The following is a 142,280-nucleotide window of genomic DNA, read 5'->3' as shown; positions in this document are numbered from 1 at the left end:
TTTATGAAAGCCCCACGGTTGCCCTAAGAGATTCCAAATGTGGTAAACGATAGCTCAAGAACACGGCTATCTATGTGAATTAAACAGATAACGGTGTCTTGGAAGGATTTGGGCACCATTTTGTCAAATCCTCCGCCCCCATCAAGCGTGCTCTTGGGATTCTCAGGGAATAATGATAAATATGATAAGTGACTCAATGTTCTTTTCCTTGTTCTCTCTTTGCGCATTAGAATAATCGCCTCAACGCTCCAGGACACATTACTTGGTATCCATACTGCTGTCATTTCTGAGGGTAATTTATGTATTAAGTTCATTTTAAGTGAACTCTCTTTGAAAGCGTGCCAGAGACCTACTTGTTGTCCCCAGTTCTGGAAGCTTGATTGAGCACACTTGCTAAGGCCTACAGTAAGTCCATACTTTGAGTAATCCTGGTCTTCATTAGGGAAATCGACTCTTAATGGACACTCTGGGCAGCTACGAGTGTGATTAACACAATGGCACAAGCACTGGGACTTTGGAGCTGCTGCCTCTGTGTGACAGCTGCCAATCTGACCCTGGGTCCCCAGGTGAGAACAGCAGTGATTCTGAGAGGGAGACTCCATCATAGCTGAACGCCAGAAGCAGCTTCAAGAAACGTCACGCGAAAAGAGAGAGACGCATCGCGGAACGCTCACTTCATATTGGATCGTTTTTTTGTCTGGGTTTATTTACAGCAGAAACACAAAAAAACAAAACAAAAATCTTCCCAATCCAGTTATGCTCTTCGTCTTCACACCAAGTGTGCATTGCTACCCTTTGAAACCCTTTTATAACCTTGGCGATAATGGTGGGGCTTCATCTTTTGTATGACTCCACCACGACCAAGATAACACTGTAAGATGGCTCCCAAGATAATTACATGGATCACAAATAACGTTTGCATGTCTGACCTTGTTGTTCTGTTGCCCATACATGGCACTTAAACAAAGGCAGAGGCTGCAATTCAAATGCGTGATGCTACATACTGGTGCCTCTCAATATGAAGTGAGGGAGAGATAAGATGAAACTGCCTCACCCAAAGAGAGAGAGAGAGAGAGAGACAGAGAAAGAGAGAGAAGGATAAGATAAGAGAGAAAGAATGAGAAAGAGAGAGAGAGAGAGAGAGAGAGAGAGAGCGTGTGAGTCAGAGAGATAAGATGAGTGAGCGAGCAAGCGCACGCGAGAGAGAGAGAGAGAGAGAGAGAGAGAGAGAGAGAGAGAGAGAGAGAAAGTGAAAGAGAGAGCGAGAGGAGCCTAGGAAACTCAGAGACGGGAGCCGCTGTGAGTCGGAGTGTTCCTACACGCTGTCATTGAAAGACGTCTGTGAAGACAGAAGAGCACTCGGCACTCTCGAGACATTAAAGTGCTTCTCATGTCTGCTCACTAAGGAGAAGAAAAGGGAATGGGTCCTTTTGCCACCATTAATCTGCTGACTCGCTCCTCTATCAAGCCCAACTCAAAGCAGCAGGCAGAGACCAGGGACATTTTAACGTGACGTTAAGTGATGTTGAGGCTGCAGCTGCAATCAGCACTGATGGCGCATTGGTTCTGTGCTAAAGAGAGAACATTATAACCCTTTTTTAATGAAGCACGTCCGATAATGATATCCATTCGTCTCTCTATGGCTCTCTTTGGAACCCAGGAGACAAAGGAATGTGTGTTCTGGGTCATGAAGCTGCCACTGTGGTATCTATCATGGAGGACAAATGTTCAGGACTTACACACAGCTGGGTCATTGGTGTCAGTCGGTTACTAGTTGATCCATTTTTTCGAAAAAGCCTGCATTTTGGGGGGGGGGAGGATCTTCATGCAGCCGCGGCAAAATGAAGTGTCTAATTTGATCTCAGAAATGTCAACGGTATTCTCAGTTTTAGAAAGGCAGTTGGTGGATTTCAAATGCATACAGTGCACTTTTTTAAACCCAGCAAGTTTATTCAGATTTTCTGCACCGGGACCAATTAGCATAAGCAGAAGGTAGTCTGTAAAACCATAGTTTGTAATAGTGGGTGTTTGAACGACCCACGATACTGTAGCACACCACTCACATAACTAATATCTGAGAAAACACTCCAAAATGTCTACAGCATTAACATAAGACTCAGGTCCAATCCCATGCAATATCTTCCATGCTACTAAAAATGCACACGGGCTTAAAGCTATGTGTGTGTGTGCGTGTGTGTGTGTGACTAATTTAGCTATTCTTGTGGGGACCAGACGTCTCAAGCCAAATTTGAACTTGTGGGGAAATGTTTCTGTCCAGTCAAAATGTTGTTGAAGGGTGTTTTTAGAGGGGATAGTGTTAGGGTTGGTATTGCATATGGGGTTAGAAGTTCGGTTTCGGGTTCAGGTTTGGTTTTTAGGCTAAGAGTCAGCGTTAAGATCAGGGGTTAGGGGAAACAGGATTTTGAATGGGACTTGAGTTAGAGTTAGGGTTAGTCCCGACAAAAATAACAATGCAAACTTGTGTGTGTGCGTGTATGTGTGTCTGCGTGTGTGTCTGTGTGTGTGTGTGTGTCATAGGAAGTGTAATGGAGAACTTCAGCAGTCTCTATAAAATGATGGAAATAATAATCAAAGCAAATGTAAGTTTATAATGACTCAGTGCTTTAGTACAATGGGCTTTCATATAATGAACGGTTTTGTGCTGACATTTAGAGAGGGCGCAAGGGAACATGCAGTTTAATGTGAATCTGCTGTTTATTTTCTCCTGACAAAAAGTCAAGTTTCAAACCCTTACCTTACCTCCTGCCACTGTCTTTTCTTTCTTTGTTACAAAATTCTCCCTTCGAAACAGGTTTCTTCTACTATCCAACACTTTGTTCTGCTGCAACCTTAGCAGACACTATCCCTGGAAACGCCACCGCAGCATGAGGCACTGTATTATGTGTTACGTAATGCCAAACAACCGGTTCCTGTCACAAACATGGCTCTAGGACATCCCGAGCTCTGGTCACGGTGCTCAAACACCTCCAAAGCCCTGTGGCGAATCGAGGCTGTCGCTCAACGCAGATGCCCGAGGCCCGAGTCGTCGAGCTGAAGTCAGTGTGACTGGTCTGCCTCCCACACTCCTCGGCTGTCCGTGGATCGTCCGCAGGTGTGGTTCATCTACTCCTACCAGAGTGGAGCTCGGAGCACACGCGTCTGGCTGGATCAAACCCCATTCCGACAGAATAGTAATTGAGCCTGACCCCAGCCTGACGGGCTTCGTTTTTTCGTGTCCCGACCCCTACGCAGTCGACGCGAGTCGAGGCATTGTCATGCAGTTGTTGTTACCATGGCTACAGCTTACCCGTTGTGGGGTGTGTATGAACTGCTATATTTGCACTATTTACACACACAAAAAGTCAAATCAATATGTCAAGAAAAATCCAAATAAACCCGAATCTAAACATCGTTTGCATTTTTTGGGGCTCAAACCCAGACCAAAGTGTTGCTTTCTGACGGCCCTTGTTGGGCTTGGGTCAGCTAGACAGCTTCTAACTCATTCTTCCAACAGCCAATCACAACAGCAGGTTGCAGCACAGAAACTTCTTCTCCCAGCAAAGAGAAGCTGCTACTGTCACTTGTTTTGGCTGTGTGCATCAATGAAGCACCCCTTAGTATTCACCCAAAGTGCAAACGCTTGTGGGAGAAGGTAGCCAGCATCACATCGGCTTGTTTTTCTTCATGTTTGGTTGGCACAGTGTGTCACGTCCCCGGCCGAGGCCAGACCGGGTTCTAGTCTGTTTCTTCTAGGTCCAGTCGTCCATTCCACTCCTTCACTCCCTCCCGGAAACTCACCTCACCTGCGGCCCATTCCCTCATCAACACCACAGCTCTTAAACCCTGGATTGTCACCCACTACTCGCCAGTTTGTTGAATCACCGACCCCACGTCTGTATTCCTGGCTTTCCGTGTTTTTTGGACCAGTCTATGCCTGTTTTTTTGTGCTGACCTTTGTTCTTGTTCCACCACCAGATCACCGCTTCCAGTCCTCCAGTCCTACCTGTACCCCGCTCCACCATCCACCAGTACCCCCAACCGTTCTTCTCAATAAAGGTCTACGCACATCTAGAACTTTGTGTCGTACGTTTGGGTCCTCTGTACAACCGTGACACAGTATAGCATAGCTACGGCTCGTTTTGCTTCAACGGCGTACTGTTACCGATGTGCACAGACTCACCAAAAGGAGAGCAAGCCCATAAGTATGTACTTACTATCACAAACTAGCTCCATCCACTTCATTTTCATGTTCAACAAAGCAAGTCTTTCACTCAAGATCCTGTCTCTGTTAGGGTTTGGTATGAGTTCAGTTGAAGAGGAGCAGATCTGGAGCTGGTGAAAGGCGAGAGCTCACAGTCTTGGGGGGGAAAAGAATGTGAATTCCTGCCTGTTTGAAAAGGCAGTGGTTGAAGTCAGTTCAGTTAAAACGATGTAGCTTGGTTTCTGGCACACCAGCGCCCCCTGTTGTCCCGGTGTCCAAGTGACTTTAGGAACGGTGGAGGGACACAGAAAGACTGATTCGATCTGCAGTCCAAACACACATTTCTCTTGGGGGATTTTTTTTTCAAATGACATGAGGCAGTATTTGGTGTGGAAAATAGCATTTCGTTTTTTGCGAGCTCATAAATTAAGCTACCCCTTCCATTATGAATTCATCATCTGTCATTTCCTCTCCAACATGAAGGGTTTGACATGTCCAAAGTTCATCAAGTTCACTGGATTCGAGTGGCACAAGGCCAGTATAATGAACTGACAAAATGTGTGTTCATTGAAAAAACATGAAAGAATCCACTCCCTCAAATATTGATCTAAAACCGTATGTTAAATAAATGAATTGGTTTAATTTTAAAGGGTGTCAGTGTAACTTGCAAGTATCCAGCCCCTTAATGTTTAATGACTGTCTGATTGGCCTGGTGTTCAGAGATGAAGACAGAGGGATCTGTGCGACAAAGTCCTGTGAGTCGTTGAAATCATGCAGGGTCGTCCATAATTCGAGATGGTCAAAGCCATTGGTCCTACAATGTCCTTGACAATTAACAGCTGACACGATGGTGACACTCTCCGCCCCTGTCACGAGGGTCTCGTTGACTGTCTTGGTCTCCAGGTCTGGTCTGGCACTGTCTTGGTCTCCAGGTCTGGCTTGGGACTGTCCTGGTGTCCAGGTCTGGCTTGGGACTGTCCTGGTGTCCAGGTCTGGTCTGGGACTGTCCTGGTGTCCAGGTCGGGTCTGGCACTGTCCTGGTCTCCAGGTCTGGTCTGGCACTGTCCTGGTCTCCAGGTCTGGTCTGGGACTGTCCTGGTCTCCAGGTCCGGGGACTGTCCTGGTCTCCAGGTCTGGTCTGGGACTGTCCTGGTGTCCAGGTCGGGTCTGGCACTGTCCTGGTCTCTAGGTCTGGTCTGGGACTGTCCTGGTCTCCAGGTCTGGTCTGGGACTGTCCTGGTCTCCAGGTCTGGTCTGGCACTGTCCTGGTCTCCAGATCTGGTCTGGGACTGTCCTGGTCTCCAGGTCTGGCACTGTCCTGGTCTCCAGGTCTGGCACTGTCCTGGTCTCCAGGTCTGGCACTGTCCTGGTCTCCAGGTCTGGGACTGGCCTGGTCTCCAGGTCTGGCCTGGGTTTCTCTGAGGGCTTCCAGGCTGGACTCCAGCAGATCCTCCCACTCCACATGGAGGAGAGTGCTTGGAGAGGTGGAGAAGCAACACAGATTACCCGCGGCCCTGAACGTCTTATCCTCGACTCGCCGATCTCCAAATGTTTAATCTTCTGGTGATGAAAACATCTGATTTCCATAAGTGCCGCCCACAAGTGTGATTGCGCCCGTCCACGCCCACTGGAACACCACGAGCCTTCGTGTCACACGGCGTTGTATGTTTGCCCATATGGTGATGTGCCGCGCATAGCCTGCTATGGAACATTGTTGGGTGTGTGGGTGCCGGTTCTGGCAGTGTTTCCACAGCGAGGCTTTTGTTTTCCTTTTCGCTTCATGTTCGCGAGTGTGTAAGCTCAGGCAAAGCAGCTCAGAAATTAGGAGAAGGGGGGAGTGAGAGCAGGATGTGAAGTTAAGCGGCTATGAGAGGACATGAAGATGGGTTTAAAGTGTTTATCGTGGGTAAAAGCTGTAAACCCAGCTGAAAGCAGAGCTCCAACAAGGTCTGGTGTGAGGATAATACTTTTATCTGTGCTTGTGGGACCAGTGGTAGGAACAGAGATTTAGTCCAGCTTCTAGTGGAAATTGTGTTTAGAGCGGTTCTGGTATCAGTGTATCAGAATCCCAGTCTACTCAGTCTACTGGGATTCTGTGAAAGGATAATATTGTGTCTTGTTAAAATACAAACTGTTCCTTGGCACTAACCACTGAAATACTGTTGGAACTGGGCACTTGTGATCGTTGATTATTAGCAGCCTGTATTTATATTTGTATGGCATGTTGGATAAAAGCATATGCTAAAGGAAAATACGGAAAAAAAAGTAGCAGAGGATGGTAATAGGCAGCCATTTTAAGGGACTATCGTAATCGCAGGGTAGGACTGTGAAGCAGGTTTTGTTTTTGCTGGAAAAAAAGATGATAAATGAGCACCTCAGAGCAACAAACTCCTCCCCTTCTCTCTCCCTCCTTTCTCTTTCTCCCCTTCTCGCTCCCCTTCTCTCTCTCCCTTCTCTCTCCCTCCTTTCTCTCCCTTTCTCCCTACTTTCTCTCTCGCTCCCCTTCTCTCTCCCTCCTTTCTCTCCCTACTTTCTCTCTCTGCCCTTCTCTCTCCATCCTTTCTCTCTCTCCCCTTCTTTCTCCCTCCTTTCTCTCTTTCCCCCTCTCCTTCCTTTCTTCCTCTCTCCAGCCTCTCCTTCCTTTCTTCCTCTCTCCCCCTCTTTCCCTCTTCTCTATTTCTCTGTCTCTCCCTTTCTTTGTCTCCCTTCTGTCCTCTCCTTGCACCCTCTCTCTCCCCTCCCACTCCCTTCACACTCCTCCTCCCTCCCTCTTTCTTCTCTCTCTCCTCCTCTCGCTATCTCCATCGCTCTCTGTATTTCTCTGCCTCTCGCTCCCTCTTTCTAATATGGTGTGACAGCTGGTTTGGACCCTCCATCGTTCTGGGACAAAACTGTTTTAATCTGGTTTTTGGGCCCATAATGAAATGAGCTGTTCATCAAGCCTGTAACTGCATTATTAGAGCCAGAGAGAAACTGGATTCGGTGGAGACGCATAGCCAGCAGACAGGGACCTTGCATGGAATATTTACCACATTCTTTGGAGCCAGTGGTCAGTGGGACACACTGACCCAGTCCTCCTTTGATGAGCGCTCTCGGGAATGTGCATTTCAATTTCCTCTCTGGCCCTTCAGATCGACCACACAGGATCACGCTACAGACCCAGGAGGAACAGGAGAGTGAGTGGTGGTGTCAGGGCCGGCCCAAGGCATAAGCAAACTAAGCGGCTGCTTGGGGCCCCCATGACCACCAAGGGGGCCCCCAAGAGCACTTTGAGTTACAGCTTAATTAAAAAATTATATTATGTTAATTGTAATTATACAAATTTGCAATCAACTCAATATTATGTTAACCTGCTGGCAAGGAAGATAATAGCCTACTATTACTGTTTTAATCAATTATCTTGGGGGCCTGCCTTTGTAAGCACTCATACAGCAACAACGTTGTCGATTGTTCAAGAACAGAAAAGATCAGTCGGCAATCGCAATCTGACACGGCCAAAAGCAATGTCACAAGAAAAGACATATTCCTCTGGTGCAGAGAAAAGAAAACAGAGGAAGATAAAACCAGCAAGATCAAGGTATGTTTGGATGATTAATTCGTTTTTAACCATAAACATTTACTGTCTAGAGATACATGCGTCAAACAAGCCTTCAACGTTAGCTAGAGCTAGCTAGCTATCATTTTAGTGTAACACTTAGACTAGCTAGCTAACAAAACATAAAAATAGCTCCCCCCGTTAAAATTGGCATTTCTTTTGCTAGTATGCATTCAACTAGGCTGATTTACCTTGGCGAATGCATACTAGCTAAAAAAAATAAAAAAAATTCGATTGCCATTGAACTTGGTTTGCTAACTAGGCTACGTTGTGAGCTAACGTAAACTGGCTAGTTGACAGTTAAGCTCGCTAACAAAGCTAGCCTAAAGTAGCTTGCATAGATCCTAGTTGTTATAATATTTCAATATCATTATGCCTCAGTTAGCTATTTATAGATTAAGAGTTGTGCTCAGATAGCTTGCTGCTGTGTAAAATCATTTATGTTGTTAAATGAATACTTGATCCGTCTACCATGTACTCATATGAATCTTCCCTAGGAGCACTGTTGTGATGAAATATTTTGGAACTGGGCCACAACCAACGCCTCCTGCCCAGAAGTGCCAGTGCTACAGTTGATGATACAGCAGGTCCGTTTTCAACAATCCCAGATCAGTATATATTGTAGGTATTTAATTTAATATCAGTTTTGTAATAAATAAGAAAATACTGTATCTTTAAGTTATTTGGAGTTGAATGTTTTGCACGTTTGCACATTGCTAGTTTAAACCATAAGCTATTAAAGTGGTTAACTGTGTACAATAGATGCATTGTCTGGTTTATTGAGCTACTTTTCAGTACACCACATTAAGTACACCACTTAGTACTGTAAGACTTTGAATACTTAAAGTTCAAATCATCACATGACCAATCTGGGTTTGCTTCTGTTAAAATTAAAATCTGTATAAGGGCGAAATGAATCAATGTTATCATATAAGCAACACAACTAAAAACATTGCTAATTAGTGCGTTAGATTAATAGTGTGCGAATAATCAATCATTAAAAATAATAAATAATATTTGCGTGACAGGGGGGCCCCTAAATCAATTCTGCTCAAGGCCCCATAAAGGCTTGGGCCGGCCCTGGGTGGTATACTGCATGTACTGTACTGCACTTTACTGAACCAGTAGGACTGAAGCTACGGCATGTCTTGCTCTGCCTGCGTGTGGGACTGTCCACATTCACGTCGTGTGACATGCAGAACCTAGCTTTGATTTTTCCTTCTCATCCATCTCCCTTCTCGCCCTCCCTACCTTTCTGTTATTCCCCTCTCCCCCTTCCTCAATCTCCCCTCACTCTCACCCTTGGCAGAAATATTAATCTTTCAAGCATTGCACAGCCAGTCGGTGAACAAGTCAAGAAAGCTTTATTCTTGCAGCCGGACGCAAGGAGACAAAAACATCACACACCGTTGTGCTACTAAGTTTGTCTGCTAGCATGTTGTCCTAGCTAGCTATTTAAGCAGCCCCACTCTTTACAGTCATTGGTTAACCGTTGTGCTGCCTTCGGGTCACATGACCAAAAGGTTCATAACGAACCATCGTTGTGTTTACCCAATTTTACCCAATACAAAGGCAAATACAAATAATTTTCTTCTTTAAAAAGAAAATGCTTCACTTTGTTTTTGTATGCGGTAAAATTGTCGCAAACAAAGGTGGGTCACAATGACTGATGGGTCAGAATGACCCGAGGAGAACACAAGGGTTAAGACAAAGGCATGCAAATGTCCCATGGCTCTTCTCCATTGGCTCCTTGCGTAGACCTGGTGTGCGTGCGTGTTTGAGTGTGTACGTGTGTGTGCCTTTTGACCCCTGTAAGCCTGACCACATGATTCACCCAACACAGATAAAGCCAGACATCTAGGCCTCTCCCTACACACAAGGAATGCTGAACACAGAATCATTCTTATACAGGATAAATGTGTTACATCTTAAATTTTTCCAACAACCCTCTTCCTCCCCCGCCTCCTTCTCCCTCTCTATCTCCTGCCTGAACCAGCACCACCACCCAGGTTGAGACTCCCATCCTCTTCATGTCCTCCTCCTGTCTCAGGAAATGAAGCTTCAGAACGCCTCCTCCTGTCTCAGGAAATGAAGCTTCAGAACGCCGGCAGAGCCAGCACACCACACACTTCTGAAGGGCCACAGTGACTGGACGGAAACACAGCCTTGCCATCCTGAAAGGGAACATTTAAGTCATCTATTTTGTACTTCTCCTCTCCTCCCTCCGTCCTTCACCTCCGAAAGCAATATGCTCCGTGCAGGAAAAAGCCCTCCATTTCAAATGGGTTCTTCGAAAGGTTTCAAACAGAAACTGATTTCTGTGCGATGACACTTACCAGTAATCCTTCAAAAATACACAAAGGGTAGAACATCTCACTGACTGACTCATCGACTGACAGGTTGTTTAACAAACCAACGCATGAACACGCTGGGGAACAAAGAATCGAGCCAACCCGTTTATGCATCTGTGGATGTCAGATTGAGGAATTCAACCTTGCATTCATGGTCTCAGGCTTCCATTGGCATTCTTCTTCCAGTCGTCATGCTAATGTCGGGTCTCATGTCACATGTCTCACTGTGGACATCCATTCCACACATGTGCATAATTGTGTCCCCTGCAAGAACCTTGAGAGCTTTCAACACCAATTCAAAGGAGCGAGAGTGAAGTGAGAACGGACATATGGACGCCGTGGGATGTGACCCCGTTCTGCGTACAAGCAGGTTTGCGTAAATCGACATGAATCCACCTGCTGACCCTCTGACAAAAAAGGGGTGATTGACGACACATTTTGCCTCGAATCAACGGCCGTGATTCTATTGTTCGCGTGTGACAAGCACAGGTCACGGGTCGGCTCTAATCAAACCTCTTCAGCTCCGTCCTTGGCCCGGCGCTCCGAGCTGTTTCTCTCCTCCTCGCCCGGCTCTTTCACCCTTCTGTTTTAACGTTGCGGCTGCACTCTCGCACGCCTCCGCAAGGACGCGGTGCATCAACAGCGTGAACGGAGATGACTGACGGAGCTTGTGCAAAGTGAGTGGAAAGGCGGAGTCCCTCTTGGAGGTGAGTGAACTCCCGTAGACGACGCTCTGTGCCTCCGCAAGAACGCGTCCGCCCGGTTCAACTCACGTTGCCATGGAAACCTGCACCACAAAGCGACAGGAGGAGGGGAAAAACGAAGAGAAGCACCAAGATGTTTGACCGCTGAAGTCCCTTTTACGAGTTTACCCGTGGTTTCTCTGTCTGCTATGTGAATTAGCTCTTTCACATGTTCAGATGTTTCAGATGTTGAAAGATTACACCTGTGGGTCTTTGTGTTGCCACGTACAAAGGAATGAACTGGATGCACTAACACAATCACTTCAACCGCAAGTGTAAAAAGGAAAAGAAATCTGAAAGGCTAAGGTGACTCGTGATGTCACAAATCCTATGTTACCTGACCTTACCAGCGCCTTTGTTCTCAAGAACCCTCTGAAACTCGTAACTGAATGATAGCGTGACAATGATGATCTATCCTGCCATGTGTGATTGCAGACACTCCTGGCCAGCACACACACACACACAAAACGCATGCACACACCGTACATAAACTCAGAAACACACGCACACACATACAGTACACACACACACCTACAGTACACACACACACACATACACACAAACACACTCCACAACCTGAGCCCCATCCACGGAATAAAAACAAGTGCTATCATCTGGATCTTCCTTCCAGACTGTTCCGCTGGGTCCTTGACACGCAGCACAGAAACCCAGCACAGACGTTCCACCACTCAAGCACACATTACCTGTTCCGCCTGCTGTTCTATCGGCCAATAGGGGCCGAGCGTCGGGAGGAAGTCACATTTGCATTTTAATTTTGCATTTGTTGCCGCGGTCCGCCCAGAGTTTTTTACTGTGCAGTGCCTGTTTAATGGTCCTTGGCGAAATGAATGCACAAGTTTGTAATAAACAGAGGACTTCATTATGCAAATGAGGGCCTGCATCACACCCCAGACGTATAAAAAGAGACAACCCCTGGAAGGATCCGGATATTATGTTAGGTGGGATTCAACACAAGACAAGACAACATCGAGGGGAAGGTTTTTATTAAATGGATTAGATGGATTCCGGGCCTTCGTCACATCTTCGCCAGACACGTGTGTGTGAGTGTGTGTCTGTGTATATGTGCACATGCGTGGGTGTGTTGCCCTTTAATATCAAAGATGTCACCGAGTTGTCACTGTCTCATTATTTATCATGAACACCATAGGCTACATTTACCTCCGACCGGTATTAGCATGAAATATGACAACCCGATCCTATGTACTGTAAAGATTGCTACTCCATGTATTTACACTGTTGTAAACAATGTTGAAGGTTAGGCAGCCATAGCTGTATGATTACGTCACATCAGTCGGGATAAAAGGCTGCTTGGAATGTCCTGCATCCGTCTACCTGATGGCACTTTTCAAGCCCTCTAAGTGCCCTATTTCCTCTGCATTACTCGATGTTTTGCAGTAAGAGCTTTTTGCTCCTGAGGAAACACGTGTTAAGTCTGTCACATCAAGTCTCCCCCACAAACATGCGTGACTCAAATTCCTCTGCGTGTTGCGTCCATTGACAGAGTTACCATTCAAAACCAAAGAGGTTCATTAGATTCTGTTGTGATGCAGCGCAGGTTTCTCTTACACTGTGAGGTGGTAATATGCTGCCATTCTCGTACACAGGAAACCATTTTCATGCACGACCTAAATGACGGATAAGGACGGGACACAAACTCAGCCCATCTCCACGGACCAATCCAGACATGAGAACCAGCAGTCTGCTGAAACAGGCAGAATATCCCAGACGCTAATAAGACTTAGCAAGGGAAACAAATAGACCTCTTTACAGGCGAGTGAAGTACCGCACGGTAACTCCTCTTAGGCATGTTTCACAAGCCTCCACTAATGAGACCAAAAACGTATTTCAAAAAAAAAGAATCAGGATGGAGAAAAACAGGTCTACCACCCCGTTGTTTTAAACGTCTTTCCAGAAGGGGAGTACAGCGAAGCCAATGATTTTCTCTCGGAGCCCGTAACCCCACTGTTTGATTGGGCTGTAATGAGAGCTCCTGTAGGTGGACGTGTGAGCAGGGTTTACAGCGCCGTGGGGAGGAATGAAACATGGCCGCTGTTTACTTCTTGAACGCGATGCTGTGAGCCACTGTGGATACCACAGCCTCACCATCCCCTCCATCAATAGAAGGCCAGGCCAGGTGTGCGCGAAAGGATTCTGCGCTTGCGTTAAAATGCACAAACCTCAAAATCGCTTGATTAATTGCGTGTGGAAAGGCACTGGGAGTAATTCTACGAAGCTATAACTCGTCAGGGTTCTTTTGAAGGAGTGATGCAAAAATGATACATGACTAGTGATGCCTTCTGAAGACCCACAGAAAATCTGCCATTGAGAGAGAATGGCAAACCCTAACCCTAACCCATTTAGAGAGAACAGCTTGTTCATTACCGGCAATAAAAGTGCAGAGTCATCAACGACGCAGCACTAAGCCAGAAACAAAGCCAGGGCAAAAATACCGGCGATAACTTTCGCTTGATCTGCTTTCACATGTAATAACACACTAAAAAGGTCAGATTTGTTTTTAACTTGTTAAATTATTTATGAATTTGTCGGATAAATGTCACACACAAATACCGATGTGAAATGCTGAAAAACAAAGCCTTGAAGCTTAAGAGGAACATTATAAATCTGGAATCTGAGTCCTGCAGGATCTGCGTCCGTTGTCCGTTCGCCGGTGTGTTTATGTCGTCCATCTACTCCCAGGTGAGCTTGACTGTTGAATCGGAAGGATGAGGGTGAGCAGCATTGGAGGACACACAGAACAGGTTTGGGGGTAATACGAGTACTGCTTGTATCTTCTGAAGGATGAAAGCGCGCGCGTGTGCGAGAGCGACGGGCCATCCATCAGTGGCCTCTACAAACTGTAAGAGGGCAATACTGCGGAAAGGCACAATGCAAAAGCTCAGAGAGAATTGTAGCTTCAGGTCTACAAGCTAAGAGACCCTATAATGTCCCTTTATTTTGGGGCCTGGTGATTTCGGATCGACAACGGACCTGGCAGCAGATGACTTGGAGCTGGGAGGATTGGAAGGGCGGAGGAGGCGGGGTGAGGCAGCACAGCAGCCTCGTGTTGGGGCATGCCTGGGACTTTGTCCCTGGCTGTGGTGATGCCTGTGCCGGGGTCTGGTCTGGGTGTCTGTCCTCCATTCCTCCAGTCCTCCATTCCGGTGCGCTACAGTGGGTGTCTGTGCTGCAGTGGGCTGATTGATACCCCTGGTGCTGCCGGGAACAGGTTTTCCTTCCCGTCTTCAAATGCTGCTGATGCAGCACTGAGAGCGATTTGAGACCCTTTAGGAAACAGATGGTCGTCTCAAGCCTGCTCCCTCTAACTGCGCTGCCTCCCTCCCTCTGCTGTTCCCTCCCTTTCTCTCCCTCCATCTCCCTCACTCCCTCCTTTAATTTGTACCTGAACATGCTCCCCGTTTCACACCTGCTCAACTGCTCTCTCCCTCTCATTCTCCCTCCTTCCCTCTCTCTCTCTCTCTCTCTCTCTCTCTCTGTCTGTCTCTGTCTCTCTGTCTGTCTCTGTCTCTCTCTCTCTCTCTCTCTCTGTCTGTCTCTGTCTCTCTGTCTGTCTCTGTCTCTCTCTCTCTCTCTCTCTCTCTCTCTCTCTCTCTCTCTCTCTCTGTCTGTCTCTCTCTCTCTCTCTCTCTCTCTCTCTCTCTCTCTCTCTCTGTCTGTCTCTGTCTCTCTCGTCCTCTCTCTCTCTCTCTCTCTGTCTGTCTCTGTCTCTCTCGTCCTCTCGCTCTCCCTCTGTGTTTATTCCAAGGAGGCTCTCCATTTCCTTATGAGATAAGTAGCACTCCAGTGATTTGTCTCTGTCCTGCCACCTGCTTCTCTTCCTGCTCTGGATGACGAAGAGCAGCTAGACCTATGCTTCCTGTCGCCTCGAGCGTTCGTCAACACTTAATGGCATCTTCGACAGAGCCCGGGCCACACTTCCCAGGCTAGCAGGACGAGGAATGTGCCAGCGAGGGAGGGACACTGATAAGGGTCCCAAGCATTTCAAGTTCTTCAAAATGGCCACATCAGTCCCAGGAAATTGCGCATACATTCAGTTGTGAAATGACTAGCGGTGTAACCATAGAAAAACTGGAGCAGACCTGAGACCCGACAGAGAAAACGTCCTGGTTTTGACTGTCGCTATCAGTTATATGTGGGGCACCCTTTGTGGAGCGAGAGTGCTGTCTGCTCTGGCTGTGGGGTTTTGAGCTCTGACTAACGGGAAAACTTGGTTGCTGTGTGCCCCACATGTCTGCAAGCCACTTTCCATTGTCCTCCATCCCCAAGTCATTTGGAAAGGCTGATAATAGGTCAACCGTCTTGGATAGAAACCCTGTGTGTCTTTCCAGTTATGAATCACCCATTTGCATGAACAGGCCTCATAAGATGAGGGCTGAATAGTTCAACTGAAGAGACAGAAAGGCAAGCAGATGCTCAGTGGATTCGCTGTTGCACTCAGTTACGACAGCCAACAAAGCACGTCAAAATGGTGGGAAAAAAAATGGCTCTGCGTTTATGTAGTCTGAGCAGATTTCGCCTCCTCAAAATCGATACCCCCATAGCCGCACAGCTGCAGAATACTAAGGCTTAAAACAATAGTTTGGGTCCCCTGGTGTGTGAAAGTTTCCCATGCTCCCAGACACAAGACGTGTCCAAGCCGAGGTTTGTGCTTCACAGCGCGTAGCATCAGGCACCCACTTCAGAAGCAGCAAGTCAAATCCAGTTGTAACTGTACACTTGAGAGAGAAGTGAACAAGTGGGATCCTGGATCAGCCGTGGAGTCCAGTAGGGAGGGAAGCAGCACTTCAGGGAGGTTAACACAGTCAGTCCTCCAGGGCGGGCAAAGCTATCACACCCGGCAGATGCATCCGCCCCCCCTTCACCCCCCGTCCCCTCTTCACCCCCCGCCCCCCCCCCACCCTCTAACACCCCGTCATTAAGAGTAATTACTGGACGCGAGGCCAAACAGGGCCGGATGAACGCAGATGAGGCTTCTTTTGCTGCGCCCAAAACGAGCTCAAACATGACCTCCGCTCCCTGGGGGGGTCAAAAGTCGGACGTGACACGACGAGACCGAGGTAAACACAGGAGGACTTCTTTGCGGTGTCGCGACCTGCGTGGCAAAAACGCAGCCTGCCTCCCCAAAACACAGCCCGGCGAAACGGAACGCCGTTGTTGCTAGGCATCCACGGGGAATGTCTGAGCGCCGAAGATGAATGTTGATTTGATCTTTAAGTTTTAATGACAACGAAACAGGTTGTTTAATTACTGCTGTTGAGAGCTTGTGAGTAAACGAGGAAGGGGGGGCAAGGAGGCTACGGTGCGTGTTTCAGGTCCACCGCGCTAATTATGTCTTATGTCTGTGTACGATCATTGCTTCTAGATATACTGTATTTTGAAGCAGGGGAGAAATCATAGGGACTACCCCCTGGTACATATTCAAAGTGTGGCATTCTCTGTTTTGATACAGTACTGTGATACCAAACATACAAATGAATTCACTGAAGCATCAGTCACTAAATCATGTTGATGGTCTGTAGTTAGACAGCGGAAGAGGGGAGGAAAACAATTTCCAGAGACAGGAAGATGAAACAGATTGTCCACCCAACGTGGGAGATAAAGCTCTGGTCGACTTTGGGGATTGTCAGAAAGAGGTGAAATGAATAACTAAATGCGATGGGAAACTTGTCCTCTCCCTTCCTCGCCATCCTCCTCTTTGCTTCCAGCTCAACCATGGGCTCCCTGAAGGGAGAGAGCCTGAGAGGGCCACCGAGTTGTGTGTCTGTTTCCGTCTCTTTGGGTCCATGTGCGTGTGTGTGTGTGCGCCTGCGGGTGTGTGTACGTCTGTGTGTGTGTGTGTGTGTGTATGAGTGTGTGTGTGTGTGTGTGTGTGTGTCAGGCTGCATGGCAGAGCATACCAGGTTGGACTGGGGCATAACAGATGGTCCTGCCTGTTGAAAGATGAAAAACAAATGAACCAGTAAGCTAATTAAGGCTTATGGCTTATGAATCAATAGCACCCTGCTGGAACACAGAAATAGGACAGTTGACCAAATGTCTGTGCACGTAAAATGTCAACAGGCAATATCTTTTTTAAACCTGTTGTTCATTGAGACCTCCCTTCCTGACTCATTTGGAAACCAGGTGGAATGTTACAGCACTCTTAGAGAGGTGTGGGGTCCTTTCTTGTAAACACAACATTTGCGAGCGGAGGGGTCCAGCCAGGAAAAGAGGCATTGCTATTCCACAGGCGTTCTGTCTGGACGACGGCTACTGTCAGAGCAGCGTGTTCAAGGCCCCTCCCTATCTCGGTGACATTTTCTCTCCTGCTTACGTCCTAATAACTATGCATTACTGTGGCCCAATCCCCTGCTGATCACAGTGCTTTCATCAACCCGTTTGTAGCTCCGAAAGCTTCTCTCTGGCAATGCCATTTATGTTAACAAGAACACAATGCATACATGATCAGGGTTAATTAAGCCTGGGAAGAACCTTTTCTGTGGCGTGGACTTTCCTGAAGACGTCCCTTCATCTGTCCGCGAGCCTTTACAATATCATGCCGGCTGAGTTTATTTCAGTTATCCCAAGTTTTTAATTGCATGCAAATAAGATTGACCCGGGTTCGTGATGTGAAACAACAGCGTTCGTCCCACACCTCTGCTTAGCGCTCAGCGAGAACTCGAAGAAAACGTGTTTTATTATTCAGAGCACGTCGGCGAGATGCCTTTTTAAACGCTCTCAAGACAAGCGAAACTTGGGGTGAATTACAAGTACTCATCAGTCATCTGCCATTGGGTCCGGTCCACTTTACTCTGTCTCTTTCTCTTTTCTCCCCCTCCATCCTTCCATCCAAGCCCATGAGTCTCTCGTCACAGGAAGTCTAGATCCTTATCCACAGGAAGTCCTTCCATCCCACCATGCATCCCTCCCTCTATCCCTCCGGGACTCAGGTCAAAATCTGTCTCTCCTTCCCACTCATCCATCCATCCTTCCATTCATCCCTCCCTTCCTCCCTCTCTCTATCCCTCCATCATCCACCAATCCATCCATCCCTCTCCTCCTCCCTCTCCCTCCCTCCATCCATCCCTCAATCCGTCCCACCCCTGTTCCCCTCCAGCCTCCTGTTGGAGGTGGCCTGCTCTCCTCTCCAGCCTCTCTCACCGCCATCAGGACGTCCTCTTCGTTCTGGGGGCGAGCGACAGGCAGAAGTCTCTCCGGGCACTGCAGAGACTGCACGTGAAAGCGTTCAGCCGCACACCACCCAGCCTCACAGACCTCAGGGCCATCCGGGTCGTCTGGCGGCATGTCTAGTTGTTGCCATCGCAGGAACTCCTCTGAGTTCCGCTGTTGGGTCTGATGGGTCAACGAGTGTCTCGAAGCTCCGCACGGAGGCACAGTCATTAGGATATCAACCTCTGTATGCACACGGAGGTCCCACCGCTGTATATAGCAATGATGCTATTAACTGTAGACTTGTTCAAGCATGAATATCAGGGCTCTGGGGCTTGTTATCGGAATGATGTATTGATCCCTGTCGCACATCCACTTCTCTGCTCACTCGTCTCCGTTAACACCCCGAGAAGGCCGGGAAATAATTGTGAGGGGGAGAGGGGGGCTCGGTGTGGCGGTGTGGGGTGGGAGCAGGGGGGCAGGGAGGGAGGGAGCGGGCCTGACATGCAGAAGAACATTAATCCCCATGTTGAATATTTCTCAGAGGGCCCATGGATACGAAGCAACAATAACATTGTGAGCGCCGCCACGGCTGCACAGGATATTGATCCGCTTTTCTTTGCCGCAGTTTGTCTTCTCTCTGCCAAATTTTTCATTCATCTATTTTCCTGAGACACGTTAACCTTTTGCTTCTGCGGTGCATCGTACAGCTTCCGGAGGCTTCCGGAGGTGATGTCACATCCTCTAACTTCCGTCCTGTGAGACAGGGAGACCCGATTAAGAGACTTCTGTTTGGCCTAAGACATCGCTGTGTGGGTAGGAGTGTGACAAGTGAATACACGCAATTCCATAACAATCATAACGAGCCTGTAACCAGGTGAGTTGGACGAGTTCACAAAATCACACATTCGGTTTCTTTCCAAACTTTTTCGAGTTCAGGAGGTGTTTGTGTGTCTTTGGTCGTCTGTGTTGTTTTCAAAAGCAATTCTCTGTTCAGCGGGAGAGGAAAGCACTGTTAAAGTCGTTGTTTCTGTTGTGACTGAGGCCCCAAAAGAACATGCACACGCTGGAGGGAATTACAAGTTTGAATAAACACTCCCTGACCTTTACCACAAAAAGCTTCAAGGTAGATTCTGACAGAGCTTAGAAACGTGTTATTATCCCAGAGATACAAACTGGGCCTAATTACATATTCTGTTTAAAATGCCCCTGCATTATCACCAGCAGACCCCTACTCCTTATCGCCCCACACCAGTCTCCTCTCTAAATATTTACCCCGAAATAAACTGCTGAAGAATACCAATTCAATGTCAGGGACCTTTTTGCCTTGGGCCCCATGGGAAGGGGGAGGATGGGAAAGGGTGGGGGGAGGGGGGGGGGGGGGAATGTGAGGCAAGTCACAGGGTATTGGATTAACATGAAACAAATTAATTCAGCATCTGTTTTCTTTCATGTTCACTGAGTTGTCATGCGTTTTATTATCACTGAGAGCCCTGTACTCAGCGTTCTGCCATCTGCTTGCTGATGCTCTGCCTGAGTGGACAGTGGGAAGGTTCCGGCCAGGGCTGTTGTTCATAAAAAGAGCGCTCGCTATAACACCCCTTTAATCATTCGGCATCGACATGACAACGGCAAACGTGGGCTCCAGACACAGCGAGCATACATTAGCTCGGCTCATCCTCACAACTGTTGTTCCGGAACATCAAGTTACAAGTAGTCGCGAGCTTTGGAAAATGCCCTTCAGATATATGGGTTGACGTACATTTTCACATGCAGGAGGTCATCAAGCCAACTGTCAGTCTTGGCTCAAGGAGATGACTCACAAGAGCGCGTGGGCGTTAGCGTTAGCGTTGCGGCGCTGCCTTTGTGGGCCTCTTTCAAGAGGCTACCCATCTGAGGACCCTCCAGTCCACACGCCAATGCAAAGGACTGCCATTTGTTAATGGCCATTCTCTCTCAAGTGAGCATGTTATTAATCTTTCATCAAATGGAATGTCTACTCTACCTCGATGAGAGAAAAACCCGGTGCTTGATGGAACAAATTCTAAATCCAACCTTTATCTTCTCTTTAGTTCAAGTCGGGTGCAAGTGGCGGACTGATGGTAATGTGGAGGGTTTGCAAGCCATTAGAACACCTCAAGTTTAGCATAAAATGACATCTGTGAGCCCTCGTGCTCCGCTGCAAACTCAGGGCTTCTCCTAGGGATGGAAAGTGCTTCAAAGTATCTCATGTGTACGCCCTTGAAGGGTGTTTTTAAAGAACAACCGGTTTTAACATACAGTATAGCAGGACAATATTCACTACACGAAAATATAGTCTATGGGCTATGTTTATGGACGTCTGTCAATGGAAAAGTCCGGTTTTCACCCACTGTTTACACAGTGTTATGTCCAATCATGACATTGCATAACAACAAACGCAAAACACAAAAAGTCTTCCAGCCTTGTCCTAAAAACTATTCCTGGCCCCTTGGCCCTTAGCCAAGTTTGACAGCTGTTATCGGTTCACAGCGAGGGAGATGAAATTAACCCCGAAATCAGAAGAAGAGAGAGAGAGTTTGACAGTCCTGCGATTGTAATCCAAGCTATTCCTGCTCCCCTGTGTGATTTAGATAGCACGCCAGCCACATCAAGCCATGGCTCCATCCATCAGCCTGCGTCGCCTCACCAGGCTCCCAGACTCCTCGGCAATGGCCTCCATCCATTCCTTGTTTTCCCTCAGACGGTTCCATTTAGATGTTGTCAAGATACACCCAGTGCCTTATATGTATTGTTTCAAAGAGATAGGCACGGGTGTGTGTGTGTGTGTGTGTTTGTGTGTGTGTGTGTGTGTGTGTGTGTGTGAGTGAGAGGGGGCACAGCTTTTCTTCTTTTCTATCTTCCCTCTCTCCTTATAAACGCTAAGCTCTCCTCTCTTCCCTGAAAAACAGGAACACAGTGTGTGTGTGTGTGTGTGTGTGTGTGTGTGTGTGTGTAACGAGCATGCGTGATGTTGAAAGCTATAAAGTATTTATTCTATTTGAGAGCATGAAGGGGAGTTAACAAGTCTTGCTTCACACAACGTGAATATTCTGCAGGTGCAACTTACCTATATAAAACCCAACACAGCTGTCAGTGAATTCAGTGTAATTCATCCACAAATGAAAACTTCAATTCTGAACTAGAAATGTATGCCTACATTGTTTGAAGAAATCACACTTTATTATAGCACTTAATTGTCCAAAATAAGCACTAAAAACTGGAATACAAATGGAATTGCATGGAATGCAAAAAATAGATTATAAAGAGAGATAAATGACAACGTAAATGAACGGATAAGAAAATGGAGAAGGAAATGAACCAATACATGCACAATCTAGATTCAGAAGTGTGCAGTATTACGGGTAAAAGATGATTTGACATTGATTCCGGTTCTAGGATGAAGTAGTCTTCTAAACGCTTTAGTGCGCCATTAAAGCAGTTCAGTTGGATTGGATCTACGCCCTCGACACGGCTGGCTAATTAAATGGCTTGTAAACAGAAAGATGGAAAGATGAGGGAAAAGATAGGAGGGGGAACAGGATCATTTAGTCTCTGAGCCACGGTATCTGAATTATATTGAAAAACCTGTATACCAATACACATTGAGTGTTTAGGTCGGCAACGGCTTCTCACACTAAACAAAAGATAGTTTGCGAGCGAGTGTCTGGTTCACCAGACGAGACCTCGGCACACGGACAGACGGAGACGACAAGAGGATCGGGGTCTGCACAGCTGAACGTAATTCATGACTGGCATTCTGGGTAATTGAGGAGAAAGATACACTGCAAGGACGTGGATGCGGTAAAGTTATTACGCCGTGAATCTCGGAGCGAGAAATCAATTCAAACCGTGTATCGTAAAGGTCAAGTAAAAGGCCATGGCCAGAGTGAGCCAGAGGAAACTGGAAAAGTCTATCTTAAACTGATCTGGGAGAGCAGGTTTGAGGCCCAGGTCAAGGATACCGGATTTGTCATCATGTTGGGAAACCTGCAACCGGAATATGACTTGCTGACCTTCACATCTTAATTCATAGAGGAGACTGCAGCTGAGACGGCTCAAACACGCCCACAGACCGAATGCTTTATCAGGCCTCTGCTTTGAGCATGCGAGCTATAACGCACAAACAACCAACAAACAGCTTCTGGAAAAGAACACACAGCTTTTTTTACACGCAGCGAGGCAGAAGTTTCGGTGAGAGAGAGAGAGTTTGCGGCTTTTGATGTTATCTGGGCGTATGGTACGGTTCCTCAGCGACCAGGCACGCAGCGGTGAGCGCGGGGTTAGAGGGCGGACAGAGGGAATTCATTATCCTTGAGCAGGTTTGGGTTCTGGCAGGAGGGCCGGCTCCAGATAGGGTTGGACGTGCTTCCCACTCACCTCAGACCGGCGGAGGCCCGCTTTCCAGCACCTCATGATGAATAGGGTCACTTAGCCAAGCAGGCAGCTGATTAGCAAAACAGCTGGCGTCTCAGTGGCTAGGAAGATGAGGTCGAGGTACACAGGATTGTTGCATTTATATTTCATGGCCTGATCACCACTTGGTCTGTCGGAACCTTTTCGTGCGGTTTTGGAATGTGCTGAGTGCCGTCCAGATCCAGAAAGGAAGACCTTGGTCTTAGCCCCATTCTGGAGATCTAGCCGATTACAACAGAGGATGGAGATTATTGTTCTGGTTGTTGTCAGGGCTGCATGTTTGGCTTAGTAACACACATCATGCAGCCAAGCGTGGCCATCAGATGCACAGACGATGGGATGGCAGACTGGGGGGGCGTTCTCCATCCTTGTCACCCATTCGTCTCTCATTCTCTTCGCCTCTCCTCCCCTAGTCCTCTCCTCCTTTCATCCTCTCCTTCTCTCCTCTGTTTCTCCATGGCTAACAATAGCAGAGACGGCGGGTGAGCGGTGCGAGAACTGTGTTTCTCGTAGGCTGGATATAAAGCTGTCTGTTCTCTACAACAATAGTTCTTTGTTGGTTGCTAAATGTGTCTTTTCACCATTCGAACAACTTGCCCCCCTTGGATTGTAATCACACTGTCTATATCCCGAAAGATATGGTAAAAAGAGAGTGGGAAAGATGTCAGTATGACATACTTTCTGCTTAAGCTTGACTGACAAAAGAATATACAAAATCTTTCACTTATCTGAGAGGAATAAGGACTTTTACAGCCTTGAGACTGACACATGGAAGGAGCCAGAACAATACCCTTTTGGGTATTACAACAGGCCTTTACTTGGCCTTTTGTAATTTCATGTTTAATTAACCTCGCCAACATTGCTTTGGGTCGTTACTTCACAAATGCCCCTTTTAGGTAAGCCATGCTGTTCTTTTCAGTTGAGGAATGTGTGACCTTTCATTCAGACATTTACAAAGAAAGCCACTTTCTCGCTGTCCGACCGTTGCCCTTTGCTTACCTGTGTGTGAAGCTCAACACAGCTCTCCTTTAAGTCATTTAATGCATTATGTGTTATCTGGCCAATCATTACGGCAGTAAATATCTGTGATGATTCACTGGGTGAGAAGCAGCTGGGGGAGGGGGGGTTGTTGTATAACCACCAGCTGTTGTTCCTGATTCTGACTCCCAATCAGGCTGAAAGATCAGATACTTGTGGAGATGAATGATGATCGTTTTTCCCAACTGTAGGTATTAAGACAGGATCACAGATTGTTATCTGTGCCATTGTCTTTAATCATAAGTGGGTTTCAGTGCTACAAAGACAGGTATTGAACAAATCACTCTATTCCCCTTCCAATTAACACTATCTGATGAGGCCTTTGATCAGACTCGTTCCTTGGTAGATGACAATCGTCAGAACACAAGGATTTTGTGGAACGCTTTTCTCTGTGAGATAACAAGGGGAGAAAATGGATGAAAATGCAAGAATAGCACATGCACAACAGCAGCCACTATCCTGCCATGGAAGTGGAAACGTGACGGTGGGGGATGGAGGGCGAGACGCCGGCCTGGCGCGTGGTGAGAGGAGGGGGACATTTAATAACTGCGAACAAAGCCGGTCCTTCAAGCAAGTCCAATCTTTAATTATGGCGCATGATAGGAAACGGGAGTCCGACTGATATCACCTCGGCAACCTTGATACAAATCATTGTCTGACGGAGCAAATGGAACATTTAAGAGACACCGGAGAGAGAGAGAGAGAGAGAGAGAGAGAGAGAGAGAGAGAGAGAGAGAGAGAGAGAGAGAGAGAGAGAGAGAGAGAGAGAGAGAGAGAGAGAGAGAGAGAGAGAGAGAGAGAGAGAGAGAGAGAGAGAGAGAGAGAGAGAGAGAGAGAGAGAGAGAGAGAGAGAGAGAGAGAGAGAGAAAGGGGGGGGCTTTGTTTGGCCAGAGACGAATGGTAGAGAGAAGAGGAGTTAGGTGGTGGGGGCAGAGGGCAGGGGGAGGGGGTGATAGCAGTCGAGGAAGAGGAGTATTTCAAGACCAGTGATTTGATGATTTAATGGAGACGTGGTAGCGAATTGAGAGTTAGAGGACAGGAAGCAGCCAGTGAGGTGCTTATGCCCATCTCCTTCTTTTGATTTAGGGCCCTCTAAGCATGTAATATACCACGACAAATTCATCTCAGCCAAGGTATATATACGACAGAAGCCAATTTACGCTTTAACTTTCAATGATTCTTCTCCATCCCTCATGGAGATAATGCCTCGCTTCATTGGCGTTTGTAACTTACACGACGGTATGGATTTTCACTTTGTCAGGGTGGATACAGTATGCGTTGTGTGAGAAAGAGAGAAATAGATTGAGAGGGAGGGAGGGAGGGAGGGAGGGCGGGAGGGAGGGAGGGAGGGGAGGGAGGGAGGGAGGGAGGGAGGGAGGGAGGGAGGGAGGGAGGGAGGGAGGGAGGGAGGGAGGGAGGGAGGGAGGGAGGGAGGGAGGGAGGGAGGGAGGGAGGGAGGGAGGGAGGGAGGGAGGGAGGGAGGGAGGGATGGAGGGAGGGACAGAAAAAGAGATATTAAAGAGAAAGAGAAAAAGGCTGCATATGCACAAACACAAACATAAAGTATTGCTTACGCTTTTTGAAAGATGCAAACACAAACACCTTTCCAGATCGGTGCACATATCCCTCCCCAGGGGTTTGAGGGGAACAGAGAGAGTGTCACAATAGTGCTCCCATTGGAATGTCTGAGGGGGGGGGAACCTTCAGAAGAATAACAACTCTTAATCGGTTCCTATTAAGCAGATTCCTGGGGGAGGGTTTATCAGCGTACACCTTTCAAGAGGAGTAAATAATACATGGTCTGGCTGTGTTAGAACTGTTTGGCTGTACAAGATTCTTACATACAGTCAACACAAACGCCATAAACCTTCGAAGATTAGTAATTCAATGGATTATTTACAGCCGTATAAGTGACGAGACTGGATCTCCCATGGACCCACGGTGAACGGACGCAGGAGGCAAGCATGAACGCCATTGCAGTGTGTCTTGGTTTTCTCATCCTCATTGAATGCAGCCAGACCAACTTCGGAAACACAACACCCAGCAGTGAGTCTGCAGAAGCTGCTCGGTCTCCCTCAAATGTCAGACGATAGTGACGAGGAATGAGGGTTTGTGCCCCATGCTGCCATGAGCCGCACCTCCGCTAAACTCCACCCACAGATGCCCCATTCCAGTGATGTTCTTTGGAGAGATGCGGAGAGTTAAGTCATACTCAAAATAATGAGGTCACGTCTCGATTTGAAGCACCTAATTGAAAGTCGACAGACATGAATTAACTATGGTATTATTAATTACTATCAACTACTCATAACAAATTGTCCATTGGTTAGTGTGAGTGCTGGAGGATAGTTCATTGAATATTCTCCAAGTACTAGCTGAGGATCATAAAAGGCCTCCTGAAAATGACTTTTCCTGCTTGGAGGAAGGTAGGTCTTGCCTGCCCCCTGTTGGATGAAAGCACACATGAGGCAAAGTGCAGGGAATCTGAGAAATAACACTAACATACAGACCCTAATACCACCAATTATGAGAAACAGTATTACAGCAACAACAACAAAAAGGGGATCAGTTAGAATGTTAACAATTCATGGATTGATTTTCCCGTGGGCTGTTCTGGTGGCTGAGTTTATTTGACTATGTTGACATCTAGTGGCGGTGAAAAAAGACAAAGGACCGAGGGAGTTCATTTTGTACAGGTCCTGTGCCTGAATATAACTCAGTCCTGACCCTATCAGTGACACACACATGCATCATTCCAGTAGGGCTATCAGTCACCTGAACAATCAATCATCTGCCAAAACACACAGAACCAGGCTGGGACCCAGTGCTATCTGTTTGTTTAGTGGGTAGTGACCACATGGCTTTGGTTTTTGTTAGTTCTGCACGTGCCTCTTTTTTTGCTTGGCACATTCCAACTAATTCCAACTGCCACTAGCCTATCTGACTCAGGACAGTAATGGGTGTATCTCACCTCCTCTTTCCTTTTACCCTCGACCCACAGAGAGGAGTCGTCCCTCCATCTTCTTTGAAGAAATTATATATTTTTTATATACTTAAATGATTCAATTTTTATACTCATTCAGCTGACCTCTTGATCCAACGCAAGGCACATTTGAATCTGTGCCCTCTTGATGTGCAGTAAAATGATTTACCCCTATACAATAACCAACCCTTGCAACAAGGGTTGCATTTCCACAAATGTACTCTTGTACAAATGACTCAAACACCAGAGAATAAGTTAACACTCACGTATTTACTTAAACATCACAGAATATGAATACAGTCATTATCACACGTTACAGGCATGTTTAACAGGCAAGACATTCCGTTTCTTCTCACCAGAATCTGCTTCAGAATACACAAGAAGTGAGTCTTGTTATCGTTTGGAAACCAGTCTAATATGACAGTAGGGTCCGTGCAAGACAGGGAAATCCAGTTTTGTTACCAGCTGTAAGTTTCACATGAAGCTCAGAGTACAGTGCATTGTACGGTTGTTCTTACTTAGTGTCATGAGGCTGTAATTAAGGCCGTGTTGGAATTGTATTGATACACTGAGTTAGAAATAAGTTTATGGCCAATTTTAAATACATTGTGTGTCATTACTGCTGTAGTACTGATCCATTTGACAGTGTAACGTCTTTAAGTTATTTTAATCAATAATTGTGATAAATTACAGCGTTACTAGACATGAAAAAGAGCAATTTGATGTTAAGCGTGTTACCCAGTTAACCATAAAGTAACCATAAAGGCTACACCCTTTTTCTGAACGTGCTTCTCACACAGTACGACATCATCAGTCCAACGCTATCCATCTTCAGCAGTCAGTGCTGACAAACAACATGACCGAATCATATACATACGGTAGTGTGCAAATCTTATTGGTGCCTTCCTCATTCAATCGGCGCCGGCCAATGAGCACGCGTGGGTGACCCTGTCCTTCGCGTCTCTTTGAGTGACATCGTCAGCCAGCTGTGCCTGTCATTTCACAACAAAAGGTGTCATCTAACCTAGGACAAAAAAAAGAGTGACCATGATCTGATGACCTCCCAAACCTCCCAGAGTTGGTGTACAAAGTTGAGAAGAGCCAAACCAGTTTCCACCGCCGTGAGGGCCTCACAGCCTGGTATGCACTGGCGGGCATCTAAGACCACAACAGATCTGGTGCATCTGGTTTCGCTGATCTACATGGACCTTTTCATGGCCACAATGTAACAATTGGCGCTGATGCACATTTTGATGGCAATGTTGGCAGACCTATTCATATTTGAGTGTTCCGCCGTAAACACAACGTTCCAACTTCAACCTAGAGTGGGTTCCAAGGGGAGGGCATCTGGGGAGGACGACAGTGACGAAATCCAAGAGAAATGCAAGGCCAGGTATTCAAACAGTGCACACTTTGAAACACACCAACATCAAAACTAACCAAAACATGCTTCAAGGCACATTCATTCCCAAACACACACACGCACATACACAGACTTACGAACGAACAGGTCATATCACCATATTCAGACAGCCTGTTCGGTGCATGAAGTCAAGTCCATGAACAATCAGTGACTTAACCTCATACCCAAAGGCATTGACATCATGGGGTGTGAAAGGCAAAAGCTAAGAGTTCCAGCCCTTTGAGTACAAAAGAAACGTTATCGACAACAAAAAAACTAAGAGACATCATAGTAAATCCTGGACAACAAATCCTATCTGTCTTTGCCCCTACCGGCCGAATTCCGAGTGCCAGCCTCATTCTGTCTATCTATCGCCTGTCAAAAGGAGTGTTTCAGATAAGAGGTCAGAGGTTTGGTTTGCAAATTGGGTGCTTTGTTTCCCCAGCTCGGGGCTGATGTTTGACAGGATGCCCTGGCCGCGGGCCTCGATCAAACTGACAACGTTACAGCTTTGAGGCCAGAAGACAAGAGTTGGAGCCCGAGGGAATCATGAAGGGTAACGCTACACTACAGTTTGACAGCTGCGGGGGAAAGAGCCAATCGATTTACAGAGAAGTTTACCAGAGCTGGATCATCACGGAACTTCAAAATAAACTGGTAAAATTCTGGCACAACAATTTAATAGCGGAATCTAATTGCCTTCAAAATCAAATAGTGGTAATAGTCCTCACAGCCTGATTGGTGGTTCTGTCGGTTCTTTCTGCATACATTAAGAGTTAATGGCATGCTTGGTGATGTCACTAAGTCCTTCCAGTTCTGGGTAACTGACCAGAATGAGTCAGTGATGAGTGACGATGTGTGATTTCACAGTGAAGGGTGGAAATACAGAAGACAGATTAACCGAAGAGAATTCTGGGACCATCACTAAACTTCCTCTCTGAAGTGCAAAAAACATTTTTTGGAGGGTGACAATCAGTGCTGTACAAATACCGACACTGTTCAGTCAAAACACGCTCCGTAAGTTGCCAGGTAAATGTAGTTTGGCAAGCCACACGTACAACGAAAAAAAAAAGTAGAAGTTAAAGATAGTCACTGTTATCATACACTGATATCTTTGAACGACACAAACGACTGGGTTCTTTTGGTAAGGAATCTTGTTGTAAAACCGATCCGAGCCATGCTTGAATTTCGCCTGTCCTTCGCTCCTACTCCACCTTCTCTGCGAGGGTGGCGCGGACGCGCTTGCGCACGTAGAAAGCGGTGAGGGCGCAGCAGCACGCCGTAAAGATGAACAGCGCCACCGCGTCGTGGGCCAGGTCGCCGTGGAGACTCTCGTACAAGGGCCGGCGCTCAAAGTAGTCGATGCGCACCGCCTCGATCTGAACCAGGGTGCACAGCACCAGGAACACGTGGAAGATCTGGTGGCCCTGGCCGAAGAAATCGCACCTGCCCTGGAGCCAGCGCTCGGGGTGCGGGCAGGCGAAGAAGTAGGCGCTGATCAGGAAGAAGAGAACCTGGTAGCGGTGGTAGGTCACGGCCGGGTCGGAGCAGCCCTTCTGGTAGCAGCTGTGGATGCGATGGAGCACGGGGCTGATGTCCAGGCAGTAGGCCAGGCCCGAGGGCACAACCTGGAAGAGCTTGTGGGCGAACTTGGGCAGCCCCGGACTGGCGTACTTCCCGTAGCAGCAGCCGAAACAAGACAGCCAGGCCAGGAAGGCGGAGGCGGGCAGGAAGACGCCTCGCACCCGGCCGTGCCACTCCTCCTCGATGACGTAGTAGAAGTGCACCAGGGCGCTTCCGTATTGGTAGGTGGCCACGCCCACGTAGTCCAGGAAGTAGAAGGTGTAGTGGGAGAGCTCGGACTTGGCGGAGAGCAGGTGAGCGAGGGCGCTGCACGACAGGTAGGTGAAGGCAGAGAGCAGGACGATGAACAGGGGCTGGGCGTGGGGGTCCCGGAGGAAGTCCACCGTCTCGGAGATCTCCCGGCACTTGGCGAGGATGACGAGGGCCGCCAGGAGGTGCGTCCACACGTTGAGGGCCTCGTTGTGCCTCTGGAAGAGGGTGAGAAAGTAGTACCGCCAGCTGTGGTCCGGCTGGCGGTAGCCGCCGAGGATGTGCTGCTCGCGGAACACCCAGGGAACGTCGGACGCCTTGACGGTGCACGGCAGCGTGGGGAAGGCCGACTCCAGCAGCCGAGGGATCTGACGCAGCTGCTGCGCGTTGAAGTACAGTCGTCCGATCTGCTCCATCACCACTGTCGCCATGGTAATCTGGGCGGAGGGGGGGGGGGTGGAAAGGGGAGAGAGAGAGACAGAGAGAGAGATAGAATGAGCCCTGACAGTCAATGACTATCTGGCCTTGAACTGCCATTTGTAGTAGTCTGTGTGGATTTATCATCTAATCCATATGCATTAGCGCACCCCATTTTGCTTTATAAAGCTTTGATTCAATTGAAAAGTAAATGATTATGAAATGGACTGGTATTTGCTACTGAGTAACCTGATTCTACAGGCACAGTAATCATACTGTAATGTTAATAATGTGAATAGGTTGAATGAGAGTGGTCAGCAAAACCAAAACAATCAGGGCTCCACAAAAGCATGAATAATGAATGACAGTTCTGTATTAGCTTCTAATGCAGTAGGCTTCAAGGGGTTCGAGTCTATAGGAGACTAGCACAATTGTCTCAACTTGGCATTACCGGATCCTGAAAACCAAGATCAGCGACATTATTTTAAACCAGGAATTCGTTGACAATGGTATGAAGAGGAGTCACCAAATCAACATCAACGAATTGAGATGCTTCCATAACCAGAAACGTGAAGATAGCGATGAATGGGGACATTACGTAAAATCACTCCACCCGGCCTCCACATACCAGCCGTCCACACCCTCCAGTTTCTACCGTCTTTGCTCGCTGTTAAATAAAATATTCATAAGCGGAAAAAAATGAACGTCGAATATTCTAGACTGTAGCCTACAGTGTATTTGTACGATCCATAGCCTATATTTTAGAATGGTAGGTAGATAGCATAACTATTAGCCTACGAATAGTCAGGCTTGGCTGTCTACTGAATCGATATCCGTCCCATCACCATGAGTTAATGAGTTTGGTATTCTAAAAATAAGCCATGAGAAAGCAGTACGATTTTAGCAATGAAAAAATGTGATCATCAGATGAAGCCGACACATGGTTTCGAAACGGAGACATGGTGTAAAGAAATGCGAGCATGATGAAAAGTCCTCTCATTCTATTTAAATTCCATATGAGAAAGAGACATGTCATTTGACAGAAGAAACGACAATTCCATAATGTGCCGACTGCAGTCTTGGCATGCATAGTACAGTACCCCTATTTAGCGCGTAGTCTAGGATACCAAATGTTCACGCAAATAGATTATAATTTGAGATGCACCTACCTGTAGATTTAAAATATGTACCAGCACCCAAAGAAAACCTCTTTGTATATTTTTTTAAAGATTCCAAACTATATATCTACGAAATATAAGCATTGTCTGATGAAATACAAATGTGAAATTGTACAGTGTAGCCTACTCTCATGCGGGAGGCGCGCCTGTCGGCTTTGACCCGGCGACGAAGGATTCACGAGCAGTTTGACAAACGTATTACTTAACCAATCAGCAGTTAGTTTTGGTACCGTTGCGCTGCCCTCGCATAAGAAATTGACCAATAGTATTGCATGATCTCGGTCAACTGAGAAATACAATCGCCTACACGGTAAGGAATCCACTCCCACGTAAATTCCTAATGCTTTCTCGAAACAGTGTAACTATGTAGTCTAGAAGGCAGGTTAAGCAGGTGGTATATCATTCTTACATTACCAAACGAACATTCTCGCATGAACATGAAGGTGGAGGTAGCCTACTCACCGGTAGGCAACTGTCACAGTCTCGTCTGAATCAAACTCCACGATTGGAAAACGACCATCTACAAAAAACAGTGCAGAGCACAAACTCAAACGGGAAAACGTTTGAGATGCTAGCACTCAGCTCCTACACAAGCGAAACACTAAAAGTGTTTCGAGTAGGCTACTAGTGCATGGGTTTGCCTTCAGTTTTACTTAAATTGGCTATCATAAAGATTAACCTACCTGAAGTTCCGTTTGTCACTTTGCCTATAGTGATAGGCAGCGATATGGATTACTGGATGTCCCATTTTACTCTTATCGCAGTATATTTGAATACAATTTTTCAGCAGTTCAAACTTGACCTTGCATTAAAACCTGTCATTGGCCTGCAACATTTATCAGCATGGAGTTCATTGTGTTGCAACTAGTTTTCACTCTGTCTTCCCAGTGTGGGATTAAAAAGTGACAAAGTGGCTTTGTGGTAGAACACGGTGAACATGTCAGTGAAAGAGCTTCATTGTACCCTTGACCCAGCCCAGAGTACATGTTCCCACAGAAGGTATCTGGCAGCCTCACAGCTTCACATGTGTTTCTCCATGACATGATCTGAGACAAGATCAGACCGGTTGTAGATCTGTAGGATGTTAGTACCAGGACAACGTGAACATGCAGCATTTAGATCAATACTGCAAACAGGAAGAACCTTAGACTTGATAATGGCACCAGAGATTTGACTGAGGGACGGTTCTATTTCCATGAGTACAGAACCTCAACGAAGGGTAACTCTTAGCTTTATCAGTCACATGTCCCCTGGTTCTCAGAAGGTTGAGGTTGTAAAAGGAGCAAGCATTAAGGAGTGGGGATAGAAACAGATTCAAGCAGTCGGAGAACAGGTTTAGCAGGGTGGGGAGAGAGGCTAAACGACTGTACTCAGAGAGTACAGAGAGAGGAATAGGAGAGAGGAATAGGTGCCTCCCAGAGAGCCACCGCACAAGCCACATTGATCTCATTTGCACTATGCTGCCCATTAATATTCTTATTTTTATATACATTTTCAATTGTTTTAATTTTTAGATTATTTAGTCCTTAGAATTAATAAGACTAGTGTACTTTTTAACTTTTAATTTAAGATCTGTATATGTTTATTGTTTCCTCCTTCCTGCCACAGTAAATTCCATGCTTGTGTAAACCTACATGGCGAATAATACAAATTCTGATGTCTTTAAAATCCATTGTTTTTGGGGGGAAAATAAACCCATAATTCCTACTCAAATCTATAAGGCCTCAAATCTGAAATTGTATCCTTGATTTTGTTTTAGAGAGTTGTAAAACAAGAGATGGATCAGGACTTGACCAGGACCGTGACCCCAGTCAAAAGGAGCGCTTGCGGTGTCGGGATGAGGCTGGGAGGTTTCTCAGCTGTGGAGTGGGGATGAGGCTGGGAGGTTTCTCAGCTGTGGAGTGGGAATGAGGCTGGGATGAGGCTGGGAGGTTTCTCAGCTGTGGAGTGGGGATGAGGCTGGGAGGTTTCTCAGCTGTGGAGTGGGGATGAGGCTGGGATGAGGCTGGGAGGTTTCTCAGCTGTGGAGTGGGGATGAGGCTGGGAGGTTTCTCAGCTGTGGAGTGGGGATGAGGCTGGGAGGTTTCTCAGCTGTGGAGTGGGGATGAGGCTGGGATGAGGCTGGGAGGTGTCTCAGCTGTGGAGTGGGGATGAGGCTGGGATGAGGCTGCGAGGTTTCTCAGCTGTGGAGTGGGGATGAGGCTGGGAGATGTCTCAGCTGTGGAGTGGGGATGAGGCTGGGATGAGGCTGGGATGAGGCTGAGAGGTGTCTCAGCTGTGGAGTGGGGATGAGGCTGGGATGAGGCTGGGAGGTGTCCTGCAGGAGTTCCACGGCGGGGGCCCGGCAGCAGAGGGACTGGGTTCCATGGTACCAGAGAGATAAGAAGTCGATCCTCCATTTGCTCTGCGAGGCTGACAAAGACATCTCTTTGTGTGGCACCAGTCAGCATTCTGATGCTGGCTCTCCTCAGTACAGAGAGTGTCCAACAATCTATGCAAACTTCTGTCCAGCGCGGTTAATGCTTCTTGGACTTAGTTGTTACCATTTGAAAAAAATATGTGTCCATTTCCTTCGGTTCTCATGCAGAACTGTCCTTTACAGTTTTTTTTTTAATGTCTTTGACACAAATTTCAGAACCGTGATGTCCTTTTTCAAAAATCTAGACACTAAACTCAGAACTGATCATAATGCACATTTTTCAAAATGCTAACACGATTTTTAATTGCTTGGATACAATACACATCATTTGTTCATTGAACTTTAATCATCTGTTCAAAATGGCACAACTAAACAGCAAAGTATCACAATTTTAAAATGAAATTTACACATCACAACATCTGAAATATCTGTCATTTCTTTACATTGCAATGATCTAACTGTCAATTGATACTACTGCTCAAAATGATATGTAACTGTTGCATTACTCTTAATGCATAGTTTAAAAGGAACTGACAAACAATATTCCAAGTTTAGAACATGAAAGTTTCAGTATAACGAGATCCATTGACACCAATTACTATAAACATGAACAAATTGGACTAAACCATCATGTTTTCAGAATTGAAAACCAGCAGCACCTGTAGGTATGCAGGCCCTGGTAATTGCTTTGTCAATTTACAGCCTTGTACTTGCCCCCATGCTCTCCCTTCCTCAATCCTATTATGGAATTTCTCCCCACATGTAGTGGAAGGTGTACGAAAGGCACCCTCATGAACGAGTTACCCTTCTCCAGGCCATGGATGAGGCATGCAATTACATCATGGCAGACCAGTGTCAGGCCTGGATTCACCAAGCCCAGAGATCTTTTCAGAGATGTTTGTCAAATGAAAACATCCATTGCGATGTGGATGGAAACCTCTGGCCAAATCCACAAGACAGGGTTGGTGTCAATCCTTTGCTTTGCTTTGTTTTTTTTTGAGACAGGTGAGTAACACTGCAGTACATGTTTTACGTACTGTAGCATAGTTTACTTTTGTAGATAATTATGTTTGCTTTGATACCAAAAAAAACTAAGAAATCTTGTCATTTGTATTTCATCAATACATTTCAGATTTTCCTCAATAAATACACTGTCTGTAGTATTTTCTCTTAGTCCATTTATGTTGATGTTCTATCTTATGAAACATGTATCACATATTTTGTAGTACAATATTTACAGTAATGATTGTGCAAACAACTACATGGTGAAACTATAGGTATCTTGTGTATGGATGATCCAAGTGAATGTTTCTATGGTATTTCATGATGAATTCGTTATTTGAACTAGTGATTCTGCATGCGCAAGGTGTCTTTAAAGATATGAACATACAATGCTATGCTTTGAACATATGACAGTTTGTTTTACAATTACAATTAGTTTTCAAATGCTTACACACATTTTTTTTTTGCTTGTCCTCTTTTTTTCAAAGGGGCAATTGACTGCAAAACTGATTTTACCTTGTCATAGTTGAATAACGACAGTTCGGTGGGTAAAATGAACATACCGTGAATATCAAAGTCCATTGACACCTCTTTCCTAATCAAATCTCAAAAAGAAAACATTTGGCTGTAAAACGCTAGCTTTTCAACAAAGCTACCGGTCTGACGTAGGACCGGGGACCGCCCTTTTTGGCTCTGGTCTGTATCTTTGTCACGCCCCAGAATTTACATCCAGACCAGCCCGAGGTAGCGTCTATCTCCGATACTAGTTTAGCTGTGCGCTGTTCTGTGTAGGTTACTTATAAGGAATTACAAAGAGGAACGTTTTGAATTATAACAAGGATATTGAAAATGGACCACGGTCGTAAATGCTGTGTTCCAGGCTGTACAGGGAAGGCTAACACTCACAGTCTTCCCAAGGAGCCAAACATTCAACAGGAATGGCTGCTGTTGTCTATGAGAAGATCCCGGTGAAGTTCGACACTCAATCATTCATTTGCTCTGAACATTTCAGTCAAGACAGTTTGACAACCTTTGACAATTGCAAGCAGGATTTGCTAGGAAGCTGAACCTGGAAAGAGGTGCTGTTCCGACCGTATGCTCATTGCATCCGCAAGCTATAAGGACAGTATGATGTTTTGCTAACAGTTATTAGCAATGCTAACGTTACCTGTATATAGCATACCTGGTAGAATGCTAAGTACGTTTCTACACACATCAAATGACTCTAGCTAGACTAGCTGTAGTCGGCATTAGAAGGGAAGCTTCAGAAAAATGGTTATGCAGATTAGAGGTGTGGTTCTGGTGTTTGAGTGTCAGGATCAGAAATTGTGTGAAAAGTAAGGAATTTGTGTGTAAGCTCACTGGATAAGTGTGTACCATGTTGGCTGAGGCCTTATCGTAGAGGCCTGAGTTTGAGTCTGTGGCACTCCCTTCTTCTGCTTGTCTTGCTTTCTTTCTCCCTTACATTTCCTGTCTCTATATAGTCACTATGAAAAGTAATACATCAATAAAGACAGTAACAGGCAATAATAATGGCAGAAATGCCCTTCAAAATACACCTTCAAAACATTTTTGTATGGAAGTCTTGGTTGTCTGCAGAAATCTTAGTCATCAACCCAGTGCATAAACAGTAGAAAATAACGAAAAAACTTGGACGTCCATTACCAGCAAGTCCTCCAAATCTCTCTGTGGTCAGATTCCGAAACACCATTAGATGTCAGTAGAGTCCACTCATTACTGTTTTTTCTGATTGCTCAAGCACAATTTTGAAAACAGGGCTCAATTTGTCAAAACACAACACACGATTCACACAACCAGACACACTAGTAGCAGAACACCTCCAATCTTTTGCAAAATAAAACACTTTGTTACTTACACTATACAATCATTTATTTAAAAAAAAAAACAATTCTGTCACTGCATGCCACACACATGGTTCCTAAAAGTTGACTCTGTTTGAACCAGTCACACACTGTTGTGCACAATGTTACGGTAAATATTTTTTTCTAATGATATAACCTGCTTGATTTTGTCAGAGATATTGTTACAGTAGAGTACGTTAAGTACATGAATATGTTAACCAAACACAACACACAAGACCAGTACTGCACACAGAGGAAAATATGTATTTTCACTCTATTTCTCCATATTGTCTACGTTAAGGTTGCATTTTCTGCAGAAGATAGAACATATTTCAAATCAAATACAATGGTAGGCTACATACTGTAAACACAGCAAATACATTTGTGGAGACAAAAGAATGCATACAGCAAATGAAATACAGTACATTGTTTCAATCATGGACTGCAGTGAATGTGTACAAAAAAAAGTACTGATGCAGTGCATATAGTAGGCTACATTTGACTGTACTGTACTGTAGAAAGTAGAGAAAAGTAATTTTCACTTAAGGTCTTGTCGAAATGTCCAAATTATCTTCTGAGGTTGGGCTGAACTCTCTGTCCAGCCCCTCTCAATGTTGCCCCATGGTTCACAACATGGTCAATCAATGTTGCTCGAATTAGATACTGTAAATGTATCATCCAAACTCTCCCTATCCCGGCAACATTGCCTTCCTTTTTTGATGAGAACAGGTACACTGACTTGTTGCCTTTTTATATAGTGCTTACACCTGGTTGGTATGTTTACTATTACAGTTGTTCTCAATTGGTTAGACAGCACTGCATTAAAAATGTCACAAACACGTCTCAAAAGCAAACATTTGTCTTGTGTAGCTTTTTTTTTTTTATCTTACATAATAAATTTGAGTTTAAAAAATTCAAGCCCAAACAATTTGAGCCTAAAAAATTTGGCCTCAAAAATTTAGGGCAGAAAAAATTTGAGCCAAATAATACGAGCCTATTTTTTTTGCACTACCCGTCTTATTGCTCTACCTGTCTTTGATACCCCGGATATTAAAAATCTTGGATTTTTGGGGGTCGAATTGATAGGCTTGAATTTTTGGGGGTGGAATTTTATAGGCTCAAAATGTATTTGGCCAAAATCTTTTCATCTAAAAAATGTTCGGCTCGAATTTGATAGGGTTAAATGTTTTATGGTAAAAAATAATAATATTGAATTTTTTGCCTTGTATTTGAGCAACCTGAATTTTATTTTACATTGAAATATTTTCAGATGAGAATTAAGTGCTGTTTAATTTTCAATATTAAGTATTCGATGCCTTTTAAAATTCAAACATTATGGCACTGATTTGCCTCCATACCTGTTGCCCTTTTATTCTAAAGTTCCAATTGCTAATTGTTAAACTGTGTGACAGGTGTTTGCCCATGTGATGAGTCAGTGTGCATATTTGAATGGCAGTGTCTTCCTTGTGAAAACAAGAGATTTTCTTCATGAAAATTGTGCCAAATGCAGAGAATTGTGTGTAGTCTTTTGAAAAAAAGTGTGTTTTAGAACTGCCATTTGAATGTAAAGCAGAAATTGTGCTTGTAGTTTAGCAGATTTGGTTCAGGGGGTTGGTGCATGAGTTACATGTTGTGGTCATTGTGTCTCAAGTACCAGAATTTGTTGTGTGTGTGTAAACAATGGAGAAAAGCAGTGAGCAGGTTAGTGCTTGTACACCTGACGCCGTGTTTGATCCAGTCGTTCACACGTGTGGCATTTTACAAGGCAATGTCTTGTAAAGGCAATCAAGTGACATACTCATATTAGAAATTATATTTCTGTGTCTCATGTAGAAAAGTGTGTTTAGTGATTTGCAAAACACTGTGTGTAGTATTTTGTAAATAGTGTGAGGCTGAGAATGTGCTTATAGTTGTGCAGGTCTGTGCTGCTGTTTTGCTCCTTGAGTGTCAGGTTTCACTGACTGTGTGTTGTTTGATATTTTTGTGTCTAAGCAATCGGAAAAAACTGTAACCCTGGTATAAACGTGCAGTGCCGGTACCATCACAAGACCAAGCGACAGCATCCAAAACAGATTTGCTGCTACTTTATTAAAGCATTTTGGTTGATGCCGTTTGCAGGTGAACGCTAACACAAAACGTCAGATACACAAATCACTTGATCAGTCAGTGGCATAGCACCACTTGTGACAATGACCCAAACAAAATCCCCCAAAGAATGACTCTTAAAGAACAACTGCATCTTTATTGAGATCAATGAACAGCAGTTTGACTTACAATGGGTACAGATTAACTGGCACTATGCAATAGACACTGTTAGGGACCTATGCATTGCAGTGGCATGCTTCCTCAAAGGTAGAAACACTGGCGATTACAAAGGTCAATAGGTCAGAAGCTGCAAAGCACTCTACTCATGGAGAAACTAACTGGCGATAAACATCCAAAAACAACAATTAGCCTTGGGAAACCCAAACAAGTTGTGGCACACAACTGACAACAAATGACTGTGGCTGTGAACAAAAAATATATCTTTTGACATGTACAAAAAAAAGTATATTCAAATGAAAGAGGAAAAGAAAAGTAACAAATCAGTTATCGCCTTCTTCTTTTGTTTCTTTGTTCTTTCGTACCTCCTCGAGCTTCTTATCCTGGAGGGAATCAAAACACAACACACTTAAATCCCGTCCACAGTACGTTACTTTAATACTCACAAACGGACCCGCACCGTTTTAATCAACCATATCCTTGCACTCCCCTTTTCGTGTCAATGTCTGAACGGAGAGATAGTCGGGGCCAAACGGTTGTTACCTTCTCCTTGAACTTCTCGTTGAGCGCTGCCATCCGCGCCGTGCGGTTCTCCTTGTTGGCCTCCATCTTCTGGTTGAGCTTCTCCTCGGCCATCTTGCTGAAGTTGTTGTTCTCCTCCATGGCCTTCTGGAGCACCTCCTTCTCGTGCTCCCGCTTCTCAGCCAGGTGCTTCAGCACCTCTGCCTCGTGGTTCTGCCGGCGTCGGGGACACACAAACAATGCGCAAGTGAGCGGGCGGGCGGGCGGGCGGGGTGCGCGGACGACAACTTGGCGAAAACGAGGTCAAATAAGAATCCACTAAACCTGTTGTGCACGAGGCTCCTTCCCTCATACTTATCACTGTGTTTCTGCGGGGTACCTTGCGTCTTTCCTCCGCGGCCTCCAGCTTTCGCTGGATCTCCTCCAGGGACAACTCCTTCTTCTGCGGAGGGGTGAACGGACTTTCACCCTTGGGATCTGACGGACTCAGGATGACTTCGAAGGCTTGGCCCGAAGCTCGCTTGTCCAGCTCCTTCACCTGGATATCTGCAATCCATCACAAAATCTGATTGTCTTAACATCCCAAGCGGAGCACTGAAGGGGTTAGTTCACAGGCGTAGTGGCAAACCGCAAAACTGTCAGAGGCCCAGCGGATACTTTCAATCTGAAATACAATATGCCTAGAGCACTCCATCCATCCGAACCGTAGAAGGCTACATGCCTGCAATGCTTCCACCTACCTCCAGAGGACGCCATTTCAGCAGATTTCTTTGGAGGACTGAGCCTGGAAACAAATTCAGACAAAGCATTAAAAAAACAGATTGTACCACAAGCCAGCAATAGAATTAGATATATCGCTTAAAAGGATAATTTGTACATGAACCAGGAGGTATTTAAGTCAGTATTGATATTTTAGACGAGAAGGTGCGATTTTTATTGCAGTGCAATACACACCATACGACAGAGGGTGAAAATTATTAAATAATTGTCTACATTAAAATTTGTAACTGAATAATGGCCAGCCCAACCTTAACTAAAGAAATATTGTATACAGAAAACGTGTGTTATACAAATTAAGGAGGTTATGTTAAAAATAGACAAGCGATGGGCGTTGACACCGTTGAAGTCATTTCCACCCAACCGTTGGACGGGGAAAACAATAGACCATCTTAAAATTGTGCCATGTCATACGCAAGTCTTTGTTCCATGTTCTGCGATTTCAGTGTGCAGCCGAGTGCAAGATGTATTTATACAAAGAACCAATATTGGTGATAATGTCATTATCAGTTCGTTACATATTTGATTGAACTGTCAACTATGCAATCGTGGCATACGATCCAAAAGATTATCATCTGCAAATGTGGAAATGGGTGTGTCGACTTCGATTACATCCGACTGTAAACTGTCAAGACAGACAACAAAGATCAACAATCAGGGCACACGTCTTTGAACGGTTCTCGTCGAGTGCAAGGTTAACTAGGCTATTGCAATAATACAAATCAAACACGAATGTCACAAATCTTGCAGTCGAGAGACCGTAGACAAAAACCACCGCAACGACATCCATGGTCCTCTATTCTGCCCTACCCACTCCGAGAATATTGATGCAAGTTGCATCTGTCTGGAAGGGAATACCTTCCAGACAGATGGGGAACAGACAAAAGACTTGGCGGCTGAGCTAGTTAGAGCCCCAGGGCGCAGTGACCACACCTGATGACATCTAAAAAGACCATCCTCACACAAAGGCACGCAGTATCACCCAGCACAATACTTGGCTAGCTAGCTATCACAAACAGACTTAAGGTTAGATGAATGCATTGTAGTAAAGCTACTGTACAGTACTGCCGCGCCCAACATACCAGACAATAAGACTTGCACTAGTGTTTCAATTAACTTCGGTGTTCTGGGACGAAATTAACATGATTATCTGACATTCGTGTACACATTTAGTATGTAATGAACAACATTCATTCAACATTTCTAACATTTCACTAGGACAAAGCAGTTGCTAATTACGTAACTGTAGCGCGGATAACGTTTTGCTAGACTAGCTCAAAATAGGCTTCGAAGGCATCGAGCGACTAAAGACACCCAAATGCCTAAAGATAACAAGCCAGGGAGCGAGCTGAACCCAAAGTAGCAATCCATATCGACATTTTGATCAAGTTGGTCATTAAACATGCATCTATCTAATATCATAAAGCTGACGTAATTTCGTTATTGTTAAAACCAACCTATAGGTTTGGAGTCGATGAGGTGTGGTTCTCCTCGGTGATGGATCAGTGCTGAATGCTTCGCCTTCAGTCCGCTGCACAGTACTATTTGCCTCAGGACCACGACTATTCGCGCAAAGAAGGACTACAAAATCGACGTCACGTCTTGTTCTGAACTCCCATTGGTCTAACATTAACCTATCAAAACTCTGATTTAGCAAAACAAGAGCACGAGACATTTTCACCATACTCGTCTTTTCCAGCGCCTTTGTTTACCGATGCATTTCGGTCATCTTTCGTCTTTATTGTAACATTTTGAAGAGACAAACTTAATTGATTATTCTACCCGACAATCCACCCGATAATCATTGTATGTTAAGGAAAGTCCCGCTATTGCATTGTTATTTTGTAGATTTGTTCCTGTGGTTGACCTGCTTCTGACGGTAACATCCCATGTTTTAAATCGGTGTTACGTAATATGAACGTTTACTGGGGTTCTGATACAAAGTTGAACATATACATGATGCTCCTACATCCGACACGTTTCTCCCTGCCCTAACAATGTAAACATGTTCTCTCATCCAACATATTCTCTCACCAGATATTGAGCCAAACAGCACAATCTATCCGGTGGCTCTCAACCCTGGTCCTCAGGGACCCTCTGTTTTGCATGATACAGTTTTTTTCAAATGCTTACACAAAAACCTGTCCTCTTGTTTTCTAAACTTAACACACAAATCCAACAACTGCACACACAAAAATCAAAAGGCATCGCTTCTCTTGCAAAATGAAGCACTGCATTCAAAATATCACAAACACGCGATATCACAAGCACACATTTGTCTCATGTTGCAAACACTTTTACCATTATATTAAATTATTGGATATATCATATACACACAGTTATTCAAAACCTACAGCTCTTCTTTCATGAGCTCCTTTGTACATTTCTGTACAAGATTGCAAGATTGTAAATGGCAGAGATGATGAAAAATTAATGGTAAACTCGAAAACAAATTTGAAACCAAACTAATGTTTTTACTATAAGTATATGTGGTTGTGAATACAGTATTACACAGTACAAAAGAAAGAGTGTAGTAGGACAGAAACCAAACCTAATTTACTAAGATATTTCCCTGTTCCAACACACCTGATTCAAATGAATGGTCGTTACCAGGCTTCTAGATAATGACCCATTCATTTGAGTTTGTGTGGCCAATTTCCACAGGCACTGTGTACTATAGTAATTATATATATATATATATATATATATATATATATATATATATATATATATATATATATATATATATATTCTATAGTTCCAGTAACCTGTATGTGTCTCACCGACATCACCGACTGCATCACGGGCACTGTGCACTAGTTTTCACAAAATCTTATTGTAAAACAAACTGTCCCACTCCACTTCTCCTCGATTGACAATTATGAGATTTTGTAAAAGTATGTTCATTGATCTGGTCTGGATTGGTGGTGCATGAAAGCAAACAGATATTGAGCCATTAGAGGAGAACGCGGTTTTTACCACATCTCTGACTAGTGACTAAGTCAATTTTGGATGAAAGATTTAAGTGCTTTGTATTTTTTATGACCTGGACAACATTCATTACAATACACTCCTGGGTGGCATTAAGACAATAGCTCCTACTGCACTACTGTGCAGTTTGGCCATCTATGACCATCCTCAGTGGAATCAGTTGAGAAATAGAAATTCGTAATCAAAGCATTTATCTTGTCATTTATTTGACTTGCTGTCCTCTTATGGGAAGTTATTTTTGGTGGAAGAGCTATAATTAGACGCAAACCAAAATACACCATCCTCTCCTGTTTGAACCCCCCAAAAAACTGGAAAAAAAACTAAGAAATGCATCTCTCAAAAACAGAGAGTCTATTTACACAGTGTTGTATATATATAGTATATATATATTTAGATGTTAATCTATTTGTGAATGCTCAGGGGATTGACACAGTCATGTATCTGTTGCAGCCCTCTGCTGTGTGCAGCATAGCTGTAAAAGGGGATGCACTGAGAGCTATTCCGGCAAAAACACACTTTTAGAGACACTGTCAGGGTTCTGGAGTCCTGACACTTTTGGTATCTCCTTCTCTTTCACCATTTCACTCTGGGATCTTATACAGCATTTCTTCTCAGTTCAACAAACAGTTCTTTGTGCTTGTAACGTTTTTTCTTTTGTTCGCCGTCGCGCAGCCGTTGCTGTAGTGGAAAACTACCAGAATGAGTGATGAAAGAGAGGCGATTGATCGAGACCTAAGCCGTAATCCTGGCAGCCTTCTCCGACCACACAATGGAGAGGCAGATATCAGCTGCCCAACCGTCACCCGGCAAAACTAACTCAGCCGCTCCAGGACAAAAGATTTGATTCTAACTGCCTGGGAGGAGTGAGAGGAAGACCCTCCCTGGGTGTTGGGAAGGGGTGGGAGGTGTGCAGAGCCGGGTCTCTCTGGGCACTCTCTTCCCCTTTAACAACCAGGCCTGTTTTCTGAAACCATTTGGGAGCCGAATCCCACTACATTTCTAAAAATACAGTGTGTTAATACTAGACCCCCCCCCCCTCCCACTGTGTTAGAATTGTATTTGTGTGCATAACTGTAGTATTGTACACATTTCAAACATATGCTGCCTATCCACGCGAGAGTTGCAGGCCTGGGAGTGAGAGCCCAGGAGCAGGGACCGCAGTCAGGGCAGGTCAGCCGTACAGATGCCTTCTCTCCAGCCTCCAAACTCTCAGCTGGAGACAAGCAATACCTGGCATGTGTACCCAGTGAGTGACAATGGTTTTTCACAGGCTTGCTGTTACAGGCACTTTGTGCCCCACCCCCCCCCCCATCTCCTGTTTCTTTGAATAAAACATGGCCGTTACATAAGGCGTTTCCCGGCAGTCTGAGAGCTTGGAAGGTTCTTTGGCTCATCTTTCAGAACGGCAACCCTAATCTAGCTCTCTCCCAAATGGGTCTAGCTTCGCCACCTGTTCCAAAAAAACGGTATTGTTTTAATGTCCAAAAACAGTACAGTCATTAAATTGTACAGTGAACTTATTCCTATTAGTAGGAAGTATATTGGTACCAGTATTACAATTTTACTGTTGTCAGGGATACTATAAACATTATATTATCGGTGACTTTTGGCCATCGATGCTTCGTTTCTAGGAGACTAGACGGCTATTCATACAGCCCCTCCTCCTCCTCCTTCATCCCTCGCTTTCTTCAGTCCTCCTTCAGCCAGCCAGGCAGACTGGCACGTTCTGTGGCATGTGCTTCGACCAACCCGCCCGGCGCCCTTCCCCCCCACCGCTCCTCTCCCTGGCATTCCCTCCTCCTCCTCCCTACCCTGGCAGCCGGCCCTCCCAATCCCTCTCTCCTACACCCTCATGCCGTCCCCTTCCCTCACGCCCACCACACGACCCCTTGTTTGTTGCATAGCTTTTTAATTGGCTGTAATCGATGAGTGATCATGGCTGACGCCGCCTTTTCCCCATAGCAGACTCAGAACACTGTGGTGTAGGAAGATCGATGTGCAAATCTGGATTTTCATACTGGTTTGTGAGGGGGGACTGCCACTCGACCACACTGTGGCTGTTCCATTTAATACCCTTGTCTGATGGAAAGGTCAGATTTCAGTTGACATCACTCACAGCATGGTACTTTGCACCCTGAGGTGAATACAACACAGGCTGAATGATTTTCTACTACCTAATTGTACTATCTAATTAAATAGAATAGATGAATCCCAGTTCACACCACACAACACTCAGTTAGGTCTAATGTGATAGGGGTGTAACACAATGCGCCAGTGTGATCGAGACGCTGTTCCCGTCATCCATTTTGCTCAGTCTTGGCATGCTCTGTAAGACTGTGTTGTTACCATGGTAATTACGGCTTTTTATTTTTAGCTCAGGGTGACAGTGTTTAGAAAGCATATTGAGCCCACCAGTACCACAAATTGAAAGATGCACATTTCTATTTCAACCTCCGACATTTCATCAAAAATGCATCGTCCCAGTTGACGCGTTTCTTTGGGAAAAAAAAACCCTCCTCTTGTCTCTGAGCTCAGGTCTGGATCTCGTGTGGTCAGCGCAGCCAAGACAAACACCCGTTTGCATCACAGACTGAATCTCTCTCATCAGCACCGTATCTCCAGGCTCAGTAGCCATGGCAACACCAGAGACAGACAAAAAAAAAGTCTGATGGTAGTGACTGCACTGTCCCTTCGTTCCAGGGGCGAGGTGGGGTGGGGGATGGGGTGGGGGGGTGGGGTGGGGTGGGGGGGTGGGGTTAGGGTTTGGGGTTGTTATAGTTATTCGTGCTGGCACAGATGGGGTACATTAAAAAGGTTCTTACAGCGATTAAACACGCCTCTAATCTTAGCCAACAGATGCCAGTTTTCTGACCAGTCAACCCTGGCGTTAAGAATCAGACCACTGAAAGCTGGGGCATGCTGGATGAAGGAACCCAAGGGTCATGACGTCATCCTTCCCCTTTTTTATGTTGAATATAATGCCTATTGACAGAGTAGGCTAATAGTATGAAAACTGAAGAGAAGACGTCGCTATGGTGAATACTGTGAAATAAAACAACGTGTGATCGTTGTAACTATGTCAAGACAAATAAAGAATAAAGAAGGATTATTCTTTGTTCTCCTGTTATAAATAACCCATGTTAGTCGGGCCAGCAATTGAGATCAGGAACATAACAACAGTTGGTCATTTATTTTCTTCAGAAGAAAACGCCTGTAGAGATCAGATGTGGACTGAAAGCAGTCATTTGTGTTCCTTTGCTGACAGACAAGAATTGACTGATGTTGACTCTGACAGAATAACAGCCTCCATGCTGGGCCAGGCTGGGCACACAGAACAGACAAAAGCAGCAACGGCCCTGGATTTCAATAGTCACTGCAGTTTTCAATAGTCACTGCAGTTTTCAATAGTCACTGCAGTTGTCTAGAGTCTCTGCAGTTTTCATTAGCCAATGCAGTTGTCTAGAGTCACTGCAGTTTTCAATAGTCACTGCAGTTGTCTAGAGTCTCTGCAGTTTTCAATAGCCAATGCAGTTGTCTAGAGTCTCTGCAGTTTTCAATAGCCACTGCAGTTGTCTAGAGTCACTGCAGTTGTCAAGAGTCACAGCAGTTTTCCTTTGTCACTGCAGTTGTCTAGACTAGAGTGTCTGCAGTTGTCAGTAGTCACTGCAGTTTTCAGTAGTCACTGCAGTTGTGTAGAGTCACTGCAGTTCTAAATATTTCCCTATCCTGGACCGCTAATGTAGGCCTACAGAACACTTAATAGAATACTGTTTTCCCAAAATGCTACATTAAGGTTAGATGTGTCTTGAATACTGTTTTCTACAGTTTTTTTCAGGAAACAAATGTCTTGCAAGTAGACAACATATTACTGCTTTTCAAAATGTGTAAGTAAGGCATGTTTTTAGGCCCAATAGTTGGGCTGTAGTGTTAGATGTCTACCGATGGCTGTTCTGTCAATACAAGATCAGAAAGTGCAGAGAAAAAATGTCACCACCTGGTGGTGCATTAATGTACTGAGAAGATGAGAGGCTGACTGGTATACACAAAATTAAGGAAATGTAAAACCTTATAACATCTAACACATATATACTGGATGATAAAAATCAATTAACGAGCGTAGAAAATAACGTATTTATTCAAAACATGTACAGTTACATTTGTTATATAAAATGCCAACACAGATATTGCACATACAACATCACAAGGACGACTGTGTTGTGGTATGAATGTGTGTTTATCTGAGTACACGGTCTCTTTATCTTGTTATTACCATTAGTAGATGACTAGGTCATTATTAGGATAGAAATTACATAAATATACAGTTTCAACAGCAGAACATGATTCACTTAAAAACCTTCAGAACAATGTTGTCGTTTCCTCTGAAGATGGCACATAGTGAAACATGATTCACGAAATCCACGAGACACAACAAATATGTCATAATACTGTTACAGAACTTCCATGTATTTCCTCCATGTGGCCCATTTGGCTTACTGCATATCAACACATTTAGCAGCACGTTTAACATCGGCGTTGCCATCCACAGTCGTTTGTGAAACCCCCTTAAACAAACGACATGATTGTGAAGCCTGTCATTGAAAGAGCTCATTACAGTAATAACAGCATGGGGTTAGGTTAGCAGTGCAGTATCAATAATCCTGTCCCTGGATTGAGAGGTCGTCAATCGGGACATGATATTCATGGGATTAAGTTCTTAACGCTATAGCTTTTAGCAGACTGGGAAAAGGATTATGCTACATATTTGATGATCTCTGTTCATTGGGCATGTAGTTCCGTTCCTTTGCGTCCATCTTGTCTTCCCTTATTATAAAGCCATCCTACTTAGACCACAGTAACGCAAACACACCACACAGACACGCTCACAAACAAATTTGTATAACAATACCGTCACAAATTTGCCGGGTTGGCTGACAAACCACAACTTGCTTTTAAAATGTTATAGAAGCCTTCTTTTGAGGGGGCAGGTATAATCAACTCCAGATATCCCCCTTTCTCATTTCCAGTTAAATTGTCCTTCTTTTGCCATCCCCTAAGCAGGTTTCATTTTTCTTTGGTCTTCAAACGAGATTTCTCTATACCTACTATCTCATTTCGCCATCTCTCTCCTCAGCGTTGGATGCCGTCCCCACATCCTTCAAATCCGTGACACGATGACTGGTGCCAGCCACCAGCTCGGAAAGGTGAACAGCCTCATCAAAGCAGTCTGTTGATCGTTGTCGTTGTCAAATCCCTCCGGGGCCAAACGTGTTGGCTCTGCCTCGGAGGCAGCAGCTTTGTGCCAGGCCCTGGTCGCTAGGACCCCCCCCTGCTCTCCGTCCCTCCTGGGGGGGTGGGCGGAGGGTCCTCCGTGCTCGGGGACTGGGCACCTCCGGGCCCATCTGGAAAAGAGGTTCAGTCAGGATACTCACATGTTGATTTCACCATTTGTCTCAGCAAAAACTGGTTTGATTACGGACGAGTGGTTTTATCTTAGGGGAGAAAACTCCCTCTCTTGGAGCAGTTAGCGTGGCACGAGTACATGCAGTCGTGGCCGTAGGTTTTGGCAATGACACATGTTGTGTTTGGCAATGAGTGATGGTTCAGTATTTAACGAAAACGTTTTCACATGTTTCTATAGAATACTGGAATACAATAAGGCACATTTCATATTTTTTAAGCTTTTTGGGGGAGAAAATGTTTTATATATGCAAATAGTCCCCTCTTTTAGAGCAGTCAATCTGCTCTTAAAATCCAATCAGAATGATAGAGTGATTTCACCTGGCTAGAACTGGTTCACACTTTCCCCTGTGCTGATGATATGACTTACTGAAGTTATGTTAGCAGTCATTTGATGCCAAGGCCCAGCAAGCTTTGCAAACACAAAATATATGTCGCTCCCAATACTTGTTACACTAACAAGGCTGGGAGCGTGGATTAGGAATAGGATGTCAAATCCAACTTGTAGCCATTTGAACATGCAATGTCACGACAAACACGGTAGAGGATGCATGTGAGCGAAATTCGATGTGTGTCGAAGTGAGGCATATACAGTTTGTCCTCATGCTCACAGGTGGTTGGAAAGCTGACCTGTCAGAGACAGCTCAGCCAGCTTGAGGGACATGTCTGTGGGATTGACCCCCACCGGGGAGCCCAGGATGTCCGGCAGGGCGTTTCGACGACCAGATCGGTCGGATAAGGAGAAGTCCAACACGGGCACTTCGGTCATCTCAATGTTCCACAGCAGGCTGGAGAAAGCAGCACGACAGAAGTGGAGTCAGATGAGCAAAAATGGGTGAAAGATGAAGGTATGAAAGATTAGAGAAGCCGGACGTTTGGTGGAGAAGATGAGAGGGAGAGGAAAATTTGGATGATTGGAAACGTTTTTACTACCTTTCACGTCCACTAGAGAGTGCCAAAATGAAGCATTTCTTTGATTCCTGTATTGTTTCTCCTCTGTGAGATGCTATAAAAAAAGATTTGTTACATAACCACTCCATCTTGACAATCGCTCTTTTTGTTTCAAGGAACCAGGCAAAAGCACCTGTACTAACTGTGCTACACTATTCATGTCAAATCACTGATGTCATGTAGCCATACATTTCAATCAGTTTGTCAAGATAACCCACACAGACAATAGGCCTACACTACCTACTCGTCTTACACAGTCACACCCCTCCATCTCCATCACCATAGCAACCCCAAGGAGCTTAGCATAGAAACAGGTGGACAGAAATACAATGGCAAAGAATGTGTTTCATGCTGTTAGCCAACCCCCAGATATCGTTAAGCAATGCAAAAAACACGAGCACACACGCGCACACACAGTTTCTGAGATTCTTGTTTGTTCATCCTGCTTCCAGTGAGTCTATCTATATTGTATGAGACCGGAGAGGATTAACAAGTGATGGAAGGCTGACGGCAGATCGCCAGCCCCCGTGCCCCCCTAGTCTTTCTACTCCTTCCTTGTAGGCTTCGCTCGACTATTTCTCTTCTCAGCCGAGGTCCTTCGCGTCGGCAGTGAACAGAAGCTACCTCCCCGGACGCTTCGTTATCCTCAAGAACACTACGAATGAAATCGATTGCGAGGCCAAACAGCGGCCGGAGATGGCCAGACGGAGTTTGTAACTATTTTGTCGATGCGTTTTCTAGCACATCATCAGCATCAGCACCAGCTCAACTGCAGACTTTCTCAGAAAGAGTTACGCAGAAGATGAGGGATGGGAGAAGTTCAGGGTGACATTGTAAATAAACAGACACAGCCATGCCTTGAGGCTGTTACCTGCTACGTATGGCCCTGCATGGCCAGCACAGGACTGTCCTCCAAATCACTGCTGGAGTCAATTGTAATTCAGATCCATCAGTTAAGAATTGAAACGCACAGAACAGTTCCTTATCTGCAGTTATGGAAAAGTTTGATCGCTGATCAATTGAAATTTGTACGAAAAGTTACTTTTTCAATTTTGCTTTTTAGCTCAATTTGAATTGATCCAACTGTCACACAAATCCGGGAGTTGGGTATGACACCAGCCCTCAGGGCAATTGTGTTAAACCCCATAGATCAATCAGATTAGTAAATGGAAAAATCAATCTGTAGGCTATAGTATATGATGACAGTCAGCTATCCACTATTTAGAAGACGGATACGCGTTTTTACGTTTTTACACTCATGACCTAGAAGTTTTTGTGTCACATAATTTGACATGTTGGCATACTTGGTGTCAAAAACAGTTCCCTGTCCAATGGAGCCTTACATCTTTAGTTTGCATTTTGCTCAAGAATATCATGCCCAAGACTGTTCAATCTTCAATTTACTGTGTTTCCCAGGTTCCTTCATAAGGACTTGACAGGCCGTGTTTTTCAGTTATTACTGTTTTGACTGCTGCTGCAAAAACAATACATTGACTGACGTTATGCTGACTACACACACATGCGGTTTCAATAAGATTCAGCATTTCATACGAATGTAAAATGTAAAAACCTAAACATTTCAAAAGGTGGTCATTTTGAGTCGAATTTAGGTTAGCCTATAGTAAAGCCTTCATGAACATGTAGCCTAATCCCCGTCGTTTCTGTGTATGAAGCAACATGCTGAGACTCACCAGTCACCATATAATTAATCAACGCCGAAAAGACAGCACCGTTATATTATGATAATCCCGCGTTCATTTCTGTTATGAAATCTAACATACAACTGTGCCGGTAATTTCAGAATACCGAGGCGTTGGGAAACCCGGTTATCTTAGCTGCTTCAGTTGATGTGAAATAGAGCGTATTGTTACCAGAGAGAGGGACAGTACCACAGTAAAACATGAGGGGGTGTTTACATTGTAACCATAAACAGTTCCTAAAAAAAAAAAGAAAAAAAGAATAAACATCGGGATGCTCTACTCAAACTAACATGGACGAAAATATTTTACTGTGCTATATCCATTTAAGATTTTGCATGCTGTCAGTTGCACCACCGGCTTTCTGTCCGTGATTCATAGATATTCATCAACCATTCAAGAGGGCGATTTCAAATTTGGCGTGGGAAAAACTATGGATGATAACACATGATCAGTCCAGTGTAAAAAATAAATTAAAATGTTTTCCTAAACAAGGAAAATCTAGTCTGATGAGACTTGTGCGCTATCTAAAGTGCGGGTGCTGAAGGAAAGCATCACCGAAATACGCGACCAGAGATATGTTCCACGTTTATTTAACTGACAAGTCAGATGTAATAAAATTGTATAAATATACTTGGTAAGTAAGATAACATATTAGCTAGAACTGTAAAAACGAAACAAGCGGAGGAACACTAGAAAACGAGAAGAGACCGCTAGGGGGCGTGGCAGTATCCGTCTTCTTCCGCATTCTCCTTTGTAGTCTATGACCTGGTTAGCCAGACAACGGCTGGACTCCGGCTGAGGACGTCGACTTCTAACTGTTTGGTTTCAACCTATCGATATAAAAATGGGGGCTTGTATGGCCTTATGCTCGTTAGCCAGCTGTGTAAGTACCACGGATTGACTTGCATTTTATGGTCAACTTGTTGTTTAAAGCTAGTTACTTTACGTAGGCTAGTAGGCTAGTTTAGGCTACGTTAGCTGCTGGCTTTTTTTAAACAATAATAATAATTGTTGATAATGTAGTTGGGCCGTTGCGTATGCTTGACTAGTTAAATAACAAGTATTCATGCCCTATATAATGGTGATAAATAGATGTCCATAATAGTCGGATTTCCAATAGTAGCAAAGTCATGTGTTGGATTAATTATTATCTGGCAACATTCAAGGAAGTACTCGTCACACTATTTATTTGCATCTGAGCTCAGATACTATAGTGGGTTCACAGTACTGGATGTTTTGTCATTCTTGGAGAGCAATTACGTTAAAATGGGTAGCTACTGCAAAAAATTTTCAGAGACGTAAAAACGATTTACATCGATTAATTGAACGATACATTTGTCACAGGGTTATTTGCCTTGCTGACAATTAAGTTACTCCTAATTCCTGTCTCTCCAGTCAAAAGGGACAAAGTTCAGTTACTGTAGTTGACCTAGTTTCTTTATTATATTACCTGCTTCTTCTCTGCTGACTTTACAAACCAGCTTGAAGCTTATGAAACCGCAGTCTGTCATCAGGTAGCCTATTATTGCCAATTGAGAATGTAAAGGGAAAAAACCGTTTGAAATTCTGATTGTTGCATATTCATGTTGGATTGGAATGTCTTGAATTGTCTGTGAGAAAGCAAGACATATGGTCACAGGGTGAGTGGGGGTTAGTGACAAGTGGGACAGGTGACCATTTGGGATGGTCATCTCCTGGGGTTTGATGACCCTGTGACTTGGAGAGAGACCCAGGAAGGTGTTTAGATCTGGTGGTGAGATCTTATCTACTGGGAAGGGTTCATTTGGGGGTTTCTTGTTGGTCACTAGCTGTCCAAGTGATTCATATTGCCTGAGTCCAGATACAAATTCAAGGCTACTCCTCTAAATATGGAAGCTGAAGATAGGTTAGTCATCAGAACTGGTGAGACGCTGTTTGGGCGTGTGCTACTTCTGATCCCATCTGATTCATGGCCAGGTGGTTTTGTGTTATTGTCTCATGTTTGTGTGTCAAAGATGGTTATGTTGGTGTTATGGTTGTTCTGTTTAATAAATAAGAGTATGAGTGACATTTAACCAGTTTAACGATCCATTCTGTCAAACTTGCACCCCAAGAAAAAGCAATGTTATCTTTTTATTTATTTCTGCTCCGCATTGCCCACAGCGCATGGTATACTAAACTCAAAGTAACCCTTCTTTATTTATTTGCCCAGGAAGTCCCATAGAGATGCAAGATCTCTTTTACACCTTTTTACCTGGCCCAGATAACAACATCAGTAATAAAACATCCACACAGCTGAACTCCTCTGTCCTCTCTACCAGGCGTCCTGTCTGTGTGGCTCTGCTCCCTGCCTCCTCTGTGGGTGTTGCCCCTCCTCAAGCAACTCCGCCGTCACCAAACTGGTGTTCTCCTTCTTCCTCCTGATGGGGACTCTGGTGTCCATCATCATGATCCTCCCAGGCATGGAGACCCAGCTCCAGAAAGTGAGTAACCCTCCCTGCCTCTCCCGACACCCCCCCCCCCCCCCCCTGACATCTCACTCTTCCCCCGGGCCTGCCTTGCACTGCAGCAGGGCTGCCCAACCCTGTTCCTGCAGGTGACACTTCCTCCACAGTCTGGTGTCGGTGTTCCAGAGTCTGGTGTCGTGCGTTTGACTTTGAATTCCTAATCCGCACCCTGATACCAGATACGCCTGCTTCTAAGAACAAGCTGAATCCTGTTTGTTACAGCTGGGGTTGGAGTGTACACTTTGGAGTGACAATCCTGACGTTTGTAGCATTTTTCTTGTCTCTTATTATTATTTGTGGAACTTGATCTATTATTATGACCTCTAAATGGCTTTCTGGTAGCATTAAAGGATCCCACAACGCCATCCTTTCCGCGACCGTGTTCGTCAAATGACGATGTCTCAAGTAACTGATCTTCTGTGGCTTCCGTGTCGCCCGCAGATCCCAGGATTCTGTCAGGGCGGGAGCAGCATCCCGGGCATCGAGAACCACGTGAACTGTGACGCCATCGTGGGCTTCAAGTCTGTGTACCGCATGTGCTTCGCCATGACCTGCTTCTTCTTCCTGTTCGCCGTGATCATGGTGCGCGTGCGCAGCAGCAAAGACCCGCGAGCCGTCGTTCAGAATGGGTGAGGAAACCAGGGGCGGTTCACCGGATGAGTGCGCGTGCCATGCAGGTTGAGGCCTGACCCCAGGGGCCTGGAGGTCAACCCGACCCGGGCCCTCTGCTGCAGGTCATCCACTCTCTTTCTTCCCTACTGTTCCTGTCACACTTACCTGGAACTGTCCTTTGACCATGAAAATGCCCCCAAAATTCTATTAAAAAAAAATTAATTAAAAAAGAGTAAATAAATCTTTTTTTTTTTCGGGCCTTTTGCTGTACTCGGAATGGGTTTCGCTCATTGGTAGAGTAAATCAAGAGGTCCCAGGTTCGAGTTCCCCCTCTACGTCACTTTGATAATGGCGTCTGCTATGTAAACATGCATATTCTCAATGATCATGACTGTCAGTCATGTATAATAGTATCCACAGTAGCTTGTTATGTCAGACTGTGTCGGCGTGTGATTAAACCTGCGTTTGTTCCCCAGGTTCTGGTTTTTCAAGTTTCTGATCCTGGTCGGGATCACAGTGGGGGCGTTCTTCATTCCTGACGGAACCTTCCACACTGGTACTGTGCTCTTCTGTCTGTCCAGGCCTTGTTTGTATTTGACATCACTTCCTGTCAGCATCATTTCCTGTTGGCCATCGGGTTCCTGTTCGGCCTTCAAGGATACAGAAACTTGGAACACTAGCGTGTATCTCCAGGCTTGGGGGTATGAATACTGTCTCTCGTGTCTTCCTTCCTCTCCAGTGTGGTTTTACTTTGGCGTGGTGGGCTCTTTCCTCTTCATCATCATTCAGCTCATCCTCCTCATCGACTTTGCCCATTCCTGGAACAAGGTGTGGGTGGGCAATGCTGAAGAGGGCAATAAGAACTGCTGGTTTGCCGGTGAGAAATGTTCTCAAACCTACAAGCAACGTACATTTCAACCTGCAACAATCTGCATTTTCAGTCAGATGCTCCACCACTGAGATATGAAATAATATTATATTAATATGACGATGAGATGATACGATAGTGACTTTATAGTCAGACATTGTCTGACAGTATCATGTTCATTTACAATTATTATTCACCCATTAGTCATGGGCACAGACATTTCTGAGCATGTTTCTGACTGTGTGTGTGTTTCAGGCCTGCTGTCGTTCACCATCCTGCACTACGCCCTGGCCTTCACGGCTGTGGTGCTGTTCTACGTGTACTACACCCAGCCCGACGGCTGCACAGAGCACAAAGTCTTCATCAGCCTCAACCTCATCTTCAGCATCATCGTTTCCGTGGTGTCCATCTTGCCCAGAGTACAGGTGCTGACACATCCCTCTAATGATGGGATGCAAGCTGTTCTGTATGATGACCATGGTTATTATCATACATACAGTTGGGAAGTTCTTTGTGTGTGTGCGTGTGTCTAACTGTGTGTGCGTGTGTCTGACTTTGTGTGTGTGACTGTGTGTGTGTGTGTGTGTGTTCCAGGAGGCCCAGCCCCAGTCTGGTCTGCTCCAGGCCTCCCTCATCTCTCTCTACACCATGTATGTCACCTGGTCGGCCATGACCAACAACCCTGGTGAGCCTCATCCCTCTCCTCTCAGCCTGCCCTCCCCGCTCCGCCAGAGTCGAGGGACTTCCCAGTACCTTCACATCGAATCACACAGCAGATGTTTTGTTGTTCATGATTCACGCTTCATTGGACGGTTTCTTTTTAAAGTGAAGTGTGTCAGGAAAGGCAGGGACAGAGAAGGGGGCAAGTCATGCAGCAAAGGGCCACGGTTGGATTCCTCTGCGGTTAGGCCTCTGCCTGCACTTATCTGGTGTCTCACCGGCACCGGAATGCCCCTTACCGGACGATTTGATCCATAACAGTGCAGAGAGTATGGAGAGCACGCAGCAGATATTCAAAACCAGGAGTGCGTAGTTCAAACGCGTTGTTTCCGAGGTTGGAGCCGTGGCACGGTCTGTGTCTCGCTCCTGTGTTTCTGACCCGTCTTTGCCCCCCTCACCACGGCAGCCTGGTCTCTGCTCCGGTGAGCCTGCTGTTAAAGCCATAACGCTACTGTGTGTGAGCTGCAGCCCTCCGCTAGTCCGCTTCACCCGCCCAGTACGCCTGGCCTGTGTGCTGTGATTGTTTTTGCTCAGGTAGCCCAGGCGCCCATATGTCTTGTGTAAACACGAGTTGACCCTGTGTTGATGTCGTAGGTTAGAACTCACCACTGAATACTCACCGGTGCTCAATGGTGTCGGCGTTATGTTCTTGATTGTTATTGTATTGTTGTGCCTCGTATGATAATCGTGTGTGTGTGTGTGTGTGTTTTTAAGACCGTAAGTGTAACCCCAGCCTGCTGAGTCTGGTGTCCAACACCACCACCACCACCACTGACCCCAGCGTCCCTGCAGAGACTGTCCGCTGGTGGGACGGACAGGGCATTGTGGGGCTGATCATCTTCCTGTTCTGCACGCTCTACGCCAGGTACTCAAACTGATCCCTGTACCCACTCCTTGGTGTCATAAACATCCGTTGTGATGAGACCGTGAGAGGTCTGTTCCCGAACATTCTGGCTCGCTGTAACCTATTCTCTATCCTTTTTATTTTTCTATCTTTCCTCGGTTTCTCTTCTCTCCATCTATCCATCAATCCATCTCTCTCTCTCTCTCTCTCTCTCTCTCTCTCTCTCTCTCTCTCTCTCTCTCTCTCTCTCTCTCTCTCTCTCTCTCTCTCTCTCTCTCTCTCTCTCTCTCTCTCTCTCTCTCTCTCTCTCTCTCTCTCTCTCTCTCTCTCTCTCTCTCTCTCTCTCTCTCTCTCTCTCTCTCTCTCTCTCTCTCTCTCTCTCTCTCTCTCTTTGTCTCTATCTTTCATGCTCTTACTCTCTCTCTCTCTCTCTCTCTCTCTCTCTCTCTCTCTCTCTCTCTCTGCTCCCCCCACCTCTCTCTCTGTCTCCTTCCCCCTCGTCCAGCATCCGTTCGTCCAGTAACAGCCAGGTGAACAAGCTGATGCAGACCGAGGAGGGCGGGGGCTCCGGGGGCCCCGGGGGGGAGGTGGGGGAGGACGGCTTCCGCAGGGCCGTGGATGATGAGGAGGAGGCCGTCACCTACAGCTACTCCTTCTTCCACTTCAGCCTCTGCCTGGCCTCGCTCTACATCATGATGACCCTCACCAACTGGTACCAGTAAGTACCTCACACACACAGACACACTCACCTGGGGCCAGTACGTTTCTCACACACACACATACACACCCACACACACACACATCTGAAGGATTCACAAGCATTTATGGCCCGGGGAACAGATTTAGTACTAGGAAAAAAAGTTTAATTCCAGAAGCTTACGGAATTAAGTTGTTTACTTTTCTTGTTATTGCCATTTCATCTGTAACAAGTCCAATTCCCTCACCTTACCTATATTTGGAGTTCTGTGAAGAAAAAGGGTAAAAAAAAAAAAAAAGTGACTCCTTGTATTTCGCACCATCTCAGTGTGTCTCTTCCACCCCAGACCAGACACCAGCACCCAGGCCATGCAGAGCTCCATGCCCGCAGTGTGGGTGAAGATCAGCTCCAGCTGGCTGGGTCTGGGCCTCTACCTCTGGACCCTCGTTGCCCCGCTCATGTTCCCCGACCGGGACTTCTTCAACTGAGCGGGCGTGACCCCGGGCTTGGCGGCAGGAGGCTTCACTGCCGTCTCATATGAAGGGATTTAAATGGATGCAACGAGGTGTTGGTTTATTGATTGTCTTAAATACATTTCTGTTTGGCTAGTTTTTGGTAATTTTTTGGCTGTTTTCTTTGTATTCTTGTCATATTTTGTTATATTTAATGTGGTCTTGATACGTTGTACAATTTAGACATGTCAAGCGGATTTTGATAATCATCTTGCCACGAAATGAAGTTATAACACTTGCCAATGATAACCTGCACTAAATCCTCCCTACCTTTCTGACATATAGCACCTACTAGATATAATGATATGGATCTTATTGCAATACCATCTATGGTCCTATCTAGCTACTGTACATCTAGGGTATCAAGCTACTGTAAATATAGGACATCTAGCTCCTCTACATCTAGGGTACCTAGGTACTCCACATCTGTGGCACCTAGCTAGGGTATGGTGCTACCATCTACTTACTGTACATCTAGGCTGTGATATGTCAGAGTCCATGGTGGTTGGGTCTCCCCACCCATGGACTGGCTGTGGGGGCTCCCAGAGTGTCCCCGTGCAGAGCCCCAGAGAGCTGGTGTGTGAGGGGGGAGATAAGCGCCAGGCGACACACCCTAACCCCCCCCCCCCCGCGCGGGGCTCCCTGTCCTCGCTCTGCTCTCTTGCTAGTCTCCGAGACGTACGCCATAGCTCAGAGCCCGGGGGGGACCGCCACACACCCCCTGGTGACCATAGCAACCACCCACCCCCCCCCCCCCCCCCCCCCAAACACATGCCTCTAGATGCAAGATCCTGCAAACCGACGACTCTAATGGACGTTTTTGTTCCTCTGTCCTTATAACTAGGCCTGGATTCTGGCGTTCTAGCATGGGGTAGCCATATTTTGACCGATGCTTAGCCCTGTCTGTCACCACCGTTATGCATACCCATCTGTGGTGGTCACCACGGCCCATGTCTGGCCCTCACCATGCCCCTGTGTGACTGGGGCCTGATTCAGACACAGACAGCAGCCTGCTCTGATGGAAGCTTCTAGGTTCTGTGTGGAGCGCTGCAGTACAGTGGACCTCCAGTGGGATGTTAAGGGTTAGCTGTGTGCAGTGGTTTGGTACAGGAAGTTGGATCTTGAACACTAATGCTGTCAGAAGGTTACTTTATTTATTTTTCTGTGTGTTAATACAATGTTACTGAGTCTGTGTGGATTTGTTTGGCACAATATGAAAATATGTTTGTAAACAGAAGCTAATGTAACAATGCATTTGAATAGTTTGTTGTTTGGAATTTATCTGAAATTTGACAATTTCACAGCGGTTGATTCATTTCTCCAATAAAACGTGTTTACCTGTGGATGTGTCAGGGTAGATGAAATAGGATCGATATTAGTTTTGCAGGTAGTGAGACAATGTGAGTCCTTGCAGAAGTCTCGTTCAGTTTCAGTCATCTCCTGCATTTAGTTATCCATAAATGTTCAGGACTCGAACTTGCTGTTCTCTGACACGATAAGTACTGTGATGGAAGTGTTTGAAGGTGGATGTCGGAATTTCACCTCGTGATTTGTAAATAGCATCGTGACGATATCTTCTACCCAGTTGGGGTTGGCTCTAACAATGAGTTAATCGATTTGAGCGACGATCTTTCAGTATTGAGTGATAAGGTGTCAATGCTGTAACCAATGTGCCTTCAGTCTCAGTCTAAATGAATCGGTCCATCTTGGGAGTTCAGTAGTGCCTTCTGGGCAGGTGGAGCTGTGATTGCATGTGCAACATATACTGTATGTCGTCAGAGAGGATCCAGGAACTCTAATCTGTTATTCTTAAATAAAGTTTCCATGCTGGTGAATAATTCTCTTGTGACAGTCTAGCATCTGTTCAAACAGAACCATTATGGATGCCTCATTCCCCTTCACAGGGATTCGCTTTGTCCAACATTGCCCACTAGGTGGAACTAAAGATCCTCCAATAATCGGATTGCCCAAATTGATAATGGAGAAACAATAATGAACACAAACCAAGATAAGGTATCCAATAAAAAAAAACATTCTTACTCAAATCTAATTGCAAAAACAAGATAAGAAATGGATGTGAAAGTGAATGAATCATCATCAAACCACCATCTGAATAGTTATTGGCTCCACATTGAGATTCCCTTTTTAATAAAGCTTGCCCTCGCCAACACTGCCTGCGGTTATAGGCAGAGGGTCTGTTTCCTGTCTCTTAGCAGTGGCCCTGCCTGCAGGACGCCCCCCCCCCCCCCTCGTGATGTTTTCATGTTGTTGATGGCTTTGGAACCATCAACCCTCTTCTCCCCGGCTGACTTGTTATCTTGTGCAGTTCGCTCGCAGCAGCGCGCCTGTTATCTGGGTGCAGGGTCTGGTGATAACATTCCCATCAGAGTTCAGTGGTGAGGGACCTACGGGGTTCCGACAGCACCCAGCCAGAGATTAGTGTGGGGGAGCCGGGGGGTGCGGGGACACCCAGTGTGTCATTCACAGCTGAGCCTCCTCGTGGCCTCCACATGGGTCTCTGTGCTACGCTGGGAGGAATTGATGTGCTGTGACCTACAACCTACAAATGCTCCTGAACAGAAGTCACCAACTTTTCCATTTTAAATGGGTGTGCGAACAATGCACATACTTTTAAGTGGTCTACCTTTCCATGCAAGGATAATATATCAAAAAAAAAATTATTACTGAAAGCTTGAGATAATGCTTCTTTATCAAATAATTTCACTGTCACCAAATCGTCTGTCCATCTCCACTAAACCACTAGTGCAGCAGTAGATGTTTGTAGAGATGTCGGGTTTGAGCAGGGTAGGAGTCTACCAGCAGAGGCTTCTGTTCTGGACTGGTCTGTCACAGGGACTGGGTGATCCCTCTGGATGACTTACTACCTTCTCACCTCGCTGGTAGACAGGGCCTGTTGAATTTGGCCTCTCTGAGTTGGCACAGTCTGACACAGTCTGACACAGTCTGACACAGTCTGGACACAGTCTGGACACACCGAATCCGGTCACACTTTCTCCCCCCCCTCATCCCCTTACCCCCCCCCCACCCACCACCACCACCATCTCCTTGCCTGTCTCCACCTCACCTTACCCACCCCCTCTATCCTCCCACCCCCACCTTCCTCAGCTTCTCTACCCCCCCCCCCCCCCACACACACACACACCCAGACGCAGAGATAGCTAAACAGCCCATATCACAAAGTTGTCACAGAACCGTGGCAGCATGCGGTAAGTATGGAACAGTGCCATGCTGGGGGGGGGGGGGTCGTGGGGGGGTGGGTGCATGCGAGCATGTTTGCCTGCTTGGGGATGAACTCAGGGGCTGCGTGTGAAGCCGGTGAGCCAAAGTGACCAGCAGAGTGGAAGTCCTGTCTCGTCTCTCACAGGAAGGGCACACCGGGGTGACAGTTAGCCCTGCTTGGTGGGTCAGCTGGACAGGGGCTCTGTCAGGTCTTATATCATCACACACACACGCACACATGCGCTCAAAGACACACATGCGCCCACATACACACTTAACACGCACGCACACGCACCACCCCCCAAACGCGCACACTTCCAGGTAGCGAAACGTTCGTCTGGCCCTGACGCTACACACTTTCCACATTACCGCCTTGCCCTCCGCAGCACGACGAGCATGCCGGTGTGAGCGACACATAAAGATGCTCTCATCCAGACCTTATAACCCACTCCTCTTCTCAAACACCATGGTTTTCCATCCCTATCTGCTTCAGTTGAGTATTACAGCTGCTTTCTCTCTCTGGCTCCCTCTCAACACCTTGTCCCAACAGAGAACTCGGCTCATCACCCCGTAGAAAGACCCAGAACACACCTCGAACCCTGTCTTATCACACAGCAACACATCCAGTGTCTTCCACGGCTGCAGCACCTTGGACAGACACGCTTCCTCAGGACTGATAGAGTAAGGGGGGGCCGGAGTAAGGGGGGGGCCGAGCAAGCGTCCTGGAGAACCTGCAGGTTCACACGGAATCCCTTCTTCTCCTCCGGGCACCTGCTCTATCAAACAAGCGATTCAACGAGCTGCCAGCGATCTCACCTTCATCTCCTCGGTTGATAACGGGTGTCATTTGTCGTTGAAATGAGAGTTGGGGTGTTCAAATGTGTTGGTAATTGAACCGTCGGGTGAAACAGCCGTGTTCAGCCAACCAGCATGGATGTTAATTACATGCTGTTAATTACATGCTGTTAATTTCAGAGTTCACAATGGCTGCTGGGCCCATTTCTCCCCTCTACAACACCGATGACAGGTCAGTCTTGAGGTAACATTCCCATGCTTGCTTCTCTCCTCTCCGCCATTTTGAACAAGCGAAAGGCCAGGGGTACACAGTTCTGTTCCACCAGCGTTGCTCCCTACAGGGTTTCCATCACTTCCCTCCATCCTTTCATTCCTTACACTGACCCTGAAACGCTTACGGCACTTGTTGGTGCACCGCAAGAAAAACAAAGTTGGTTGAAGCTGTTGATCTCATGAGGGGACTCCTCCAAACTGCCTCTGGGCTGAAGGCGCACAGCACAGCCAAGACACTCATCCTCGGGATACTCAACTGACCACCACTGATTACTACAATGACTGGAAATGCCTGTTGAAGGTATAATCGCATTTTAAGTGTGTGATCCAGGCACAGTGAATTATGCTGTGCATGCATGAAAGCTAATTGAGTCTGGACCCTGCTGGCATATGTGCACTGGAAACATTTACCAAACATTAAATCCAGGATGAAGACCCCATAGGGCCTGTGATAGGAGCGGTCTGATGATTGGTGGTTGGGGTCTGTCACCTTCTCCAGAGGTGATTAACCCCATAGCCAAACGTAACACCTTTGCGATCTGTCTGTGTGTGGCTCTTCAAGCCATTTTCCTGTGTCTGCATCCTCCACACTCTCATGGTCTGCCTCCTCAGAGAGAGAGAGGGAGGGAGGGATGGAGAGGGAGAGAGAGAGGGAGAGCAGGAGAGGGAGTGATGAAGAGATCGAGGGGGGAAAAACAGGACAGAGAGAGGGGGGAAATGGAAAAATCGAAACACAAAGACAGGAAACGACGGACGGTAAACGTGAGAAAGAGACGGCGAAAGAGAGAAAGAGAGAGCGGGGGTGGGGGGGAGTGCTGGCTGCAGCAGTGCGGTGCAGGCCCTCTCCCTCGCAAGGAGGCTGGCAGGCTGCCAGAGCGGGCCCGCGCGCCCGCTCCCCTCCGCTCCAACGAGCGGCTAATGCGGTTATATAACGAGGCAGCGCAGCCGACGTCTGCCGTGAGACGGGTACCAGGTTGCTCTGGTTACGTAAGGCAGTCAGAGTCGGACGGAGAAACACGGCCCACTCACACCAGTCTGTGTGTCCCCCGTTCCACCAGACCTGTCTTTCCCCCTGTCTCGCGCTGCTCCCCTCTCTCTTTATGGGCCTCCCTCCCTCTCGCCCTCGTCTCCCTTCCTCTCTTTCTCACCTGCGCATGTCTCTCCTGCTTCGCTGATGTGCTGCTGGCCTGAACTCAACTCTGAGGACGCTGAACATGCTAGGTGCAGATGCACTGAGCCTTCTCAGCAAGACCATCATTTTTGCATTTTACAATGTTACATCAAAAATATAATTATCATTTTAACAATAATGTGCATACTGTATATATATATTGTATGTGTGACATCAAACAAATTGCAGATAGAAGATAGAGCAGAAAATCAGGATGAACAGTATACCATTTAAGCTTCCTGAGTAACTTGAATTATTCCCTACCTTCATCTAATGCCGGGAAATAAACATGTTACATGTTCTGCTATGTGTGTTACATACTACATGTGCCAGGTCCCGGGTCAGGCTGTTTGTTGTTTCTGTGCGTGTGTGTGCATGGTTTGCGTGTCATGAATCAACACCTGAGATCACTGATGCTCATTGACCTTTAGAGCACCACTGGGTCTTGGTCAGTGAGGTGGTGTCCCTCCACGTGTCCCTGTCACCTCCAGACTCCACCATGACTGTCACCTCCAGACTCCACCATGACTGTCACCTCCAGACTCCACCATGACTGTCACCTCCAGACTCCACCATGACTGTCACCTCCAGACTCCACCATGACTGTCACCTCCAGACTCCACCATGACTGTCACCTCCAGACTCCACCATGACTGTCACCTCCAGACTCCACCATGACTGTCACCTCCAGACTCCACCATGACTGTCACCTCCAGACTCCACCATGTCCCCATCACCTCCAGACCCACCATGTCCCCATTACCTCCAGACTCACCATGTCCCCATCACCTCCAGACTCACCATGTCCCCATCACCTCCAGACTCACCATGTCCCCATCACCTCCAGACCCACCATGTCCCCATCACCTCCAGACTCACCATGTCCCCATCACCTCCAGACCCACCATGTCCCCATCACCTCCAGACCCACCATGTCACCCAGACAGGCTCACACCTCCAGGCAGGTGAGCTATGTAGACGAGAGGGGCTTTCAGCAGGAAACGTTTGTTCTCATAAATTTGAAAGTACATTTGCATATGCAGCACACACACTCACGAAAACACACACAAACACACACATGCTCTCGCACACACACAGGAACACACACGCAGACACAAAATTTCCGGTTCATCATTTACATTGTTGCCAGGGTAACTGTGTATCTTCTTATCTCTGGGTCAGACAGGCTGTTGAAGTGCAAATCGCTGTTTGGGTGTGCGCACACACACACACACACACAGAAACAACAGAAAACCTATGCTGCATGCACAAAAACAAACAGATATGCAAACAGAATTAACCAAAAATACACTGACACACTCACTCTTCCTGTCTCTGTCTCTCTCTGTCTCTCTCTGTCTCTCTCTATGTCTCTCTCTGTCTCTCTCTGTCTCTCTCTATGTCTCTCTCTGTCTCTGTCTCTCTCTGTCTCTCTCTATGTCTCTCTCTGTCTCTCTCTGTCTCTCTCTATGTCTCTCTCTGTCTCTCTCTGTCTCTCTCTATGTCTCTCTCTGTCTCTCTCTGTCTCTCTCTATCTCTCTCTATGTCTCTCTCTATGTCTCTCTCTCAACTCCTCGTGTGTGTTCTACCTATGCTGGACTGACCCACAGTCTGGGATATTGATCTGAGGCCAGAGCCCATGGTTGACCCCTGCCACAGTCCCTCTGTGGGTTATGCAATGTGGTAGCATGACTGCTGGGTTAATTGACTTGAACTGGCCAGAAGAGCCAGACATTGAGTCAGCTGCTGCCGGCTGCTCCCCTCCTCCCCTCCTCCCAGGTACAGTCACTGTGACTGAAGCTGTGTACCTCTGGCTGGACAGCTGGGACAGTATTTGATGAAGTCCTAGACTGGATTATGTGTGTATCCTAAATCGAGAGCTTCTTACATCTCAGAGTTGGCTTTCCTGTGATATCCCTGCGCAGTCTGACTAGTATGGCGGCAAAAGAGTTCTGTCTATTAAGGTGTGTCAGCAACCGTTTCATGTCTTTCAAAAAAAACAACCGCTTCTTTACCCATCAATACAGAACGTTGCACTTTTAACAGTCGTCACGTCACCTGATTGCGGCCATAATTAATTAAAAGGAGGGGACTGATCAGAAACTAGTATTTTTTTTAAACCAATCATTCTTTCCTTTCGCGCGCACAACCTCATTAATATTAATGTGAATATTAATAATCCACAGAGAGACGGGAAGGGGGCGGGGTCCTCAGTACGTCTCGTGCGGGTTGGTGCGGTGGCCAGGAGTCCTTGCGTAGAGCGAGATGGTGTTTTTGTTGTGCTGATCAGCTGAAAGTGGCGTTTGTAGTCCCCCTGTTTGTCAACGCAGAGGGGAGATGTAGCTAACCTTTTCAGTTTGGTTTCAAGGAGCACTCGCGCCAGCTCTGCTCTACACTCTGCGAAACATTCCAGGAAATGCGGTCTTCTGGCCCGTTCGCTTGAGGATAAATGGCTGCAACACGCACAGAATAGAAACCGTAAGTACTATTTTACTCTGACAGTAAAGTTATATAGCGCACGTATAAGTGTACTGTATTGCATATGTTTCTATATGGAATTCAGTTTTGTAATAATGTTGCCGAGTCCAACTGCGAGACTATACCGCCCTGTTGAAGATGACTTCAAACCAATGTGAACTTGAGGACGTCTGGTCTGAATATAAGTAGCCTATACTGTGTACATTTTAACTGTTGCCACGACAGATATATGCGTAGTCAAGCATATAAAACACTTGTGCCACCTGAAAGCAGATTATGTCACTCTGTTATTTTAATCCAGAGACATGGATTCATTTGATTGTTGTATTACAGTTTTAGTTAAATTCACGAGATTATTTACTCGCGATTATAGTGTGTTGTTGGTTTGCACTAGGAGTTCTGAGAACAGTCGATTCTTCGATCGTACAGCAACCTAATTCTACATAGTGGGACTGAACTAAAACCTAGAGCGCACATACCTTCAGAAATCCTGGCCAGCGTTCACCAAACATTCTTTTTTCCCCGTCGTTCTACGGACAACATGTTCACCATCTGATTATCACCTCGCAGCCTACTCGGCTTTCAATCGAACAGAAAATCATCACATATTGGCTGTTTTAGCATCGAGACTTGTCTCAATAGGACAGATGATGTATGACGACTGACGATTTCCCAGAAAATGACATCATACTTTTTAAGCGACCTTTCATTTAGTTTTGGTTTAGCAATCCGGGCATCTGTTTATGTACGCATGCTATGATCACGTTATTGCGCATCAATACATCTCCGAGTTATAAAGCAGTCTCTCTCTTCTAAACTGTCTATGGAAGATAAGATATCCGCCGGACGTTTTAATGCTCTTAGATATGCGGTGGCCGGTGGGTTAAGGGATGATCTGTTTGTTTGGTAAGAGACCGCTGCCTTATTGTGCGCGGCAGTCGCGGACAGACACAGATGTTGAGGCGTGCAAGGACAAAGAAATAACTACTGTTCAGTCTCTCTCTCTCTCTCTCTCTCTCTCTCTCTCTCTCTCTCTCTCTCTCTCTCCCTCTCCTCCTTATCTTCTTTCTTGTACATATATAAAAGGTGTTGACCTGACTTGACCTGGCTTGCCTTCTATCCTCATCGGCTACCATGCAGGCAGGAAATATCAAATAAACCTGCGTGTGTGAATATTCTGGTTGTGATGTCACTGAAGTCCTTCTTCCCCTGATCAAAGTTGTTCCCACCCCGGTCATAGTGACAAGGTGGAGGGGAAACCCTCTGTGAAAAGGTCAAAGGGCATCAGAGAACATACAGCATCAGTCTGACGGTATGCAGAGCTGTGGAGAGGGTGGTCAGTTTTCACAGATGAAATCTTATGAATCCCCCAACCCAGGAACCGAGGTCTTGTCAACTCTGCCGCCTCACTCAACACTGCAGCACAGTAAACCAAAGGACTGATGCAGCTTCCCCTGCACTTCAACAGTGTTATTGTACACTCCAGTGGTCCAGTCCAGTCCAGCATGGTATGCTACAGGGCTGGACTCCAGTGTGCAGGCCAGCGCTGCCCACTGCTGGGCAGCCGTTACTAAGACTCCTTTGGAGAGCTGTCTGAGGAGGGAGGCCAATATTCAATTATTTCTTATTGAATCAGCACAAAGTGACGGCCTCAGAGCCGGGTGTTACAATGGGGCTCAGCGGGGGCTGGGGGGGGGGGGGGGGCAGGGGGGGGAGTGGGGGGGGCTGGGGAGGGTGGAGGGGGGGGCCGGAGTGGGGGGGAGGGGCTGGGGCTGGAGGGGGGGGACCACTTGTGGTGCAGGCTGAGGACAGTGGTGTCAGCCCCAAAGGAGAGGAACTGGCCAGCTCTACGGCAGGGATGCCGGGATTGGTCCAAATCACCGTCAATCATTTTGGTCATCGGGGGAACGAGCCTTCGAGCGCTCCCAGCAGCACGGCTGTAGAGTCCACTACTGTCCGTGGGGTGAGTTTAGGTTTGCTGTTTACTGTAGTGACTTGGCAGGAACACTGAGGGAATACTGGCCTGTTAAGCATCATTACTTTGGTATAAAACACAAACTTGTGTGTTATTATTTTTAGAGCCTGTCATTACAGTGGTCAGTTTCATCGTTGGGGATGGAATTCCAGATCCTGTAAGGCTGGTTGTTGAGAGGCCATTGGTGCGCTGTAATGTAGACATTTCCCCAGCCTGTGAGCCCAGGTCAAATTCATGTGGTGCCTGCGCTGACACAAGCCTCTGGAGAGGAGGTCACTGAGTTGACCGTGTCAGTTAATACGGTTCACGCAGGTTCAGGTTGTGGTGTACTGTACAGTAATACTGTGGGTGTGAGTGTGTTTGTGTGAGTGTGTGTGTGAGAGTGTGTGTGTGTGTGTGTGCGTGAGAGTGTGTTTGCGTCTCCTGCGGATCCTGCCTGTTTGGCTCACAGAGCCTTCCAGATGGGAGCGGCCAATTTCCTGCCAATTAATGCAGAGCCGCTCGACAACACCTCTCATCCCCCCTCACACACACACACACACACACACACACACACACACACACACACACACACACACTGGCCACACCTTGTATACTACCTTCCCCACCCCCACCACCGCCAACCCTCCCTTCTATCTCTAAAACACTGCCGTAGCCCAGCGAGTGGCTTCATGCTGATTTGAACGCCTGAAAGGTGTGCACACTCCAAGATGGCCGCCGAAGCCGGCTTTGCCGTCCTGACCTGCAGCGTCCAGCCATGCCCAGCAGCGCCCTGAGAGACCAGTGGCTGCAGTTCATCAGTTCACAATAAGGAAAAGTATCGGCGCATCAAAGTCTGTGCATTTCAACGACTCACTGTACGTATGGTACCAGTGAGGGGCTGGTGCAGGACTTCAAGCTCACGCGACTCAGTCAGGGTCGAGGAGGAGAGGGACGGCTGGCTGATTTACACACCTCATCGTGTGCTGTGCATGTAGGGCCCGCCGTGCGCGCGTGTGTCTGTGTGCTCAAGTGTGTCAATAGCTTCTGTAGTTGTCAATTGTCCTGCCAGTGCTTGTTTTCCCCTGCCAGTGGTCATTGACACACACACGCACACACACAAACACACTGTCTCTCTGTCTCTTTCTCTCTCTCTCTCTCTCTCTCTCTCTCTCTCTCTCTCTCTCTCTCTCTCTCTCTCTCTCTCTCTCTCTCTCTCTCTCTCCCTCTCCCTCTCTCCCTCTCTCTCTCTCTCTCTCTCTCTCTCTCTCTCTCTCTCTCTCTCTCTCTCTCTCTCTCAGGCTGTGTTTCTCGTGGCTCGTCCCGGGGACAAAAGTAAACAGGCGGACACAACCTTTTCATGTCCCTGCCGCTGGTCATTAATCCTGTTCTCTGAAACACCAGGGAATAATAGAGGCACTGTAACCCTTAGAGAGCGGAGAAAGGGCGAGAGAGTCAGGAAGAAGGCCCTCACACACACATGCACACACACACAGATGTGCAAGCGCACACACACACGTATACTCACACACACACAAATGCTCACACATACACACATAAACAAACACATGGTCGCTTGACCCCTGACCTGCAGGGTACCTCTCTGGAACTTTCCCCACTGGTCCCAGCAGGCCCAGGCCAGTGTGTTGGCTGCTCCTGTAGAGGTGGAGGTGAAGATAAGGCACCTTATTAGCACACGTTGTTGTGTGTACGTCTGTGGTTGACCGGTGTTTGATGTTGGTTTTGTGGTCGTGAATGTCTATTGGTTGTATGCCTATACAGTACACAACAAACGTACGAGGAATTTCCAAAAGGACAAACTAATATCTACACTCGTGTCTCTGTCTGGCGTTTCCTTATCATCCCGGGTGGATGTGTGTCAGCCAGCCCTGCTTGGTGCCAGCTGTGGTTATGTAATACACCTTCTCACAGGGCAGCACGAGCCGACAGGCATGGCTTCCGTAACTCTAGCGCTGGCCCCACCTCTGGTTAATGATTACTGTGGTGTTCCGAGCGCTCTGTCCGCCAGCCTGCAACAGCTAACAGGGTTTCCCTCGGGCCTATTCTGTTACGGCAGGAGTGTCGTGTTCAGACGGCAGTCCAGCTAAGAACTGGAGGAGCCCGCCACCCTGGTCCCACCCAGGTAGGGACGGGAGTCGGGGGAGTGTCGACTAAGGGCCGCCGTGGGGATTCCTGATGTGTTGGGCAGGGGCGAGGACTAGGGCCGGATCTATTACTGGTACTCGGGCTGAGACTAAAGCCAGGGCTGGGACTGAAACTAAGGCTGGGGCTGGGGCTGAGGCTAGTGCTGGGGCTAGGGTGGAGGCTGGGACTAGGGCTGGGGGTGAGAGTATGGCTGTGATTAGGTTTAGGGTGAGGGCTGGGCCTGGGGCTGAACAAGGGCCGGGGCTGAGAATGATGGACAGTATGTGTACAAGTTGTTTAGTCTCTCCAGGGGGGTGTTCAGGATCCTGGGGGTGAGGGTTGGGCAGGGGAGGCCAGGGGTCAGGGGTGTTCAGGGGCCTGGGGAGGCCAGGGGTCAGGGGTGGTCAGGGGCCAGGGGAGGCCAGGGGTCAGGGGTGTTCAGGGGCCAGGGGAGGCCAGGGGTCAGGGGTGTTCAGGGGCCTGGTGGTCAGGCAGACGGGTGGAGGTGAGGTCAGGGAGATGAGTAGGTTGGGTGAGAGGATGGTATCCCTCAAAGCATCAAGATGGCAGCACTTTATCTTGTTTTCATGAATGGCCTTATATGTAGTCGCAGGCTTAGCCTTCTAACCCTAGCACTGTCTGGATCAGTCTTCACTTTGTGTGTGTGTGTGTGTGTGTGTGGGGCGTTGTGTTAATCCTAGTCTATAAATATGTATTTAGCTAGGGAGGTTTCCTTTTGCCTTGAGAGATCCAAACGCAGATGAATGGCTTGCATACTTATTGATCGATGTTGCAAGCCAGGTCTCTCTCTCTCTCTTTCTCTCTCTCTCCCTCTCTCTCTTCCTCTCTCTCTCTCTCTCTCTCCCTCTCTCTCTCTCTCTCTCTCATACACACACTGAACACACACAGAACACACACAACACATAGACACACACACAAACAGACCCACCCAACATCCAGCCCCCACTTACACTAGCACATAATCAACACTCAACACACACACACAAACACACACACTCAAAGATTGAAGGCGGGATTGGACTGGTCTCATGCCGACCACACCCCTCCGTGTGGTGTGTGTTAAAGGTTTTGTCATGTTTCGATAACCTCCCTGTTGCATCGCTGTTGCAACTTGCAACACTGGGTTGTTCATCCTTGTGCGTATCATTTCCCACCCAGACATTCCTCACTGGTAAGGTAGTGTGTTCTGCCCTGTGTGGTGGGACCGCCTCGCTGTCAACCACCTGATGTATTCCTCCTCAACCGGATACTTTCACTTTCTGCTCCCTTTCATTGTCTGTGATACATTCTGGGAATCACTGCTTCTCTCACTCTCTTACTCTCTTACTCTCTTACTCTCTGCCTCCATCTCTCTCTCCGTCTTTCCGTCTCTCCGTCACTCCGTCTCTCTGTCTCTCTGTCTCTCTCTGTCTCTCTGTCTCTCTCTGTCTCTCTCTCTCTCTCTCTCTCTTTCTCTCTTTGTTTTTCTCTCTCTCTGTTTCTCTCTCTCTGTTTCTCTCTCTCTGTTTCTCTCTCTCTGTTTCTCTCTCTCTCTCTCTCTCTCTCTCTCTCTCTCTCTCTCTCTCTCTCACTCTCTTACTCTCTATCTCTCACTCTCACCAAACACACACCAAACAGCTCCTCTTCTCCTCCTTTCCTCTCCTCATCTCCTTCTCTTCTCTTGTCTCCTCTCCTTCTCTTTGTCTCCTCTTCTCTTCCTCTTTCCAGTTCTCCTGTCATCCTTTCATTGTCACCTCCTCTCCTCTCACCACACTTCCTAGTGATGGCACTCATTTCATTCCTTAGTGACCCTTGGGGTTTGAAAACCCCCCGATAGAGGATGTAGTTGAGCCGTGCTCTACAGCTAGCGCGGCGGGGTCCAGACTTTCCCACTGCACCACCAGGTAAGGTCACAGAAAGAACATGCTATTTAAAATGCTTTTAATTATGCTCGAGTGTAGCGTGACCTGCTATTACTGAGAAGGCTATTCCCTCGACACCCCTTTCAGAAGCGAGCAGAAATAGCGTTCCTTGTGTGCGTGCGTGCGTGCGTGTGTGCGTGTGTGTGTTTCTTCATGGGGATTTCCAGTATATTCGGAGGTTGTTTATAGACAGCCGCGTCATGGAAGCTCAGCCTAAGTGATTGTGTTGGGGTGCGGTATATATTTTCACTGCGCCTGTGTGTGTGTGTGTATCCTCGGCCTCCAGGTATGTGTGTGTGTGTGTGTTCCCTGGTTGTTAGTTTGTGCCTCTGGTCCCCCTTCTGCAGACCCATGGGGGGATGGAGGGGGGGGGGGTGAGAGCAGGGTGCTGGTTGTGTGAAGAGGAACCTGGCTGTGGGGAGGACTTGGTTGTGGGTCTGTCAGAGCCCAGTTGTATGCATTCTCTGTCTTATCATGAAATTCACTAGACACACACACACATTCACACACTCACACACACACACATTCACACACACACATTCACACGCTCACACACACACACATTCACACACACACATTCACACACACACACACACATTCACACGTTGCAGTTCCCAGAGCCCCAGTCAAACAAACACACACTCTGAGGCTCGCGCGCACACGCACATGCCTGGGCTAATCTCTTAACACACTCTTACTGTGTCACTGTGTGATGCTGCGGGGAACCTCCGTCTGCAAAGCTGCTGACCCTCAGGGGAGTCCCCCCCCTACTCCCCCCTCCCCCTTCCTCCTCCCCTTCCCCCCTCCTCCCCCTCCCTCCCCTCCTCCCCTCCCTCCCCCTCTCCTCCTCCCTCCCTCCTCCTCCCCTTCCTCCACCCCCTCCTCCCCCCTCCTCCCCATCTGCCCTCTCCCCCCCTCCTCCCCCTCCTCCCCCCTCCCCCCTTCCTCCTCCCCCCTCCTCCCCTTCCTCCCCTCCCCCCTCCTCCCCATCTGCCCTCTCCCCCCTCCTCCCCCCTCCTCCCCCCTCACCCCCCTTCCTCCTCCCCCCTCCTCCCCTTCCCTCCCTCCCCCCTCCTCCCACCCTCCTCACCCCCCTTCCTCCTCCCCCCTCCTCCCATTCCCTCCCTCCCCCCTCCTCTGCCCCCCTCTCCCCCCTCTGCCCCCCTCACCCCCCGTGCCTAACCTCAGAGCTGCTGACGAGGGGTAAGCAGCCGTAATTGAGAAAATAAACAGCAGAGACCAAAAATAATGGTTGCCTCTCTGCAAGGAGCATGTTTGCCCAGCGCTCATGGATATTAGAGCCCTCTCAAACACACACACTCTCTCTCTCTCTCTCTCTCTCTCAGAAATACACACACTCTCTCTCTCTCTCTCTCTCAGAAATACACACACACTCTCTTATATACCCACACTCTCTCAAACACACACACATACACTCATGCACTCTCTTTCAGACAGACACGCACACCCCCACTCTCACATACACACACTCTCAAGGGGGCTTACAGGAGGACTGAGGTCAGTTGAGGGGGGGGCCAGGGGAGGAGGGGGGGGCAGGGGAGGAGGGGGGGTTGTGTGGACGGAGGTGTTTGGCCTCAACCGGCTGGAAGTTTCCAGGTTCCCGGGGCTGTCAAACTGTAGAAGGGAGCCTCTGAAGGTCTGGATGGATTATTGGGTCATGAACCGCACCATGAACCACACCATGAACCGCACCATGAACCACACCTTGAACCGCACCATGAATCACACCATGAACCACACCATGAACCACACCATGAACCGCACCATGAACCGCACCATGAACCGAACCATGAACCGCACCATGAACCACATCATGAACCACACCATGAACCACACCATGAAGCGCACCATGAACCACACCATGAACCACACCATGAACCACACCATGAACCGCACCATGAACCGCACCATGAACCGCACCATGAACCGCACCATGAACCGCACTATGAACCGCACCATGAACCGCACCATGAACCGCACCACAATAGGACTGTCATAAAATGATCAGCTGCACTCTCATACTGTAAAAGAGAGGCATGATGGAGAGGCATGAGAGAAAGGGAGTGTGTATCTGTGTGTGTGTGTGCATGCGTGCGTGTGTGAGTGAGAGAGAGTGTGTGTATGTGTGAGAGAGTATGTGTGAGGGAGTGAGAGTGTGTGTGCGTGTGTGAGAGAGAGAGAGTGTGTGTGTGAGTGAGAGTGTGTGTGTGTGTGTGTGTAAATGAGAGAGAACGTGTGTGTGCTTGCAAGACGCGCTGCTGTAGAAAAGGCTGTGTTGCCTTGCAGTGTGTGTGGAGTCCAACAGTCTCCCTTCATCATAGAGGCTGCTCCCTGGGGGGTTTCTGCCATTACGCAATACCACTGCCCCCCCCCCCCCCCCCTGTCCTCCCTCCTTGTTCCCCCAGCATAATGAGGTAGTCAGCAGAGTTTGGGCTCAGGTAGTCTACCCCCTCCTTCCATCCTCATTTGTCCTCTCTTGTCTTGTCCTGTCCTCTCCTTTCCCCATCTCTCCTCCTTTCCTCTCCTTCTCTCCATCCTGTCCTCTCTCTCACCTCTCTTCTTCTTCTCTCCATCCTGTCCTCTCTCTCTCCTCTCTTCTCCTTCTGTTCATCCTCTCCTCTCCTCTCTCCTCTTCTTCTTCTCTCCATCCTCTCTCTCCTCTCTCTCTCTCCTCTTCTTCTTCTCTCCATCCTGTCCTCTCTCTCCTCTCTCTCCTCTTCTCCTCTTCTTCTTCTCTACATCCTGTCCTCTCTCTCCTCTCTCTCTCCTCTTCTTCTTCTCTCCATCCTCTCTCTCCTCTCTCTCTCTCCTCTTCTTCTCTACATCCTGTCCTCTCTCTCCTCTCCTTCCCTCTGTCTTCCCTCAGGGCTCAGCTGAATCAGCTCTTCTCAGAGTCTGAGAAGGTCGGGGCAGAGGCTTAGTCACTGCAGGGCTTGATTTTCTCATGCCCGCCCGTGCCACTTTAGTATCCTTAATTACCCCCCCCCTCCCACACACACCTTCCCTCCCTGGGCCGCTCCCGCCCCCTCCGTGATGACTGACAGGGCGGCTGGCCAGTGGGGAGGAGGTGCGTGAGAGCGATGGGGCAGCGCGCCAGGGAGCAGAGTCGGGCACACTGTGTTCCTGGTGGGGCCCTGGGTCGGGGTGGGACGCTGTATTTCACTCTGACACCCACGCCTTCAGGAAGGCTGGGAGGGGTGAGGTTGAGAGGGGGGAGGTTGAGGGGGGAGGCTGGAGAGGAGACTTTGAGGGTGGAGGATGAGTTGGGGGAGGAGACAGGTGAAGGGGGAGGGGGAGAGGGGAAGGGGAGAACAGCCTCCCTGTCACCTCCCTCTTCTCTTCACTTCCACATTCTCTCCTTTATCTCTCCCCGCCCCCCCCCCCCTCTCTCTCTCTCTGTCTCTGTCTTTCTCCCCCCTCTCTCTCCCCCCTCTCTCTTCCCCCTCCCCCTCTCCCCCCCTCTCTCTCCCCCCTCCCCCTCTCCCCCTCTCTCTCCCCCCTCCCCCTCTCCCCCCTCTCTCTCCCCCCTCTCTCTTCCCCCTCCCCCTCTCCCCCCTCTCTCTCCCCCCTCCCCCTCTCCCCCCTCTCTCTCCCCCTCCCCCTCTCCCCCCTCTCTCTCCCCCCCTCCCCCCCCCACCCCCCGCTCTGCTGGCAAACCCTACCCTACCACCTTAACCAACCAACTGTCTGCAGGAAACCCTGCTTTCCCATCACTCTCTGTCTCCATCTTCACCTGTTTTCCTCCGTACATTTGATCCTGCCTCTGCTGTCACACTCATTTCCAGGACCACAGTCCTTCCTCGCCTGAGTGTGTGTATGTGAGTGTGTGTGACAGTGTTGGTGTGCGTGACTGTGTTCGTGTGCGTGACACTGTGTGTGTGTGTGTGTGTGCGTGGTGTCACTCTCAGTTGTGTACACAGTGAAGGTAAAGGCAGCGCTGTCTCTCCATGTATGGCTCATCTGCTGGAAGGATGTTTACAACGTCCCAGTCAGCAACATATCACGACCGTCACCAAGATCTCTCTCTCTCTAACACACGCACACAAACACACACTCTCTCTAAAACACACACACATTGAGATGGGTGAGAGCATAATAACGAGGCCCACATCCCTCTCCTTGGGCCCATATGGAGGGATCCATTACAGAGACCCGTGGAGGGTGGGAGGGAGGGTGGAGGGTGGGAGGGAGGGTGGAGGGTGGGAGGAGGGTGGAGGGAGGGAGGGAGGGAGGGAGGGTGGATGGAGGGTGGGAGGGAGGGAGGGTGGGAGGAGGGTGGAGGGAGGGAGGGTGGATGGAGGGTGGGAGGGAGGGAGGAATGGTGGAAGGTGGAGGGAGGGTGGGTGGGTGGGAGGGAGGGTGGGTGGGTGGAGGGTGGAGGGAGGGAGGGTGGAGGGAGGGTGGGTGGAGGGTGGGAGGGTGGAGGGTGGGTGGCTGGAGGGAGGGTGGAGGGTGGAGGGAGGGAGGGTGGAGGGAGGGTGGGTGGAGGGAGGGAGGGTGTAGGGAGGGTGGAGGGAGGGAGGGTGGAGGGAGGGTGGGTGGAGGGTGGAGGGTGGGAGGGTGGAGGGGAAGGAGGAATGGGCTTGCTTTTGGTAGGAAGGATGGAGAGGGAGCGAGATGGATAGAGGGAGGTGTGTGTGGGAGTGGGGGGGGGGGGTGGCAGTGGGTAGGAGGGAAGTTCCCATGGGACACTCTGGTCCAGACATGCTGTCACACACACACACACTCACACACACACCCTCGCCCTCTAAGAGCAGTACTGGGTGTGAGAGGATCAATCCTTCATGCCCTCCCTCGTTTCTGCACACTCAGCCACTCACACTCACACACTCACACACACAAGTTGTCTTGCTATCCTAGTGAGGACTGACTATTCCCTCCCATTCAAAATCGCTTTAAAATGAGATTCAAGCATACTCTGATTGTACTAGAGATACTGGAGGTGTGTAAGATACATTCTGGCTTCTGGTTTCCAGTGTTACACCTCTGGACCGAAATCCCTCGAGATCTCAATTAAAGCATTCAAACATTAGTTTAGATGGGTAGCAAGATGTGTGTGCATCTTTGAACAAATGCGTCTGCCTACGTGTGTCTTTCCGCCTGGTTATCTTGCTGTGTGTGTGTGTGTGTGTATGTGTGTGTGTGTGTAGGGAGAGGATGCCAGGCGGTGGGTCTGCAGGAGCTGTGGGCCTCTCCAATTTGTGATTTTGTATCTACGGAAAACTGGACTCATTTAGCGGACGCATTTATCCAAAGCGACGTACGGGGGGGAATTTGAACCCGCAAACTCTTGATTTTCCTTCAAGTGCTCCACCACTGAGTTAAACCTATAGCAGCTTCAAACACAAAAAGTTCTGTATGATCAGCTCTCATGCAGATGTGGCCCAATTGAGGTTACGGTTGGAGTGCTGTATTCTTACATTTACATTTATTCATTTGGCAGATGCTTTTATCCAAAGCGACTTCCAAGAGAGAGCTTTACAAAAGTGCATAGGTCAATGATCATAAACAACAAGATAGCCCCAAAAACATTGTGGGTAGCCAAAACATGAAGCATACATTGTGAGAGGCAAATAAGTGCTAATGGGAAGAAACATAAGAGCATGTAGTTAAACAAGTTACAATTAAACAACATGAACCTCAAAAGTGCAAGAGTGTACCTGTAGGAAAGCAAGCAACTATAGTATAATTCAAAGCGAGTACAATCTGATGTGGGCCGTGATGGGAAGCCAATGGAGGGAGACTCCGCTACTTTGCACAGTGGAACTTTTCATATTTACTCCTTCAGAAAACAAGTATACAGAACAAGCATACACAACAGTAAAAATAAATAAATAAATATATATAAGTACCGTTGTGTGGCCTACTGGCCTGCCATTCAAATCCTGTGTTTACATATTGCAGCTACTCTGCACGGTATCCCACAAAGTACGCCCCGGGACAGAGTGTCAACAGTAGTCAAATAGCTGAATGTCACTTTGCATCTCTCTTATCTGGCCTGTAGGTTTCCCCCAACACCGGGCCTCTGAAAGACAACTAACATGTCAGTATGGATCACGGCTCTCTGAGTCTGTACATGCTTGTAAACACTCAACAGAGACCCAGGCTCTTCTAGCTGTGTGCAGCCAGGCGTGAGTGTCAGTCGATGCCGGGACACCCTCCACTGCTGGAGTTACCTGGTGAGGCCCCTGGTGGAGATACTTAGTGAGGCCCCTGGTGGAGATACTTAGTGAGGCCCTTGGTGAGGCCCCTGGTGGAGATACTTAGTGAGGCCCCTGGTGGAGATACTTAGTGAGGCCCTTGGTGAGGCCCCTGGTGGAGATACTTAGTGAGGCCCCTGGTGAGGCCCCTGGTGGAGATACTTAGTGAGGCCCCTGGTGGAGATACTTAGTGAGGCCCCTGGTGAGGCCCCTGGTGGAGATACTTAGTGAGGCCCCTGGTGGAGATACTTAGTGAGGCCCCTGGTGAGGCCCCTGGTGGAGATACTTAGTGAGGCCCCTGGTGGAGTTACCTGGTGAGGCCTTTGGTGGAGATGCTTAGTGAGGCCCCTGGTGAGGCCCCTGGTGGAGATACTTAGTGAGGCCCCTGGTGGAGATACTTAGTGAGGCCCCTGGTGAGGCCCCTGGTGGAGATACTTAGTGAGGCCCGTGGTGGAGATACTTAGTGAGGCCCCTGGTGAGGCCCCTGGTGGAGATACTTAGTGAGGCCCCTGGTGGAGATACTTAGTGAGGCACCTGGTGAGGCCCCTGGTGGAGATACTTAGTGAGGCACCTGGTGAAGCCCCTGGTGGAAATACTTAGTGAGGCCCCTGGTGGAGTTACCTGGTGAGGCCCCTGGTGAGGTGCCTGATGGAGATACTTAAGGAGGCCCCTGGTGGAGTTACCTGGTGAGGCCCCTGGTGGAGTTACCTGGTGAGACCCCGGGTGAGGCCCCTGGTGGAGTTACCTGGTGGTAATACTTAGTGAGGCCCCTGGGAGAGATACTTAGCGATGGGTGGGGGATGAAGGGAGGGAGGGAGGGAGACCAGGGGTCTGAAGGGCAGTTGTTCCTCCCAGGCAGACTCTTTGCAGTATTAGGTGACATCTGCTCCGTAGGTAACCAGGTAAGAGCAAACACAAAATCTATTGCATGCGACCACATATTCAACATTGATACTCTCCACCTCTCTCTGTCTCTTTTCTTACCTTTCCCTCCATCGGCTTGTGGTCATGTCCTGGCTCTGGTGTTTCCTGTTGTTCTCTCTCTACCCTTCCGTCTGGCTATAGAGATGCAGCTGAGCGTGTTCAGTTAGTGGGATAAAGAGATGATAAAGAGAGGGATGGAGGGGTGGAGGGGTGGAGAGCCAGGGAGGTGGAATCAGGTGTCCCCCCAGCAGATCTTTATGAGGTGATGACAGGAAGAGGAATGCAGCGTTGAGCCCCCGACAGAGACACGTGACCTCGGCACTTTACCAGAGCACTTCTGGACGGTCCATGTGATCATAAGGGAAGTGTGTATTTCTGGCCCAGACAAACTGTGTGTGTGCCTGTGTGTGCACCTTTTGTGTTTGTGTATCTGTGTGTTGTTTTGGGGCCAAACAAACTGTGTGTGTGTGTGCCTTTGTATTTGTGTGCTTGTGTGTGTATTTGTATATTGTTTCTGGGCCAGAAAAACTGTTTGTGTGTGTTTGTGTGTTATTTCTGGGACTGTGTGTGTGTGTGTGTACTGTGTAGTTGTGTGTAGTTGTGCCAGGCCAACCAGACTAGGCCAAACCAGCAGTCCAGAGTGGGTGCAGTCGCTGACATACTTCTAACAGGTTGGCCACACTGCAGTAATTAGGCCAAGCAGTGTGCAGCAGAGCACATCGAGTCAGTCACATGATGCCAGTCACATGATCGCCCCCCCCTGCACTTGAGGAGACCATTACTACTACCATTGATTATCTGCCCCAACCTCAGGATGCATGTAAATCAATGGTAAGAGCATTTGACAGCAAATCAAGAGATTGCAAGTTAAAATGTACGTCGCTTTTAATTTAAAAAAAAGTGTTCTAAATTAGTAGGTTGTTTTTATTATTAGGACGTTATTCTTTATTTCAAACTACCAGGTATTAGCACCACTCTGTTAAAACAGTGTCCCCCCGTAGATAAGGTGCTGGGCTGGAGGTGAGACGCCCTTGTGCTTGCTTGGGCTTGGCAGGTGGTTTCTAGGCAACGCAAGGTCGGGAGACGCCCCCAGCCCTGACCCCTCGAGGCCCTGTGCACCAGGAGGGTCTGAGAGATGCTGTGCTGCGACAGTCCCGTGGTCGTAGACAGACAATCTCAGGGTGAGAGGGGAGTTCCAGTTCTGTATCCTTACAGGTAGATTAAGGTGTTGTTGTGTGGGACAGGTAGATTAAGGTGTTGTTGTGTGGGACAGGTAGATTAAGGTGTTGTTGTGTGGGACAGGTAGATTAAGGTGTTGTTGTGTGGGACAGGTAGACTACAGTATGGGAATAGGGAGACAGGTCGCTGAGTGGTTAGGGAATCGGGCTAGTAATCAGAAGATTGCCGGTTCGATTCCTGGCCGTGCAAAATGATGTGTCCTTGGGCAAGGCACTTCACCCTACTTGTCTCGGGGTAATGTCCCTGTACTTACTGTAAGTCACTCTGGATAAGAGCGTCTACTAAATTACTAAAATGTAAATGACTGGGTTGTTGTGGGTTACAGCTAGACTTCAATGTTGTGCGCTCGAGCTAGACTATGAGATTGTGTCACAGGTAGACTGTGATGGTGTGTATCATGGCAACACTGATGTGTTGCTCTAATGGGATTGCAGCAGGGTTCTGGAAGAGACAGGATATATTCTACGTTGTTATGGATGGATGCCGCATAATCGGATGGTGCTGTATGGAAACCCACAGATACGCATCCACACACACACGCGCAAAGGCAGCCAAACACAAACGCTGCCAGATACGCTTACACCGACACTCATGCGTACACACACGCCCAAACGCACACTCACACACTTATTTGGTGGGTGACTCCAGCAGCACTTGACTGCCATGTGTGATTGATGACATGTCTGACTGAGACCCAGAGCTGCAGTGAGGAGACAGGGAGGGGAGGGGAGGGTGCTCACGGCTGGTAGCCTCCCTGCCACCAGGTTCACACACACACACACACACACACACACACACGCACACACACACACACACACACACAGACATGAACATGTGTATTTACGCTCATACACACGTACACAGCTCTTTCCCAGGTGAAGACAGGCTCAATGGGGTGTTGACAGCGGTCTCTTCAGATAGTTGGGGCCTTGGCATGGCAGGGGGCAGGGCTTGGCAGAGATGGGTGGAGGTAGTGTTTACCAGCGCCCCCCTTTCCTCCCACCACCACCAGCCCCCCCACCCCCACATCCTCCAGCGTGGTGTTTGAACACTCTCAGAACGCAGCTCCCACCTGGGCCGATGTTTGGGCAGGCTGGGCACAAAGCTCCGGAAGCTCAAACCTGATTAGAGCGGTGACCGGTTCCAGAGATCAGCTGGTTGGGCGTGGCGGCCCGTCCCTCGGTCTCAGCCAATCCCTGCTGCTCCATGGTGCTGGCACTGCATAGTGGGCAGAGAGTGAGAGAGAGAGAGAGAGAGAGAGAGAGAGAGAGAGACAGAGACAGAGAGACAGAGAGAGAGAGAGAGAGAGAGAGAGAGAGAGAGAGAGAGAGGGAGGGAGGGAGGGAGGGAGGGAGGGAGGGAGGGAGGGAGGGAGGGGGGGGGGGGAGGGGGAGGGAGGGGGAAGGGGAGGGGGAGAGAGAGATATGAGGGAGGAAGAGAGAGGGAGAGGAGAGGAGGAAGACAGAAAGGAGGGAGAGAGAGAGATGGAAGAGAGTATAGCTCAGTGGTTGGAGCATTTGACATCAAAAAGAGGTTGCAGGTTCGAATCCCCCTCATCTGTTTGCTTTGCAGAAAAGCATCTGATAAATGAACACGTGACGTCAAGGACAGCGGGAGAGAAGCACACATCAGATTGGAACGCCCTATCACGTGGCAGGTGTTTGTCGTCACGGTGATAAGAGGTTCTCCAGGTAGTGTTTATGGTCTGCAGGTGTGTGTTCACCTGGTCATGTGACTCGGGGCCACCTGCCTGAGATGACCTCAGTGAGAGTTCATGTCCTGTCGGTGGAGTGTGCTGAGTCCCGCCCCAGGAAGAGTGTGTGTGTGAAAGACACACAGAGCAGCGTGGGAGAACCGGCCGAGGAGAACACAGTGGAGACTCAATGCCCACGCATAGCGAGTGAAACCGTTGGGTGAAGGAGTTGTGTGTGTGTGTGTGTGTGTGTGTGAGGGAAATGTCACTTTGCTATTTTGGTCCTCTCTTTCTTCTCTTACTTATTTATTCCGTCTGTCTCTCTCTCCCTCCCTCCCTCTCTCTCCCTCTCTTGCCCTCCCACTCTCTCCCTCTCTTGCCCTCCCACTCTCTCCCTCTCTTTCTCTCTCCCTCTCTCTTCTCTCTCTCTCTCTCTCTCTCTCTCTCTCTCTCTCTCTCTTTTGTGCCTTGTCACTCTGTCTTGCCTCTCTTTGTTTACCTGCTACTATCTGGAAAGTGCAGATCTTCAGGGTTGGATGGAGCAACAGACAGACAGGGACAGACAGACAGACAGTCAGGGACAGACAGACAGTAAGGGACAGACAGGCAGACAGGCAACCAGGCAGGCAGACAGGTGTCACAGACAGACGGACGGAAGGACGGACAGACAGACAGACAGACAGGGACAGACGAACGGACAAGGACAGACAGACGGACGGACAAGGACAGACAGACGGACAGACAAGGACAGACAGACAGACAGACAGTCAGGGACAGACAGACAGACGGACGGACAAGGACAGACAGACGGACAGACAAGGACAGACAGACAGAGACAGACAGTCAGGGACAGACAGACAGACAGACGGACGGACAAGGACAGACAGACGGACAGACAAGGACAGACAGACAGAGACAGACAGTCAGGGACAGACAGACAGACAGACAGACGGACGGACAAGGACAGACAGACGGACAGACAAGGACAGACAGACAGACAGAGACAGACAGTCAGGGACAGACAGACATAGACAGACAGGGCTGCTTGTCGTGGGTTTGTGTCGTCTGCTCATTCTCTGCTGCTGTTTCTACGGATACCATTGTTGGGTCTTTAACCAGAGGCAGCTTCACTCTGATGTTTAAATTCACCAACTACAGCTGCTGTAATCCTTCATTTGGTAGACTGGAGGAGAGTTGAGGGGGAAATGAACAATCTGTGCCTGGTTACAGTACGCTGTGTGTGAGAGTGGAGAGTGAGTTCCACGTTTGCCTAAATCTGATGTTTATTCCTGAAAGAGAGAGGGGTGAGTCAGAGGAGTCCAGATGACGCCAACCGAAGAGGGAGAGATGGAAGGAGAGAGGGCGATGGGGAAGAGGTGGGGGGGGGGGGGGCAGAGAGGGAGGGAGGGAGGGAGCAAGCGAGCAGAGTAAGAAGGGTGGGTAGAGAGGGGAAGAGAGAGAGGAGAGAGGGTGGTCAGTCTGTCAGTGTTTCACAGGATCAGATTTCTGATAGAGTGAGGATCAGTATTGATCTGCATTAACAAAGGACTTCTTGCTCGACTCCATTACCTGGCTGTCTGACTGACTGACTGGCCAGCTGGTTCACTGGCTGGCTGATTTACTGACTGACGGGAGGATAGATGTATGGATGGATACATGTATTATTTGCTGTCTACTCTTTCCATCTCCTTTCCCTGCTTCTGTGTGGCTGGTTGGGTAGATTTACAATATGTTTATAGATATAGAAATTCACCCTGTTGAGTTTGATGTACCCTTCTTGCCTTCCTACTGTAATAACGTGCAGTATTAAGAGAGTCTGGTGTGTATGATGTGTATACAGTATGTGTGGTGTGAATGTGTGTAGATGTGTGGTTTGATATGGTATGTGTGATGTGTGACGTGTGAGCTGTGTGTGGTGTGTGTAGGTGTGTGGTGTGGTGTGTGTAGGCGTGTGGTGTGTGTGTGTGTGTGCAGTGGCGTAACGATAGGGAGTGCAGGGAGTGCAGCTGCACTAGGGCCCGTGGCGAAAGGGGGCCCGTCCTCGATCTCAAGTGAGAACTCTACCTGAAGAACTAACCGGCCCCTCGCTCCGCGTAAATCACAGAAAGGTTAACATATGACCCAGTCCGATCAATTCGCAAACATTTCTCAATTATGGTTATTCTCATCTGCCCAATAAACATTTTAACAATGGCCAGTCTTAACAACAGCAAATAATTAATTTGGCCTCATTTGCATTTTGCTGAATGAAACAAATCTCGTTTTTATTAAGTAATATTGTCTGGGTAATATGTTGTCAACGTTTCTATAGCCCACCCACACGTTGTGATCGTTTGCCATCCTGTTGTGTTGCATTGCGTGTTGAGTAATTGCGGTAAGTAGGCTACCCCATCATGCCCTTCTTTCAAAAACACAAAAGTGGCTGCAGGAAGCACAAACGCAAAGAGCAGGATTTAAGGGTGGCAAAATTATCTTCATTTGGATTTGTGGCGAGGTGTTCAAGAGGACGCTACGTCTGACCCCCAGCCCAACAGCAATGAGTGAAACTCAGCCACCAGGGTAGGCTAACGTTTACTGTCTGGTATATCCTATTGAAAACATTTAGACATGGATATTAAACATCATTAAATGCACGTATAGGCATAAGACAGCAGACAGGTTAGATATTGAAAACAATGTGCACGATGTTGTTGGAAAATAGCTAAAGCTAGATAGGCTAAACGTTAGCATATACAAAAATAAAATCAAACATTCACCAATCAATTCACAATGTGTATTGTAATAAGCAGTGTTGGGAAAGTTCACTTTCTACATGAACTAGTTCAGTTCATAGTTCATAATTCAAAATGTTGAACTAAGTTCAAAGCTCCAAATAATGAAGAGGTTCGTTCAGTTCTTTTTTTTCAATGTGGCTGCTGTCTGCAATACCGCTCTCTGCCTCTACGCAATTCGGCGTACACTTGCCATGCATTGACAGTAGCCTGGCTGCCAGCCCAACTTCTCCCGCCCACAAAAAAATTTGTTCGGGAAGTTGGGTCTAGAGGGTCTCGTATTGGGGACAACTACAGAAAACCCAGAATTGGGACGGACCAATGAAATTGCCAGGGCGGGCTTTATACAATGATGGACAGATGATCAACAGTAACGTAATCAACAACGTCACGAAAGAGCCCTTGGGTTGAATTTGTTTTCAACAAACAACATAATACGTTGCTCTGATTGGTTGTAGGTCTATCCAATTGAGCGTAGAGGCATTTGTTTTACGAGTTCGGTTGAAACACACTCCGTACTCAAAGCCCAACGGAGAGTTTTCAGACTCATATTCTGACTAGAATTATGAGTATGACAACGTCAGGCTACATTGACAGTAGAAGAAAGAAACAAAGCACACGCAGCAATTGACAGGTTGGGTAACCCTGGACACAAGACTGTTAACGGTGTGTTTTTAGCCTGGAAGTCTCTAGAAATCTGGCACCTAATTAAACAAAATTAAAAAGAGTGAACGTGCCATTCACAGACACCAGAATGAGTGCGTCCACTGCACAGTATCGTTCATCAGGCAGTAGCCTATTACAGTAGGCTACGTTCAGTTCAGTTCACCAAAATTATGAGCGAGTTCATGAACGTGTTCAGACGCAACACTGATAATAAATACATTTCCATGCGCCTCTCTAAGATCAACACTCAATAATTTCGCCTGACGATAGGTCGGTTAAGGGGCCCGTTGGTGAGATCTGCACTCAGGGCCGCCAAGTCATTGTTACGCCGCTGTGTGTGTGTGTGTGTGTGTGTGTGTGTGTGTGCACGTGCACGCCCCAGGTGGCCTCCTTGTGGAAATGAAAACTGTCTCTATCACAACACCTCTGTCTGAGCACAGAGAACTGAAATACAGCCCTGCTCCCTCTGAAGCCAACCTTTAGACACACTCTCTGACTGACCTCTTTATGGCCTGGGTCTCTATGAAAGTCCAGAAATATGCCATCTGTGTACTTGTCTGTCAATTCACGGGCCGCTCATTTAGTCCAAATTATAGTCCAGAGACCCGCCGAAACGACATGATTGCTCCCGTAAAGTCTGATGTTCACATTTGAGGTGTCGCCCCCTGTACGTTTACGCGTGTGTAACCTTACATATGTGTGAAATTGCTGCATTTAACCGGTTATGACTCGCTTGAGACTGTTTCAGCGAGAAACCTTTTTGCCACAAAGTGTCAGTTTGGGTGTTTAAAATGCTCGGGGTCAGTGGCTATGGCAATGGACTCTAGATTATAGAGTTGTCACGGCTTGCTCTCAAAACCAACTTTCCAACTTTCAGACTCGCAAACGTTAAACGTTTAGGTGCAGACAGAGCATAGCCCTGCTCTCCAGGTAGTCCAGTCATTATTATAAGAACATTCATTTAGCACGCTTGCATCCAAAGAGATACCGATGGGGATTTGAACTTGCGACCTTTAGACCTTTAGAAGGCTTTACCACTGATCTACACACATGTCAAGGAGAATGTGATATTTTCACTTGGGAAGGGTATAGGTCAGTGGTTGATTGTAGCAGGTTCATGTGCTCCTCTTTCCTGTATGTCACTTTGGATAAAAGCTAAATGAATACATTATTATTGTTATGCGCAGTCTGCTTCCTCTGCCTAGAGAGAGAGAGCTCACACGCTAGTCCACAGCTCGCCTAATCGTCATGTCAACAGCTTCCCTGTCAATCACCGCCACAGAGGCAGTGTTGTGCTCCCAAACCCCCCCCCCCCGCCCTGCCCCCTGTACAGTGTGAAGGAGAACAGAGGACAAAGGGATGACAGACGGCTGGGAGCTTCCCTCGCAGGGAAGTACAGTATGGCCGGTGTCACAATGGGCCGTATTCACAACTAGCACAATCCAGGCTCCAGGTCCCTGACACAGCTCCAGCACCAGACCAGCACCGTCACCCAGACTGGCCCCACAGCTAGCAGGCTGGGCCTGGGAAGCACAGCTAGCAGGCAGAGAAGCACAGCTAGCAGGCTGGGAAGCACAGCTAGCAGGCTGGGCCTGGGAAGCACAGCTAGCAGGCAGAGAAGGACAGCTAGCAGGCAGAGAAGGACAGCTTGCAGGTTGGGAAGGACAGCTAGCAGGCAGAGAAGGACAGCTTGCAGGCAGAGAAGGACAGCTTGCAGGCAGAGAAGGACAGCTTGCAGGCAGAGAAGGACAGCTAGCAGGCAGAGAAGGACAGCTAGCAGGCAGAGAAGGACAGCTAGCAGGCAGAGAAGGACAGCTTGGAGGTTGGGAAGGACAGCTAGCAGGCAGAGAAGGACAGCTAGCAGGCTGGGAAGGACAGCTTGCAGGCTGGGAAGGCCACAGTGGGGCCTGGGGCTTACCTCCATCACCAGCAACAACTATTGACTGACACTGATAAAGACTGAGAGGAACCGCAGACTAGAGAGTGTGAGAGAGAGAGAGAGAGAGAGAGAGAGAGAGAGAGAGAGAGAGAGAGAGAGGGTGCAGAGGGGGAGAGGAAGGAGCTGAGAGAGTGAGAGATGAATAGACAGAGAGAGAGAGAGAGATACACAACCAACCTCCGCCCAACAAACACACACACACACAACCGAATCCCCCCACCTCCCACACACAAACCCTACCCCCCATGCATACACTCATACACCCTTACCACATCCCCCCCCCCCCCCCCCCAACAACCCCCCTGACCCGGGTCCTGATCGGACAGCCGTGTTGCGGGGCTGCCTGCCGGTGTTTATTTTAGAGCATGACTCACAGTTCCTGCTCGCTGCCAGCAAGACGGCACCTCTACGGAACAGCACGGCCTCCCCTCCTCCCCGGACACCCTCCCTCCTCTTCCTCGGACAGCTCCGCTGTCAACCTGGGGGCTGAACGGCCCTGACTGTCAAAAGTCTTTCAGTGCACTGTGTGTGTGTGTGTGTGTACAGCATGCCTCAGCTTTCTGAACACTTTCTGCTGCTTCCTGGTACTGTACATTCTTGTACACACGGAGAGAGAGAGAGAGAGAGAGAGAGAGAGGCAGAGAGAGAGAGAGAGAGAGAGAGAGAGAGAGAGAGAGAGAGAGAGAGAGAGAGAGAGAGAGAGAGAGAGAGAGACTGTAGGCACGTACAGCAGGGGTTTCCAGCGGACTCCAGAGCAGGCCGTTATCAGTGAAGGATGAATCATGCTATCCCAACCTCGTTCAGACAATAGCTTGGTTGATGGTGATGGATTTCTGCTGTCCCGCCCCGCACCCCGCCCCGTCCCTGGCTCTGGGGGATGGCCCTGTGTCAGGCCTGTTGTAATCTAATCTGACTGTGTTCACGCTGCGCTTGCCCAGTGCATTAGAGCAGCAGCGTCACTTATCCACACTTCCTTGACTTTGATTTGGCGAACCCCCGCCCCTTAATCGGCGCTGTGTTTTGGACGCGTCGTCCCCGCCACGATGACGCCGAGCATGGTGACAGATCGGTGACAGATTGTGTCTCTGTCTTAGTTCCGTCACCAGCCTACATCTTGTTTGTTTCAGTGGAAAACCTTTTTCTATTCTCTTTCTCTCTCCAACACTCTTTTTTCTTTTTTACCTCACCCCCTCCCTCTCTCTGCAACACACCCACTCATATCCGTTCTCGATCTCTCTCTCTTTCCATGCTTGTCAGTGGCTGAGAGACTCTACTGAGGGGTAAGATCAGACTGCTCTCAGGCAGGTTAACTGCTCTCTCTCTCTCCATATCTCACTTTCTCTCTCCATCTCTCGCTCTCTCTCTCTCCATTTCTTTCTCTTTCTCTCTCTCTGTCCCTCTCTGTCAATCTCTTTCTCTCTCTCTTTCTCGCTCTCTCTCTCTCTCTTTTACCCTCTCTTTCTCTCGCTGTCTCGTCCTCTCTCTCCTTCTCTCTTTCTGTTTTTGTATCTGTCTTTCTCTCTGTATCTCTTTTTTTCTGTGTCTGTTTTTCTGTATTTGGTTTTCTTTTTCTAATGCATACACTCTTTATTCTGTCCTGCCACCCCCCCACCCCCTTACTTTTAACCCAGTCGTTTTGTGTGTGTTGACAGAGTTGCTGAGACAGGAACATTTTTGCAGCCTCTTGCAACCTTATTTACATAGCTCGTCTGTGGATTTGTCAGAAAAGGAACATGATATAATTGTCTCGAATGTCTGAATCAGTCCTGGTTGTAATCTAGATTATTTGGCTACCCGAATTGGAGAATATATTTTTCTTAAGATGAAAGCATGGAGGGAGAAGTGTGTTTAGGAGCATGTAAAGGGTATGGCTGTAGGACTCATTACTCATTATCTAGCTTTGTCTTTGAAGGGAGAGCAATGGAAGCCAAGAGGATGACTAATCAAAGCTTTCCATGAAGTGTTTGTGAGTGAGTGCCTGTCTGTCTGAAACCATCTGTCCATGTGTGTATGTAGGTGTGTGTGTAACCTTGCACCGGGCTTTCAATTAATGAATTTAGGCATTCACTTTCTAAAGTGTGTGGGGAAGTTGCCTTGAGTATCCCGAAGGAAGGGAGAAGAAGATGGACAGACTTTGATGTTAAGACAATCCCCAAGGTGCTTCTCTTCAGCTGAAGTTTGAGTCAATTTGTAGCTACAGCTAGTTATGTTACCGGAGGGCTCTCCGGAACGTTCTGTAGACTCAACCGCTCGTTAAATCCTCTATGTTGTCTAGCCACAGCCCGGCCACAGACGCTGGGTCCATCCCTCCGTGATTTACACGGCAGTATTGACCTGTAGTTCAGAGGGTTGTCTTTAATCAAAGGGAACACAGGAATGGCTGTGAACTGCCTGTCTTATCAAAGCTCTGTAAATCCCCCTTTGGACTAGAGCTGTCTCAGAGGTAAAGCCAGCCACATCCAGGCAGTCACAACCAGCCAGCCACATCCAGGCAGACACATCCAGCTACAACCAGCCAGCCACATCCAGGCAGACACAACCAGCCAGCCACAACCAGGCAGTGACAATCAGCCAACCACAACCAGGCAGTCACAACCAGCTACCACCAGCCAGCCACAACCAGCCAGTCACAACCAGCTATAAGCAGGCAGCCACAACCAGCCAGTCACAACCAGCCTGCCCAACCAGCCAGCCACATCCAGGCAGTCACAACCAGGCAGCCACAACCAGCCAGTCACAACCAGCCTGCCCAACCAGCCAGCCACATCCAGGCAGTCACAACCAAGCATCTGGAGGCAGGCAGCGAGGGCGGGTATGTGGTTGTTTCAGACAACTCCCCCAGTGAGTGTCTCCCCTCCTCAGTGGTAATGACCCCCAGTGAGTGTCTCCCCACCTCAGTGGTAATGACCCCAGTGAGTGTCTCCCCACCTCAGTGGTAATGACCCCCAGTGAGTGTCTCCCCACCTCAGTGGTAATGACCCCAGTGAGTGTCTCCCCACCTCAGTGGTAATGACCCCAGTGAGTGTCTCCCCTCCTCAGTGGTAATGACCCCAGTGAGTGTCTCCCCACCTCAGTGGTAATGACCCCCAGTGAGTGTCTCCCCACCTCAGTGGTAATGACCCCCAGTGAGTGTCTCCCCACCTCAGTGGTAATGACCCCCAGTGAGTGTCTCCCCACCTCAGTGGTAATGACCCCCAGTGAGTGTCTCCCCACCTCAGTGGTAATGACCCCCAGTGAGTGTCTCTCCACCTCAGTGGTAATGACCCCAGTGAGTGTCTCCCCACCTCAGTGGTAATGACCCCAGTGAGTGTCTCCCCACCTCAGTGGTAATGACCCCAGTGAGTGTCTCCCCACCTCAGTGGTAATGACCCCAGTGAGTGTCTCCCCACCTCAGTGGTAATGACCCCAGTGAGTGTCTCCCCACCTCAGTGGTAATGACCCCCAGTGAGTGTCTCCCCACCTCAGTGGTAATGACCCCCAGTGAGTGTCTCCCCACCACAGTGGTAATGACCCCAGTGAGTGTCTCCCCACCTCAGTGGTAATGACCCCCAGTGAGTGTCTCCCCACCTCAGTGGTAATGACCCCCAGTGAGTGTCTCCCCACCTCAGTGGTAATGACCCCCAGTGAGTGTCTCCCCACCTCAGTGGTAATGACCCCCAGTGAGTGTCTCTCCACCTCAGTGGTAATGACCCCCAGTGAGTGTCTCCCCACCTCAGTGGTAATGACCCCCAGTGAGTGTCTCCCCACCTCAGTGGTAATGACCCCCAGTGAGTGTCTCCCCACCTCAGTGGTAATGACCCCCAGTGAGTGTCTCCCCACCTCAGTGGTAATGACCCCCAGTGAGTGTCTCCCCACCTCAGTGGTAATGACCCCCAGTGAGTGTCTCCCCACCTCAGTGGTAATGACCCCCAGTGAGTGTCTCTCCACCTCAGTGGTAATGACCCCCAGTGAGTGTCTCCCCACCTCAGTGGTAATGACCCCCAGTGAGTGTCTCCCCACCTCAGTGGTAATGACCCCCAGTGAGTGTCTCCCCACCTCAGTGGTAATGACCCCAGTGAGTGTCTCTCCACCTCAGTGGTAATGACCCCCAGTGAGTGTCTCCCCACCTCAGTGGTAATGACCCCCAGTGAGTGTCTCCCCACCTCAGTGGTAATGACCCCAGTGAGTGTCTCTCCACCACAGTGGTAATGACCCCAGTGAGTGTCCCCCCACCTCAGTGGTAATGACCCCCAGTGAGTGTCTCCCCACCTCAGTGGTAATGACCCCCAGTGAGTGTCTCCCCACCTCAGTGGTAATGACCCCCAGTGAGTGTCTCCCCACCTCAGTGGTAATGACCCCCAGTGAGTGTCTCCCCACCTCAGTGGTAATGACCCCAGTGAGTGTCCCCCCACCTCAGTGGTAATGACCCCAGTGAGTGTCTCCCCTCCTCAGTGGTAATGACCCCAGTGAGTGTCTCCCCTCCTCAGTGGTAATGACCCCAGTGAGTGTCTCTCCACCTCAGTGGTAATGACCCCCAGTGAGTGTCTCCCCACCTCAGTGGTAATGACCCCCAGTGAGTGTCTCCCCACCTCAGTGGTAATGACCCCCAGTGAGTGTCTCCCCACCTCAGTGGTAATGACCCCAGTGAGTGTCTCTCCACCTCAGTGGTAATGACCCCCAGTGAGTGTCTCCCCACCTCAGTGGTAATGACCCCCAGTGAGTGTCTCCCCACCTCAGTGGTAATGACCCCAGTGAGTGTCTCTCCACCACAGTGGTAATGACCCCAGTGAGTGTCCCCCCACCTCAGTGGTAATGACCCCCAGTGAGTGTCTCTCCACCTCAGTGGTAATGACCCCAGTGAGTGTCTCTCCACCACAGTGGTAATGACCCCAGTGAGTGTCCCCCCACCTCAGTGGTAATGACCCCCAGTGAGTGTCTCTCCACCTCAGTGGTAATGACCCCCAGTGAGTGTCTCTCCACCTCAGTGGTAATGACCCCAGTGAGTGTCTCTCCACCTCAGTGGTAATGACCCCCAGTGAGTGTCTCTCCACCTCAGTGGTAATGACCCCAGTGAGTGTCTCCCCACCTCAGTGGTAATGACCCCCAGTGAGTGTCTCCCCACCTCAGTGGTAATGACCCCAGTGAGTGTCTCCCCACCTCAGTGGTAATGACCCCCAGTGAGTGTCTCCCCACCTCAGTGGTAATGACCCCCAGTGAGTGTCTCCCCACCTCAGTGGTAATGACCCCCAGTGAGTGTCTCCCCACCACAGTGGTAATGACCCCAGTGAGTGTCTCCCCACCTCAGTGGTAATGACCCCAGTGAGTGTCTCCCCACCTCAGTGGTAATGACCCCAGTGAGTGTCTCCCCACCTCAGTGGTAATGACCCCCAGTGAGTGTCTCCCCACCACAGTGGTAATGACCCCCAGTGAGTGTCTCCCCACCTCAGTGGTAATGACCCCCAGTGAGTGTCTCCCCACCACAGTGGTAATGACCCCCAGTGAGTGTCTCTCCACCTCAGTGGTAATGACCCCCAGTGAGTGTCTCCCCACCTCAGTGGTAATGACCCCCAGTGAGTGTCTCTCCACCTCAGTGGTAATGACCCCCAGTGAGTGTCTCCCCACCTCAGTGGTAATGACCCCCAGTGAGTGTCTCCCCACCTCAGTGGTAATGACCCCAGTGAGTGTCTCCCCACCACAGTGGTAATGACCCCGGGTGAGTGTGCAGATATCCTCCATCTGGTTCTGAGGAACTCCATTCTCTGGGTTCTGTTAATGGTACGGTGCGACTAAATGGCAGATTATTGTAGTGTCTCCCCCCACTCCCCCTCAATCCTGAATCTGCTTAGCATTATAGCTGAAGGGTTTGGACTGGAGCTGCTGTGGTCCACACCCCCGAGTTCACCGAACCACACAAGTTTCAGTTTCACACCAGGCGCTGCGCTCAGAGCTCCTCCGATCTCCCGTGTGTCTCTCTGCCAGCGCTCCGAGCTTCTCCCCTCCTCACGGGGATGTGCAGAAGATCGTTCCGACATGGATACAGACACGGACACTTTTGACCTGGTGCAAACCCCTTAAACACCAGGAGGTCAGAGGTCGCGATTTTCAGCCGGAGCGTGCGGACGTCAGGCTGTTCCGCTACTTCCTTTTGCCAGCGTCTGTACTCAGAGAGGATGCTGGGAGATAAATTTAGAACCTCCAGCTCCCCCTCCATCTGCTGTTGCTCAGAGTAGGCTGGTTTCCATGGGAACCAGCGCCAGGCTACCGCCAGTTAGAGGGAGGGGGGGGGGAAGACAGCCGATTTTTTAAAGAAGCACTTAAGTGGGTTTATCTCTTCTCCAGGCACTAGCTAATTTCATGTTTAGCCCATATTCTTATCCATCATTACCAGCTGGAGAAGCACAGTCAGTTGTTGATGAGGAAATGAGAACAAACTAGGCTGGGACTGATCATCTATCATAGTGTCTGCAGACGTTCATTAACAGTTGTGGCTGTACAGCACAGCCTAGGGGAGTGCTTCACAGCTCCTAAGCGACGCTAGCTAGCTACCTACAGACGGGTTTGCCGTCAAATGCTTCACATTTTCGTAGATCTCACCTTGACAGAATTGCGGCTGTGTTTAACATTGAGGTACGCCGCGTCATAGACTGACACCTTATGGTTTTACCCTGAATGGCGAGCTTTCAGCAGACCGCATCCTGTGTGTTCATCAGTGGGCGTGGAGAGAGGGAGATAGAGGGTGAGAGAGAGACAGAGACAGAGAAAGGGAGATAGAGGGTGAGAGACAGAGAGACAGAGACAGAGAGAGGGAGATAGAGGGTGAGAAGGGGATAGAGAAACACAGGAAGAGAGAGGAAGAGACAGAGAGGGAGAGACAGAGAGGGAGAGACAGAGAGGGAGAGACAGAGAGGGAGAGACAGAGAGGAAGAGACAGAGAGACAGAGACAGAGAAAGGAAGAGACAGAGAGGGAGAGACAGAGAGGAAGAGACAGAGAGAGAGAGACATAGACAGAGAGAGGAAGAGACAGAGAGGGAGAGACAGAGAGGGAGAGACAGAGAGGGAGAGACAGAGAGGAAGAGACAGAGAGACAGAGACAGAGAAAGGAAGAGACAGAGAGGGAGAGACAGAGAGGAAGAGACAGAGAGAGAGAGACATAGACAGAGAGAGGAAGAGACAGAGAGGGAGAGACAGAGAGGGAGAGACAGAGACAGAGAGAGGAAGAGACAGAGATGGAGAAACAGAGAGGGAGAGACAGAGACAGAGAGAGGAAGAGACAGAGAGGGAGACACAGAGAGGGAGAGACAGAGACAGAGAGAGGAAGAGACAGAGAGGGAGAGACAGAGACAGAGAGAGGAAGAGACAGAGAGGGAGAAACAGATAGAGGAAGAGACGGAGAGGAAGAGACAGAGAGACAGAGACAGAGAGGGAGAGACGGAGAGGAAGAGACAGAGAGGGAGAGACAGAGAGGGAGAGACAGAGACAGAGAGAGGGAGAGACAGAGAGGGAGAGACAGAGACAGAGAGAGGAAGAGACAGAGAGGGAGAAACAGAGAGAGGAAGAGACGGAGAGGAAGAGACAGAGAGACAGAGACAGAGAGGGAGAGACGGAGAGGAAGAGACAGAGAGGGAGAGACAGAGAGGGAGAGACAGAGAGGGAGAGACAGAGACAGAGAGGGAGAGACGGAGAGGAAGAGACAGAGAGGGAGAGACAGACAGGGAGAGACAGAGATGGAGAGGGAGAGATGGAGAGGGAGAGACAGAGAGAGGAAGAGACGGAGAGGGAGAGACAGAGAGGGAGAGACAGAGGGAGAGACAGACAGAGAGAGGAAGAGACGGAGAGGGAGAGACAGAGAGGGAGAGACAGAGAGAGGAAGAGACGGAGAGGGAGAGACAGAGAGGGAGAGACAGAGACAGAGAGAGGAAGAGACAGAGAGGGAGAAACAGAGAGGGAGAGACAGAGACAGAGAGAGGAAGAGACAGAGAGGGAGAGACAGAGAGGGAGAGACAGAGACAGAGAGAGGAAGAGACGGAGAGGGGGAGACAGACAGGGAGAGACAGAGACAGAGAGAGGAAGAGACGGAGAGGGAGAGACAGAGAGGGAGAGACAGAGACAGAGAGAGGAAGAGACAGAGAGGGAGAAACAGAGAGGGAGAGACAGAGACAGAGAGAGGAAGAGACAGAGAGGGAGAGACAGAGAGGGAGAGACAGAGACAGAGAGAGGAAGAGACGGAGAGGGGGAGACAGAGAGGGAGAGACAGAGACAGAGAGAGGAAGAGACGGAGAGGGAGAGACAGAGAGGGAGAGACAGAGACAGAGAGAGGAAGAGACAGAGAGGGAGAGACAGAGAGGGAGAGACAGAGACAGAGAGAGGAAGAGACGGAGAGGGAGAGACAGAGAGGGAGAGACAGAGACAGAGAGAGGAAGAGACAGAGAGGGAGAGACAGAGAGGGAGAGATGGAGTTTTTGCGTGGGTTTGCTCACTCCCCTGAGTACCTGCATCACTATTTGTGTTTCTGCTGACGGAGCAGCCCCCTCACACACACACACACATACACACAGATACGCCCACACAGATACACACACACAGACACACACAGACATGCACACACAAACACACCATTTATCTGCTGTGTGTTCTCCACAAACAGATGGAATCCATGGACTGCTTCCCATCACACACCTGCATAAACACACACGTTTAAAACACAAGCCAGCAAACCAACATCACTACAGACACTCATCCAACACCCTGACTATACTACGTGAGGCTGAAGTAGTACTACACCGATACTGGAGTTTATTTGAATACAAACATTGATCAAAGGGGGTGTTCAGGGGCGTGTCCAGGGAGTGGCCTGGAATCTGATTGGCCACCCCAGGTGCCACCCAGCTATCGTAACTTATGGTCATTATCTGGCAGAACTTGGAATTGGAATTGTATGATGAGTAACCAACCTGTCATTTATAGGTGCATTTCAATCTTAAACCTGGGCGGCAGTAATGTGCCAGACTAGTGTCTAGCTTGACAACAACCCAGAGAAAGTTTGGGATTGTGAGCAGGGCGGTGAGCGTCGAGTAACAGCTACCAATAAATCAACAGAAGAAGAAGAGCTGTCGACCACACAGGAGTCTGGGGATTCCATGTTTGTCACACCTGGTCTTATTGTGTTAATAGCTATTTGTCGCTCCTGAAAGATGTGAGTAGACTTGATACACATACTGTGCCAGAGGTTAAAAAGGTTTCAGCTATAGTAAGAATTTTTTTTTTTTTCCATGATGGTTGCTAGCAAACCTGTCATTGTTGTTTGGTTATTGACAACAATGCTAATGCTAGCTGTGTAATTTGACACAATAATTGTCATGATTGCTTACACACCCAGCTAGTCTGACCCACATATGGGAAAAAATACAATAGTGTATATCAAGTGTTAGTTTTGCATGTCACATTCATTCATTTATACATAATTGAATTGATTGTGCAAGCTATAAAATGAGATGCGTCATGTGGCTATTACAGTACCAAAATAAATCAGAACATTCAAGAATTATTCAAAAGAATGAAATTGAAAACAGCAGAGTAGGATCATGAGAGCAGTGCTAGCCAGTCAGAGGATCATGAGAGCAGTGCTAGCCAGTCAGAGGATCATGAGAGCAGTGCTAGCCAGTCAGGAGATCATGAGAGCAGTGCTAGCCAGTCAGATGATCATGAGAGCAGTGCTAGCCAGTCAGGAGATCATGAGAGCAGTGCTAGCCAGTCAGAGGATCATGAGAGCAGTGCTAGCCAGTCAGAGGATCATGAGAGCAGTGCTAGCCAGTCAGGAGATCATGAGAGCAGTGCTAGCCAGTCAGGAGATCATGAGAGCAGTGCTAGCCAGTCAGAGGATCATGAGAGCAGTGCTAGCCAGTCAGGAGATCATGAGAGCAGTGCTAGCCAGTCAGATGATCATGAGAGCAGTGCTAGCCAGTCAGAGGATCATGAGAGCAGTGCTAGCCAGTCAGGAGATCATGAGAGCAGTGCTAGCCAGTCAGAGGATCATGAGAGCAGTGCTAGCCAGTCAGAGGATCATGAGAGCAGTGCTAGCCAGTCAGGAGATCATGAGAGCAGTGCTAGCCAGTCAGGAGATCATGAGAGCAGTGCTAGCCAGTCAGGAGATCATGAGAGCAGTGCTAGCCAGTCAGAGGATCATGAGAGCAGTGCTAGCCAGTCAGGAGATCATGAGAGCAGTGCTAGCCAGTCAGAGGATCATGAGAGCAGTGCTAGCCAGTCAGGAGATCATGAGAGCAGTGCTAGCCAGTCAGGAGATCATGAGAGCAGTGCTAGCCAGTCAGGAGATCATGAGAGCAGTGCTAGCCAGTCAGGAGATCATGAGAGCAGTGCTAGCCAGTCAGGAGATCATGAGAGCAGTGCTAGCCAGTCAGAGGATCATGAGAGCAGTGCTAGCCAGTCAGAGGATCATGAGAGCAGTGCTAGCCAGTCAGAGGATCATGAGAGCAGTGCTAGCCAGTCAGGAGATCATGAGAGCAGTGCTAGCCAGTCAGGAGATCATGAGAGCAGTGCTAGCCAGTCAGAGGATCATGAGAGCAGTGCTAGCCAGTCAGAGGATCATGAGAGTAATCCTGACACTGGAAGGGATGTAGCCTACAGCAAGAGCCTCCAGTTTTACCTGTACACATGGGTATGTCATACCCTGATAGTTCCAAATTTCTCTTTAATGCTACTTTACATTGTTAATATCAATGATATTATGGTTAATTGCCAGACATTGAAACTAAAGTTTAAACAAGGCAATTATATATGGAAAAGTGCAATACTTATTATTTTGTTTTAGTCATATGTGTTGGGTAACATACCTCCTAGCATACTAAGAATGAGGCAGATTTTAATATCATTATGACAGCAACCCTTTGTAAATGTTTTTTTTTGTATGTAGCCTACTATTTGAAGTACAAGATCTTTAAATAAAGTATGGAACATTTATATTACATTTGTACAGTGCCACTGTTTTGTGATTGGTAGGTCTATTTATCTTTTAAAATAGACTAGAATTTAGACACCGTAATGCTAGTAATTAAAGTAGATATGGGTGGTGGAGACAAATAATAAATTCATGCTATTGAGAAGTGTGTGTGTGTGTGTGTGTGTGTATGTGTGTGTGTGCGTGTGTGTGTGTGTGTGTGTCATGCCACCCCTGAATAAGTCAGCCACCCCAGAAAAAAAAGTATGGACACGCCACTGACACACAGTAGGACACGCCACTGACACACAGTAGGACACGATTCTGCCTGTATCAGGACTCGTCATTACACACCCGCAGGTTAATATTAGCTCCAGGGTTTCGCTTCGACAACTCCTTTCTGAGGAATGTGGCCATGCTAGACAGCTGCATTGGTGACTTCAATAACTGTAGGTTCGTACCGCGGAGCTTCTTAATCTTAGCAGAATGGTGTCAACCACCATGCCATACCCTCACTCATTACAGCGGGGAGGAATTCACGTCTTCCAAAATGTTCCGTCTCCTGTCGCTGCTCACGTAGACGAGTCGAGTGCCTCGGTTCACTGATTCTGTTTGTTTTAGCCAGACATAATTTACCGAGGTACGGCTCTATTTGAGACAGTTTGAAAGCTAACAAACTCGGTTACTGTAGCAACACCTGCTGTCAGTTAGGCTAGGCAGATTGTAACAAATTAACCTGACATAGGTAGAGCTGAATATTCGACATTGTTTTGTTTTGCAACGATACACAATGTTTTTTGGGGGAGGTGCAAACCCCCAACCATTTTTATTGATTCATATAAATGGACTAGATTGTTTGCTAACCACTGTTGACCATTTTGGTGACAGTTTTATAACATAAATTGAACCTTAGCCAACTTTTGTTCCCCTCTTTATTGGAAACCCAATTTTTTGGTTTGCTGTGACAAACCATGCTTGCACTGTAAAGTATATAGCCTACTGTCTGTCTGGAAGAGAAAAGATTGCAGGAGAGAAAGAGAGAGAGAGAAATGGGGAAAGTCCTTGTGAATGAACAGGAAGTATAATATCACCTCATGGTCTAATTGGCTGATATGCTTTGTGTCAGAGTGAATCTGGACTGATGTATGGGAGAGGAGAAAGTTCTACGCTCTTACATACAGTACATCTATGTACTGGATATAGGATTATGTGTGTATGTATATATACTGTATGTGTGTATTGTATGTATATACTGTTTGTGTGTGTGTGTGTGTGTGTGTGTGTGTGCGCATGATGTGCTTCCTTAGTGCCGACTCTGACAGGCATTCCCCTGATCTTCCTGGCAAAGCTCAGATGGCGTGTTTCCCTGTTCGGAGCTGCTAGTCTAGACTCCCATGAATAATGCACACGGTGCTCTTCCCCTCTGGAAAGCCTTCTAATCGCCCTGTTTAAGGTCTGCATCAATACCATGCCAGAGATCATTAAGGCTTTACACTGTGACGGCCTGCTTGTGCTCACACACGAAACAGGAAGAGGAGACACTTCCCTTCCTCTCCACTCATCTGCTCTAATTCTGCTCTGCTGTCCTCTCTTCTGCTCTCCCCTCCTCTCTTCCCCTGCTCTGCTCTCCCCTGCCCTGCTCCACTCGTCACTGTTCTGCCCGTCCCTCTGCTCCTCTCTGCTCTCCCCTTCTGTCCTCCTCTGCTCTCCTCTCCTCTGCCCCTCTCCCCTGCTCTCCTCTCCCCTTGTCTCCTCCTCTCCCCTGCTCTCCTTCCCCCCTCCTCCCCTCCCCTGCTCTCCTCCCCTCCCCTGCTCTCCCCTCCCCTGCTCTCCTTCCCCCCTCCTCCCCTCCACTGCTCTCCTTCCCCCCTCCTCCCCTCCCCTGCTCTCCCCTCCCCTGCTCTCCTTCCCCCCTCCTCCCCTCCACTGCTCTCCTTCCCCCCTCCTCCCCTCCCCTGCTCTCCTCCCCTCTGCTCTGCCCTCCTCTTCTCTCTTCTCCTGTTTCTGTGTGTTTCTGTCTGTCTACATTCTATCACCCTCCTACGCACTTGACTTCTTTTTTTCACTTCCTCCCACTCAACCTGTCTTTTCCTGTCTCCACTCCACTCATTATATCTCTCCGTCTCGCACTGTCATCTCGTTTCTGCTCTCTCTCTCTCTCTCTCTCTCTCTCTCTCTCTCTCTCTCTCTCTCTCTCTCTCTCTCTCTCTCTCTCTCTCTCTCTCTCTCTCTCTCTCTCCATCTCTTTTTTCTCCTTTGGCTTATTCATGCTCTCTCTCCCTCCATTCCCTCTTTTTGCATATTTCTGCTTTTGTCGTCTCACATCTCAGTTAGCTGCTGGTCCATGCTAAACATGAACGGCTCAGGGTAGACCAGTAGTAGCTCTCTATAGTGCCTCAACTTGTTCTGTAGTCTAGCTTTACATCACAAAGTTGGTTAAAGGGACACAATTTTAAAAACAAAACCAAAACTAAGGTTTTGTCCTCTAAGAACATGTTGTGTAAGATATGAGGCCTCAAATTTTTGGACCGATCCGCTACTTTCCAGCCAATTATGTTCCAGCAGTCCTGTTACAGCCAATCGCCTTCGACGAGGCGGGCTTTCCTAATTGGCTTTTTTTGTGAAACCACTGTCAAACTTGAGTTGAAGGAAAGCGCAGAAGTTCAGTCCAGAATTGGAGGCGCTGTTTCCCATGTTTGAAGAGATGATTTCTTATAGGTATAGTTTGCTGTCCTTTGTAATTGCTCGTGGTATGTCTGTAATGAAAGCATGTTCTGGCTGTGCTGTACACACCAAATAGCTGATCAGCCCCCATCAGATGTTGAGGGAAGGGGGGGGGTAGAAAGAGACCCGACAATCTAACAAGACGTTCCCAAAAGCAAGAGTCATAGCATGTTTCTTTCCCCCGTATACGTGTGTGTGTTTTTCTCACTGTAAACTTGGTTGATAATGAAGGCAGATTGTGCTGTATTTTTTTTCCAGCAACATATGGAGAGAGAAACCGTGGCTCATTAAAAACCTGTCTGGGTTTCCACGCCACAACTGGCACCTCCGCTGCCGTCTTCAGTTAGAGCTGTTTACCTAGCTGCCGGAACACTGAATCACTCCCCAGGTCTCTCTCCGTCTCTCACTTTCTCGTCTCTCTCACACCCTTGTATTTCTTTCTCTTTTTTTCATCTGATTCATCTCTCTTTTTCTCTGTCAGTATCACCCTCATCCCATCTGTGAGCTTTCTCAATATTACTGTATGCGGTGCTGAACTATGTTTGTGGAAATTGAATTACTGAAGCACTTTTTTTGTATATATATTTTTTTGTAAATCCAAGTATGATGTTGCTCTCACATATCTGACATACGCATAATTTACCTCAGCAACAGCTGTCCACACACAAAGACACACACACACAGACATACAAAGACACACACACACACAGACATACAAAGACACACACACACACAGACATACAAAGACACACACACACAAAGTCACACACCGAAACGAACAGAGAGACACACACACAAAGTCTCAAACAGAGAGAGACACACACACATCATACACACACATACATACACACAAGCACACACATAAGCCCTCACGTTAACACAGACACACACAGAACTGGGAGCTGACAGGGTGAGTAGGAGAGTGGAAGGTTCTTATGATGATTGATTCAGTAGATGAGTTTCAGCTGGGGTTGTCTGCGGCTGGCTACGACAGCTCAGCGAAAATGTTTTGATTGGCTCAGGCTGCGCCCTGAATTGGTTTTTATTGGCTGCCGCACAATCATTTTGTGTGGATCGCTGGAGTTCTTGTAAGAAGGGGAAAACAGTGTTTAGTAAAAGATATGTGTAGATAACACTCTGTCCTCTCCTCCTGCTCTGATACTGCCCCTAGTGGTTGTGTGGAGCATGGCAGTCCACGAGGCGTTCGCTGAAAGCTATTGGCTGTCAGGTCTCCTAGATTCACAAAACGACAGCCTTCCTCTTCTCCCCCTCCCTCTCGCCCCTCAACGTCGAGCGCCAGATCAGATAAGCTCAGGCTGCATTTCCAGCGTTTGCTTTGACTCGGTGCCATAACATTGCGGTCTGCTCGGTGGTGGCTCCTGCGCCGTAGCTCCAGTCTGCCCAGCGTAGAGCAGCGTACCGTAAACGCTGTCTCGGCCAGGAGGCCGAGGTCAGACACCCACAGCGGCCCGTCGGTAGCGGGAAACAGTTGGAGAGGCCAGTTTCTCAGTGTGGAGGCTGGCTGTGTGCGAGACTGAGATCCTTTTACTTGTGTAACCTACCGGAGAGGCTTATCTCAGTGAGGGAGAGTGTCGGAGACGCTTATTTGTACAGGCCTGGTGGTGTTTGTGTGCGAGAGGAGGGAGGTTGTGCGTTTTGTTCTGGGTTTGGTCCTCCGTGGGGTGTGTGTCTGTTTGCTAAGGTATTAGCATGCTAGCGGTTCGAGTCTAAAAGAGTGTTCCCCCCACCCCCCCCTTCAACACAGAACGGGTCTCTGAGCACAGTTAGATCTTAGGTCTTACCCGCTGAATAGCAGCTCACTCAGGACTGTATCTCAGGTGGAGCCAGTCCTGATGGGAGCATTAACACGCTGCTGACGCAACCTGACTGACGTTCTCATTACAACACTCAGCCCGGCACCCGGCCTGCCGTATTAGTCAGGGCGGGATACGATTGGATGCTAATGACTGGAACCTCCCACCTTCACCGGGACGTGTTTGTTCGCACGTCTTTTTGGGAGGCATTATTTGACACTCGGAGCTTGTCGGCGTGGGGGTGGCCTAATGCGGTATACGGGCCTAATTCTTCCGGATCTTCCAGTCAACAGTGACACACTGTCATGGTACGGTGGTGATGACGAATAGTGATGCCACAGATGTATGAGCCTTTTGTTTCTCCGGCTCACAAGTGCTCGTCTCTGTGTTTGTGTGTGCAGACGCAGAGCCTCGGAGGAGCCGCGGATAGAGGAGGAGCCGTGGAGAGAGAAGGAGCAGAGCAGAGGAGAGAGAAGGAGCAGAGCAGAGGAGAGAGGAGGAGCGGAGAGAGAAGGAGCAGAGCAGAGGAGAGAGAAGCCCAGCAGAGCTGTCAAGATGGCTCAGGGCGCGCAGAGACACAGCTGCCCGCCTATCGCTCAGCATCTATGTTTACCTGCATCCGTGCCGCTCCAGGGGGCTTTTTAATGATGTCTTATTTGGTCCTCTTGAATGACTTTTGGCCCGCACCAAAGAGGTCCTCTCCCGCGAAACCTTTCTCTGCGAGTCGTTGTTCCCCAGCCCCAGGCCTCCATGCGTCTCCCAGGCTAGCTCCATGAGGCCCCTTGACCCCCTGTGTCCGTGAGGCCCCCTCCCCACTCTATGGAGGCTGAGTCCAGCCATCCGTCCGATGGGGAACGCTCCGGAAGGCAAGAGCAGCCTCTCTCTGATGAGCCCCCACCGGGCTCCTGTCCACCCCAACCCCCTCCCCCCAACCCCCGGGCCGTCCACGGGGCCCTGGGGCGCCCCCACCACCGCCAGCCCCGAAGGGGAGACCTGCTGCTCCGGATGCAGCAGCACCGAGGTCCTGCCCCAGCATGGCAGGCCTCAGACGCCCCAGGGCCCTCTGCGGACTGCAGATTCCCCTCCCCTTCGCCCTCCTCCGGTTCCCCCGTCCCCTCCTCCACCACAGGATGCCCCCCCCAAGGGGGCTCCTCCCAGGAGGCCCCGGAGGGGGCCAGCCAGCCCAGGCGAGGAGACAAGAAGCCCCTGAAACCTGGGAAATACATTTGCACTTACTGCGGGCGACCCTGCGCCAAGCCCAGCGTCCTCCAGAAACACATCCGCTCGCACACGGGCGAGAGGCCCTATCCCTGCGCCCCATGCGGCTTCTCCTTCAAGACCAAGAGCAACCTGTACAAGCACCGCAAGTCCCACGCTCACCGCATTAAAGCCGGCCTGGCTTCCAGCCGCGACGAGCCCAGCCTGAGTGGGCCCGATGCCCAGGGGGAGGACCCTGAAGAGCCCACGGAGGGTGAAAGCACCGACTCGGAAGAGGAGACGGGCCGGCACCAAGCCTCATCCGTCGCCAAAGAGAAGCAGGGCCAGCAGAGGAGTGGCAGCGTGGAGCAGGGACCCGAGGAGAGCCACCGGCCGGAAGACTCCCAGGCTGTGAAGCAGAGGTTGGCCATGAGGCTGAGTGAGAGGAAGCGCGGGCCCCTGGCCTCTCCGGACGACCCCCCTTCGTCCTCCTCCACCTCCTCCTCCTCACTGGGCCCTGGCAGTAAAGGTAGCACCGAGTCCGGCTACTTCTCAAGCTATGGCAGTGCCGAGCTGTCCCAGGTCAGCCCCCCCAGTGCCAACGTCAAGACCTACGCCGAGATTATCCTGGGGAAGTACGGCCGGCGCAGCCCCCACCAGCTGCACCCCCATCCCCACCCGCACCCCTCATCCTCAGGCCCGGAGGAGAAAGGGCTCCCCTTCGGTGTACCCAAGACCCAGGTCATCGAACACATCACCAAGCTCATCACCATCAACGAGGCGGTGGTGGACACCAGTGAGATCGACAGTGTCAAGCCCCGACGTTCCTCCCTCTCCAGGAAGAGCAGCCTGGAGTCGCCCAAGTTCTCCTCCCCTTCCAAAGACCCGTACGTCTTCGAGCCCAAAAGCGACGCCCCTGGCCCAAGCGGCCTGGGGGCCCCCTGCGGACCGGATGGCGAGCCGTCCGGGATCCAGGTGTGCTCCACCGCGGTGCCTCTGCTGAGAAGCCACTCCATGCCCACCTGCGCCAGCCAGGGGGACCCCGCCAGCTGCGCCATCCCCCCGAGGGGCTTCCGTCTCAGCCAGTCCTTCGACGAGCAGCAAGCGATGGTGGCGGAGATGAGAGTGGGCCACGCCCAGCGCATGCTGAGGCGCCAGCCCGCCATCGAGATGCCCACGGGTGCCGAGCTCACCCAGGAAGAGGCGGGCCCCTCGTCCTCATCCCCGGGGACAGCAAGCGAACCATCTCGCAGGCAGCAGGAGCCGGAGGGCAGTCGGGGCCCCTGGCTGTACGAGTGTGAGGCCTGCAGGGGCCGCTGGAACCAGAGAGACAGTTACGAGGCTCACAGCAGGCTTTGCCCGGGCCAGCCCATCCAGGAGCAGCCGAAACAAGACGCCGGCGGCAGGGCGTTCCGTGGGGACCGACCACAGATGATGCACTATAAATTCCGGGCGTTGGCCATGGCGGTGAGGAAGAGGAGGAAGGAGGAAAGCCTGGAGGAAGACCCCTCGAGCCCCTGCAGTCCTACCCCCCCCACCTCAGTGCCAAGCAGACCGGAACACGGCCAAACCTTCTCAGGCATGTATTTTAAATCTGCCGATTGGTTCTTTCACTGGAAACTTTGCATTGACACCTCCTCCCTTTGGCGATAGCATGGTAACCCCCTGTGGTTCTGTATCCCCAGGTGCCCCCTCCCAGGCCGATCCCCAGCAGCAGGACAGGAAGGGCGTGTCCGTCATCCAGCACACCAGCTCCTTCGAGAAGCAGGAGAGCTTCTCGATGGAGAGTCAAGAGGTGGAAGCGAAGGGGGGCCAGCCAGCACAGCCGCCAGAGCCCAGACCCTCGCCCACCACATCCCGCCTGGTCCGCCAACACAACATACAAGTGCCGGAGATTCTAGTTACCGTGGAGCCTGATGCCGACATGCCGTCCGTGTCGCCACCGGCAATGGCGTCCTCGTCTAAGGTGTGGTAAACCGTTGTGTGGTGTGAGTGCTTGGGAAATTGAGTTTGAGTGAGCAACAGAATTTGCTTTGGTCCCTCTACGAATATTTTTAATTGCTTTTTAATAGCCCTGTTATATAACAATATTATGTGACACTGTAGATGTCCTAAGAAGATTATACTGATATGAGATGGATCATTTCTTTCTCGTCCTTCCTTCCAGGAGATGGAGAAAGTGGAGGAGTTCCAGTGGCCTCAGAGGAGCCACAGTCTGTCCCAGCTTCCCGCTGAGAAGCTGCCACCAAAGAAGAAGCGTCTCCGCCTAGCCGAGGCCTCCCAGTCCTCCAGGGAGTCCAGCTTTGAGTCGGTGTCTCTTCCCCGCAGCCCCAGCCAGGAGAGCAGCATCTCTCACACCTCCAGCCGCTCTCCCTCCCTGGAGGACCCGGGCAAGCCTGAGGGGGCGCCCTGGGGCTCTGGAATCCAGGGCTCCCACATGCTGACAGTGCCCTCGGCCTCCCACCCACACCACCTCCACCAACCCTCCAAAGAGATGCGACGCTCTGCCTCGGAACAAGCTCCGGCCAGCCCCGAGAGCCAGGCGCCGGACGTGGAGACCAGGAGCAAGTCCTTCGACTACGGCTCCCTCTCCCCGCAGCAGTCTGCATCCGCCTGGAAGGAGAGGAGGAAGTGCCTGCTGGTGAAGCATGCCACCCTGGGAGAGCCAGAGCAGGACGAGGGGGCCTCCGGGGGTCAGCCGCCCAGGACCGGTAGCCCGCAGCCTGGGCCATCCTTCACCGGCCACCTTGGCCTCTTCCAAGCTGAGGCCGGCACCTCCAGGCTCAGCACGGAGGCCATCGGGAAGACGCTGCAACTGCTCCAGCCCCAGATCTTGCCTCTCCACCAGGCCCTGTTGCCCCTCCGGCCCCAGGGCCAGGATCCGCTCCCCCAAGGGCCTCTGGCCCAGCTGCTGCCTGCCACCACAGCCATTACCGAGGTCCTGTCCACCCAGATCATCCACAGGGCCTTCCTGCACACGCGCACCCGCCCTCCGCCTCTTCACGTCCCCCCGGCACAGCTCCACAGGGTAGAGCATGTAGGCATGCCTCTCCACCCCTTCTCCAACCTGCTCCCCGTCCAGTTCCCCAGTGTGCTTGGGACCAGCCCGGCCCTGTACCTCCCCATCCCACCCGGACTCACTATTCAGATGCCCTCACACCGTCCCGCCCTCCGAGAGGCCAGACCCTCCACCTCCTCCATCTCTCCTGCCCCCGTTCCCCACTCCCTGGTCCCCCTCCCCTACAACCAGCATGCCGCCGTGCCTACCATCACCACCTGCATGGAGCAGCTGAGCCCCGTGGTGTCCCTGGTGGTCCCAGTGCGTCTCCAGACCCACGTCCCCACCTACACCAGGGCCGTGTACACCACCCTGTCCCAGATCTTGGCCCGCTCGCAAGACCCCATCGTCTGCACGGCCATGGTCATCATGGGCCAACTGGAGCAGGACAAACTGCAGAGGTCCTACCTGAAGCTGCCCAGTCCGGACTACAAGAGCTACTTGCCCCTGTCTCTGCCCCTGGAGCTGGTCCTCGGCCCTGGGGAAGACTTCGGTCCCCTGGGGCCGGGGGGCAGCAAGCGGATGCTCTCCCCAGCCGCTAGCCTGGAGCTCAGCTCTGAGGCCCAGCGGCAGCAGAAACGAGTAAAGGAGGAAGAGGCCAAGGAGGAGGAGCTGGAGGAGCGGGAGGTGGAAGAGAGGGTGGAGGAGGAAGAGAAGAGTAAAGGTTCTGCGAGCCATCTGGAAACGGGGGATCACAAGGAGGAGCTTCCGAAGAGGGTGGAGGGGGAGGTCGCAGCTGTGAAGGAGGAGCAGGAGGGCGAGGAGGTGGTGCCGGAGCAGGCGGAGGCCGCCAGGGAAGAGGAGTTACCAGGAAAATCTGAGCCAAAAAAAGAAGAGGTAGAGGAGGAGGTCACCCAGCAGGCCAGCGCCCCACAGCCCCGGAATCCCGAGGCACGGGAGCCGCCCTCCTACCCCAGCCTCCACACCTCCACCTCGGTCAGCTGGTGCTACCTGAACTACGTGAAGCCCAACCCCTCTGCCCAGAGGGAGCCCCAGGCCTCCGTCTACTCCTCCTGGAGCGTCAGCGTCCACAACCCCAACCTGCCGGGCCTCAGCACCCGGCTGGCCCTGGGCCTGCTCCGCTCCAAGCAGCAGCACAGCTCTGAGACCTACACCACGGCCACAGCCCCGGGCGCTGCCTCCAGCAAGCTGGTCCCCGCCAGCAGCAGAGCGCCACGCGTCTCAGAGGTAGGTATATCAGCACTATGGAGCACACCGCAGGGAGGGGAACGGGCTGGGGGCCTTGTGTATTTTGTAGCTGAGATGGTGTTACTTGGCTGGGAAATTCAGAACGTTCCTTGACTCTGACCACTGGAATAATGTTACAACGATGCACTTCGGATCCTTGATCTTCTGCTGTACTTTGCACACGCGCTATTTGTCTTTGGATAAAAGCTCGATGAAAAACATTGTCGAATGTAATGTAAATGATAGAAGAGGGGGAAAAAAAAAACGAAAAGTTGTCAAATGATGATATGGAGTTTTGACATGAACTTTATTTTCCCCTGTTGTCTGTTAATGTGGTGGCCGTGGCTCAGCCTTGGTGAATTTGCCTGTGTCTGTCTTGAGTGTAGGTACAGGCCACCCCACCCAGCGCCTCCCTCAGACTGAAGGACCAGCCCGAGGACGACGAGAAGAAGAAGGGGAAGAGAGAAGAGGAGGGGGCCTCCACGTCCAAGCACAGCGAGCCCCCTCCCCCTCCTCGTCTCGGCGGGGGAGGGGCCTCCACGTCCAAGCACAGCGAGGCCCCGCCCCCTCCTCGTCTCGGCGGGGGAGGGGCCTCCACGTCCAAGCACAGCGAGGCCCCTCCCCCTACTCGTCTCCGCATCTTCGAAGGCGGGTAAGAGAGACATTTCCTGTTTATTTATTTTTATGTATTTTTTTTTGTTGATAAACACGCATCTTCATATCAATGAACAGCATATTCCTCTCTTCGTTGTAACCTTGAAAAGGGAGCATTTGAGTTCCTACTGCCCTCAGGGACTCCGCAGAACATGTTCCACTCACAAAACTAACTACCTCATCTTCAGTTGCTTCTGGAATAGGGTTTGGAGAAACATGGGGGGAAGTTGGGAGGAGGGGTGGGGGTTTCAGACAAGCCGTGAGTTTTCCTCCAGACTCGTTTCAGGAGATCCTCATTAGTGTGTGGATCCCTTCCTCACTGCTGCAGTTTAGCTTTGGAGATAAGAGAGTCCAGCACCTCTCGTCCCGGGGGTGAATGCGATAATTGGGTGTGAATATTGATCTAATTGCTGTGTGTTTGTGCGTGCTTGTGCCTCTGTGTGTCTGAATGTGGGTGTGGGTGTAGCTGCATGTGCGTGTTGTATTCCTCGTTGAGAGCCGATCTTCAGTTCTCTTTGTCTGTCTCTCTCTCTCTCTGTCTCTCTTTCTCTGAATCTGGCTTTTCTCCCACTCACTAACTAACCTGAGAGAGGTACAGTCTGTCTCTCTCCCTCTCTCTCCCTCTCTGTCTCTCTCTCTCTCTGTCTCTCTCTGTCTCTCTCTCTCTCTCTCTCTGTCTCTCTCTCTCTCTGTCTCTCTCTCTGTCTCTCTCTCCTCTTCGTCTGCTTCTCTTCATGTTCTGTGTGATTTAGTCATGCAAACACTCTCCAATCCGCCACCATCAATTTTCCACACATCTAAACAGCCTTCATTTTCTCCAGGCTGCCTCTCATGTTCACTCACAGCCCGCGACAGGGACTGTCCTTCACACTGTGTTTCAGACACGTGCCCGGTGGCAACACTAAACATGCTTCCGTTAGATTCCTGGACAAGCCAGACAGCTCGCCCGAGTGCTTTTAATCACTCGTACGTTTTCATCCTGAGCCAGTCCCCGCTGAAGGAACTGCAACACAACAGTTGCTCCTCACTCAATCTGCTTCTCTTAGAACCGAAGGAACTGTCAGGGGACTATGTTGGCGTGTTACTTACTTACAGGCTAAGTTTGTAGGACTTTGTTAGCTGAATGGTCTCCTTTTCCTTGGTTTCCCTCCAGAAAAGACTGATACTATAGTGTAGGTACTCTTCCTTTTACAGTTGGGTAATTGTCTCACAGTCTTTGTGAAATAACATCTATCTGGGAATATAATTTAGATAGGTTTTTTACTGTTTTATCTTGTGTGTACATTCAGTACATATATAAGTTATATTGTGTCATTGCCATTTGGCCCAGCTTGCACTTGCATGGAGTAATTGTGTTACTTCAATGTTATACCTGAAAATAACACTTTAACTGCCATGTGTTTCTTGGTTACTGGCCCTATAGATAAACATTCTCATCACTGTCTGTCTTGTGACTGTTGAACAAGGGCGCCCATCTTTCTGCCATCTGCATCCTCCTTGGGATGCTTCGAGTGTTCCCTGATCAAAGAGGAAATGTGTGGAAGTGTGGAACTGGAGTTTGACGGTACCTGCGCGGCGAGAGGGATATTTTTAGCCGTGACACCAATTGTATGCGAGTGTGCGGCCGACTGCTTGGACTCGAATGCATTATAACCGTTCTGAGACGCACAGGTTTCGAAATGTGATGCTGTGGCTCTTCAGAATGGGCTTCTGTCTCCTCAAACTGTGCTCACACGCACGTTCACCGCAGAGGAATAGTGCTGCATGTGTTCGTTATCCGATGGAAGACGGACCGATGTTCCAGTGACTTCACAAATAGCCCTTTTTCGGTAAACATTAGCAGAGCGTATAAACAACAATTTAGCAGAGCTAAATGTGTAGTCAGATTTTTTTTTTTGCTGCCTATTCTGAGCCATTGGCTGGAACCAGGCTTCCCTTCCTTCACTTTAGTGGGTGCTGTTGTTGGCTAAGGCCACCCCCTGGCTGCTGCAGACAGGCTGGGGTTTGTCTGTCTGTGCTGGGTGGAGCTGGGATGGTGGGGACTGCAGGGGGAAACACAGGAAGTCGGTTTGGAGGGACTACCCCTTCTACTGCTGCTATAAAAGAAACCTTTGTTTAGAGAATGCTATCTTCACCCATCTCTCCCTCCCTCCCTCCTTCCCTCCTTCTCTATCTCTCGCTCTCCATCCCTCTCTCTTGCTGTCCCTCCTCTCTCTTTTGCGCTCTCTGTCTGTATTACTGCTTTGCTTTTACTCCCTCCCTCCTCTCACTCCATCTCTCCCTTCCCATCCTCCCTCCCTCCCTCCGTCCCTCCCTTGCCCTCTCTCTCCTCCCTCCCCTCTCCCTCCCTTCCTTGCCCTCTCTCTCCCCCCGCCCATCTCTCTCCCTCCCTCCCTTGCCCTCTCTCTCCCCCCGCCCATCTCTCTCCCTCCCTCCCTTGCCCTCTCTTTCCCCCCGCCCATCTCTCTCTCTCCCTCCTCCCTTGCCCTCTCTCTCCCCCCGCCCCTCTCCCTCCCTCAGGTACAAGTCTAATGAGGACTATGTGTACGTGCGGGGTCGAGGCCGAGGGAAGTACGTATGTGGCGAGTGTGGCATCCGCTGCAAGAAGCCCAGCATGCTGCGGAAGCACATCCGCACGCACACGGACCTGCGGCCCTACGTCTGCAAACACTGCAACTTCGCCTTCAAAACCAAAGGTGAGCAGGATCCGGGGCAAGCCCTCGCACTCAGCTCGTCCCCTGGGTGTGGATGTGGGTGTGGCTCGGTGGTCATGGGTTCAAATCCCGACCCACCCCCTTCTTTTTTGATCGTCACTTTGGTTGAAAGCGCATGCTGAATCCTTGCGTTGTGTAGTATTCGTGCTGCACAAACGCCTGTGGTCCGACTGAGCATCCTTGCTTGTGTCCTGGGAGGGGCTGTCTGTCTGACAGACAGACAGACAGACAGACAGACAGACAGACAGACAGACAGACAGACGAATGGATGGTCTCCAGTACACAGGCTCCATACACTGTCTCTGGCTGGCTGTCCGTCCTTGCATCCATCCTTTCTTATCTAGGGGATATCTAGGCATTGATCTCCATTGCTTTTGCTCAGGGAGTGTAATACAGTGTTTTTATTGCTTTAGTGTAGTACAGTGTCACATCTCTCTGTGTCTCCCTCCAGGGAACCTTACCAAACACATGAAGTCCAAGGCTCATGGGAAGAAGTGTCAGGTGATGGGCGTGTCCGGATCGTCTATGGAGGAGGAGGAGCCAGAGAGCGAGACAACAGGTACAGGGGAGGGGAGGGGGAGGAGGTGTAGGAGGAGAAGGTAGAGAGGGAGGATTTGGAGGAGGGGGAGGTCTAGGAGTGAAAGGAAGAGGAGCAGGAGGGTGAGGTGGATGAGGAGGAAGAGGGTTCTTCTCTCCAAGCCAAGATTGACAGTTTATGTAACTCTCATGTCCTGGTCTGTTCCTCGCGACAGCCTTCCTGAAGGCAAAACGGAAAGAAGAAAAAAACACATGAAATGCCTTCCAGACAAAATATGAATAAATGATGAGTGTGTTCCATTGCTTTTGTCCCAGTTGCTGCTGCTGATGGGATGCTGAGCTGTGTTCTCCTGCCTCTTGTACGGAGCAGCGCTTCAGACAGACAGCAATGTCCGCCCCCTCCCCCTCTCCCTACAGACTCAGTGCCACCCACCTATCCCTTCCTCTCACCCCTCTTCTCCCTCCCTCCCTCTCACCCCTCTCCTCCCTCCCTCCCTCTCACCCCTCTCCTCCCTCCCTTCCTCTCACCCCTCTCCTCCCTCCCTTCCTCTCACCCCTCTTCTCCCTCTCTCTCTCTCCCGCTCCCTCTCTCTCTCTCTCTCCCTCTCCGCCTCTCTCCCTCTCTCTCCCTCTCTCTCCCACTCCCTCTCTCCCTCTCTCTCCCTCTCTGTCCCGTTCCCTCTCACCAGCGGACTGCACTCAATGCAACCAAGGACACGCCATTCAAGAAGCCTTTCATTCAGAGAGCTGTCGACAACAGTTTGTGAATGAAGGCTGCCTCACGATTCCTATTCCATGACAACCTTGTCGGACCCTTCGCTTGCTATTTTTAACGTTGGTTTGATAAATGGCCGACTCTGTTGTCCTTTGTCTGATTTCTCTTCTTTGTGCACCTTTCAGCTTGTGTTAGGGAAATGTGCCGCTCCGCGCATACGCGTAGGTGTGTGTTTGCGTATCTTGGCAACGCTTCAAGGGCTTCGGTGTCGTCTGACTTTGAGCCGAGTTATAGTCGCACAGAATTAAGTTGAGGGAGGAGTTGGAACAATATTTCTTGCTGAACGTTGACTGGGGGGTTCTAAAGGACGTGTGCTTCTGATTGGTCCAGGAGGAGGAGACAGGGAGGAGCCTCCGGGCGGGCCCGAGCACCAGTTCTCCGACGTGGACGATTCCGACGAGGAAGACGACGAGGACGAAGAGGAGGAGTCCTCGTCCCATGACGACCCTCCGTCCTCCTGCTCCTCAGACACCCGCCCTTCCACCGGGGGGCGCTCCACCAGCAGCGGGCGCTCCCAGCACGGCCCCCCCGGCCCCTCCCAGGAGCCCTCCCCCCGGCGACTGTGGCCCAGCGGGCGCGCTTCCTCTCCCGGGGGCCAGAGGGCGCTGTTCCCGCGGCGGGGCTGGAGCCCCTCCCACAGAGCCTTCTCCCCCAGCAGCGACAGCTGCTCCCCCGCCCGCAGTCTCTCCCCCAGGCTGGACCTGTCCTCCCCCAGCCGGCACCCCTCTCCCTCCCCCGAACGGGGGCCGTCCCCCAACAGTACCCTCTCGCCCTTGCACCCGCTCTCCCCCCTCCAGCCTCTGTCTCCCAGCCGCTACCGGACGAGCCTGCGGGCCCGGGCCGCCCCCTCACCCCTGGGGGGGCAGCCCAGGCCGTCAGCCTGCCTTCCCTGGGAGAGCCCTCGGAACCAGGGGAGCCTCAGCCAGGTCAGTTCTTCTGGGTCTTTCTCGGGTTTGGTTGTCTTGATGCTGTTGGTCAAGGCCTTTTCTTAACACCCCAATTGTAAAAACGAGGTGCGATTATGCCCAATCCAAAGCGCCTTGTGTGAAGGTAAATACTCATTTTAGGGGCTGCTGATGGTCTGAAGCCGTAACTACAATACTCTTCCTAGCGTGGGGTTTACCAAATGTTTTTCTCCTCTTCTGACGGACGTATGAGTTGAATTCTTTGCTGGCAGGTCCGGTTAAAAACTGCAGTGCAAGCGACACAGCGTACACAAGTCGAGGTAACCTTGGTGTTCTTGCTCCCCCTGCAGGAGGGATGCGGTACTCCACAGCTGATTCCTCCAAAGGCCTGCCTTTTCCCCCCGGCCCTCCGCCTGTCCCTCAGCGAGAGCCCTCCGTCCCCCCAGACACCGTCCACCTGCCACCTCTTCAGCCACCTGCCCATGCACTCCCAGCAGGCCAGGGTCCCCTACCTGATGATCCCCATCGGAGGCATCCAGATGGTCCAGGCCCGGGCCTGCTCCCACCCCACCACCACCTCCCCTTCCTCCCCGATGGAGAGGCCGTCCCTGGGCCTGGGGTGGAGGGAGGCGCCCTGGGGCGGGACCTCCAGGACACGAGGGCTCCGGACTCCCGGGGACCACTGGTCAGAGAGCCAGGAAGAAGGAAGCAGCCAATCAGGGCTGCGTGTCTCGGGCACAGCCCCGAGACAATCCAATCCCGAGACAGAGACCGCAGACGCGAAGCAATACGGCAGCTTGCATAGCTCCTCCCAGTCACACAGGTCAACCGCTGACACCACGGAACCCTGCCCATTAGGTAGCCCGGTAGAACCGCCCCCTGGCCAATCACAGGTGGGACTGTCTCAAGGGGAGGAGCCTCCTGGGGTGTGGCCCAGATCAACCGGTCCAGGATTGGCGGAGGGAGGGGGTAAAGGCGGAGCTTCAGACAGTACAAACCAGAGCACTTACTAGTCTGTACCCTTGGATACGTTGAGCATTCTTTTTTTGCTTTTTCTTTTGGTTGCTACACTTGAGTTTTTTGTACAGCTTTGTTTTTTATACAGTTTTCAATACAATTGTTAACTTAAACGTTTGTTGTTCTGCAATATTCAGGTTTGGTATATGATGCACTTTTTTCTTTTTTGACAATAATATTTCTGTTAATCTATATATATATATATATAGATATATATATACCCCCTCTCTAAGTATCTTTATTGATACCGCTATCTTAATATATATTTGAATATATTGTGTAAAGACCATACGAGTACATTTGTAAATGACCAAAATCTTTAATCAATAATAATGATATTTCCATTTTTGTTTGTCCCTTTGTCCAGTATTACTCAGACTGTCGTGATTACTTGTGCCTTTCTGTCCGGGTGTGTGTTGGAGATGTTGACGGCCTGAAGGGGCTGTTGAGTCAAGACGAGGGTTGAGAGGGGTTGCTGAAGGGGTGTCAGGATCCGGAGGGTTGTTGGTCGTCAGGGGAGACGAGGGTTGCATGAGACCGCTTCACAGGAAGCCTTAGCTGGAGAATTTCGCAAAGAAAATGCACTGAAGTCATATTTTGTATTGGAAAGATTGAATTTGAACTTATATCTCTGTACAGAGACGAGGACTCCGTATTTATTTGCTATGTGAGATGATTCACTGTATTATGTCTATTGTTGTGTTTTTCTACTTTTTCCGGGGAAGGGGAGGGGTAGAACCATGGCATTGTTATTGACTCCCAAATCTGTGTTTTTATCGTTTTGTTCTCTTTGACTTGAAGAGGAGCTGGAGACATGAGAGGTCTCTGTGTGTTGGCCCCTGTGGGAGGATCAAGTGCCCCGTTACACACGACGCAAATTTCTACGTCTCCCTACGAATAAAACAAAACAAAAAAAGTGCACTCGACTTTCCCGGCAAGTCCTCTGTGTCATAACTGAGTTTCAAACCATTCCTGCGTTGTTTTGAATCCTTCATTCATTTCGAACGAATCATATTTCCAATCTGTGCTGACCCGATGCTGGGGCGATAGACTTCCTGTATCCTGGGTTAGTGCAGTGGCGTGTGGGGGGGGAGCGGTGTGGGGGGGAGCGGTGTGGGGGGGGGAGCGGTGCGGGGGGGAGGGGTGTGGGGGGGGAGGGGTGTGGGGGGGAGCGGTGTGGGGGGGGGAGGGGTGTGGGGGGGAGCGGTGTGGTGTGGGGGGAGCGGTGTGGGGGGGGAGCGGTGTGGTGTGGGGGGAGCGAGGCTGCGGGGAGAGTGGGAGTTCTAGAGGCCTTGTTCTGGACACATTTTATGGTTTCCCTGTGTTATCAACCCCCTTGTGTGTATCAGCTTCCGCGGGCAAAGAGAAGGCGTTGGGAGGAGATATTCAAAACATGCCGTGAAAAAGGTTGATCAGATTTTTATATGATCCCGATCAGAAGAAGAAAACACATCATATTTATGGCGTAAAGCGTTAAGTCTCTCGGCATCAACTGGTCGTCTTTTCCTTCACCGCTCTCCACTGACTGAAGATCTCGGCAGATCCATGCCCGTTGCCGTCGCTGACTGCAGCGCTACATCACTAGGTGTCTCCATTGAGTCATAGAACTTTCTGGAAGAACATGACCGGCACAAGGCTGCGGTACAGCCTGTCCAAGACAACGCTGGTGTCCTGGAGAGATAGTCGATAGTTTGTCAAGAACAAGAACTCCCTTCTCCACAGCGGGCAGTGCTTCCTCACTGGGACATCATAATATGACGAGTCATCCAGGAGCTGTAAACTGTGTTCAAGTGAGAATCTACTAATCCCCAGTGTGAATGTGTGCTTACCTATGGGTCAAGTGTCACACCCATACCAAAACACTCCATTACCAAATCAAAGCATTAACCCTTTCGTCTGCCCTTTTACACAGCAATCCTTTACGAAACGGGCGTGACCGCCTGACCAATCTCCATGCCGTTGTCTGTTCATATCAAACGGTGTGTGTAGCCACCTCGCCTTCTGTGGTCTACCAGTTTCTGCTGTCGCAAATGACGGCGCGTAGTACACACCAGGGCCTCGGTTGGATTATGTCGAGGCCAGCACCACGAGCAGGTTGCATGTGAGGGCGGCGCCCATCAGAGGGTCGCTGGGGGAGGCTGTTGTGGCTTCACATTCCTCAGGAAACATCACCAAGCCATCTGGAGGAGCTCTACTTAAAAGTGTCCTCGTGTCCCAAATAGAAGAAGGGAGGAGAGAGAGGAGAAGGAGTTGATTGGCCTGGCGCAGAAAGAGGGGGGGGGGGGCGGGGTTGCTTACTAACGATGCGTGGAGATCCCGCTTTCCTAATGAAAGGTAAATAGAGTCTTCACCACCAGGAACAAGGGGAGGGACGATAGACAGCCCGCTGTGTGCTGTGGTGGTCCCACAGAGAGGGGAGGAGCTGCATCAAGTGCTTGTCTCGCTCTTCTGCTTTTTCTCTGCCGCTCGTCTTAGATATCCTTGTTTTGTAGGCGGCTGTCCTCTGGGATGTGCTGTGTTGATCTGGGATGCACTGTGGTGATCGGGGATCCACTGTGGTGATCTGGGATGCACTGTGGTGATCAGGGATCCACTGTGGTGATCGGGGATCCACTGTGGTGATCTGGGATGCACTGTGGTGATCTGGGATGCACTGTGGTGATCAGGGATCCACTGTGGTGATCTGGGATGCACTGTGGTGATCAGGGATCCACTGTGGTGATCTGGGATCCACTGTGGTGATCGGGGATGCGCTGGGGTGATCTGGGATCCACTTTGGTGATCTGGGATCCACTGTGGTGATCGGGGATCCACTGTGGTGATCTGGGATCCACTGTGGTGATCTGGGATGCACTGTGGTGATCGGGGATCCACTGTGGTGATCTGCCTAGCTGTGAAGGCTGAAGCAGCTGGCCTTCTGAAGGGTTGAACTCGTAACCTCCAGGTCAGGAATGTGACAAGGAATCTTTGCTCTTGTGCTCCGGAGCAGTGCGTAGATCTCATCCCCTTGTCACACATTCCACATATTTCCCAGAAGGGAAACCCAGTGAAGGTTTTTTTTTTTTTTTCTCACATATCTCATCGGTTATCTGCATCTCTGACAGGTGATTCTGTAAATCCTGATGGATCCGATAATCTACCATCCTCTAACTGATTTAGACGGGGGCTATCGGCTCATCTGTCAGGATTACGTTTTTAAAGATGACTTTATCATCCAGTTAACGACAGTACACATTTGACAACTGGGCTTAGTCTTCTGACCTGCTTCCAACCCCTGCTATTATATTAGACTGCGCACATTGTTTTGGTCTTTTGTGAGTCACTGTTAAACATGACTGAGACGCATGACTACTATGTCTAAAAGGAAAAGCAACAGTTCGTGAAATCAGTCTCGACTTCGTAGAACTCCGCGCCCGTTGACCAAGTTATTTTCCAGCTTGTCCAGAGAAAATCTTTAAACATGGGACAATAGCCGTACAGTTAAACTGTTTGCTTTTGTGAGGTAACTTCCCATGAACGTACAAAATCTATTTTATACGACTGGAACACAAAAAATACACAACCCAGTTGACTGAACCATGTTTAGTATCGAACTCTAAATCAAGATCAATTCAATACAAAACACAACACAACAAGGCTTTGTCTTTTATATCGTTCCAGTGACTCCTCTGAGAGTTATCCCCTAGAGAAACCTGCTCCCACCCAGATCCTGACCCTTCGGAGTGTTCCCCGCCTCACCAACAAGCGACCACCCGGAACCTATAATTCCAGACAGCACCTGACTCCTCACTGACTCATCCCCAGCCCATGACTGACAGCTCCATGTGCAGCTGGCTCATTTTCATAGCCATTTGCCTCATTTTCCTATCGGATGATTGAGAGGCTCAACCTGTCAGTCGTGTCCCATCTTCACCAGAGAAATCCCGAGTCCCTGGTCCACTCCCCTCCCGGTGAACCGGGCTAATCTGGCCACGCAGAGGAGATTAACGGCCACCGCCATTTGCATGAGTAAGAGCTGCTATTTGGCTATGGGGCCGTCCGTGGCGTTGGAGCGGAAAAGAATACGCTTAAATCTCATGTATTGAATCAGCTTCTAATCCCTTTTCATTATTTTATTACATTCTATCAATCTTTTTCCACACCATTGGAAGTGTACTTAAAATGTTCAGATTTTGTATAATTCACATACTCATTCACACATTTGTTTAATATGTTTATATTTTGTCAGTAAACTTTAAGTTTGATCCTTTTTTGGTGGATGAAAAACAATCCCGGACAGTTTATCACAGACCCGGCTCATAAGTGGTGTGTATGGGTGGGTGAGTGGGTCATCAGAAAGTCAAGTATTGAAGGGTGTAGAAACAAAACAGTCACACACAAAAAACACAACTAAACAGAGGGTGTTGTGTGTGGAGAGAGGTCTCTCTGAGGTATGTGAGAAGCTCTCTCTTTACAGTGGAAGTGGGCACACTGGGCCCAGGTGGACCAGATCAACAACCTCCTCACCTCTGTCCGCCGTCCTGAAACAAGAGGAAAGAGCGGAGGACGGCAAACAGAGGATTAGGCACCAGCCCTGAGGCCCCTAGTTCCTTCTCCTTATCTGTGCTTGGGTTCCAGTTAGTCATTTCGAATCAAACACTTGACGGACAAACATTTGATAGAAACACGCCCAAGAACATTGTAATTCATGAAATAAAATAGCAACTTCTTTGGCAGTGTTTTGTCAATGAACACAGAGTCTTTGAATTCCATGAATAATAAAACAAAGAATTCCAAGTCGTTTCCTGAAGTCGACATTGCTTGTTTCATGGTATGACCTGTGTATGACATGTGTATGAGCCACGTTGTTCCTCCGCCACGACTACACATGAAACGGTCACATCACCAGGGTGTTCATCATCACATCCTAAACCACCCACCCACGGTGTCTGATGATTTGTCTGGGAAATGCCTGCGTGTTTGATTTAGTGAGCCCTGGCGTTATCTCACCGGTTGGGAGGGGAAAAGGACAAACCTTCCGCTCCTCCATCCCTGCTCCAGGCTGCTGGGGACGTTCACGCCGTTTCCACGGCGCCAAATCCCTCTCCCTGACCTCACCCGTCAGCTATCAGCCGGTATGCAAAACTTCCAATCAGGAGCCATCTCTTTCCTCTCGAGGCCCGCCCCTCTCTCCATCCATCCATTCATTCGCCCCCCCCCCTCTCTCTTTCACATCATCTGGACATGTCCGAGCAACATGTCACTCATGTCAATTGACAGAGATACTGAATGTCACACATGTGAAAATTAATGTTTGGGAAGGGGTGAAGGGGGGGGGAGGGGGGGGGGGTGACATGTGGCAGGTGATAAGACAGTCTTCCCTGTCTACTGTCTGGGTGGCTTGTGTGTGTGTGTGTGGGGAGGGGGGATGGGGGCGGTTGTCGAAGCGCCAATATTCCTGGAACGTTCAGTCTGCTCAAACACACGGAGGTTGTGTAACAAAAGAGAAGGCGTTAGGGAGGGGAGGGGGGAGGCAAGGGGGGGGGGGCGGGGGAGGGAGTTTGGGGGAGGTGGGGCTATAAGTCAGTGCCGGAGCTCAGACACCTGCACACAAACAAGCAAGCAGCCACCGGGAGAACACTGCAACACTGCTCTCTTCTCAGAACCCTCGAGGAGGTCACCCTGCAGCTCAGCCAGACACTATGTCCTCTCACTGCCTCCTGCTGCTCCTCATCACTGTGTGTGTCTCCATGCACGAGGGTGAGTGGGGTTCTGACAGGACACAAAACAATTTGGGGGGGGGGGTGGGGGGGGCGGTTCCACTGAACCTAGAATCTAGTGTTGTTTTGGAATGTATTTCATTCTGTTATTGTGTTTTTATTGTTTTGTTTCCCTGACCAGTTGCTGCTCTTTGAGTGGAACTGAGAGAAGTGGAAACAACATTTGTATTTTTGGGTTTGAGTTTTTAAAGTTCGTGCTGATCACTATTGTCTTTAAAAAAACGCAGCAATTGAAACATAACATTCAACCACGTGTTGAGTATTTATTGTATCAAAAACAAGGGCTGCTTGTAAGGGCAGCATCATTTAAACAATTGAACAAATGTCCTTTTTGACTGCGTCTATGTGTCTCTACTGTACATGTAATATACATCATACCGTTAAGACAGGTGTTCAATTTGGTTCAAAGCCATGATGCATCAACGTAGATATTTTCTTACGCTCGATCCGTGCAGACATTAACACAGTGGCATATTTTCCTGTCCAGGACAATGAAAACATTGGCTCAAGTACAGTTCGCGGTGTACTGTACCCAGTAATAACAAAGTGTGTCAGCGGTTGCGATACTTGTCTGAGCAGGCTCCGTCGGCGCTTCACACGGCTCCACCTCTGCCCCTGTCTGTTTGAGCTGCAAACTCATCCAGATGTCGTGGACCTTTGCTTACTCTCGGACTGTGAAGCGTGGGGGAGGCTGACGGTGACTGTGTTTACCTAGCCGGACCTGGGAGCTCTGAGCTAGCCCACAATAGCAGGAGCTCTGAGTCTCTCTGAGCTGATGACGTTCATGACAGGGCAGCTAGAAGTCTGCTGCGCGGGGGAATTAGCACACATTCCCCTTCCGGAATGAACCACTGAACTCGCACAACAACCGCAAGAGTCAAGAGGTGTGAAAGCCCCTCTGAATGTCTGTTTGCTTTCTACAGACCTTCACGTCTTCTTCCACAGAATGGGTTTTTGGGTGGATTTGATTGGAGGGTGCCAGGGTTAGGATGCGCCAGTGTTGCGTGGTTGAGAGGACACGGCAGCGTGTTTAAGGTCTGCTCGTGTCTGCCCTGCAGGTGTGGGGACCCCGCTGAGGGAACACCAAGGTTCGAGCGAGGCGGTCGGACCTCACAGAGTCAGGACCAGGCGCTGCGCCTGCAACAACCAGCTGGACTCCGAGTGCCACTACTTCTGTCACCTGGACATAATCTGGGTCAACACTCCGAGGTAGGCATGTCACAAACACACACGCATGCACCCGCACAGAGAGACACACACAGATACACGCACACAGACACACATTCTCACACACACACACATGCACCAGGTAGACACCCTTACACAGGAACACACACACCTGGTAAATACACAGCAGATGCCTAAGTGTTGATTTGACACAGGAGTGTTCATTGTTCTGGTTGAGTTCCATGTCAGTCCACTCTCATGAGATTAACCTGTAGAACCCCTCCTAGTGTTGAATTGACACAGCAGAATTTGCCGTTTACACTTCTACAGAAACACACACACACACCTAATAAACATCCACACAAAGCAAAGTACACACACCAAGAAGAAAGGTTGGTGACCTTCACCAAGCTGTTACCAAAAACAGATGGCAAAGACTTGCATAGTATTGGGGTAAGGGTGATCGATGAAGGGGTTATGCAGTGTGTTGCTTGGCAGCGTACGGAAGTGAGTTTGCTATCAGCCTCGTTTATCCTGTGTGTGTTGGGCTGCACTTCAGGATCATTAGGATTCTGCTACAGAATGAATGATGCTGGCGTAAGGCCATATCAAGGAACAAAGTCAACCATTGTGGGTGTGTATATGGGCTACTGATAACATTTTCTAATTGTACCTCTCTCTCTTTCTGTTTCCCTCACTGTTACTCTTTTTCTCAATCTCTCTCTGTTTGTCTGTAATCTGTTCACCCTCCTTCTTTCTCTCTCTCCTTTCCCTCCCTCCCTCCCTCCCTCCCTCCCTCCCTCCCTCCCTCCCTCCCTCCCTCCCTCCCTCCCTCCCTCCCTCCCTCCCTCCCTCCCTCCCTCCCTCCCTCCCTCCCTCCCTCCCTCCCTCCCTCCCTCCCTCCCTCCCTCCCTCCCCCCCCCCCTTTCACACCCCTCTTTGTCTGTATATCTGTTCACCCACCTTCTTTCTCTCTCTCTCCTTCTTTTCTCTCTCTTCCCTCCCTGCCTCCCCCGCGCAGTAAGACCACAGTTTATGGCCTGGGCAGCCCGTTGGCACGCCGCCGCCGCTCTGCAGGCCGCTGTGTGTGCGCCAACCCCGCCGACAACAGCTGCACCGGCTTCTGCCTCCGCAGGTAAGCTTGCACCAGTCAGGTGGGGACGTGTTGACATGAGTCATGCCTGGGCACAGGGAGTGGTCAGAGGGCCAAAGTCAGTTCTCTGGAATTCTGTTATGCCGTGTCATGCTGTGTTGTGGTCTGGCATGCCAAGGGAGTGATCAGTAGCGTGGTTACTCCCGAAGGGGAAAGTGTCATAGTGAACTCGTACAGCAGACCGGTACACTGACCACAGCAGCTGTTTGGTTTGAGGAGCAGGATTAGCGTGTGTGTGCAGGACTTTCTTAGCATTGAGAGTTTGACACTGAGATTTGTGGTTCCTTAGATAACAAAGGAATAGATAGTCATGCAGCTGACAGCTGGAGTAACTCCCCGATGAAACCTCAACAACCATTAGCCATTTTTGGGAACGTCATGGAAAGTCGTGGTTACTTTTACGGCTTTCTAATGACGACTGTAAATCGTTAAGTCAGTCAGTAAAGATAAAGCATGTTCAGATTGTTATGTTGTCAACACAAAGAAAAAGGTTTTCTATCAATGAACATCAAACTTCTTAGAAAAGGATAGTAAAAGCAGTGTCCCCATCATTTGTTTATTCTTTTGTTGGTTGTTTGTTTACTGCAAAAACTGTACATCAGAGTGTGATCATCTTGTTTTTAGATTTTAAATCTAGTTGTACCACTTGGTAGTAGAAACGCCTTATTTAGTGATTTAAGTAAACAACATATTATATTTAAGAAATATTATCAAGTGAAACTTCCTACTGCACCGGCAGCCAAATGTACCTATTTTATACATAAGCAAGCTCATAACTGCCAACTCATTTTCACACGACTGCATTTGTTCTGACGGTCTTTCTCCTCCGCTCCTCTGCAGCCCCGAGGTTCCGGCGTCCCTCAGCCCCTCTGAGAGAGCTAGCGGCTCCCTGCTGGAGATCCTCAGGTGAGCCCACTCTCCGCCGCCCCGCCGCCCCGTCCCTGACCCTTCCCAGCAGGCCTCTGGAGCCAAACACGCCCCCCAGGACCCGGTGCACTCAAACACGTTCAGTCAGGCCCCACTTTGAAAATGAAGAACACATGAACACCCCCCCCCCCCCCCCCACTCGTCACTGCTCTTCCCACAGTGATGTACTATCTGTCTTCTGATCAAAACTATATCTATATCACCCCCCCCCCCCCGAATTCACCCCCACACACCATTGTAATAAACTTCCTTTTGCACATCAACACCACCTCTCCACTGCTCACCCCCTCCCCTCCTCCATCCCTTCCCCTCCTTCTCTCCTCACCCCCCCCCCCCCCCCACACACACACTGCCCCTTCCCCTCCACCCCACGTCCCTGCTCCCCAATGCTGCTGTGTCTGACCGGTGTCCCCCCCCCTCCCTGACAGAGCGGTCTCCAGAGTCTCCCAGCGGCTCCGTCGCCTGACCCCCCCCCGGCCCCGCGAGGCCGCCTCCGGGGCCGACCGGCGCAACGAGCGCTAACCGGGTGGCGCCGGGTCGCGGTTGGAGTGGACGATGGAGGAGAGCGAGCGTCAGAACAAATACTTCTCTTCGACTAGAGAGGAGAGTTACTGGAGGAAGCGGGCGCGGCGGGTCACAAACAGGCAGGACAGACGTGCCACAGCCCCATGGATGTGTCTGTTAGCATCTGTCTGTTAGCATCTGTGTGTTAGCATCTGTGTGTTAGCATCTGTGTGTTAGCGCTCAGATAGAGAGAGAGCAGAAAACATGACCGGCGCCTGCACAGAGAGAGCCAGATCGGACACTAGACTTTTTCCGCTCAGCGACAGAGCTGGCGTGCGGTCTAGGGGCGAGGTAGCAGGAGAGAGAACCATGGTCCTGGCTGAGACAGGTCAGATAGCCACGGAGTAGGGGAGGAGCTGTTCATATGCTGGTTGTTTGAGTTGACTATCAGAAGAGTTTGAACGTTGCTTCGACGAGGAGAGGTGGAGGTAGGGCAGGAGGGATGACAGGCTTGGTATAGGCAGAAGGTTGTCCTAGATAACCATCGTGTTTTTATCTCATTCGTTTTCCAAACGTAGTTTGTTAATCTCTCATTTATTCAATGCAGTAGTTTTATGGTGATAGACATTCAGTGTATGTGTAGAAAAGAAGAAATGGTGATATAGAATATATATTTTACGGCTAACTTTATTACATGATATACAACTATTTATTCAATGCTTTGATGTGTTTTCATTTAGACCACCTGTGCAATGACTGTATTCAATCAACGTGTGCAATAAATTTTGACGGTCGAATCCCAGGAACCGTGGACATTATTCTCTCATTCTTTTTCAAATCAAATGCAGAAGGAGGCACGAGGTGTTCACTGTTCGTTTTATTTAATCATTTATGATTAGGCTTTTATCGAAAGTGACTTAGGATATCCAGGGCTTTCTACATCATCATAGCCTCCAGTCTCAAGTCATAAGAATATCTATGATCTTACATCCACTTGTACGGTTCTGGTCGACCTACATAGTCTGCATAATACATTCAAATCAGTCTTGGTTGTTTAACAAGGACTTAAAAAAAATCATAATTGAAGATTCCGCAAGCTGAGTTGTTTTATAAGATAAATGGGTTTGCAGTCAAAAGTCTTGTGTTACAAAGACACCGGGATCAACATGATGGTTTTTGTTCGAGGGTTTGACAGGGTGGAAGGTGATGATGGTTGTGTTTGGGAACAGCATACCTGCTGTTGGTCCACATCCCCAGGGCTAAAGCAAACGCCTCGCTGGGTTCAGGTAGAGGTTTGAGGTGGATGAATGACACAGGAATCCAGGACGTCGCCCGTCTGCATTATGGATGAGCTCGCTAGGTGTTCCACGGCAGCTCCTGTTATCATAAGGATCTGTGACAGAATGAAAAGAATGTTACATTGCTCAGAGGAGGGGGAGGAGGGGGAGGGACTCTGTCTCAAGGGGTGTAGCTGCCCTGTCATCTCCAGTTGTCTTCTGCGGCCTGAGGCACTTGGCACGATACGCGACAAAAGCGTACACATGGCCGAAACACGCACGCACACACAGACGCGCCAACACACGCGTGCATAAGCACGCGCGCGTGCACGTCACACACACAGACAACAGCAGAAATGCACGCGCCTCGCCCAATCACACACACATATTCACACAGACGGGGCGTCATCCTCGTGGGGATTCTCATCCATTCGCGCCGCGGGAACGTCGTTTTTTGCGGTAGCCCGATAGTCGAGTCGACCTTTCACTGTGTACAAGTCTGGCAGACGAAGTGAGAGTGACGCCCAGAAACCACTTACTCTCCTTCTTTGATGCCTCCGAATCCTGTCTGGCCCTTGTTGGGGGATTACCCTGCCCGTGCCTTGTTCCTGTCGTGCCTCCTGTCTGAGAACATCGACACTCTCTGCGGCCATGTGAGCTGTAGCGTCTGGACGCACTCCCGTCCCAGTCACCCGTCAGTGTCTACCGACTGACGGTAAATAACGAGGCAAACGCGGTCTGGCGTTTTCCCCTCTCCTGTACAGCAGGGCCTCGTCCCAGCTGAACTGTAAACGTTTGCACAGCTCACGCAGCACGACCCCCATCCCTCCTGACACCCTCGGCATCGGCGCTGCCGGGGGGGGGGGGGCACGCGGTCGTCTCCGAAAAACAGGATGCTTTTTTCGCATTCCTGTCCCCCGTCCGCGATGTCGAGGCAGGAAGCAGGGGGGAGCCCGCTGGCCAATCACAGGAAGCGGAGTGAAGTGGCAGGGGGTTGATAATGAGCTGATTAATCCGTGCCATGTTTTGCTTTCCGAATGGGTTTCGAGGAGTTGCACCTTTGCCCTCCTCCAAAGGGATGCATGAGCAAAAGGAAGCAAACATGACAAAAGTAGTCATTAATGATAAACACTGGTTGCGTATGATGTTGATTGATACGAACACCTGGCTGAAAAACCAAACTAGCAAACCATTTAACCTCCACAACCGCAAAGGGGAACTTTCCCCTTTTAAATTTGGAAATACGACACTGTTCGGTTTACATGTTTGTATCTTCAGAAACATAATTTTTCCCACAGTACTCAAATCCAATTGTATTTGTACAGCCCTTTTGACCAGACATGCATTAGAGATATCAGCAAGCTGTCATTCGGTGGAATTAAGCACATTTTCTTCACAATCTTCCCTCCTGTTATGCAAGACGCTCTGTAAGTGTGTCTGCACAAAAGTCAATGGATATGTCTGTGAATGTTTAACTGGCTTGGCACGTAAGTCCGAATCAGTTAGACGCACACCCAAATGAATCCATCAAGTAGAGGCAGAGACGGATGTTTAAGCAGTCAGAAGATCTGTGGGCCGCGCTAGCTCGCTGGGTTTGTTTGCAATGTCGAAAACACCGAGCCATGTAGGACTCAAACGGTAGCACATCGAACAAAGTCGGACCCTCAAGAGAAATTGGAAACAAATTCCATAATCCTCAACACTGTCTAGTGTCACTGTTCAGTCACTTTGTTGGTCGTTCGGATGATTGCAAGAGTCCGTCTGAGACAGTGTAGAGAGTTGTTGAAAGTCTCATTGTGGGTCACGAGTTCATTTCATCTTGTGGTACAGAAAGGTCAGTGTGTTTTATGTTATCTGGTGTTTTATTGTTTAGCTATTTATCTTGACGGTTACGATGAACAGACGCAGTGAAGCCTTTGAGAGCCACTCCCTTGCTTTCTCAATCCACGCAGTCATCCAGTCTATATCCATATCTATATATCTTACACATTACATGAGTCGACTCCAATGACCTCGGATCAGTTCCACCAGCAGCTTTCACCTTTATATCAGTGATGTTCTTTCTTCCCAGCCCACTTGCTTAAGGCCAGCAAGCTTCAGGGCGATGCCTCAAGTGTCTCCGATCAGCTCACCGGAGACTGGGACGAAACGTAACGTGTAGACATGGATCTTCATCTCAGGGTGGCTGGAGCAGCGCGTGCTGAAACGAGCACACCGTTGACAGGAGAGCCCTCTGCTCCACTCCAACAGAACCAAACCCTGACTAACCCCTTCAACGTTTGTGCGGTGGAATCCACAACAGGAAGCTCTACTTCCTCAACAACCCAAACAAACAAACTCTTACTTTCGCCCCGCTTTCCTGTCACCCCCCCCCCCCCCCCCCGATTAATCCATCTCACTCCCATTGTCCCGCGTTTGGCCGCGTTTGGCCGCGGTTGCAGCGACCCCGGGCGCCGTGTTGTGTTGGTTGCCCGGCAGGCTGGACTGTTGTGTTGTGTCTGTGATTGTGTTGTTTGGCTCGGGTGTAGCCAGCTAGCGGCTAACGTTGCTGATAGCCGCGATGCCTCTCATCAAGAAAACACACGACAGAGGAGCGCTCGCGCTCTGACATGAAAGCTTTCGAAGCGTTTTTTTTTTCTTCTCCACCGTGCTCCTGTTGTGCTAATCTCGCAATCAGGGCTCGTGTAATCAGGTCTGTAAAAAAATAAACACTGATTTTATCAGCACTCCTTTTGAAAACATTAAGGTTAACTATGTGGTGTAATTAAAGAGTGCTACAGATGTGACAGGGCTGGAGGCTGAACAGCTCTGGGTTAAGTGGGTATCAGGGCCCCTGCACAGCTCTGTGGGAGACCCTGTTTACCAAACCGTGTTTGATTACATGGAAGCCCTTCACCACTGAAGACAAGGAGAGCCCTCTATCCGACGCCATCCAGCCTACAAGCTCAGGACTTTGACTGACGTTGTCGCTGTGTCAGTAGAATACTCCGTATTGAAGCCAGTGAAAGCAAGAATGACCTTCCACTTAACAAACGCGTTCTGAGGTGGTTCGTAACAAGCTGCATGTTCCTGGAATGTGAAAGGAGGCTGTCCTGACTTGAGGGAGATCAGGCGGGTGGGAACCAGGCATACCTTAACCGTTAAATACCCACCTGACCAAAGAGATGTCATTAGTCAAGTCTGATGCCAAAAAACAGGCTAATTATCCGGTGTGCTCAAACAGCGAGTTAATGTTCGAGCCTGCGTCAGTCCACATGGCAGAAGAGAATTGTTTTGTGATGGCACAGACTGGAGCGAAGCCAGACGGACTGCATGGCGTTAAAAGCTCAGGTGATTTTCTCAAAGCCCCTCCTGATGTAACATCTAAAGAAAACGACCTCTCACGCGAGCATCCATCAGACGAGACGTCGATACTTTAGACGTGCTCTGCTCCTAAATGCTTGCTCTGGTTTGACTCAAGGCTCCTCTTATGTAATGGAATTGTGTGGCTTGCAAGGTCGTACCCCCAACAGCGTGTGAGTGAATCACCGGACAAACAGACACTGGATCTCACTAGCGAAGACAACCAGTGAGCTCTGGTCTAAAGTGGAGCCTGGAAAGGATGTAGGAACGAGACTCTCTCCATCTGGGTCTGATTGGAGATCGTTCCCGCCTTGCTGGTGCTTCAGGGCAAAGCTACGTGTGATTTGTCATCACGGAGGTCACAGGGATGGGATTTGGAATCTGTTCCGTCAAAGTCCCTCTGGGATCGGATGTGCGAGCGTGAGGTTGCTCTCTCTCCAACTGCAAATTCAGCAGTTGTGAATGTCACATCTACAACAGCTCACATTGTGTGAATGATACGGTTGCATGGCAGAGATCACTCCTGCTGACTCACAAATCTGGTCTTTGTTATGTATGACGAGATATATTTGGACTGACAGGGTCACACTATGTTAGACATGACCCCTAACCGAGTTAACATGCTTACTAAACACCCCTAAAAAAAAGGGATCGCTTGTCCCACGCATTCCTCAGACGGTGTCTGTGACATCTCGGAGGACCGGAATCTTCCTCGATTGATCAAACTGATTTTTCTCGATGGGACAGTGATAAACAGCCTACTAGGTGATGACGATTGAGCGGGAGAAAAATAAACCCCTGTAGGTCCTCTGGACGGATGGAGTCGGCAGTGCAACCATCTGCAGCTGTGCCTCACAAACAAGGACATTCATTTCTCCGTGGGCGGTTTCCTGGTCGGTACCACCCCCTGGACGCTGTTATTGGACACAGACTATAGGAGGATGCTCTCCACAAGAGGAGACGGCATGCTGTAAGACCCACCGAGGGGAGGCCGGTCTGGCACGATCAGAAACAGACACAGGCCATCACAACACGCGTCTGTCCCTGGCTCTGTAGCGTGATCCGGGATGTTTCTAGAACACCGGGGGGGGGCACCGCGGTCGTGTTTTCTTGTGTAGGAGGAGACAGCTGGCAGTCATGTTGTTGTCGGGATCTCAGACAGACGTTGTAGCTCGGATGGTGTGGGAGGCGCGGGGCCATATTGTCCTGTACGGGGATGTTGTGTCCCTCGCTGTTCGCCACCTCTCAGCCTGTCTTTATCTCCAACCATCTCTGGAGGAGGGGATCCCTCGCTGAATTGCTGCTCCTTCCAAAGTTCATCCCATTTCTCTCTGTCTGTTTACCTGGGCGTTTGATTTTGTCTTCTTTTGGGGGGGGTTTCGTTTGGTTTAGGTGCACTTCTCGGGGCATGTATGTGGGCCTGTCCATGACGTGGCTTGTTAAAAAAGGACCATGCACATAAAATCCGATTTGATTTGAGCAGGAACAGCCGAAGCAGTCAGAGCAAAGGGCACAGAGCCATTCTCTAAACACGTGGATTGAAATAAAAGATTTACTTCAGACTCATTTTTCCATATGACACTGCATAAGGCCTGACTGGTTTTTCACCCACCTGGAAGTAATTGAACATAACGGTCTAGTATAAACCATTGTTGTTGCTGGTGTAGTAGAGAGGTTCGTTCTGCGTTGTGTAGTTTCAAATAGGACACTGCCGCAACTGAAGATCTGCTTGTTGGAGTAGTTTTTATTCGCCACGCAAAGAGACAACACATCAAATATGTTAGCCCTTGATGCAACTCCCAGCTCTCAGGCACCTTGCTAACCAAAGGTCAGGTCGAAAAGAACAAATGAACCAAAACAAAATGACAGGTGCTGCGTGCACACATTCAGTGCACAACAGCACAGCATACAATACAAATGAAATGATATACAACATAATTTGGACAAAATAAAAGACATACCTGCCTACGAAGAGACAACACTTGAAATATGTTAGCCCTTGGTGCAACTCCAGCCCTCAGCCACCTGCTTGAGCACAAGGAAACTTACTCAACCACAGTCCCCACAAACTACAATCGGTAGGCTACCTTAGCTAGCGACCACTGTGATGTTTGTTAACATACATTTTTATAGTGTCCACAGGGTAACAAAACGTTGTTGTTCGAATAACATCATGTTGTGTAGCTTTACCACAGTTTTCTGTCAAACAATTCTTGAAGTCAAGGACAACACACTTTGCTAACCGAAGGTCAGGTCGAAGAGAACAATAGGGAGATGTGAAAATACAGATAAGCCACGATGGGTCAAACCAAAATATACAAATCTTTGACAATCACATGTATGTACAATATAGATATGAAAAAGTGTTTGTACACCAAAAAACGACCTATTTGAATTGGTCCTTGTGTGCATAATCTAGGGGAACAACATCACACTGCTACACTGGGTTGCCAGCATGCGTAACGTATCAACAAGGAAGTTAAGGTAGAGAGCTTTTATTCCAGGTGACATCTATTGTGCTGTAATCTATTGACAAACGCTCAATTCATCTTAAATGTAATAAGGAAATATAGTGCCCGATACCAAAGTCATGTACTTACATTCGTGAAAATACCCTTGACACCAAAGATTGATACTTTTTATTATGACAATGGTAATCATGCCCTTTGAAGGTTATTATACACTGAAATGTGTGCTTTAAGTTTGTGATAAGTACATAAAAATAATACTTTTTTCATTCAAGTAATAATAAAGAAGCTGTCTTACATTAATTAGTCTCACTGTGTTGTGCTTGGAAAACTGCCACATTACCCCCCCCCAAAAAAATGTTCGTCATATTTATATATAGGTATTGGTTTCGGCGAGTACCAGAAAGAAAATGTTGGTACTCGTATCCAGTCCTTCAAAATGGTATTGGAATTTCAGGAATTCTATAATGCTGTTGTAGTAGGATAGTTGAAGCCTATGTCAATAAGAGAGTTAAAGAATCGCATACTGATATACTTTGGTTTATTATTTGACAAATAATGTCACAACTTTTGTGTGCATAGACTAATAATGGTACAGTTAACAACTTGAATAATACATTACAGTGGTACAAAATGCCAGGCATGTGACTTGGGCCAGTGGGGCTCAGAGCGATTGCAATAGGGTGGCCATGGCCCCCCTGACACCCCCCCCCCCCCCCCCCAGTGCCACTGTCCTCAGGGAACCTGTCTTGATCCTTGGTGTTCTCTGTTCACATCTCTTAGTAATAAGGAAATGCCCACTCCTATCAGTCAACCACTCAACATGAAAGGATGTGTTATAGCACACATTAAGGTGTTTCCCCCTCCGGTCTGAAAGGGTCAATAAATACCTGTTGCAGTCACGTGCCAGTTAACCAGCTGAGACAGGGGTACTGGGCCAAACTGAGCTTTTGGTGCGTATTGCATTCAGGATATAATGTTGTTGTTGCATTGTGTGTTACAGATTGTTCCTGGGCACCGACCACTGTTATATTGTCAGAACTGTGGACATCTCCCTGTAAACCAACAGCTGCACCTCCAGTCATCAGTCCGTAAACTCCTGAAGTTTGCGGACGACACCACCCTCATTGGGCTCATCTCTGGTGGAGACGAGTCTGGTTTTAGGTGGGGAGCAGACAAGCTGGTGACCTGGTGCAGCCAGAGCAACCTAAAGCGAAATGCTCTCAAGAGGCTGGAGATGGTTGTGGACTTCAGGAAGAACACAGCCCTATAGCACTTCTACACAGCCATCATTGACTCCATCCTCACCTCCTCCATCACAAACAGTTTCTTCCCATCCGCTGTTGGCCTCTTCAACAAGGCCAGGTGTTCACACTGACTTTAAATGGCCGCATATCCCAGATTCCATAAGAAGCTCTTAATGCTAAGAGCTTCTTAGGAGCTTTCTAATAGCGTTCTAGAACGCTCTTAGAACGCTCCCAAGAAGCTCTTAGCGTTAAGAGCTTCTTAACGAACCTGGGAAAAGCGACCAATGACTTTAATGTCTTAAACAAATTGCATTTTGCACTGCATTACACAATTGTATCTTTTGTACCATTTGTATATGTATTTGTATATGTATTTGTAATATTTGTATTTTTATATTGTAAATTACGGCAACTTTATATTTTATTGTATATGTTATTGTATATTTTATTGTATATTTTATTTAAATTCTAAATCCACTTAGTATTGCTAGTTTATGTACCCTTAGTATAGTTAGACCTCATATTTAAATTAAGATTCCTATATGTTTAATGTATGCACCTTCTTGCCAAAGCAAATTCTTTATCTGTGAAAACTTTCATGGCGATTCTTATACTGATTGTGACGATTGACCTGTATGTTAAATGTGAACCCTTCTCTCACAGGCCACTAGATGGCGTTCTATACTCAATACATGTTTGGTGTAACGCCAGGGCAAACCTATATCCAATTTGCCTTATTTTGGAGTGATGTAATCTGGACAACATTAGACCTCCTGAATTGACCACGAGGTGAGCCCCATTAATTTGCTTTGCCGTGCAAAAAAAAAAAAACTATTGATAAAGTGATCGCCTGTTAATTCCCTTAATGTAATTTGCTCAATTATCTGGTGATTTGAAGAATTTTCAAACACCAAAACCAACACATAGAGCAATAATGATTATTTTTGATATTTTAATATACAAATGTTCGTTTTACGCATTTTCGCACCCTAAATGTTAAAATCTTTGGGATTACTCATTGATACGACGACATCATATACAATGCTTTACAGACCACCTTCTCCTAGGACCAACGTAAAATGTAGGCTACTAACCTACGGGAACTACGCTACACATAGCCTAAGCCTAATTGCAATTACGGTAGTTTTATATCAATGCGCTTTTCCCTACAATGCTTGTCGGGTATTGAAGTCATCCCATCCCCAAAACACAAGCCAATTTGAGAAGCCCACCAGGGATCTCCGTTTCGTCAAAAGAACTACTGCTACCACAATGCCGTGTGTGTTATTTCCGGTAAGTAGCCTACAGAAAAAAGTTTCGACGGGGAATTGTGAAAAATGTGTTGGCTGAGGAAATGACCGAGTAGGTATTTAAAATAGACTGCCACAGATTCCTGAGGAAGGAGGAGGAGGGAAGCGCGTGAAGTCAGAGGACAAGGTACGTGAGTGCTGAAGTAAGATTGGAGGGAGTCCAAAACGTGAAAGAGAGGGAAACACTCACTACAGAACAATGAAAGTTGCTTGGTAATTGGAAGATGAAAAAAAAAACATAAATCCCTTTGTGCTTTAAATATATTATTTATAATACCAACCAAAGTCAACACTTTTTGTTATCAGTGTTTATACACAACCCAGTTATTTGTTTATCAAATCACGGCTGCTGTATTGTTCGCGCGGATCCTTTTTTCTGGACTGTGATGCTCCACACTTTGCAGACCAAGCACAATGGATGCGCGTGATGCTCCAATAGATGTTTCAATAGATTTTTTCAACAGTTATGTCGCACTCTTTAATGTAGCCTACATCCAGATAAACAAAAATATATCACGCTGCCTAGTCCAATGCCTGGTGTTAACAACGTCTCATCTGCCCTATTAACGATCCAGGTTTAACAGTGCTGTCTCCATAGCGTATAGTAGCCTAGTCATAGCTCATCTATTTCATTATAGGCTACACTGAAGTGCCAAAGGCCTGTAATCTAGAGCAAACATTTATTTTGTATAGATTAAGGAACCGTTATCTTTAAAAAGCATTCCCTACAGCTATGCAATGTTGCGTTGTAGCTATACGCACTCCATACAACTGCAACACTGTATCTCCTCGTCATCTGTAAGCGATCTAAATACCACGAGTCCATTCGGTTCGTCCCGACTGTCGGCATCGTATTGTAGGTTCAATACAGATAAACACCGACCGTGCACTTTTTTGGTAGTCCCACTCGATAGTTCATTTGAATGTAATCTAATCTCGATGGACGTCGCAGTCTGTGTGTAACGCGTTGGTTATTTCAGAACGTTTTTGTCTTCAGTTATACCGGTATTTACATGACCATTTCTGCTTCAAGAGGGGTGAGTTGCTTTTCCCGTAGTGGGATGTGAAATGTTTAGTTTGCAGCGACTTGTAGATGCATGGTTTACGTAGAGTAAGGCGAAGACATGAGAATATGCATAGACCTTCTCGCTCATCATCTTGATCCGTCCCGTTTCACCATACCGAGCCATACCAAGCCCATTCATACCGAATTCTGATCATAAGATCGAATCATTTAACTGTAATTGAAAACCTTAATTTTGAATTTTGAGGTGATATTGGAAGTCGCCGAGTCTACAAGGGCACGAGTAAGAAATTAATTTGAAAATATGCGTTGATGTGTGGATTGTGGCATGACCGGCGTCGATGACACTATGTATTAGTTGTTTCGACTTAAGTGGTATTGCCTATCTAATAGTTGATGTTAGTTATTCTATGTAAAGCCAGATAACTGCAAATAATAAGCTTAGGGTAGTACAGGTGTGTGTGTATGACAGAGGGAGAGATAGAGAGTGAGAGCAAGAGAAAGTAAGAGAGAAAGAGAGATAGAGAGAGGGGGTCTTGGTTGTATGATATGAGTGAATTAGTGATCGAGTGAGTTGGTGCGTGAGTGAATTATGTATGGTTCTAAATCTTTCGAGGGGAGAGAGTGATCGAATGTGTGAATGATTCGTGGTCATACCTCTGTTGAGGTAAATGAGTGATGATCGGTGATGCATGTATTGAGAGGAGTGATAGAGTGAGCTTGTTAATGTCGTACCATCGGGCAGTGCAGTCCTCCACATCATTGTTCAGCCCACCATTCTCATTATTTTGGGACCATCTTGCTTCTTCAAATAGAACAAACACTGTGTCCAGCCTGAGAATGCTATATCTCCACTTCAAATTCAAAAGAGTGAATTTACCCAAGAGTGTTTTTGCTTGTCGAGTCTTTATATAGATCCATTCTCATGAGTTATGACCTATTTATAAAAACACTGTGTGTGTTAAATTAACACTTTTCTGGCTGTGTTTAACCATTGACAGCACTGAAGTGAATGTACTCTGAGGAAATGCAGCTTTAGCAATCTGGCACCACTGCCCTTGCTGCTGTGCTGCCCAGTAATGGACTATTAGCGATGGACCGGATACTCAAGCTATTGGCCGGTCGTGATTGATTCAGTCAGCCCAGGGACGAGACTCATGTCTCAGTCTAAGGCTCCCCTACGTGGGATGTAGCCAATGGTATCAGCATCCCCCCTGCAGCCTCCCTCCCTCAGCCTCCTTCCCCCAGCCTCCATCCCTCAGCCTCCCTCCCCCAGCCTCCATCCCCTCAGCCTCCCTCCCTCAGCCTCCCTCCCCCAGCCTCCATCCCCTCAGCCTCCATCGCTCAGCCTCCCTCCCCCAGCCTCCTTCCCCCAGCCTCCATCCCCTCAGCCTCCATCCCCTCAGCCTCCCCCTCAGCCTCCATCCCTCAGCCTCCATCCATCAGGCCCCATCCCTGCAGCTTCAGATGGAGGTCATAGCCTCTCTGAATTCATAATGCGTATGTGCATGTGTGAAGTGTAGTGATTCTAAGCTGTGGGTGTTGGTGCGTGTGTGTGTGTGTGTGTGTGTGAGAGAGAGAGAGAGAGAGAGAGAGAGAGAGAGAGAGAGAGAGAGAGAGAGAGAGAGAGAGAGAGAGAGAGAGAGAGAGAGAGACAGAGAGAGAGACAGAGAGAGAGACAGAGAGAGAGACAGAGAGAGAGAGAGAGAGAGAGAGTGTTGTGTGTGGGTGTGGACATGTGTGCATGTGTATGCATGCCTTGATGTCTGTGTGTGTGTGTGTGTGTGTGTGTGAGAGAAGGATGACGTCTGTCTGTGTGTGTGTGTGACGGAGTTAAGGAACACTTGTTCGTGTCTGTACTCCTGTTTTTAGCGTGCGCCTGTGCCACTTCAGTCTGGAGGCCTCCATCTGCTCCCTTAAAGCTGGAAAAATCACACGTTTCCATCTCCGAGCGCTGAGGCGCGGCGGGGCTGTGAACACCCTGCCTTCTGTGGCTCGCCGCCCCGGAACAAGCGGAGCAGAGAGAAGTAAAGTTTGTGGTGGGAGAGGAGCGTTTTTGGGCTCCTTGTTCAAAGTGGGCCACAGGTCCCTGTGGTGAGCGAGCAGAGCTGTTTCTGGGGCAGGGCTGAATGACGTGCAGCCTGCCCTGAATGGGAGCAGACGCCGTCGCCCGCGCATTGGTGAGAGGAGAGCGGAACGGAGAGGAGTGAGGATCGGAAGGAGAGGCTGCAGGCTGGCCGCTGTGCACCCAGGGCGCGAGCACCTTCGCTGGGGTAGATATCCCTGCCGGATGCCCTTCCGGAGTGGACTCCAGTGAGTATTTCATACTGGAGTGGTCCACCTGGTTCTGCTTCTGAGTGTTAGCAGCTGATGTAGGTTACAGTGTGCGTGTGTGTGTGGTAGAACTGCTCTGGGCCCAGTGCGGTGTTGGCTGTTGGAAGTGTGCAGATAACGATTTTCCCCACTTTGCTGCCTAGCGTTAGCGCCCAGACCGGAGCCCTTCTGTGAAGAAGCAGGCTGCTATTTAAAGATGGCCGACCCAAGCCAGCTGCTCCCGCTTCCGCTCGCGCTCTAATTGAATCATCGCTAGCTAGGAGGGAGCCAGGGAGGGAGAGCTCTCCGCGCTGTGTTACGCCGTGGTGACTCTTCAACGGTTACGGTCAGAGAGGGTCCCCAGCTGCTGAATCTGGGTTAGGGTTAGGGGGACTCTTCCTGGGCAAGGAGAGGTGGGGGAAGGGGTGGAGGAGGGTGGGCGTAGGGATGGAGGTGTAGGTGGGGGTATCGTTAAGAGTGGGGCAGTGGGCAGGTAGAGGTGGGGTAGGGGCAGCGGTGGGTAGGGGTAGGTTATGGTTAAGGGTAGGGGTGGAGGTCATGGGTGGGTGGGTCACTGGTGGAGAGGCCAGGCTCAGAACTGCAGCACAGCCGGGGGGGGGGGCATCAAGAGGAAGAATCGTTTCATTCTGCGCTTGAAAGAAACCGGAACATGCGGACTGCGCAGACCAGCTTGCCTCCGAACGCCCTGCCCCACGATCCAACCACGACTCCGCCTTCCTGTTTGCTGCTCTCCAATCTGATTGGCAGATTGTTCTGTCACTAAGAGGCGTGCCAGGGCCTCCATCTGTCTGTGTGTGTGTGTGTGTGTGTCATTCTCACCTGGCGACTGGGGCAGTGACACGAAGGTCGCAAGTGTGTGTCAGGGCGCCGTCAGGGGTGAGAATTGCAGTCGGGCCGAGCTCTTGAGAGCTTCATAACCCCGGGGTGGTCTTCAGAGAGAGAGAGGGGGGGGGGGGGGGGGGGAGAGAGATGAGGGTGTGACTTCTGGCCCACTGCCCTTGTGTGTGCTGGAGTGTGTTCCAGCAGGGGTTAAGCGACCAGAAGGGAACCAGGCCGTGTCCGTCCCTTTTTTCACGCGCTCCGTTTGGAGGGTGAGGAAGGAGGATGGAGAGAGAAAGTGCGTGCATGTGTGTTGGAGGGGGTAGGTCGTCATGTGATCGGCTTCGGTGAAAGTGATTCTGATGGATTCAAGTGCTATAAAATGAGAGAGGATGGCACGACAGAAGTTGTTGATGGAAACACACACACTCACACAAACACACACAAACACACACACTTGGGGTGCAGCTCTAGATGATGCTATCAGTCACCCAGCAGGGTGAGTGACTCTGAGCTGGACTGTGAGGAACATATGGTCAACCTTGCAGATGTGTGTGTGTGTGTGTGTGTGTGTGTGTGTGTTAGAGAACCCGTGTGTCATTGTCTGTGCGGGCTGACAGTGTTTGTTAAAGCTTCTTTATTTGACGGGGAAGTTCAATGTGGTTCCAAGAGGAACTGAGAACGTGTCAAAAAGCATTCAGATGCTGTGTGTGTTTGATCACAGCACAAGCACCACAGTGGTGTGTGTGTGTGTGTGTGTGTGTGTGAGTGAGAGAGAGAGACCACAGCAGCAGTGCTGTGTCTGCGTCCAGGGCAGATGAAGCGTGTGGTTGGGACATTGAATGCGGGGTGTATTATTAGTCCTGTCGATAGGGACTCCCAGAGCATGACCCAGCCTGGCCTCACCCAGTCAGCTCTGTAGAGGCCCAGCCTGGCCTCTCCCAGTCAGCTCTGTAGAGGCCCAGCCTGGCCTCACCCAGTCAGCTCTGTAGAGGCCCAGCCTGGCCTCTCCCAGTCAGCTCTCTAGAGACCCAGCCTGGCCTCACCCAGTCAGCTCTGTAGAGGCCCAGCCTGGCCTCTCCCAGTCAGCTCTCTAGAGACCCAGCCTGGCCTCACCCAGTCAGCTCTGTAGAGGCCCAGCCTGGCCTCACCCAGTCAGCTCTGTAGAGGCCCAGCCTGGCCTCACCCAGTCAGCTCTGTAGAGACCCAGCCTGGCTTCACCCAGCCAGCTCTGTAGAGGCCCAGCCTGGCCTCTCCCTGCTCTCACAGCCTCTACGGCCTTCAGAACCCACCAGAGCCTTGTTTGCATCTCTGGAGTGTGTGTGTGTGTGTGTGTGTGTGTGTGTGTGTGTGGGGAGAGATACTGGGAGGGGGGGTGACAGAGTCTACATTTTGAAATGTAGCGTGAGATTGTTGATTTTTTTCCCCTTCCTCTCAAAATAGACTAAATAACACCTGGATTCATACACACACACACACACACACACACCAAATACGCACATAAACACAGCTGCACACAAGAACACATAACTCTACCAGTGTCTTTGCATACTCATTAACCTCAACCTGCATGGCAACTGTGCTCTTTCACACGTTTACTCAGTCAAACCACTGCACACACACACACAGACTCACACACACACACAGACTCTCACACATACACACACAGACTCACGCACACAGTCTCTCTCCCATTCTCTCTCTCTCTTTCTCCCTCTACCTATTCATGCCCTTCATTGTCCCTGAAAAAGACCCTGTTGCAGCAAATCTGCTCGAGTTAGCAGCACTAAAAATAAGTTCCAAACCTGTTCCCGCTCCCGTCCCAAGGTTTAATACGGTCCCTCAGGCTGTGAGACCATCGCACACGCAGCGCTGCCGTCAGGTGGAGGTGTGCGCGCGTGCATCTGAACGGGCTGTTAAGGAGCCAGTGATAGGGCCCGCAGGTCATGGGTGTTTAGCACCAACCTTGAATATGTGTAAGGGAGTCGGGCTAGTAATCTGAAGGTCGCCAGTTCGATTCCCGGCCACGCCAAATGACGATGTGTCCTTGGGCAAGACACTTCACCCTACTTGCCTCAGGAAGAATGTCCCTGTACTTACTGTAAGTCGCTCTGGATAAGAGCGTCTGCTAAATGACTAAATGCAAATGTGTGCGTTCCCTGGCGCACGTGTTCTCTGCCGTCTGCAGTGTTCTCCCTGCCCTAACCCCAGTCTGTCTGATGGGAGGGAAGGTGGGCTGTGGCCTCAGGTCCTGGACAGATGTCCTCTCTCTCTCTATCTGTGGCACTGGCTCTCTGCCCCTCTCTCTTCCTCTCTCTCTTTCGGTGTGTCTCTCGCCCTATCGCTCTCTCTCTGTTCCGTTCTCTCTGTCGCTCACTTTCCTGCTCTGTCTCTTTCTCTCTGTCTCTCTCCTCTCTTTCTCTCTCTCTCCCTCTCCTCTCTCTCTCTCTGTCTCTCTCCCCTCTCCACACTCTCTTCTTTCTCTTGCCCGCCCGCTCGCTCGCACTGTCTCTCCTCCTCTTTCTCGCCCACTCACGCTCCCTCTCTCTCCCTCTCTTTGTTTTGGTCAGTATTTTCCTGGACCGAGGGCTTGAGCCCAGAGAGGCTCAGATCGAGGCGTGGGCCCCACAACCAGTCTCCTGCTGCAGTGGACCTCCACCTCCCAACCCCAATGACCTTCTACAGTGTACGCTCTCCGCTCACCGCTCACCGCTCTCCGCTCCACACACACAGTGCCAGCTCCAGCCTCATCCTGATTCGTCGGTCATGTTTCTCATTGTTTTTTGTCGTTTTCTTGCAGGAACCGTTGATGGTTGCGGCTCAAACTCTGTAATGGAAAATCGTGGTAAGTTTGTCTTTTGTGTGTGTGTGTCGTGTTTTGATTAGGGCTTCTTTACAGTGTTGGTGTGCTGGTGTCATATTGGGTGATAGTCTGGACCAGAGCACCCTAGAGCTCCCTAGCGCCCCCTACAGACAGGACATCTGGCTGTCACCCCCCTCCCCCTCCCCCCCCAGATCTCATCCCACCGCCCTCCTGGACAAACTCATCCACTCCACCGATGTGGATATACAAACACAGTGAGCTCCAAGATCAGTCGTAACCACTTTGCATCGTGTGTGTGTGTGTGTCTGTGTGTGTGAAGAAACAGCGTGTGTGTGTGTGTGTGGGGGGGGATTCACAAGCGCACACAAAAGCAGTGGAGAATGGGGACGCTGTGAGTGAGTGTGTGTGTGTGTGTGTGTGCCTTAGCTTCCCTGGCTGAAGTGGCCTGTTCCAATCTGTTATCCAGGTCAGGCCGACAGGTTCTGGGCGCCTGCTGATTGGCCCATCTCACTCTGGAAGCAGGCCCGGTGTTTGTGTGTGTGTGTGTGTGTTTGTGTGTGAGGAGGGGGCAGAGGGGCTCTATGTGGGGCAGTGAGAAAAGGACTTTAGATGGTCTCGTCGCCAGTGTTTGTAAGTGACGGCGAAGGGCAACGTTAAACCTCCAGGAATCTGAAGCACAGTCTTTTTTTTGTTCTTTTACGCTTTTACACTCTTGATCCACCCTCCCTCCCCTCCCTCCCTCCCCTCCCTCCCCTCCTATACTCCTCCCCTCACTCCCCTCACTTTGAAAAGGCAGTTTTACACTTTCTCTCTCTGTCCAAAGAGCTGCTCGGTAAACAAGCGCTTCTTTAAGAGGCATTCTAATCCCTCCTGGGTTGTTTTCAAATTCCGCGAGAGATGCACAGAAAATGGCTGCTAGAACCTTGGGGAGAGGTGCACAGCACGAGAAACACCCGCCTAGACTGGGAAACAGTCCCCCACCACTGTCATCCCCACCACTGTCATCCTCCACCACTGTCATCCCCACCACTGTCATCCCCACCACTGTCATCCTCCACCACTGTCATCCCCCACCACTGTCATCCCCCACCACTGTCATCCTCCACCACTGTCATCCCCCACCACTGTCATCCCC

General features: G+C 49.1%; 6 protein-coding genes across 6 annotated transcripts; 3 read left to right on the top strand and 3 right to left on the bottom strand.

The window, feature by feature from the left end:
- Positions 1-26,784: 26,784 nt before the first annotated feature.
- Positions 26,785-31,537, bottom strand: paqr7b (progestin and adipoQ receptor family member VII, b). Its single transcript, XM_084702323.1, has 2 exons — positions 31,355-31,537; positions 26,785-30,205 (listed from the first exon to the last, which is right to left on the bottom strand). Exon 2 carries the CDS (start codon positions 30,197-30,199, stop codon positions 29,141-29,143), a length of 1,059 nt encoding a protein of 352 aa, XP_084558449.1. The 5' UTR covers positions 30,200-30,205; positions 31,355-31,537; the 3' UTR covers positions 26,785-29,140.
- Positions 31,538-38,866: 7,329 nt separating this feature from the next.
- Positions 38,867-41,796, bottom strand: stmn1b (stathmin 1b). Its single transcript, XM_084702322.1, has 5 exons — positions 41,665-41,796; positions 40,171-40,214; positions 39,810-39,976; positions 39,452-39,643; positions 38,867-39,291 (listed from the first exon to the last, which is right to left on the bottom strand). The coding sequence occupies exons 2-5, from the start codon at positions 40,184-40,186 to the stop codon at positions 39,232-39,234; spliced, it is 435 nt and encodes a 144-aa protein (XP_084558448.1). The 5' UTR covers positions 40,187-40,214; positions 41,665-41,796; the 3' UTR covers positions 38,867-39,231.
- A 6,715-nt stretch (positions 41,797-48,511) lies between these two features.
- Positions 48,512-49,424, bottom strand: LOC146300405 (cAMP-dependent protein kinase inhibitor alpha-like). The gene is made up of 2 exons (XM_084669899.1): positions 49,286-49,424; positions 48,512-48,597 (listed from the first exon to the last, which is right to left on the bottom strand). Exons 1-2 carry the CDS (start codon positions 49,422-49,424, stop codon positions 48,512-48,514), a joined length of 225 nt encoding a protein of 74 aa, XP_084526025.1.
- A 2,625-nt stretch (positions 49,425-52,049) lies between these two features.
- serinc2l (serine incorporator 2, like) lies at positions 52,050-59,387 on the top strand. The gene is made up of 10 exons (XM_084702321.1): positions 52,050-52,189; positions 53,607-53,768; positions 54,234-54,421; positions 54,881-54,960; positions 55,144-55,281; positions 55,528-55,697; positions 55,867-55,957; positions 56,707-56,857; positions 57,342-57,554; positions 57,880-59,387. The coding sequence occupies exons 1-10, from the start codon at positions 52,151-52,153 to the stop codon at positions 58,019-58,021; spliced, it is 1,374 nt and encodes a 457-aa protein (XP_084558447.1). The 5' UTR covers positions 52,050-52,150; the 3' UTR covers positions 58,022-59,387.
- A 6,368-nt stretch (positions 59,388-65,755) lies between these two features.
- Positions 65,756-115,911, top strand: hivep3b (HIVEP zinc finger 3b). Its single transcript, XM_084702320.1, has 9 exons — positions 65,756-66,002; positions 103,347-105,721; positions 105,828-106,108; positions 106,310-108,388; positions 108,775-109,040; positions 111,563-111,738; positions 112,208-112,315; positions 113,399-113,994; positions 114,324-115,911. The coding sequence occupies exons 2-9, from the start codon at positions 103,765-103,767 to the stop codon at positions 114,984-114,986; spliced, it is 6,126 nt and encodes a 2,041-aa protein (XP_084558446.1). The 5' UTR covers positions 65,756-66,002; positions 103,347-103,764; the 3' UTR covers positions 114,987-115,911.
- A 4,657-nt stretch (positions 115,912-120,568) lies between these two features.
- LOC146300402 (endothelin-2) lies at positions 120,569-125,298 on the top strand. Its single transcript, XM_084702317.1, has 5 exons — positions 120,569-120,729; positions 121,808-121,958; positions 122,938-123,051; positions 123,910-123,975; positions 124,425-125,298. The coding sequence occupies exons 1-5, from the start codon at positions 120,672-120,674 to the stop codon at positions 124,516-124,518; spliced, it is 483 nt and encodes a 160-aa protein (XP_084558443.1). The 5' UTR covers positions 120,569-120,671; the 3' UTR covers positions 124,519-125,298.
- The last annotated feature ends 16,982 nt before the right edge of the window (positions 125,299-142,280 follow it).

Source organism: Hypomesus nipponensis, chromosome 2, assembly GCF_054491055.1.
Source record: "Hypomesus nipponensis isolate SF chromosome 2, ASM5449105v1, whole genome shotgun sequence".
NCBI classification, from domain to species: Eukaryota; Metazoa; Chordata; class Actinopteri; order Osmeriformes; family Osmeridae; genus Hypomesus; species Hypomesus nipponensis.
The sequence above is the reverse complement of the archived record's forward strand: the minus strand, read 5'-3'. Positions and strand labels throughout refer to the sequence as shown.

Bases quoted from the DNA above. Each gene is read 5' to 3' on its own strand.
- stmn1b (XM_084702322.1), bottom strand. The intron at 39,644-39,809 runs GTACCCCGCAGA...CGACGCCGGCAG, and splicing joins CCGCGGAGGAAAGACGCAAG to AACCACGAGGCAGAGGTGCT. The intron at 39,292-39,451 runs GTAACAACCGTT...GATTCCCTCCAG, and splicing joins ACGAGAAGTTCAAGGAGAAG to GATAAGAAGCTCGAGGAGGT.
- LOC146300402 (XM_084702317.1), top strand. From the start codon at position 120,672: ATGTCCTCTCACTGCCTCCTGCTGCTCCTCATCACTGTGTGTGTCTCC. The intron at 121,959-122,937 runs GTAGGCATGTCA...TCCCCCGCGCAG, and splicing joins ATCTGGGTCAACACTCCGAG to TAAGACCACAGTTTATGGCC. The intron at 123,976-124,424 runs GTGAGCCCACTC...CCTCCCTGACAG, and splicing joins TCCCTGCTGGAGATCCTCAG to AGCGGTCTCCAGAGTCTCCC.
- hivep3b (XM_084702320.1), top strand. From the start codon at position 103,765: ATGGAGGCTGAGTCCAGCCATCCGTCCGATGGGGAACGCTCCGGAAGG. The intron at 105,722-105,827 runs GCATGTATTTTA...CTGTATCCCCAG, and splicing joins ACACGGCCAAACCTTCTCAG to GTGCCCCCTCCCAGGCCGAT. The intron at 113,995-114,323 runs GTCAGTTCTTCT...CTCCCCCTGCAG, and splicing joins ACCAGGGGAGCCTCAGCCAG to GAGGGATGCGGTACTCCACA.
- serinc2l (XM_084702321.1), top strand. From the start codon at position 52,151: ATGGGGGCTTGTATGGCCTTATGCTCGTTAGCCAGCTGT. The intron at 55,698-55,866 runs GTGCTGACACAT...TGTGTGTTCCAG, and splicing joins CCATCTTGCCCAGAGTACAG to GAGGCCCAGCCCCAGTCTGG. The intron at 57,555-57,879 runs GTAAGTACCTCA...CTTCCACCCCAG, and splicing joins ACCCTCACCAACTGGTACCA to ACCAGACACCAGCACCCAGG.
- paqr7b (XM_084702323.1), bottom strand. From the start codon at position 30,199: ATGGCGACAGTGGTGATGGAGCAGATCGGACGACTGTACTTCAACGCG.
- LOC146300405 (XM_084669899.1), bottom strand. From the start codon at position 49,424: ATGACCGAAGTGCCCGTGTTGGACTTCTCCTTATCCGACCGATCTGGT. The intron at 48,598-49,285 runs GTCAGCTTTCCA...CCTCTTTTCCAG, and splicing joins GGCTGAGCTGTCTCTGACAG to ATGGGCCCGGAGGTGCCCAG.